The sequence below is a fragment of the Rhodamnia argentea genome, chromosome 10 (assembly GCF_020921035.1).
Source record: "Rhodamnia argentea isolate NSW1041297 chromosome 10, ASM2092103v1, whole genome shotgun sequence".
NCBI lineage: Eukaryota > Viridiplantae > Streptophyta > Magnoliopsida > Myrtales > Myrtaceae > Rhodamnia > Rhodamnia argentea.
Window position 1 is genome coordinate 4,273,701 of NC_063159.1, and position 143,422 is coordinate 4,417,122.

General features: G+C 40.6%; 8 protein-coding genes and 2 long non-coding RNA genes across 28 annotated transcripts; 6 read left to right on the forward strand and 4 right to left on the reverse strand.

Annotated features, from left to right (window-relative positions):
* The first annotated feature begins 2,689 nt into the window (after window positions 1-2,689).
* Window positions 2,690-5,262, forward strand: LOC115745749 (transcription factor DIVARICATA). The gene is made up of 2 exons (XM_030681314.2): window positions 2,690-3,975; window positions 4,415-5,262. Exons 1-2 carry the CDS (start codon window positions 3,527-3,529, stop codon window positions 4,926-4,928), a joined length of 963 nt encoding a protein of 320 aa, XP_030537174.1. The 5' UTR covers window positions 2,690-3,526; the 3' UTR covers window positions 4,929-5,262.
* Window positions 5,263-33,082: 27,820 nt separating this feature from the next.
* LOC115745761 (BAHD acyltransferase DCR) lies at window positions 33,083-34,775 on the forward strand. The gene has a single exon (XM_030681337.2). The coding sequence runs from the start codon at window positions 33,170-33,172 to the stop codon at window positions 34,556-34,558; it is 1,389 nt and encodes a 462-aa protein (XP_030537197.1). The 5' UTR covers window positions 33,083-33,169; the 3' UTR covers window positions 34,559-34,775.
* A 1,010-nt stretch (window positions 34,776-35,785) lies between these two features.
* On the reverse strand, window positions 35,786-41,236 carry LOC115745764 (dnaJ homolog subfamily B member 1). Its single transcript, XM_030681339.2, has 3 exons — window positions 40,968-41,236; window positions 40,384-40,787; window positions 35,786-36,568 (listed from the first exon to the last, which is right to left on the reverse strand). Exons 1-3 carry the CDS (start codon window positions 41,130-41,132, stop codon window positions 36,127-36,129), a joined length of 1,011 nt encoding a protein of 336 aa, XP_030537199.1. The 5' UTR covers window positions 41,133-41,236; the 3' UTR covers window positions 35,786-36,126.
* On the forward strand, window positions 36,575-37,058 carry LOC125312619. Its single transcript, XR_007196674.1, has 2 exons — window positions 36,575-36,821; window positions 36,893-37,058. It is a non-coding gene; the product is annotated as an uncharacterized LOC125312619 (long non-coding RNA).
* Window positions 41,237-43,985: 2,749 nt separating the features above from the next.
* LOC115745763 (carboxy-terminal domain RNA polymerase II polypeptide A small phosphatase 1-like) lies at window positions 43,986-49,155 on the forward strand. The gene is made up of 6 exons (XM_030681338.2): window positions 43,986-44,484; window positions 45,084-45,212; window positions 45,385-45,505; window positions 45,593-45,674; window positions 48,363-48,516; window positions 48,605-49,155. Exons 1-6 carry the CDS (start codon window positions 43,990-43,992, stop codon window positions 48,737-48,739), a joined length of 1,116 nt encoding a protein of 371 aa, XP_030537198.2. The 5' UTR covers window positions 43,986-43,989; the 3' UTR covers window positions 48,740-49,155.
* A 3,060-nt stretch (window positions 49,156-52,215) lies between these two features.
* Window positions 52,216-75,741, reverse strand: LOC115745760 (symplekin). 14 transcript variants are annotated; one of them, XM_048271165.1, is made up of 28 exons: window positions 75,300-75,741; window positions 75,032-75,191; window positions 73,709-73,801; window positions 73,521-73,635; window positions 73,244-73,412; window positions 71,035-71,209; window positions 67,896-68,021; window positions 67,284-67,757; window positions 66,534-67,151; window positions 66,206-66,274; window positions 63,579-63,695; window positions 63,259-63,504; window positions 62,858-62,905; window positions 62,652-62,771; window positions 60,823-60,978; window positions 60,670-60,732; window positions 60,470-60,577; window positions 60,305-60,388; window positions 60,187-60,234; window positions 56,162-56,236; window positions 55,551-55,646; window positions 55,375-55,455; window positions 55,216-55,287; window positions 53,852-53,896; window positions 53,674-53,757; window positions 53,463-53,566; window positions 53,171-53,343; window positions 52,216-53,046 (listed from the first exon to the last, which is right to left on the reverse strand). In XM_048271165.1, exons 1-27 carry the CDS (start codon window positions 75,515-75,517, stop codon window positions 53,187-53,189), a joined length of 3,921 nt encoding a protein of 1,306 aa, XP_048127122.1. In that variant the 5' UTR covers window positions 75,518-75,741; the 3' UTR covers window positions 52,216-53,046; window positions 53,171-53,186. The 14 variants fall into 14 exon arrangements, 9 of the variants coding, with proteins under 9 accessions (XP_048127122.1, XP_048127121.1, XP_048127123.1 ...); XM_048271164.1 differs by having other exon boundaries at window positions 52,216-53,075; XM_048271166.1 differs by having other exon boundaries at window positions 52,246-53,343; window positions 66,534-67,145.
* Window positions 75,742-98,211: 22,470 nt separating this feature from the next.
* Window positions 98,212-104,059, forward strand: LOC115745747 (LIMR family protein At5g01460). The gene is made up of 14 exons (XM_030681312.2): window positions 98,212-98,779; window positions 98,884-98,969; window positions 99,388-99,503; window positions 99,654-99,764; window positions 100,048-100,146; window positions 100,261-100,383; window positions 101,065-101,127; window positions 101,216-101,280; window positions 102,316-102,425; window positions 102,538-102,652; window positions 102,796-102,861; window positions 103,253-103,363; window positions 103,446-103,512; window positions 103,627-104,059. The coding sequence occupies exons 1-14, from the start codon at window positions 98,430-98,432 to the stop codon at window positions 103,672-103,674; spliced, it is 1,530 nt and encodes a 509-aa protein (XP_030537172.1). The 5' UTR covers window positions 98,212-98,429; the 3' UTR covers window positions 103,675-104,059.
* Window positions 104,060-104,885: 826 nt separating this feature from the next.
* On the reverse strand, window positions 104,886-108,502 carry LOC115732305 (GDSL esterase/lipase CPRD49-like). 2 transcript variants are annotated; one of them, XM_030662942.2, is made up of 6 exons: window positions 108,275-108,502; window positions 106,964-107,041; window positions 106,509-106,649; window positions 106,142-106,221; window positions 105,911-106,060; window positions 104,886-105,216 (listed from the first exon to the last, which is right to left on the reverse strand). In XM_030662942.2, exons 1-6 carry the CDS (start codon window positions 108,383-108,385, stop codon window positions 105,078-105,080), a joined length of 699 nt encoding a protein of 232 aa, XP_030518802.1. In that variant the 5' UTR covers window positions 108,386-108,502; the 3' UTR covers window positions 104,886-105,077. The 2 variants fall into 2 exon arrangements, with proteins under 2 accessions (XP_030518802.1, XP_030518803.1); XM_030662943.2 differs by having other exon boundaries at window positions 106,142-106,218; window positions 108,275-108,500.
* A 1,663-nt stretch (window positions 108,503-110,165) lies between these two features.
* Window positions 110,166-111,143, forward strand: LOC115732303. The gene is made up of 3 exons (XR_004014346.2): window positions 110,166-110,395; window positions 110,478-110,544; window positions 110,659-111,143. It is a non-coding gene; the product is annotated as an uncharacterized LOC115732303 (long non-coding RNA).
* Window positions 111,144-112,279: 1,136 nt separating this feature from the next.
* LOC115745777 (GDSL esterase/lipase CPRD49-like) lies at window positions 112,280-115,865 on the reverse strand. 5 transcript variants are annotated; one of them, XM_048271200.1, is made up of 6 exons: window positions 115,682-115,864; window positions 114,402-114,479; window positions 113,947-114,087; window positions 113,582-113,661; window positions 113,350-113,508; window positions 112,280-112,653 (listed from the first exon to the last, which is right to left on the reverse strand). In XM_048271200.1, the coding sequence occupies exons 1-6, from the start codon at window positions 115,790-115,792 to the stop codon at window positions 112,515-112,517; spliced, it is 708 nt and encodes a 235-aa protein (XP_048127157.1). In that variant the 5' UTR covers window positions 115,793-115,864; the 3' UTR covers window positions 112,280-112,514. The 5 variants fall into 5 exon arrangements, with proteins under 5 accessions (XP_048127157.1, XP_030537229.1, XP_048127158.1 ...); XM_030681369.2 differs by having other exon boundaries at window positions 113,350-113,499; window positions 115,682-115,861; XM_048271201.1 differs by having other exon boundaries at window positions 113,582-113,658; window positions 115,682-115,859.
* Between the last annotated feature and the right edge of the window lie 27,557 nt (window positions 115,866-143,422).

The window sequence follows — 143,422 nt, forward strand, 5'->3', positions numbered from 1 at the left end:
AATGCACAGTTATCCTCGAAAGAACGGTGCTGTTAGCCTAGCAACATCCCAAATAAAGAAAAAAACGAAAGATTCATGAAAATTTTTAAGAAAAGCATCCTCATATTTTGCACCCTTACCATTTTGCGACCTCTTTTCTTGAAGACTAGTACTTCGTTTTGTTGTTCTTAGACTTCAAAGTGCTCCTCACATCGGTTAATGTCGTGGCTTTATTTATTAAATAGCCATCTTTTTCCCAGAGAGAGAGAGAGAGAGAGAGAGAGAGAGAGAGAGAGATTAGGGCAGCGACAATGAGCGATGGCGGCCGGAGGTAGTGAGGGATGGTCGGCGATGACACATGGGAGAATGCACGAGTGATATTAGGATCTATAGTCCGTACCAAGATTTCGTGAATTTAACATTTGGAGATTTGAGAGTAAGAGATTGTGTTCGGTGATCTCCAATTAGGGTTTCTCCAGCTCTTTCAAGCAAGCGGGTCTTTGCAATGTCCAATCGCCAGGTTTCGCCTCGAAATGCAGGGCGGGTAAAAGTGGTAACTCGACTATCCGGCTAAGGTTTACCAGGTTATTCTAGCATCATCAAGTGCGTATAACATTTGTTGTAGTCTCACAGTCAAAATTGGGAAGGACCATTCACAAAGAATTAATGTTGTGGGGTATACCTTGTAGTAAGTAACTCCTTGTTGCAATTAGACTCTCTCTCTCTCTCTCACTCATTCTTGGCAATCTAATTGACCGATCAATGTTCTGATTCTCTTTTTCTATCTTTTTTTTGTAATAAAGAGTTGACCAAATGATCACCTTAGCATATGTATAAAGGCTGAGGAGTTCGATGAATTGAATATGGTTGGTGTGGTTTATTGTGCACATTATTGTCGTTCGAAAATGACGTATTTCTTTTTATTTATACAAAATTGGAAGAATAAAACAAAATAACAAATAAGAAAATCGACCAATTCTTGATCAGTTTTCTTTTCAAATTTATTGTAGTTTCAAAAAGAACATGATTTGCTCAAAGTAATCCAAAGAAAATAAAAATTAGAATTCTTCAATATGCCTTTAAAGTTGTCTTTCAATATGTTTATTTGACCAAAAGTACGATAAAAAATCTCAAACCGATATATTCGTGCAGTGTTATCCTAAAATAATTTCTATGTCACATAAAATCCAGGACGATTACCAAAACGAAAGTCTCAAACCTATTGCATTTTTGCTAATTTAATATTAAACCTTTCAATTATGCCAATTGGATCAAACCAACCACCATTCGCGTATTTTGACCGAAAGATGGAGTTAATTAGCGCTTGTAATGCGCGTTAATTTCGGTTAACATAAAGTATCATACTTTCGATTTCTTGAAAATTGAACAATTGAATTGCGATACAAATGTCTTAATTCTTGCCGACTTACGAGCCGAGTGTACTGTGTTGAATCATGGTCGGATTTTCTTTTGGTGATCGGTGCTTTGTCTCGCTTTGTGCGACGGGTCATGTCCAACATTGCTAATCCTAATTATAGTGCAAGTCCTAGGGTTGCATCTTAACACCCCCTCTCATGTCTATTTTGTCCATTATCCTAATCCAAACAAATTAAAATATGAACTACTACTAATACCATAGTAACTATTCTCCAATTTTTAGATGTTCAACACTTCCCCATTGATCGAAAGGGGGGGGGAACCCTCATGAACCACGCACCCTTTCTCTTTATCGCTTCTCCTCCTTAAAAACCCTTTCACGACCCTTGAGAAACGATGCCACATTTATAAGCGGCGGTAACGGCATACATTTTGTCACGATTCGAATGCAAATCGTTGCAAGACACAAAAAAATTTCAAAACTTATTGTGAATCATGGATGTTTATTTTCTATCTAACGAGTATAGATCTCATGAAAATCGATTCATCGAGTGATTATTGAAAACCACCCCCTCCTCATTTTGTGACTAGATAGTATATTTCTTCTCAATTTGTCTATTTGTCTTCTTCTTCTTCTTCTTCTTCTTCTTCTTCTTTTGTTTAATCTCAAACTGGTAGACAGGTTCTTTTGTTTAATCTCAAACCGGTAGACGGGTGACAAATTTTTCTCAAACAATTATAAATTGGTATACCTATGATAAATTTATCATCATCACTTTTCGTTAATTTTATCGTCGAATTCTTGAGTTAGATGATACGTGACAATGGACGAGCGCACAGGTTTAGGATTTTTACTCATCGTTTGTCACGTGTATATTATTTTGGATTTTTTTTTTGTGATATTAACCTAATATATAACGAAAGTTAATGACCGATAAATTTATCACAAATATATTGATTTGACGATATCAATTTTTTTTTTTTTTTTTTTTTTTTTGCGTTGCTGTGTCAGTTTGTCTCTGTCTGAATTCCACCTAAACTTCAGCACTTCCCCTTCACTAGGGCCGAGGTCAATTGTTAATTGGTTCCTTCATCTTTTTTTTTACCAACAGAGCCAACATGTAACCTTCCCTGTCGATTGGCCCATCCCCCACAATGTCGTTTTCGGTTGTCACTGTTGATTGGGCATCTCTTGCCCCCAATTATTAAACGAATTGAATTCACAATTAATCTATTCATTTCCCCCCCTCCCTCCCCGCTCTTTGTTTTCAGCATCTGCGCCCACACACCATCCCCCCCGGCCAATCACGACACAACATCTTTGACATCTCCCTTTCGCGTTTCTCTCTCTCTCTTCCCCCTCCCTCAACTCGTTTCTCTCTCCTCGGTCCTCGCCGGGGCGCTTCCTCCATTGTCGCATTCTTGTTGTTGTGTTCACCTCCAGGGGAGGTTTAGCTCTCAGTCTGTCATGGCTTTTGCTTCTTTTTTTTGAAGTCTCGGTAAGCTTCAAAAGGGAAAGTGGGAAAAAGAAAAGCGAGGGAGCGCCAAATACTTTTTCTCGCTTTACCTCAATCCCTCCTCCATGATCACTCCCTTTTCCTTCCCGTTTCTTTCTCCGCTGCTGGGTCCTCTCTGTTTTTCTTGATTTTTCCTCTTTCCGCTCGTTTTCTCGGAACTTTTTGGGGCCCTGTTTCAGAGGGGAAGTGGCCTGCTGAACTTCAGCTTTGGAAGCTTCAAGTTTCGAAATTGGCGTCGCATTTTGAATCCCCCTCGCGAAATCTGATCTGGGTCTCGCTTTTCTTGCATGATTCTTGTGCCTGTTGCGCTCTTTGGATCTGATAGGGAAGTCTAGGGTTCATATCATTAGTCAAAACAGAGGAGGGCCTCGCTTTTCCTTCTTTTCTCTCCTTTTGTTTCTGGAATTTTCCTTGGGTTTTGGAAAGTTGGGTCTTTTCTAGATTCTCAAAATTTATGCTCAACAGCGAAAGGAGGGGGGCCTTAGATTCCCTTTCGAAATGCTCCTTTGATTTCCAATCTTCCTTTTCCTCTTAAAAGCTTCCCCTGTGCTTCTCCTCTGCTTTAACCAATATCTGTTCTCTTGCTCTTTGAACTTTTCCAAATGAGGGAATAGGTGTTAGTCCGCGACATTGAATAGCCTTGCCCTTTCCTGATGCTATTAGCTTCTCGCGAGATGAATCGGGAAATGGAAATCCTATCGCCGGCGTCGTACCTTCAGAACTCGAACTGGTTGTTCCAGGAGAGCAAGGGGACGAGATGGACCCCCGAGGAGAACAAGCAGTTCGAGAACTTGCTGGCGGTGTACGACAAAGACACGCCGGATAGGTGGGTGAAAGTGGCAGCTTTGATCCCCGGGAAGACCGTGGGTGACGTGATGAAGCAGTATAGGGAATTGGAGGAAGATGTGAGCGATATCGAAGCTGGGCTTATTCCGGTTCCGGGGTATGGGAGCAACTCCTTCACATTGGAGTGGATCAATAGCAACAATGGTTGTGACGGGTTGAAGCAATTGTACAGTACCCTTGGAAAGAGAGGCACTTCAACAAAACCCTCTGATCAGGAGAGAAAGAAAGGTGTGCCGTGGACCGAAGAAGAGCACAGGTAATTGTTGAGCCTTCGCAACCGAAATTGCATCTTCAGTTGAATATATGCTTTGTTAACGGTTGAATCAAGGTCTGGAATTAGCCAGAAGTTCTGAAATTTGGTGCTGTTGCTTGTTTTGGACTACCTCACCTGAAATTCTAGCTGCTGAATCACGATGCTCTTTCACTTAATTTGTGAGTCTGCATCGTTTTAGAACTTTGCAAGTATTGTCGCCTGTCGGGTTAAAGCTCGTCAGATAGATGATCTGAAATGCTGGGAAGCCTTTCATGTTTCTGCTGCAGCTGGATATTAGCGTGGAAACCTGTAAAATATTTCAAGATTGTACATTTGACATAGACAAAGCACTGGTTTGCTGAAATCTTTGATATGTCCAAATGATTTCAAGCACTGAATGGAAGTGCGGTTTGTGATGTTGCATCTGGTGATGATCCTGCAGGCAATTTTTGATGGGTCTTAAGAAGTATGGGAAAGGGGATTGGAGGAACATCTCGCGCTACTTTGTGACTACTAGGACTCCGACTCAGGTCGCCAGTCATGCCCAAAAATACTTCATCAGACAACTCACGGGAGGCAAGGACAAGCGGAGATCCAGCATTCACGACATCACGACAGTTCATCTCCCAGATAGCGACCCGCCTTCACCAGTCAAAAGGCAACCCGCCTCGCCCGACAATTCTTCCACGATCACGAAGCTACCGCCGCAAGCACAGCCGCATGATCATCATCCGAAGATCGAAGAGACGAGCAAAGATCACCTGTGCTGGAACAACCAATTGAGCGGAGGGTTGGCGACGGCATATGACCAAGTAGGCGTTGACTCTGCCTTAGGGCCATTTCGTGCGATTTCTTCTTACGGGAATAAGTTGCACGAGCAGAGATTCCTCATGGGGGGACTGCACGGCGCCCAGTTCGATCCTTATTTCCTGATGCAACCTATGCACCATCAGTGAAAGTGCCTCGGTGGGGATTTTGCATAATGTGTGAAGGTTAAGGGATGTGTGGGATCATTCAGCAACGCCTGGTCATTAATCCAAAAGTGCTGTCTCTTTAAGAGGTTTATGTGTGAATACATTTGATGAGAAGGTCTTAAGGTTTAGGTCACAGTGAGGAGAGAACGTTCAAAGGAAAGCAATCTAGTTCGCATTGCCATCTGATGTCCAGATTCTGAACCCACTTGAATATAACTGGATGCTTATTTCCTCGACACATTGCGATTTGTGTTTATCCATATCGGGCTCGAGTCTTGAAGGTAACGAGCATCGACTCACCGAACGTTTTTGTCCACCTTGCCAGCTATCGAACTTCTTTGTATCTGTTCAAAAGTCGAAATTTAACGAAGGAAAAGCTAAGTTTTTTTGAAAGCTTTCATCCGAAAGTTCATCACTTCATGGAAGGCTTTGGTACAGGCTGTGGATTCGGATGATTACACGACCTCGGTCGCCGGTAACACCACATTAATTCTGATTACTTTTGGCTGGTGCTGCTGGCTAAAGTAGCACCCTTACTGCTTTCTTTTCTAGCTAAAGGCAATGCTCAGCTCGATAATCTGTGTAAAGCCTTTAGCTTTAGCAACCAATCTTAGAACAAATTCTCAAAGCTGCTCTTCCTCTTGTCCTTTCTCAGAACATGGGGGTTTTCTCGTTCTTTCACCTGAGCTTAAAAGCCCCTCGCCCATCTGGTTTGTGATCGATTCACGCTTTCACAGTAAGATCATCAAGTGCTAAGCCGAACTCAAAATCAAAAGCCTCGAGCATTTTCCATTCGAATGACATGAAACTACACTTCATGCACTTATTTTCCATTCAAGTATTTTCCTTTCATTTCATCTCATGAATCAAGGAGGGTGCGAACCGAAATGAACAGAAAGGTCTAGCCCGACAGGCTTTATGCAGAACTTCTTGCTTAATAGGAAAACAAACATACCGACTCTTAGTGCATCGATCACATAACACGAGAGAGTGAGATAATGCGCCGAAAATCGCAAGTTTTCTCGAATCGGATATCCGGTAAATGCTCTCGGGCATTTTTGTCAATAAATGTGACGGAGCAGGTACCGTCGGTCGCGAAATTATAATTACGTGAAAAAGCGATCGTAACTGCTTATCTCACTGATTCTTATTTGAGAAAATGGGGAATTGGATTTATAATGGCAAAGGTGGCAGGGACTGTTGGGTGACCTGGACCTTTTGTGCAAAGCTCTTTTTTGGGTTAAGGTCATCTGAGCAATGATCATTAGCAAAAGTTTCAGAGAGGACCGCATGATGACAATTGCTTATAATAATGTCCTGTGTCGGTCCTCTAAATCCTGGTGCTGATTTGTCGATTGCCTAATGGCCAATGGGGCTACTCTGTGCAGAATATATAGTGAGATTTCCCATGGGGCAACCAGGATAAATTCCCCCACTTGTGTTGGCAAATAACAATAATAATAATAATAATTTGGGGAAATGTGTATTATTCACTCAAAAGCATTTCACATCACATAAATTACATCTGATTAGAGAAAACTTGTGTGGATTGAGCATAGATGAATCCAAAATTCATTAGGCTGTCTCTAGTTCATTCATGGTGGGAGCGAATGTTTTGTTGGCAGTATTCAATTTCGGGAGAAGTCCGCTGAAATGTTTTGTTTAAGCCATTCTGGTATACCTATCGTGTACAAAACATGGAAGTTTTCCACCCGCGACTTGAATTGGCTCCTTCCTTTCTAAAAATAAATGATTAAGCGAAAAAGAAATCTTAAGTAGTAATTGTTGCGAAAGACGGGTTTATATTCTAATTGATTCTCCATTCTCAAACTCCTTAAAGAAGCACCGATTTCACTTTCTAAATCTGGCTATTCCGACCCTTGAGCCAATCTTTTTTGGTAATCATTGTTTGGCACTAAGATTATTGCTAGCTTTTTGCAAACTTTGTCCCCCCTCAATTTGTTTGCACAGAATTATTTCTGGTCCCACACCCACTTACACAACCAACTCTCCATCAAACATGAGCAAATTTTTGGGGGAAAAAAAAAGTTTGATCGACTTTTAAATTTTCTTTTCCGGTGAATGACAAAAATTTCTACTTTTCCCTTCCAGCAACGGAGCAGCTTTTTCTCGGCAAGTTGCATAGGCAAAAAGCACTTTTGTCTAGTTTACACTTAAGTTTTGATAATCTTTTTATCGAGTTTATTTAGGACCACATACCGGAATTCCATATCCTACAACTCATGGTTCTAAGGGCAAGCAATCGGGCCGGTTTACTTGGGAAATAGAAAAGAATCGGCTTTACTTGATCAGTTCCAAGCTGATTCACATGAGAACCGAATAGGTTTTTGGGAAAAAAAGTGGGAATTGACCTTGATTGATTTGATTTCTAATTTTATACGATGCACTGTTGGTTTTCCTGAAGAGCTAGTCTTTGCTTCAGTAGAGTCATTTTTAGCTCTTTTGCCTTTTACTTCTTTAAGAAAAATATGTGTGTGTGTGTGGAAATTTGGTTTCGGATCAAGGAAGTCTAGGAAATTCATCAATACTTTGACCTTTATAGCTCTGATGCGGTAGGTTTTAGATTCTTTACGTGGAATCTATCCATCCGAGAACCGATTATCCCCTCTGCGACTCCATTTTCTCTCCAATCTCTCTTTAACAATTTGTTGATTTTATTATACTGGCTTTTTTTTTTTTTTGTAAATTTTTGCTCCATGCATTAGCAATTTGAGTTAAATAGCAACAGAAGGAATAGAGGGAAAGGAGAAGGTTGGTGATTAGGTGAAGCTCTTAGATTGGACCCCAGAAATCTGACAGCAATCTCAGGTGAGGGCTTTAGATACATGCTGAAAAGAAATAATTGAGAATTGGAGGAAGTGGCATGCTTCTGGCCAATAAGAAGCTCCAAACCCTGGCATTTTCAGGCAAAAAGAAAAGGGGAAAACTCAGTGGGTTACATTCTTATAAAAGTTATTTGGTGAAAAGTGGCTGTTGGGAAATGCCAAACAAGAGCACTAATCAATGCTGTCATGGGATTTGATGTGAGTGCTTAGTGTGTTGGGTTTGTGCACTGTAGGTGCTATTCCTTGTCATTGGATTTTGTTTTCTTGATGTCAAGTTTTTTTTTTTTTAATGCTGTCTGTTTCAAACTTAGATCTTGAGGATTTAGAAATTTTATTTTCTAGTTCAGTACTTAGAGAGTTTACCCAATCACATCATACCGTATTCCCGATGCTTTGAATAGCTATCTTTTCAAGCTAAAGGAACAAGCAATAGACTTACTAATCAATCCAAAGCTGCCCCCAAATTAATCGTATTATTCTAATTTTTTGTTAAGACTTCCGTAGAACTCATCAAGATACTAGTTTTTCTTCTTCATTCTTAGTAAGAAAAAGAGCAAAGATGTGTCACGCACCGTTGATTTCTGGAGAACAAGTTCGCGTATTGATATTTCTTTTCTAGCCTTTATTTAACCTCCCATACTATGAAGCTTAGATAACTCAAGTTACATCAATCATGAATCGGCCGATTTGTCTATAATGGATCAGCATGGATTTGGTTTATTTGGAATTAGATTTATATTGATGAAGAAAAGAAACTAGCACAACACGAATTTGGTTTCCAATTTATTGCTTAAAAAAAAAAAGAATTTTGTTTCCAATTGCATCAAGTTTCATGTGTATACTCACTCAGATTTTGTTTACTGCTTCCCTCCTCCGGGAGGTTAGTCCGCTATCTCACAGCCCTTGGGCTTAGGGTTGAGCAAAAAAGTCTGGAAACCCGAAACCCCAAACGGAGCAGCCCAAAGCCCGACTTGGGATTTCGGGCAGGTCCGGGCCTTCAAGACATCGACGCTTACTCCCGAAATGGCCCGGACTATTTTTGAAAATAAATTTAAGAAAAAAAATATTTTACGTTGTTGATACTGGAAACACTTCATTAGACTCATAAATCAGTTTAAAAAAATGAAAATATAGAAAGCGATTTTTGAAACAAAAAATATAACAACAAATTTATTTTAATTCTTTAAAAAAACTTAATAAACATTTAGGGTAGGCCCAAGCCAGCCCGATCTACTTCGACGCAAGACATTGAGATTTGGGCTGGGCCGAAAACATTGAGGCCCGGCCTGCCTAGCCCGTGCTCACCCTTACTTAGGCCTACACATTCAAGCAGTCTTCCTTGGCATAAGTAAACAATCAATCATAGTTGCTAGGAAAAAAAAAAAAAAAAAAAGGTATAAATGTTTCTCAATCCTCGATGATCCATCTTGAATCGACAGACACCCTTGCAGAGACCCGATTACTTGAAAATCGGTGAAACACTTTGCAAATTTCACGAACCGATCTAATCGAGCCCTTTAACCTTCTCAACCGACCCTACTCGGAGTGATTTTCGCATCCCGTTGCGCAACTTTTTCCCCCACGCATTACCCGCTTTCGTCAAATTTTTAAGTGAAAAACTAGAGTCATCTAATCGATGTGGCGTTCTTCCTTATTAGTACGCAAGATCAATCTCATGACGGGGTCTTGAGGCATATTCCAATTTCCAACTGGGCTTCTTGTGTTATGTCTACTCTTCTTGAGGCCCAAAGAAGTTTAGCTCGCCCAAGTTGCAAGAATGATGGGCTCACATATTATGGCCACAAAAGGATATGACGTCCACAGCTATGGAAAAGTATCACTCTCGAGTTGGAAAGGGTCCTTGCATTGACCAACATCACTCTCAAGAGGCAAAAATGTGATTTGGTGTATGTTCCTTTCCACTTAATAAGACTGTGATTTTCATAACAATTACTTTATTCTCGTCAATTAAAATTTTTGCCTTTCAGTGTACAAAAACTCCAACACGATTGTAGGGACAAGATATGAGATTACGGAAGCAAATATGTTACAAAAGCGGATATATCGTCCCCTCATATAAACCCATCCGGTATTTCCCCAAGTCCGATAGATGTCCATCCAATTGTAGATCTCACCATACCCTAATTCAAGTCCCGCAAAACCCCTACACACAAACCTCTTTTCTCTTCCTCCTCCCTTCGAACAATTCCTTACTCGCTCGCTTGGCACACCTGGAACATAGAGAGAAACTCTAGACCGAAGAGTGTTATGGGAGAGAATGCTCTATTACTTCTTATTAGGTTGAATATGGGATGATATAAATGAGGGAGATGAAAGTCCTATTTAAACACATGAGTCTCATGATACCCCTATGAATATTTTAAAATGCTTATGGAAACACTATACTCATGGAAACTTCAAGGCTTGCTCAGTCATCCTAGCCACCTCCATGATCTATGGTGCCTTGAAAACCTCTGGTTTTTTACATTCTCCCCCACCCAATTGAGCAACGACATCGCGCTCTCAATTCAGAGTCCTCCACTTGCCTAATCGAATCCTTCCCTTAAGTCCATTGGCTCCCTTGAGATTGGTGATTCTCCCGTATCCCATATGGTTTAGTCTTTCTTTTCTTCACTTCATGATTTGCACAGCTCTTGAACCTCAACTCACTCCACCAACGATTCTATTGGGATGCACAAGTGAGTTCTCCTATGTAAGAGAATTAGTGTAGTCTAGAGCAATTAATATAACCTAATTAGCCCATCACTCATTGGTTTAGGTTTTTGAGTCAAGATGGGTTCAACTGGATATATTAACGTCTTCGGACTAGGATTTCATCTTGGCAGTCTCCCCGGATAAAGGTATCGGATTTCTATTGTGCGCTTCCAACAAAGTCCTCCCTCAACTTGGCCAACTCCATGTTGCTCGACAAGGGTCCCTTGCTTCTGGAAAAAGTACATAGATTGGTATCCCTTCTTGAGTTGGCTTGGGCACCACCACCTTCACCTTTGGCCTCTCCAAAGGTTGTGGCGTTGCCCTCGACTGGGCCACAACTCTCAACCTTCACTCACGAGTTCTATCCCGGAGATGGTCTTGGTTGACGTAAACCATCTTCCCCCATTAATTACAACAATCCTCTGCAATACCAACATACATTTCCCATAATAACCCTAGGAATATTCTATAGTACATGGAAACCCTAAATCTAAACCCTTGGAAGTTTCAAGGCTTGCTCGGTCATCTTGGCCACCGACTCGGTGTGTCATGCCTTAAAAAAATCTGGTCTTTGACAAGTGACACTGAGTAGAGAGAAGTAATTTGGGTGTGGACGAGTTCGAAGTAGGCAAATTAGGGCTTGTAGTGATTGAGAATGGGTCTCGAGCTCCACCAAACTTCTTGTGACCAAAACAAATGAGTGAGTTGCCAAAGGATCCATAGAGAATAATGACTTCATTGAACTTAATTTCGTCGATCTTTTAGCGACTAAGTTGTAGTATTTGGTTGTGAGAAGTACACTTCTGACATCCAAAGGCAACTTAGTCATTACAAGTTTTATTTTATTTTTTCTAGCAATTGCAACCCAAGACACAGTTCGAGAGTTCATTATGGTAAGATCGAGCTTTTTAAAAAAGTTTGGGGGCTATTGTACAACATCGCCAAAATTCAGGTGATTTTCAACAATTATCCTCGATCCGCCAAGTTCAGTGAACTGAATCGCAACATCATCATGCATGAGTCTTGACCGGCGAATCGATTGTTCTTATCATTGAACTTCTTGATTGGTTGGCTAGGGATTTAGGCACGAGTGGCAATAAGTGGCCTAATCAAAAGCAACGACACTTTTCTTGTCTAATCACTCTCTTAATGGGTTCGCCACTCACTCCTCCCATAACCGCACTAAGGTTGACTAAATACTGAACATGTTTCCACCATAAAGAGAGAGGATTTCCACACGCACAATGAAGTAGAATAAAGACTCAAAACTCAAAAGGCAGCAAATGAATGGGAAGCATCGAGCATGTGCTTGAAGACCCACTTTTGGTTCGACGCTGGCGATGAAACCCTAGCTAAGGAATGGGTCACCTTGTTCGGACATCAAACAACCGGCGAACCAGGTTGTGTCCTGTCATCCATGTTCTGTTGCTCTCTCTCTCTCTCTCTCTCTCTCTCTCTTGTATTTTTGTTGGGATTATCCCACATCGATTGCAAAATTGGTTGGTATCGGTTTATAAATGTGAGAAAAAGTCTCACCTTTTGAGTTAAATTTTGACTCTAGACCCAAGACATATCAAAGCTCAGTTATCAATAAATTTGATTCAGAGAGTTGTTGTTGCGAAAAAGTCTCATTATTTGAGTTAACTTTTGAGGATAGAGAGGTCCACGACCGCTCCGCAAATTTCTAATACGGAAAATGAGAAAGGGTGCACCCTTGGAAAGATTTTTGGCTTCTTGCCCCAGGATGATCAGTTTGAATGGTGAAAAGTGTGCTTTATTCAGTTGCATGATGAAGTTGGCAACTTCTCCAGTGTCGTTGAATCTGATCATAACCAGCTTGACGAAAGGAAAAAGATTCCAATCCAACAGGTACTACTTGTAGTTGTTGTCGTTAACCCAAATGCCAATCCAGCCTTGACGGGTCGCACCCCAATTCCATGTGCTTTTTCATTCATGAACAATCCCGACGTGCGTGGACTCAACTCGTATGTACATTTTCATTCACGAATGATCCCGATGAATGTGAGCTCAACTCATATGTACAATCGAAAGAGATATGCTTTACATGAGACCTACTCGACTTTTGGGGGCGTGTGAATTGGGTCAACATGTATCGGGATCACTTAGACCTGAAAAAAAAAAAGATAATGAATCTATATCTCCCCACGACGGTTATTTTACAAATTAGACAGCATTTGTTTTCCAATTGATGAATGAGTTGAAAACATTTTCCTTAAAAAAAATTTCTTATATCACTTGAAATAATGAGTTAGCATAAGATGTTTTCATTATCAATAACTATTTATGTCCAAATATTTCCATGGATAGTGGAATTCTTTTCTATTCATTCATTTTTATAAGTAATATAAGTAATTATCTTTTAGAAAAATGTTTTTCATATCATTCCTTTTTCAAGAAACAAATGCAAATTTTTTATCGAGTTAATCATATATAAGAATATCCCATGTTGTGCATTGATTCTCCATGAGAGTTACAACTATGATTGTTGTTGTGAACATCATGTAACATGATGCGACAAATTTTACTAAATGACATGAGGAATGTAATGACGTGAGAAATGCTACACGTACTATTTTACTAAATGATGTCGCAAATTTTAACCGAGTGTCGAAAAAACTTACGTTAAAGTATTACTCTAATAATGGTGTGACGGACGAATTCCTGTCCATCCTTTGTGCGAGGAGAACAGAGACCGTCCCATCAAATCTTCATGTCATATCAATTCCTGTACATGCATGCTTCCATGTGTGATTAGAAGTGGCTGAAATGTTTGCTTTAGTCAATTTGAAGCGTCTGTCGTTTAAGTGTGGAAAATAATCATGAAAAGTTGTTTGGTGATAGCTGAGAAATTTACTAACATCTTGTCATGAAACATGCAAAAATAATTATTATCGCTCGAAATGATTAATTAATGAATGATGTTTTCATTATCGACAATAACTTATGTGTAAATACTTTTCTTGAATAATACAAGTAGTTTTCATTCATTCATTTTTGTAAATAGTATAAGCGATCATCTTTAGGAAAAATATTGTTCACATCTTTCATTTTATGCAAAATGAACTAGAATTTTCGAATTATTAACTGATCACATATTTACCTCTAACTCATTTGATCAAATACTCTAAACAGCACAAACTGCATGCTATTTTGATTCTCAATTCTAATAATAATCAAATAAGATCTAAACTTTCAGCAAAAATAAAAAGAAAAAGAAAATTTCACAATCTACCTTATCCACTCCTAATTTAATAATTTGACTTTTTTTTTTTTTGGTTCCTATTTCTAACATTCATCTCCCCGACTTTTGTTCTGCCTCTTCCCAAAAAGCGGGAGTCAAAGCCATTACTTCCTAGTCCTTTTACCAGTAGGGCCGCATACCTACCGTTGAATCGGATCACTTGTGCAAAGTTTTTTTTGAATTGATGATGTATGTTCTAATTTTCATTTAAGGCTCCGTTTGTTTTGAGAAAATTGAATGATTTAAAAAATATTTTTTTAATAATAATCGCTTGTATCGCTTACAAAAATAAATGAACGATTTCCTTTCATAGTCTATGAAAATGTTCGAATATAAATTTTTGCTTATCATAATAATATTTTTTCACTGACTAATTATTTAAAGCAACACAAGCAATCATTTTTAAGAAAATATTTTTCAAATCAGTCAATTTTCTCAAGACAAGCATAGATTTCAATCATCTAAAACCTGTTTGCGGATATATGTATACAGTATTTCCACTTAGGTCCGACAATATATAAACTAGTTGTGGCCCAACCTCAAATCATTCCATTCATGCACCTGGACGAATAATGACTAGTGTTCCGACTATTTAAGTGGTTTATAATGTATAAGACCGAGGTCCACATAGCTCAACCGCAAGTTTAATCAATTTTTCATGACGAAGGTCAATGGACTGCAATACAGCTTGTCTTGGTTGGCATTTTCTTTTGTCTCCTAAAAGTCATACTCTTATGGCCAAGCTGAGAAGGACAAATGATGCAAAATGGGCACCCATACTTATATTTCATATCAGGGAAATCAAGGAAAAGAAAAAGTTTTATCACCCCCATGAATAATTTTAATATGAATAATTGCTGAAACGGTTTCAAATGTGTCGTTTGGGACTTATCTGGTTTTAGAATTTTAGCTTTTGAAATTGAGCTGAAATTTTTTACACTTGGAAATGAATTTTCTCTTTTGCAACTGATTATTGGATCTTCTGCCTAGCATGAAGGTGTTCTTGCTACAGAGAGATTATATTGAACTCCCCAAAGTTTGGAGGAACATGAATAGATTAAGGCCCCATTTGTTTCGTGAAAAGTCAGTGATTTTGAAAGCATTTTCTTAAAAATAATCACATGTATAGCTTCAAATAATCAGTCAATGAAAATTATTTTTAGTACGGATAACAATTTGTGTTTGAACGTTCACTTAGACGATGAAAATATTTTTCATTTTTGTGAAACAAATGGAAGTTGAGATCGTTTTCAATTTTATATGATGTCCTTGAAAGTTCGAATAAGGGATAAACCGTTGGTGGGATACCGAGGCTTCTAACTTTTATGGCGAAAGTTCAATTGAGGGCAAGATTCACAGCAACTACTTTTGGAAAAGCTCGCTAAAATTGTAAAAATTATTTAAAATACGTGAACTTGAGTCTTAAACATTTTCATACAATTAAGGCTTAATTTATTTTGCGAAAAATAAGTGATCTTAAAATATTTTCCTCAAAATGATTAATCAATGAAGAATATTTTTATTATCGATAATAATTTATTTTTAAACATTTGCACATACAATGAAAAGCTGCCGTAAATGATAAAGCTTCTGCCGTGGAACTCCTTTCTGTTGTCGAATCACTCGCTACTGCTAAACAAGATGATGGCGTACTTGGTGCTGCTCCGGAAGGCAGGGATTGATACTTCCTTATGTGCTGTTTCGGGATCAACTTATTTAGCTGGGAAAAACAACTTCTTTATAAATAATATATTTTTTGCGAAACAAATGGAACCTAAGTTAGAAACCCTTGTTCGTAAAATGTACGTCGAAATTCCAACCTGACAATATGGAATTAAACTCTCCCTTTTATATTTAGGTCTTGATTGAGTTTTTTCAGGATATAATTGCACCAACTAAAAAATTTATTATCTGATTACTTCTAAAGTAAAAAGTTAGGACTTAAATGCGTAATTGCTTAATGTAGGGTTTGATTTAACTTTTGTGCAGAAATTTAGACCTATAATCAAAATGTTAAAGCTTGATTACATCCTGTTGTGACCCTTGGCGGGCCTCGAGGGTGTTTTAACATATTGCTAAGTGGGAGTCAATAATCTTCTCGCGAGATAGCGCATGCATTTAACAGAGTCTCTGCCAGTCCTTACCATTGCAACTTGGTTTTTCATTCCTTTTGAGCCTTGTTATCCTAGAGTAGCCCCACTAATCTTTACTAAGCCGATTAGGAAATTCAGTTACGTTAGAAATTTTTGTTGAACATTTCAGCAGTTTTGAAATATTTAATAAAAACTTTGATAGTAGTTATGACAATCATGAAAGCAAATATTGTGTAATAGTTTTGCAACAGCCGTATAATCGTTTTTCAACGATCATATAATGGTTTTCTAAAGGCTTATTAACAGCTTTGTGACGTTTGATTTATTTCTTCATAAACTCTTCATTATTTTATTATAGCAGAATTGTTTTATATCAATTTCCAAACGACTCTCTCTTTCCTTTACCTATAAATTGCTACTCCGAACATAATTAGAAAGGGAGATAGATATATCAAACCAATAATATTCTTGTTTCTCTTTACATATTTTTGCTTTGTTTCTTGGGTAACACACATAATGTTGTTTTGGTTCTTTCTAATATTCAGTACGAAATATAGAAGAAGGTCTATTGTATCTTGGGAGGATAGCCATTAGAAGCCTATCACACTGAGTTTCGTACTCCAAGGGTGGAATTACCCTTAAGGATTGTGCTTGCATGCCTCATACATTTTATTCTATTTTCTCATCTTTCCCAACGGATTTCCGACAATTCTTGCTTTATATATGTTCTAATATTTTTCCAATAATTCTAGCACACATTAATCGATGCATTTTTCCTCTTTATGAAAGACATTTTCATGTGTTTCTCGATTTCATTTTATTTTAAGCTACATCAGCGAGTCAATGAATTGTTTAACACAAATGATAATTGATAGATAAACAAGAAAACTGTTGAAATATGCGCAGAAACTAATCCGGATCTTGCAAATAAATCAATGCGAAAAGCCCGGAGAAATAACGATGAACAATAAAGGACACCAGAGATTACGTGGTTCGGTCCAAATATCGGTACCTACATCCATGGGGAGAGCCAGCAAGAATAATCCACTATAATCGGAGAATCGCAGTTACAATCGCTCAATACGCTCGTGTTTCCTGCACCTAGATTATATCCAAACCCTAAGTGTTTACTAATAAAACAACTCACAAGTGGATATAATAAATGGAACTCACAAACACAAATCAATCGTGTTGAAGCACGTTCGCACGGCCAACAAAACGAGAACCCGGACGTTCTCTTCATTCTCGTTCAAAGTTCGTGCGAATATTAGAAGCGTTCCTGTGTGCAGCTCCTTCGCTTGTGCGGCTTCTTCATCGGGAAGTAAAAAACAAATCCGCACGTTATTTATTTGTGCCTCTTTTAAAAGAAAGTCAACAAATCTAACTTTGACTGGGACCCACCAAATTATCTCATTCCTTTTAATGATGAGGCTTTGAGAACATAAGCTAGTGCACGCCTTCTTTGAGGATAATAAACAAGGCTACAATATATTCTTCAACATCCGAAGATTCGACTTATAATTCTGTTTTGCATCAGCCAATTCGAAATCGATTTCATAAGCTAGTTTAAACTCGAGATAATTTAACAATTCTCCACCTTAGCTCGAGGTTTAAAACCAAGTCAATAGTGTTCATCATCCATGCTAACTCTCCCAACGCCCCCACTAGCGCTCACTCTCTGCAGACGCCAATAGTGCTCAAGCAAAGCTTGAGCTTCGCCAAAGGAACTGGCTTAGTCATCATGTCTGCTGGGTTCTCTCTTGTAGCAATCTTTTTCACAATAATTTTACCCTTCGCTAAGACATCTCGGATGAAGTGATACCTGATATTGATATGCTTTGTCCGCTCGTGATAAATTGGATTATATGCCGGATATGTCGCACCTTGGTTATCACAGTGTATATTAACACTTTTCTGTTCTAACCCAAAGTCCATGAGAAAACCTTGCAACCATATCGCTTCTTTCGCAACAAAGGTTAGTGCCATGTATTCCGCCTCGGTCGACGACAAGGCCACGTGGTCTTGTAAGGACGCCTTCCAACTAACTGCATCACCTACAAGCGTAAACAAGTATCCCGCTAAAGACCCGCACTCATCCAAGTCACATGCATGATCGGAATCCACATACCCCATGATCTCACTGCCATTACTATCCCTCCAGTATACTATACCAGCGTCTGTTGTTCCCTTCAAATATATGGGGATCCATTTCACGACTTCCTAATGAGTTTTACCTGGACGCTTCATATAATGACCGACTACACCGACAGCTTGTGAAATATCGGACCTAGTGCATACCAAAGCATACATGATACTACCTACGGCACTAGAATAAGGAACATGAGACATATGTTCCTCCTCCTCCTCGATCTGTGGTGATAACTTAACTGAAAGTTTAAAGTGCTTTGCTAATGGAGTACTCACAGACTTCGCTGACTGCATATTAAAACGTGCGACAATTTTCTCATATATTTCTTTTGAGACAGATGTAATAATCCTGCAGTCCTATCACGCAAAATCTTCATACCCAAAATTTTCTTTGCAGCACCTAAATTTTTCATCTCAAACTCAGCACTCAACTACCTCTTCAGCACATCAATATCGGACATATTTTTCACTTCTATCGACATATCATCAACGTATAACAACAAATATATCAAAGACCCATCCTCCAATCTCCTAAAATAAACACAGTTATCCATCTGACTCTTTGAATAGTCTTGACTAGCCATGAAAGCATCAAAACGTTTATACCACTGCCTAGGAGACTGTTTTAGCCCATATAAAGATTTCTTTAATAAGCAAACATGATCTTCCTTACTCGGGATAGCAAATCCCTCCGGCTGCCTCATGTAAATCTGCTCATCCAACTCACCGTGAAGAAACGCCGTTTTCACATCAAGCTGCTCTAACTCAAGATCTTGTGCAGCAACTAAGACAAGCAAAACATGAATAGAAGTATGCCTTACCACGGGAGAAAACACCTCATTATAGTTAATGCCCTCCTGCTAGGTATACCCCTTTGCAACAAGCATTGTCTTATATTTTGCTGCCTTGACACCGGGAATGCCCTCTTTTCATTTGTAGACCCATTTACTTCCAACAATTTTCTAGCTCTTTGGTACTTTAACTAGCTCCCATGTTTGATTTTGATAGAGTGATTCCATCTCTTCACTTATAGCCCCTAGTCACTGCGACGACTCGGAACTAGCCATCGCCTCAGAGTAAGACGAAGGCTCATCTATCTCCACCTTGTCACCTACGGTCAAAGCATAAGAAAAATATGTATAAGCATAACGTACCGGTGGTTTAATTTGCCTTCTCTGTCTGTCTGCGGCTATACTACGCTGCGGATGTACTGGTTGTTCACTATCACCGACTTCAGGAACCGAGGCCTCATCTGCAGTCTTAACATCTGTTACCTTTGAGATTTTCGGAGTCTCCACCTGAAGCTCCACCTTACTACTAACACCATGATTTGTCTGCTCTGCTGGTTATGTCTCAGAATTCTTCTATCAAAGCATTGCGGTCTCGTCGAAGATCACATATCTGCTGATTAGAAATCCGGGTGATATGGGATCGATGCACTACAATCGATAGACTTTCACCCTATGTGCATAACCCAGAAATATGCACTTGTTCGACCTCGGCTCAAGCTTACCAGCACTCACATGAGCATACACAAGACATCCAAATACTCGTAATCCGGAATAATCAACAGGTTTTCCCGACCATACTTCCTCTAGAGTCTTCCACTCAATAGCAGATGATAGAGATCGATTAATCAACAGGTTTCCCCGGCCATGTTCACTACTTCGGCCCAAAATTCCTTGCCTATTCCAGCATGCGAAAGCATGCTCCGAGCCCGCTCAAGTAAAGTTCTGTTCTTCCGTTCTGCCACGCCATTTTGTTGTGGTGTCCTAGGTACTATGCGGTGTCTCACAATCCCTTCTTTCTCGCAGAACTCGATAAAATCTTTATCACAAAACTCTATGCCGTTATCGGTTCTTAGGCACTTGATCCGTTTATCCGATCGCTTCTCAATTAATGCCTCAAATTTCTTGAACCGATCAAACACATCAGATTTGTACTTCAGAAAGTACACTCATACCTTCTTGGAATAGTCGTCAGTAAATGTCAGCATATAACGAGCATCTCCTTTCGAAGCAACCGGAGACGAGCCCTAGACATCTAAATGAATATATTCTACCGGTTGCTTGGTCGAATGAATACCTGTAGCAAACTTAATACAACGCTACTTCCCAAAGATGCAATGCTCACATAAGTCTAACTTACTTGTCTTCTGACCCTTTAACAACCCTCTATCACTCAATATCGTTATACTTGCCTCACTCATGTGCCCTAGACGCATATGCCATAAACCAGTTAAATCAAAATTTGACTCACCCGATGAAACTACAGCAGCTCCTGTCACGGTCTCTCCTAGTAGATGATAGAGAGAACTCACTTTATTTCCTTTCATCACTATCATGGCACGTCGAGAGATCTTCAGCACTCCATCTTCAGCAGTGTACTTACACCCGATATCATCGAGTGTCCCTAGAGAAATAAGGTTCTTCTTGAGCTCCGGTACATGTCTAACATCCGTCAATGTGCACACCACGCCATCATGCATTTGGATCCAAACTGTTCCTATCCCTACGACTTTACGGGTTGCGTTATTCCCCAATAGAACTCTATCACCATATGCAGTCCGGTAAGTAGTAAACCAGTTCCTATGAGGCGTCATATGATAAGAACACCCCGAATTTAGCACCCATTCGTCTCCTGACGAACCTGTAATCACACATAAGACAACCTCTGCATCACTAGTGCTCTCTTCAGCAACGTTCACCACACTAGTTGTGGTTTTCTGCTTATCACCTCTGTTTCTCAACTTGGGATAATCTCTCCTGATGTGCCCCTCTTCGTGACAGTCAAAGCACTTCACGCGTCTCTTGGACTTTCTATGATGTGACTTGGATCTGCTTTTACCTTTGCTGCTATTGGACCCTCGTTGTTGCTCTCTACCCCGAATCACTAGTCCTCGCACTACATCCCGCACTAAACTGTCATCTCGCAACTTTCTCTGCCACTCTTTAGAAAATAAGGCGAACTTTACCTCTTCCGAGGTAATCGTAGTATGCTCCTACAACAGTGAATCGGTAAAGTGCTCCCATGACTCTGGTAGGGAAGCCAACAGCATCATGCCCTACTCTTCATGATCAAGTGTCTTACCGACATTCTTCAAATCCATCATGAGTTTATTAAATTCATCTAGATGGGTTTCGATAGACGTACCTTCAGTATATTTGAACTGGAACATCCTCTTCAACATGTATAAGCGATTGTTCAAACCCTTCGTTACATAGAGTGCCCGAAGTTTTGCCCACAATGCTGCGGTATCCTTCTCCTCGCCTACCTCTATTAACACTTCATCCGATAAATTCAACAAGATTAAACTTCTAGCTTTCCTCATTACCACATCTTTTTTAGCATCTGTCATCGTTTCGGGCAACTCAGCCTTGTCCTCTAATGCTTCTGCTAAACCTTGAGTTGTCAATAACACCTCCATTTTAAGGCTCCATAATCCAAAGTTGTTCCTCCCGTTAAACTTCTCAATTTCAGCTTTCATTCCAGACATAATTGCAATAACAATATATCCAGATAATAATCGGACAAGCAAAAGCCCCAAATCACAATCCGGAATATCTGAACCTAGCTTTGATACCAATTGTTGAAATATAGCGCGCGGAAACTAACCCGGATCTTGCAAATAAATCAATACGAAAAGCCCAGAAAAATAACGATGAACAATAAAGGACACCGGAGATTACGTGATTTGGTCACAATATCGGTACCTACATCCACGGGGAGAGCCAGCAAGAATAATCCACTATAATCGGAGAATCGCAGTTACAATCGCTCAATACGCTCGTGTTTCCCGCACCTAGATTATACCAAAACCCTAAGTGTTTACTAATAAAACAACTCACAAGTGGATATAATAAATGGAACTCACAAACACAAATCAATCGTGTTGAAGCACGTTCGCACGGCCAACAAAACGAGAACCCGGACGTTCTCTTCGTTCTCATTCAAAGTTCGTGCAAATATCAGAAGCATTCCTGTGTGCAGCTCCTTCGCTTATGCGGCTTCTTCATTAGTAAGTAAAAAACAAATCCGCACGTTATTTATTTGTGCCTCTTTTAAAAGAAAGTCAACAAATCTAACTTTGACTGGGACCCACCAAATTATCTCATTCCTTTTAATGATGAGGCTTTGAGAACATAAGCTAGTGCACGCCTTCTTTGAGGATAATAAACAAGGCTACAATATATTCTTCAACATCCGAAGATTCGACTTATAATTCTGTTTTACATCAGCCAATTCGAATTGATTTCATAAGCTAGTTTAAACTCGAGATAATTTAACAAAAACACTCTAAATTTGAATAAGTAAATGAATATAAACCTGCAAATCTTTTATACAAAAAAAAAAAAAAATCAACTCGAGTCATGTCCGAAAATTAATATAAGGCTTAATTATAAGACCCTAGGACAGGAACCAGCGAGCAACCCTAATCTTGAATTTTCAATTGAACAGGAATCTGTCATGCGCGGATATTCCCTAGAACAAATTAGTCTGTGAATGAACATTGAGCATATGATGAGAAGATGCAAGTATATACTTTAAATACCTGTTTTCCAAAAACGCAGTAATGTGCTTCGAAAAAGAGCTTTAGTTGGCTCTCTCTTCACTCTCTTTCGAGCAAAGATTGAAAACGACGCCGAATCTAGATAATGGAGCCGCCATCCTCCACTTTTAAGAAATCGAATATTATTTCAAAATATTTCTTGTCGTCTTTCTTTTTCCACGTTACTTATCCCAAAATATTATTTCTAGGGTTGAGTCATAGCCTGACAAGCACCTATTCCAGTCCACGTGGCTCCCCATTTCATTTTACTTATGCTGGTACATGAATGAAAGACTTCAATTTTGTTCAATTTTGACTCTTTGTTTTCCATTTATCATTTGTTAATATCACCATTCGCGAGAAAATCGTGGACAAGTGCACCACTACCACTGACTACAAATTGGTGAAAAGATAGTACCATAATAGACTCATTTACGTATAATGCAGACGAAACCTAATGATTACGTCGGAAGTGTTACGAAGGGACGTCCGACTTCATTCTGAACGAGCCCTATTATCTGTTAACGAGTCACGTAACTTGATTTGATGACATAAATATAGGGATCAACAATAGGGTTTTGTCACAACAACAACAAAAAAAAAGCCTAAGAGGCTAAGAGCACTTGTTAGGTAATTAAAAAAAAAAAAAAAGGGAATATGACAATTTTCAAACGACTATTATTCTCGTGATATGCATAATTTATATTACAGAATTGAATATTTACCAATTAATAATGATGTTAACGCGTGGCTTGAATACGAGCCCTTTTGTCTATTAATGATTCACAAACTTAATTTTATACAATGAATTTAAATATCCATAATAGGATTTTGTTAAAAAAAGTTTGATACCACACAAAAATTTCAAATTGGTACACCTGTAATTCTCAACACTATTAAATCTCAAACTGGTATATCTGTGACAAATTTACCCCATACTATTTTTTTTACCATAAAAAATCCTAAACTCGTATAACTGTGAGAAATTTATCCTAAACTATTTTTTTATCACAAAAAATTCAAATTGGTACACATGTAACAAATTTGTCCTAAACTAAACTTTTTAACCTTAAAAAATCTCAAAATGACACAAACATGACAAATTTACCTTTTTTTGGTACTCGTTAAATAGAGATAATACTACGAAAAACTCTAAATTGATGCATCTTTGACAAATAAATAGAGTATAAAAAATTCAAATTTGTACACCCGTCAACTGTCACATATCATCCAACTCAACAATTTGATAAAAAAATTATTAAAATCTAATGGATGGTAAATTTTTTCACAAATGTACCAGTTTGGGGTAAATTTGTCACAGATGTACCAGTTTGAGATTTTTTTTGTAAAAAAAATAGTTTTGAATAAATATATCACTGGTGTACCACTTTGGATGTGGAATTTTTCGCGATCAAAAAATAATTTGGGATAAATTTGTCACAAGTGTACTAATTTGAGGCTTTCATGGTATTAATCCCAAATGAAAATGCCGTAAGAGCATTTGTTAAATAGTCAAATTAGGGAGTATGGATATTATTCTAATAAAATGGAATTTTCTTTCTAATCCAACTTTTATGAACAAAAATATTTTCACTTGTTAACAATTTTTTGTTATGAACCATTCTGTATATTTGTAGTATTTATTTTATTTTATTTTTTGGAAGTAGTTTGAGAAAGTCAAGATTTTTTTTTTTTTGAAGAGAAAGTCAAGATGAAGTGCTGATAAATTGCACTAATGAAGATACCCAATGACAAGTCGACACGTTTCCAATCACTTAGCTAGGGCAACAACAAGGAGTCCCTACTTTGCATATCGCTATCCTGGGCCTTATCCGTCAAGCTAGACATGTTCTGTCTGACTAGATTTGCTGCCCTAGTTGCAAGTTGAAGGGCAGTCTAATTTGTGACATCAATTCATTGTACCTTTGTAGGTTGGTCAAAGTACCTAACATTCTTTTCTGCAACAGCTTGTAATTACATATTGATAGTGTCATTGTCTCCTACATCAGCCTCCTACCCAAATACAAATGTCTCCAAATTACACGAGCTTGCTGTCTCTCTCTCTCTCTCTCTCTCTCTCTCTAGGTCCTCCAAAGAATTTCCTTTTCAAGGGCCATTTTAGATGCATTGAATCAAAAAACACTTCCAATATCGGTTTACACAAATGCATCCAATCTACGCTCGATAGGAAATCTGGAAAGGAATGATATCATGAGATAAAGGCAATCAACATTCATCTTACTCTATGGCCCATGGGAAATTATTCAATTAGTTCTAAACATATTATAAGAATGTCAATTCAACCCTAAACTTCTCAACTTTTCTTATTTGGTATTAATCCTTTGTGCGAAATTTCAATACCGGTCAATTTTCACTGAAAATCGCTATCGTAGCAGACTTGCCACGCAGATGATTGGCGATGACTAGACTATCTCACAAATGATTATATTGGAATTTTGCACAAAGGTTTAAGACAAATGGATGAAATTGATAAGTTTATAACTGAATTGACATTAGCACCATAGATTTTGGACTAATTGAGTAATTTTCTCCTATGGCACAATGTTATATTTCTAAAATCTTGGTTCGGACATAAAACAAGAAATTAACAGTAATGACGTGGCAGCAGAGAGAGGTGAAGTCTCCTGTGAAGTTGGTTTCTGTCTTGATCGATTTCTATTCTAGGTGATTGCTTTCGCAATACCACCTTTTAAGGTTGGTCAAGCTAAAGGCACTAATTTATCAATCAAGGGAGAAGAATCTAGAGATTGTTGAGATGACTTTCACTATATAAAGATATTACAAAGTCTTTCATAAGAAAACAATACAACAATGGAAAATAATAATAAAGGGATAACCATATTACAAAAATTGTCAATCACTTGATTCTAGCATCTTCAAAAATCAACCCTTGTGATTTTGATTGATATCTCCAGATTCTTCTCCTTGATTGATAAATCCGTGGATTTACAAGCAACTGTGAGATCCTTTGCTTGTTCTGGTGTTGAGGAAGTTAGTAAAAAGTTCTCACATGTGACGAAACAATCTACAATATCAATGCCATGATCTTGTTTGTCATGAGTACTTCTCCGAGGTTCTGCACAAGTTTGTGCAACTTAATTTGAGCCCTGGACTTCTATAATGAAAACGTTCATTAGTGTAAGGCGACTTCGTCAGTTGCTAGCAGAAAATAGAAGTAAACTAAAATAGACCAGTTTTAGGGTCGACTGGTGCGGTTACTAGTTCCAAAATTCAAAAACCAACTCTAACATGATAGGCTCCAGGTTCTTGATCTAGAATCCACCCACCCTAGAACTAATCATCCCTGCTCAACCTCCCATAAAGCTAAAGTTCCACGTCGAATGCGCACGTATGAGTTCAATTGTTCATAATCTTCACTTTACTTTTGTTTTTGTTGGGTCGAAATCTTCACTTTACTTAATTAACTAAAATCCTCACCGGGATCTTGACTTGGCAGGAACTTAAAAAAAGGGTAAAGAACAAATCAGGAGATAATGGCGAAGGTTAAAAGTACAAGCGGGCACAATTATGTCGCCTCTTTCCCCGCGCTAAAGCCATCTAATGATGATTAGGGAGGGGTAACATTCATAATATAATCGAGGACGGTGCATAAAGCAGAGGCTACACAAACAAAACATTCTTGGATCCTCTTCCTCTCCCTCTCTGTGGCTACAACAGAAAAATAGTCGCCGAAAACTTCAAACTATGCTCACTATTACACATTTACCTTGAATTCTTTTTATGATATCAAAAACCCCAAACTATATTCATTATAACGCATTCATTGTAAGCTTTTCCTTGTGACATTTTAAAACCCTAAACTTGTACTTATGTGCATATTTACCCTCCGTCAAAGATGTGTCGAATAATTTTTCAATCAAAATGACGTTGTTTTTTTTTTTTTTTCGATTAAGCCATGTGGGCACCATGTCGACATATTTGCTTTCTTAGAGCCCATGTGCGCAGATTTTTAATGGTGCTTAAGAAGGTACGTGGATCCCGCTCCATGCGGAGCGAGTGGGGATTCTGGAAAGCCATCTCGGCGAGGGTTTCAAGGGGGCAGAGTTTTCTGGACACCAGAGGGCTTTTATAATTTAAGCCCATAATTTTTTATTTGTAATTTAAGATTGGACTCATAAATAACTATTGTTATATATGCTCATTTTCGTTTGTAATTGAGTAATATAATGAGATATGCGATATGATAATTATAGTGGAATCTTTAACTCTAGTTTAAGAATGAACCAGAATCTCGTATCTCGATTTCTCTTTCTCACTTTTTACGCTTTGCTTTATTGTGATCGTGCACCGAATCCTAACAAATTTTAAAGTTTTTAGTGCTTTTTGATGGGTTGTTTCCCAATCCGAATCAGAACAATCACACGGATAATAGAAAAATAGATAAAGCACAATTTACCCAGGTTCATCTCGGAATAGGGCTACGTCCCGCAAAAAGATTTCACTATGATTTAGGTTTACAGCCACACAATTTGTTACAACGATATCTCATACGAACACAATATATATGACTTAAAAATGGGTCCAAAATCTAAACCTATCCAAACTCCTTTGATCCCATAACAAACGGGCCAACTTAAACACAAGCACAAACCCATTATTGTTTCAAGGGCACTGCTCCCGAACCCTTGCCCGCTCATTGGGGAGCGGAACCTCCGTCCTCTGACTAGGCAGGGGGGACCCCCGTTTCGGAGGCGTTGCCCTAAAATCCTCGCATTTCATGTGCATGGGTCATATATCGTCGATTCATACTTTAGTTTTTTTAAGCTCATGTGAGCATGCCCGGTATGAGAAATAAGAATTCTCGAAGTATTCGTCAATGTCAACACATTTTACCCGATTTTCTACTTTTCAAGACGAGGAACGCGGGGAGGAAGGGATTCACGTTTAACATGAAAGCGCGTTTTCGCGAAGGTCAAACAAAGTCGTCGCGCCTTGGCTTCCACCTTTTCTAGAGGAAGTCGACATTCCCTACAAAACAGGACGATGTTTCTTTTGTCCCCATCGTTTGATGTGCTCTGTCGAGTCAAAGCGAAGCTAGTCAATCCATATGTGTGTTACACGACCCTGAGATCGAACTAACTAAATCGAAATAGTTTTGCTTCACGGTCGAACCGGAGCCGACGCGCATCTCTCGCATGCTAATTAACAGTTAGTATCCAATAATTTGTAAGATTTAAGGAACTTCTCAATTTTGCTAGATGGCGAGGACTCGACTCGCAAAATTGAAAAGTTTAAAACTGAATCAGTATCCGTACAAAATATTTTAGATCGATCTGGATAATTTCTCCTGTGAGATGGTGAAAAAAATTCTGTTAGAACGTATAACATCGTTATAAAGATAACTTAACATAAACGATATTATTCTTACTTTATTTGAAGGGTTCAAACTGGCAGTGCGTGCTATAGTTACTGAAAAAAAAAAACTAGTCAGAAAAATACTCACATGCTTGATTGATGAGTTTTCGAACAGGTGTTTTATTGATCAGTTATCATTATAGATTCTAAAAAAATATTTTTTAACGGCTCAGTCCATTTCTCATGAAGTTCGTGTTAGAAATTTAATAGCAAAACCTCTATGCGGAAATTCAACATCAACGAATTCTCGATATTCGTGATTTTCACGATAAGAAAGATGAAGATATATCTTAATCCATAGTGATAACATCAAGGATGATTGTTGCAGAAAACGGGAGTGTTGACACCTAAATTTTGATTTTTAGAAAATCATTCATAAAAATGAGAGTTATTCATAATTCTCACAAAAAATAAATTTTCGTGCATTGCATATTTAATTTTCGTCATGTCGGGTAGGTCCAGAGATGAGTCAATTGAGCATGATTCCAACGGACGACCGAGTTAAAATCGACCCGAAAGTCATTAGGGAGGGTGCGGAATTTTTTTACTATGATTTTGGACTCAAAACAGCCCGTTTGAGATCTTAAAATTGCAAAAAGGCCTTAATTAATTACCCATTTTATTAGTTAAGGTCTAGGTGAGTCCGGAATCACAAAACGAGCCCATAAAACATTGAAAAATAGCCCATTTCTCCCTCCTCATTCATTTGGCCGAAAATTGTAAGAGTCGACTCCTCAAGATCAAAATTTTCGATCTAACGATCGATATCTAATTGGAGCTTTTGATCTAACGGTTTAAACCCTACAACTCAAAGCCCTAGTTTTCTCTATAAATACATCTTTATGCCTGGGGTTAGAGGGGATTTTTGGATTCAGAAAATTGAGATTCACGTGAGATTGAGGGAGACCAAGGAAAAGGCACACACGGCTGAGAAAGGGCAAGCGCAAGAAGAGGAGAACGAGGCACGATCGAAGCTGCTGTCCATAGGCGTTTTTGCATCGAATTGGTCCGAGTTTTGTCTCGCGAACTAAGGTAATCTTCATATACTTTCAGCCTTGATTCGAGCATGTTTTTTTATCTTGTTTTTACTGTTGTTTCACACTAAAAACCATTGCTGTTTCATGCTGTTTAATGCTAAATTCGCCATGGTTTGATGTTTGATTTTTATTGTCATTAACGATACAAAATTGCTGCTGTTTTTGCCTCTGTTCAATGTTGCTATTCGCTTTATTCGCATGTTGTTTCGCTGCAATTTTCTTGCTGAAATCATTGTTGTTTTCACGTTGAAATCACCGTTGTTTTAGCACTTTTTTGGCTACTGTTTTAGGGAGGAATTCCTGCTGTTTAGGATGTTTTTGCATGCTGTTAAGTACTGGAACTTGCTGCAGTTTAATGACGAAAGCTACAACTGTTAAATGTAAAAACTTGTTGCTATTCATGGTTAAAATCAGCCGCTGTTTAGGGTTGAGGTTCGCTGCCGTTTAGCGTTCGATTTGGCCGTCCCTCGTGACGTTTGTTTGCTGATGATCATTTTTTTGGCACTTGATTTTCTGATCATATGCGACTTTTTGCTTGATCCGTTGATATGCTGAAGATTGCTTGTCTGATTTGTTTATTTGGTGAATCTAATCACTTAACTTTTTTTTGAAATTGAGAATATATTGAGCATGTTATCTTCGGTCGATATATATTTCTGGATTTCAATTATCTTGCGGTTTGGATTTCGAAGGATCTGAACCACGATCTTTATCTTGAGCATTTACGTATAATCTGATGATCCTTGGAAAATTCGAAAATTAGAGCATTTAGGGATAAGATCACACTGGATTTTGAGACAATCATATCTTGTAGAATATTGATATATTTTCGGAATATTCAAATAACTCAAGATTCAATCTGATTTTTTTTTTATAGATATTGACCGCATCTTTAAAATTCGGGAAATTATCTGATATACTTTGAAAAATTTTAGAAGATAATCTTTCTAATTTTTAAAAGATGTTGATCCTTTGTGGATAGGAGCCTATCTCCTTGAAAATTTCAGAATCCCTTAAGGATTTTCAAAAATTCAATAAATATTTGCACATCTTTAAACAAAACTGCTTATAATGTATGCTCCCTGGTGCCTAGTCCAGTCGAAAAATTAAATCACACGCCTTAGCCACGATCTCGTGGAATGGGATGGTGATTTAAATATAGAAACTCGTATTCTGCCCTTTGGCGAGAAGGGTCGTTGTATTTCTATATATTATCCGCATACCGGCTCGAATCCTCGAGGATGTAGCGGATAAAATCTCACTCTGACCCGGATCTTCGGGAATGAGAAGATTTATCGGAAAATCGGATTTAAAGGTATATTATGGGCATTTTTGTTTAATTTTGTTCAAATTCATCTGTTTCAATTCAAAAATTCGAAAATAAAAAAAGAAGGGAAAATCCGAAAAAAAAAAAGGAAATCAAAATCACAAATCATCAATCGGGAAAAGGCATTTTCATGAAATTTGGTACCGAAAGGGTGTTAATTAAAAATTAACATAATCAAGTCCCCGAACCCTAAACCTCCGGTTAGCAGAAAATAAAGTATTCTCCTGTACTTTATTTAGGTATCTAATCTACCTACCAAAAAAGATTAGTGGCGGCTCCTAAATTAAAAATCAAACCTAAGTTGTGAATTGGTAGGGCTTGGGAGAGTCCGTATTAGGTTAATTAATTCATCTAATTAACCTAATAATCCATTAACCTAAAAACCTAATTTTTAGGTCGCGACCAATGAAGAACCTGATTTCTCTCCCTTAATTCGCTGTCCTTTTGTATTGTTTTTCTGATGGAAAGAGATACAACAGTACCTCGTTGTGAACTCGCAACTCAAGTGAAGAGAGGACTAGGCCTTTTTATATTTATCAACAGATGCCTATTCAAGAGGTGTCTTCCATCAAAGCAAGATAGTTGCACCCTTTTATAATCAGTGGATTTTAGCATTTACGTAAACATTAAATCATTATTAATAATATCATGTGGGCCACAATTATTGTTACAGTTCGAGCTCTCCAGAAGGAGTGTTCAAGGTGGTAACCCTGTAGCTTGGAGTGAGGCGTAATGCTTATGATTCAAGTCACAAGCCATTTTCAATCAGTGGTTCAAGATTGGGGTGTTATATACTTTCTCACTTCTACCATCGGCATCCTTATCAATGTCGGCCGATAGCCTAGCACCTCCCGAGGTAGGTAGTTTTCCAGAGGCGACTCTCCTACCGAAACACTTTGTCTCGAGTCCACTCAACTCCCGCACTTCCGGTGGGTGCACTGCTCCACCACCATCAAACCATCACGCCCCAAGTGCATAATAACAATCCGCTACACCCAAATGGTCACCATCTTGAGTAATCTTTCTGGAAGCTCGACCCACATGGAACGAGTCGAATCATCGTAGGCATGCACATGCCAATTTTCGACCCCATCATGTCTTAATTGTTGGACAACCTTACTATATAAGTGCCCGATCATACCTGGAAATATTTTAGGTAGAATTACAGTGACACGTCCACAATAAAAAAAATAATGTCGTTCCACTTAGGGATTGATTGGGAGTAGCTTGCCTTATAATATAGGCTTGATTGAACCACTAGCCTTGATGAGCTTTTTTCCCTCTTTATCTTCTACATGCAATGCACACTGCGTTAATCAAAAGCAAGCACAACACAAAAGTACAACAGTGAAAACCTAAAACGACAAAGGATACAAGTCTAACGAAATCTAATAATCTCATGACAATGACCCTTGTTTTATCCTTATCTCCTTATGCTCCATGTGTCCCAAATCTTTTCTCTCTCCCATCATAATACTTTGTTTTCGACGAAAATGCCAAATAAAAATAAAAATAAAAAATGATTATTTATTGTGAAATTAGCGGTATGTTGTGAACCGTAAAAAATGAAAGATCCCACTAGCATGACAATATGACAGTATAACGGTAGAATGCAACGTATAAGATCAAAGGTGAGTCATGTTATGATTGCTAAATATTTTTTGCTATTCATAACATTTATGATTAATATTGCACTTTTATTCTGTTACGCTGTCATCTTCTTAAATCCCAAAAATGAATAACAAATAATTAAAAATTATTGCGGGGTCCACTTTTTCAAGAATCTAAACTGTTATGCTAAAAAAAAAAAAAAGAAACAATAAAAATTGGCATTATAAACAAGGAATATGCTTATATAACAGTTTTGTATCTACTGTAAGATTGACAGCATGTTGTGAGCCATAAAAAATGAATAACAAATAATTAAAAATTATTGTGGGGTCTACTCTTTCAAGAATCTAAATTGTTATGTTGGCAAAATCCTATAAACAACATGGGACCTTGATCATCTACCTTTCATAGTACCCAGGAAAGTATCTAAGTATATTTTTAGCCATTGATGCTAATCCTACCTCATTTACATACATACGATTGAAAGTACCATGCAGGCTAGAAGATCTTTGTCCTGGAGACGACACACATGTGAAATAGTTTTGCTATAATGAAGAATCTTTTACACGATGTGTATATACATTAGTGTCATTTCAAAAGATAAAAAAAAGAAGAAGAACGTGCGCAATTAGGATCAAGATGGTTATTCAAACCCAAGATGATTACTTTGACTATGGCGACGCATTTACATTCAGATTTAAGTGTCTTGTTGTTTAGCCAGGAACATACCATCTTTCACACTCACGAGGTAGTACGAACCCCACATTACAGATGATATCATCGCAAGCTCTTGTGAATGTATTATAATGTCTAGGAGGCACACAACAATGCTGCCGACCCAATCGACCAAATTGAAATATCATTGGCCCGATCACATCATTTTGCTAAAGTATCTGTCGATGATGCTGATTATTCAATAAAATCAATCTCATCGCCTAGACGGAGTAGATGATACTGTACCATTAGAAACCACGTGAATTTAGAATTCAGGATTTAAATCACATGAGATTCGCGTGATCTATAAATTCGACATGCACTGAAAGTGCATACATCCAGTCTATGCAATAATAATTTGAAACGAAACTTGTGCTCCAAATGCATGAACCCAACACTCCCAACCCCGACCTTCCTCCTATATAAACCCCCACAACATCCCCTTCTCCCTCCGACCAAATCCCAACACACAACCACCAATAACGAAACCAACCGCCACACACCACTCCCCCATAATCACCAAAATGCCATCCTCCTCTCCATCCCTCACCATCATCTCCAAATCCACCGTCTACCCCTCCTCCGCCGCCGCCGCCAGTTCGCTGAAGCTCTCGGTCTCCGACCTCCCGATGCTTTCCTGCCACTACATCCAAAAGGGTGTCCTCCTCTCCGCCCCACCTCTCCTCAACTTCTCCGACCTCGTCCTCCTCTTTAAGCGGGCCCTCTCCCTTACCCTCTCCCACTTCCCCGCCCTCGCCGGCCGCCTCTCTACCGACCCTCTCGGCCACGTCCACATTCTCTGCAACGACGCCGGAGTCGACTTCATCGAGGCCAAGGCCAAGCACCTCACCGTCCGCGGCGTCCTCTCCCCCGACAGGGACGTACCGGATTGCGTCAAGCAATTCTTCGCCTTTGACCGGACCGTCAGCTACAACGGCCACTTCCTCCCACTGCTCGCCGTCCAGATCACCGAGCTGGCCGACGGCGTCTTCGTCGGCTGCACTGTCAACCACGCCGTCACCGACGGTACCTCATTCTGGCACTTCTTCAACGCGTTCGCCGAGGCCGCCCAGGGATCGAAACGCCCGTCGAACTCCCCGGATTTCCACCGCGAAAACGTGTTCATCTCGCCGTCGGCGGTCCTCCGCCTCCCCTCAGGCGGCCCGGCCGCCACGTTCTCCCAGGACGAGCCCCTGCGCGAGCGGATCTTCCACTTCAGCCGAGCCGCGATCCTGAAGATGAAGTTAGTTGCCAACAGCGCTGGCGTCTCCCCGGCGGTGGCCGAGATCATGGGGAAGCAGAGCAACGACGGCTTCAAGGCCGGGAACAACAAGGTAGCGCCGACGGAGATATCGTCGTTCCAGTCGCTTTGCGGGAAGCTGTGGCGGAGCGTCACGCGCGCGAGGAAACTGGCTCCATCCAAGATAACGACGTTCCGGATGGCGGTCAACTGCCGTCACCGGCTCGAACCGCGGCTCGAGCCGTACTACTTCGGCAACGCGATCCAGAGCATCCCGACCGTCGCCTCCGCTGGAGAGCTGCTGTCCCACGACCTGGGGTGGTGCGCGGGGCTGTTGCACCGGAACGTCGTGGCACACGGCGATGCGACGGTGCGGCGGGGCGTGGAGGGCTGGGAGAGGGAGCCGCGGCTGTTCCCGCTGGGGAACTTCGACGGGGCGTCGATCACGATGGGGAGCTCGCCGAGGTTCCCGATGTACGAGAACGACTTCGGGTGGGGCCGGCCGTTGGCCGTGAGGAGCGGCAGGGCGAACAAGTTCGACGGGAAGATCTCGGCGTTCCCCGGGCGGGAGGGCGGCGGATCCGTCGATCTCGAGGTGGTGCTGGCGCCGGAGACGATGGCGGGGCTCGAGAATGACGTGGAGTTCATGCAGTATGTGTCGTCCATCGAGTGACTGAAAAAATTAAAAAAAAAAAAAAAAGAGGATAAAAACCGGGAAAACGAGTGACATGGCTGCCATCGGAAAACATCATTTGTGTGGACCCAACGTAGATATTATTCCAGATTTGAAAATGGCACGTGTCATAATACTGGTGGTCGTTTGTAATGGATCAGATGGTGACTCGATCAGAAGAATTCCAAGTGATTTGAGAAACTTATCTCATCATTTATCACAATTGAGAGACTAAATCCTAAGTAACTGATTGAGTGATTAAACTCTGAAACGCCGTCGTTCAATGTAGAGAATTTTTATAGGGTACTCTCCTCTCAATCCATTCTCTTCTCTCCCTCACAGCAAATCGAGCAGAGTAATTTGCAAAATCCCTTCGGCTCTTTCTTGAAAATACGAACGGCGTTAAATTCTGCTTTCGAGTCCCGGCATGTCAATTCGAAGTAAGCCCTTAAAGGCAAGGTTGGGTCGTTCTTCGCTAAAGTTCCGAGTATTATTTGGTACACGTGGGGCTGGGCTGGATAGCGATGGAGATTAGTCAAATACCACAGTCGTGAAATTAACGTCTTCTCGATTTGATTGTGGGGTTGGGGGATGCTAAATGAGGGACACGAAGGGGTCCTTTTGGCATAAAAAGCGAAGTTGACGTGGTCAAAAGAGTCAAAGAAAGTTGTGATGGGCCCGTGGCTGCAGCCAGCAGTGTGGACCGACGACATATCTTGGTCCTGTTGATGCGAACCCGGTCTAATGACGGACAACTTGGGAGATTTTCCGTCTCAGCTTTCATTGATTTTGAGGGGAATCGTCAAATCTAGGGATCAACTTGGTCCTGCCCTCATTTTTTTCTTTTGCCCGTTTGAGTCTGGGCTAGATTCAACTTGTGCGCCAGATGCAGGGATCGCCCCGACGTTATTCCAACTCGCATCTAGTGGTACAGCGGCAAAGGGTTTGCTCAAAATGAACATTTCGACCTTTTCCAGGTGTGGAACTGTTCCGGTGTCGTATCGTCTAGGGGGGGTGGGAAGGGTGGCCCATAATCATACCTTTTTCAACCTTTTCAATGATAAAAGGAGAAATAAACTAGCAGAAAACAATGAGCTTTCGACGTAATCTCAGACAAAGCAAAGTCAGTTCAGTTCATGACTAGGGGCGCAAGATAACTCTCTTCCCAAGTGCAGCACACGCTTAGAATAATGAAGGTGCACACAAGCAATAGAGACTTCCTATTTTCCTTCCAGAAATCATGGGTTGCACTTAAACCTGAACGTCTTACATTCATCTCATCCACTTCTCTGCATTTCGAAAGCGAAAGAGGTGTCCGGTTTGAACAAGACAACTGCACAATCAAGTTTGAAAGCTTAAAAGAAGAATGAAGATGGTGAATAACAGATGACAATTACCACCAAGACTTCCCAACACTTTTTTGGCAGAATTCGCGCCATCCATGCATGGCACCAAACCTTTCCAGCATAATCTAACTTAAAAAAAAAAAAAAAAAAAAGACAAAAAAACAAATGAAGACGGGTTACACTGATCTTCACAGATGGTAGGGAGGGCTTACCACTGGTACTTTATGACGATGTTAACAATTTCTTGATACCAGCTTTCTGCTCGGATGTAAGCCTCGTAGGGAACTTAATATTGAACTTTATCCTCAAGTTCCCCTTCCTGGAAGGTTCTTTAGGGATGGGCATGCCTTCCCCTTTAACGACTTCTTCGTATGTAGGACCTATCACGGAGTTAATTGGAACAGTGAGATCTCGGCCATCAAGCGTTGTGATCTGTGCTGTGTATCCAGTAAGTGCTTCCACCAAGGAAATCTTCTGGGTAACAACAAGATCGTTTCCGTCCCTCTTGAAGACACCATGAGGCTTCTCATCAATAATAAAGACAAGATCCGAGGGTATAATGCCCCGCTGCTCATTTCCCTTCTCTGGGAATGTGATCTTAGTTCCTTTCTTCCAACCCGGCTTAATCTCGATAGTAAGAATTTCCTCTACTGTGGTAGGTCTCCTATATGAGAAACAACCAAAAAACAGCAGAAACTGGTAAGAACACAAATACTAATGTAAATTATCAAGCACATTGAAATTATTGATCAATGACTTTTCACCATATCTCAAACTTAGGTATCTATATGAATATAGTTTCTTAAATAAGCTCAAAATTCCCAATATTCCACAGACATCCCTTGGGAAGTTACTAAATGACATGCAAATATCAACGCGACCCCAGTCACTGAAGGATGTTTCTTGCACAAATTGAGGTGCTAAAAAAAAAAAAAAGAGGATTGGCTATACATGAACAAATTTGTCGAACCTATATCAAGCAATGGAGACTCCCCAGCCAAGAAAGTCGAGTTTGATTCCCATGACACATCAGTTTTATGCAGTCAATGGGAAATTCTTTAGATTTCCGAGCGCAGAAGTGGGTATATTCACAGCCCAACGAATGCTTCTAACATAATACAATCCACATAGAGAACTCACGAAAAGATCAAAAATAAAAAGGTCACTCGGCCCAATCAATGTTCTTCAATTTACCAACTCACTATGAAGACAGAGCAACTAAAATGGCCACCAGAGCCCCTCACAGGTATATGTATGAGGCCAACAACCATGACCTAACACGGGTTAGAAAAAAACCACTAGAGTTTACCATCATTGACCAGAGTATAACTTGCGAATCCGATGCCAGTTATCAGACAACTTGTGTAAAAGAGTGACCACCACATACAGAGGTTAAAAGCGACTTTAGAGAATGACGTAGCATTGGAGAAGATTCACTTGATCTCAAAGGTTACGAAAAGATGTTACCATATACTCTCTACATAGATGCCTATTCGATCACTAGATCAGAAAAATTAGGAGAGGAAAAGATATTATATTGGTTTTCCCCCCTCATAAAAGACAATTTATTGATCTCTTGCAAAATTAAACAAAAACGGAGCAAACACAAAGGTTTACACGATTCGGTCAATTCAAACTACTTCCACAAAGAGGAGAGCTCAAAACTCATCAAGGCAGAGTAAAATATTTTACCATCCCAAAGAGGCACATTCAACTGTCCATTAAGACAGTTACAAAATAAAACTAATGACGCATTGACTTTTAAATGACATATTCAATGTATTAGTAGATGGAGATATGCATAGATGATACTCAAATGGATGAAATCCTCCTCAGAACAGCATAGTAATTTCTTGAGAAATGATATTAATTAGGAAAAAAAAGAAAAAGGGAAGCATCAGCCCCAAGATTCAGAGAAGTGCATGAGCTGGTGAAGAATCCTCAGAGTCATATAAAAGTGAATATGCAGTATTTGTCGCTCGCTTTTTCCTATTGCGCTTCTTAAAGATACAACCCTTCTTAACATATTGGAAGCAGTCTTGGAAAATGTATATACTCCATAAACGAAAATCACACATAGAACAAGCCTATATAGAAATAGAATATAAAATGAAGTAGTCATCCATTATGATAGGAACTATCAAATCTCTAGCATTTATTTAAACTCTTGAACCATGATATGATACGAGTCAATAAAGCCCAAGTATAGCATAAATAAGATTTCTCAAATAAAAAACAAGTGGTAAAGTAAGTGCGTAATATGTGACTTGCCAAGGTAAGATCTTATTATGCGTAGTCTCTCCTTGGGCAACCACGATGTAACCCATGATAGACACTGATTATAATAACCGTTTTATCTTCAAAGTACCCACTTCTCAGGCAACGGTCATTCAGGATCACACACTGAGATTACGAGAGTCTCCTGACTTACACCACCCCCCCTCCTCCTCCCCTTTTTTCTATCTCTCCAGACAAGGAAATTTTCTTTCATAAAACATAAGGACATAACCAGAAAAAAGCTTGTCACTAACTGTTGACCAAATTAAAGGAAAAAAAAGGTTAGGAATGAGGGTATTCGAATCCCAAGATAATAAGAAACAAATTCCTTGGAGCTCAAACCGCTGATTCACAACATTAACATACAGGTATATACTACAAAGGAAATAAAATCATGGTCCAACCATCTGATCAGCCTATATGAGGACTAACACCAACCTAGGTGCAAGTATTTGAGTTGAGATGATAGAGAGTTTTTTCTTTTCTTTTGCATTTAGTTTAGATGATTCAGGAAGTATCAGGCATCACTGCACTTCAAAGGAGTGTTTTAGACAAACTAAAACCAGGGTTATCAGAAAACATGCCATAGAATGTTTGCGGAAGTGTACTTAAATTTTATGGTGAACTTTTTTGTATCAGTTCCATATGCCTTCTCCTACTGCATAGAGCATAAGAATGCACAAAGCACTATAGCTAGTATCCACAAAATTAGCATGCGCACCATAAAATATAAATAAAAAAAGAAAGACTTATAATTAAAAAGTTGGATCCATCAAGTTACACTCTTTGACAAGCTACAATGGGCATCAACAATTTGGCAATACGTGTTGGAGTATCAAATTCGTGTTTGTGATTCATGTCAGCCTAAATCATCCCAATTTTGATTCTGCATGCCAAACAATTGAATTACGATGAAAACCTATTAGTTCATGTCATGTTGTGCCAACATATAAAATTACGCAAGTCGTGTTATGTAATATTTGGGTTCTCTCTGTAATTTGTGTTTTATATCTTGTGGTGCAAATGTGTCCTGTCCAGTATTGCCAGCCCAACAAATCACAATGACCGATTTCCAACGAAAACCTTTAGCATTAAGTCTATTATGGTAAAAAATTAAAAATGGTAGGAAGATAAGCAACTCTTACCAGGGGGGAAGAAAGGAAACTAGAGCTAACTGTCAAACAATTTCTTACTAAGTGGAAATAGCCTCATAGAAGAATTTAATCACAAATCATCCATCGCAAGTGGACGATATCAATGCATCCTGAGCATCAATCTTAGATTTACAGACCACAAGAATTGATGTGGCCCGTCCAGTAACCTATCACATTCATAGTTCACTCAGACATTTGTAGATCTGTGCTAAAGTCTAAACATTGTCTGGTTATTTGACAGAAATATGTGGACTGTTGTACGTCAATTTATCTCGTAACTAGCAATATGGTTCGTAACGATTGGCATGTAACTCTCTTTTCTTTAGTACAAACGTCTCTCTTCATCCACCTTCCATTCTGGTGTTGCATAAATCATTTAAACACAGCACAAGCAATACAAGAAGAAGAAAAAAAATCAAAACAAAGAAAACTAGCAGGACTGAATCATGTTTCTCTAGCCAAGGTCCATCTTACGCTGCTCTATACTGACATATAGAATATGAATAGAGCATTCTGCAAGAAATGGCGAAATTGATAGGCTCAAGCACTGTACTTATTATTATTTTATTTTCGTTTTTCTTCTATTTTGGTGGTGGTGGTGTTTGGTGTTTGGGGGGGAGGGGGGTGTTTTGGTGTTGTGGGGTGGGGGTGAAGCAACAGTACTTGCGGACCATCAGTAGTCTATAGGGAAACCAAAACATTATAGAATTGCTGTTACTTGAAGGAGGCGTTAATAGAGATGACAACAAGACTACAATATCTAGACACCACCTGGCTCCGGAAAGAAAATCTATTGCACGTGAACTACATTAATGACAGAGTCACCATCCTACCTTGAGTTCATTATCGCGAAATATGACAGCAAGAAAAGCGATTTTAGTTGAGACGTCCAATGCATAGCAGCTACTAATAGCAAAAGCATCAAAGTAACAACTGAAGCCAAAACTGGGAAAGTTTACAGTTTCTCAGTTCATCAAAATCATCTTTTCTTGTGCCTGAACATCACCAAATAAGTTAAAAAAATGCATTAAAACCGATGCGAGCTTACCCGGAACTATCCATTACATCTCTTGATATCTTCATCTTCTTGGTGGTCCCTTTATACAGATCCTCCAAACTACAAGGCAATGTCCTCTCAATTGGTGGGGCTTTTCGCGGCACTGAACCTTCTCCACCGCCGCCGCGCAACGACGTAAAGATATCTTCCCCGAACATGCCTCTCGGGAAACCTGACGCGCCTGCTCGCGACCCACCAATGTCGCCAAATGGGCTCGTGAACCCGAAGAACTCCGAGAAAATGTCATCAGCGCTCCTTGGGTTGAAGCGGAAGGACGTGGGGCCGCCGGCAGCGGCTTCCGAGAACCCACCGGCGCCCGGCGGCGGGAACTGACCCTTCAACCCCTCTTCACCGTACTGATCATAGACCACTCTCTTTTGCGGATCGCTCAAAACCTAATCAAACCACACGCACGCACACCCAAAACACGCGATCGAACAATTAAATCGAGACCTGACCACACAGACGCAGACCTACTTCGCACGCACGATCGAAGAATCTAATCCGACATGCACACGGAGAATGGATCCAAACGGGGAACAAAACAAGAAGTGAGGAGGGCCAGGGGAATGTACATCGTAAGCTTCGGAGATTTGCTTGAATTTGGCCTCGGCGTCCTTCTTGTTGTTGGGGTTCTTGTCGGGATGCCACTTCATGGCGAGCTTCCGATACGCCTTCTTCAGGTCGTCGTCCTTGGCGTTGCGGTCCACCTGGAGAACCCTGTAGTAGTCCACGCCCATGCTTCTCCGCCTCCCTCTCTCTCCTCCCTCTGTGCTCTGGTTTTCTCTCTCTGAGCTTCTTCTTCCCCGTCCCTGATCGAGTGATTCTCTGTGAAATTGAGAAGAGTTCCGATATTGGATTTGACGGATTTTGCTGCGCAAACGAGGAGCTGATGGGTCCTGGAGACGGGTCGGAGTCGGAGTCGGAGTCTTTGACCCGGGGAGCTGCTGCTTTGATGGGCCGGGCCTACAGTCGTGCAAACGTTACTGGGCCGAATACTTGTTTTCCCTTTTTTATTAAATGACCTGGCACGGTTCACATAACGCCGATAGAACTGTCACTTATTTGACTATGTATGGTCGTCTTTATAACTCTGCACGAGTTCATGCAAAAGAATAAATTACGTGAAATCGATTGGTATCATCAATAAATCATGCGACGTGTACATAATTCTGAATATTTTCTTTCTCTATTGACCGTGTCGCTCTATTTTCGAAAATCATACGACAAAACCCGAATATTAAAAGCGGTTAATTGGTACATTATTAATCTAAAACAATGCTCAAGTACCTATAGTTGGGATAGATTTAAGTTTAGGTATTAGAATGGAAATAACCGAAAATTTTGGACGTCGGATTATTGATTTACGCAGGTTGGACGGGACTCCTAGACCTTAACGGTATTTGACTTCTTTAGATTACAAAATCAAGCTCTTGTCATTATTCGTCGTCAATTTCTTGTGATCAAGCACCTCTTACCAAGACTTGATTCGTAAAAGGATTTCCCAACATATGAATGGTTGCGAGCATAATAATATGTTATGAATTACAAATTCTTAAAAAAAGTGAACCGAACAATAATTTTTAAGTGATTATTATTTATTTTTTGCGATAAAAAAATATAATGTTAATTTTACGGTTGCCCAAAATTTTTTTACATAATCAATTTTCATTAGAAGGAAAAAAAACCAAAAAGTCCTAAATCCTTAGTGTTAGTACCAATTCGGTCAATCTCGCCAGGTTTGGCAAGAAATCGTGTGCCCTCGTCTAGATTTGACGAGGGTCGCCCAACCCTCGTCGGCCAAAGTGACAGAAATAAAACAATTAAAAAATATTTTTTAAAAATAAAAAAAAAATTATTTTCGATGAAAAGAAATTACTAAAAAATGTCCATGTCGGTGCCAGTCACGCCACTTAGGACCGCGAGCATTTATCTTCGGCGACTTTTGATCAAAATTGATCGGAAGAACTAAATCGATACCAATGTAAAAAAAATTAAAACTAAATTAATTCAATTCAAAATTTTATGCTTGAATAGGTATCAACATAATATATAATTTTTTATTTTTTTTTTTACTTTTCACGATAGAAAATGTCCCTCTTGGTGGCTGGATGGGGTCCGTACGATTGAATTTTTGGGTTGCGTATACGACGATAATGAAAAGGTGGTTGTCGTTTTTAGTTCCTCAAGGTTTTGTGCCCGATGATGTTTGCGGTTTGGATGTCCGAGTTTATCATGACCCTCGATGCGAATTTGGGGCGGCGAAGCCATGCTCTCTTCATCTCGCCACCGACGGGAGAGAGCTCGGTCGAAAGGGTCGGACGGCCACTACTCCTCCGATACAAAAATAATTATGCATCATTCTCATACCGGTAGCGACTTCAAACGTCTAAGATTGTGTCGGGAGGGTCTTTCTCTTAAAGACTTCTTTTTTCTTCTTCTCATTGGGGTTGACTTGCATGTGTTAAGCATGCCGCCAGCGTTCATCCCGAGTCAAGGTCGAACTCTTCGCGAAACCCGGGCCGCCAGCTATTACTCACTAACGGTGGAGGGGCGAAGGTCGGAGTGCATCCCTTTCACTCTCTCCCTTAGTTCACATTATTGATATGGAGTGTCGCCTCGATGTGGATTTCGATTTCTGCCACATAAATTGGTCATGTCGGATCGGTGAAATCAGCGAAATTGCCAAACGCCTCCGGAAAGATGCGACTGCACGAACTAAACAGGCTAGAGATCTTGATTGCAACAAACTAAACAAGCAAGATCGGAATTAATTACACGAGATCGACGGTTTGAGAGAGAGAGAAGAAGAAGAAGAAGAAGCAATGGACCCTAAAAAGGGGTTGTGGCTTTTGCCCGAGGAGGTCATCATCGACCAGCGAGGATTGCTAAGCGAAGTCAAGATTGATTTGCTCGTTGAATTCGCCACGTGCAAAGTCCAAATGGAGTGATCGAGGCAATGAGGTCACGTTTAAGATATTCCTTAGACAATTGCTAAGGTAAATTGGGGGTGGGACCCACATATGAATTTTAAAAAAAATACAATTAAAAATAAAGGAAAAGGCCAAAAGAAAAAAATCTAATTTTAATTTCCAAAAAGGGAGAGAGAAAAAAGAACCAATAGAACAAGACCTCATGGGAAATTGGAAAATAAACCCTCTCTTTACCCATATGACGATGCAATATGCATGGCATGGCTAAGTTGGCTGCCTCCCCCTCCGTGCCTCCGGACCGGCCGATTCGATTGGATTTCGCCTTTTTCCTACTCGAGATGTGTCACATTCGACCTTTGGTGACGAAATTTGCGATTCCTACTTATCCCGACATCCTCGACAATTCCGCGAGAGCAGATGCCGACCGTTACGATGTCGATCGAGTCATTTGACAAGCAATCTCAAGCAGTTTTGACTTTCAAGGGAAGTTTTGGTCCAAGGCGAGGATTCGAACCTGTCTCGTAATCATAAATTCATTTAGAAAATTCATAAACTCGTTGATAAAAATAAAGTAAAAATAAGATAATCATGAATTCGATTTGGAAAATAAAATAATCAAAATATTCTTTCTTTCTCTCTCTCTCTTCCCCCTCACTGTCTGGGGATGGACAACAAAAGAACGAAGAACAAAAGCAGTCCAAAGAAAAGACTTTGTCGAGGGAGGGAGGGAGGCCCGTTCAGAAATCCACAGAGCAGGATCGGTCAAGCTTCGAAGCCTTGTGCTTCCATGGGGCGACCGGAGAGCGGCCACGGCCACGGCCACCAAGCGTCGTCGGAGATGTACGTGCCTCGGTCGATGCAGGTGTGGAGGGGCCTCCTCAACTGGCTCGCCTTCTTCCTCCAAATCTTCCTCCAGATCCTGCGCGGCACCCCTTCCCTCGCCCAGTTCCTCTCCTACATCGGCCTCCGCCAATCCTTCCTCTCCGCTCCCTCCCACTCCTCGCCGCCGCCGCCGACGCCGCCTTCTTGTTCTCCGCCGTTCAAGCCCTTGCCCGTCGTCGAGATTCCACTACAGGATTCCTGCCCTCCCGAGCACGCCGGCTCCGACAGCGACGGGAGCGTCGCCGGCGATGATCTCGTCGCCGTCGAGAAGCTCACGGTACCCCACTTCTTCTTTTGTATTCGTGTTTTTTTTCCCCCTCCATTTCTCTCTTTTTGGCTGATTCTGGCGTCGGATGGATTCTGGCTTAGTTGCTGTCAGTGAGTATTGCAAGTATTGATGGCTGCTTGGGCGTTTTTTCCCTCCTTTTCGAGTGATCGGTTGAGTGAATTAATACGCAAGTGAGTAGCTTTAAGTTGTCATCGCAAGATCTCAATTCAACTTCCTTCCTTTCTTTATCTTCGCTAGTAGGTTTTTGAAAGTTTTAAATGTTTGCTTGTCACTTGCAACGCACGATGCAGGATGTGCTCGATTAGCAACATGCATACTGTGATAATTTGCTAATGGGTCTTTTGTGAACTTCGCTGACATCACAATTACTGCTTTGTTGCTTTTCATTTTGTTATGTAAGTAGCCATCATTGGATTGAACTCTCTATAGTCAAAAGTGTCGCTTTTGAGAGATGATGTGAGTAGAGATGTACTGCGTTTCTTGCTGATCTCCAGTTGGAGTATGGTTTAATACATTTTGACTTGATTAAATATAAATTAGTTATTTCATGAGAATGATCGGTTAAATACGTCTTCAACTACATGCAGATTGTTCTCGACTTAGATGAGACTCTAGTGTGTGCATATGAAACATCTAGCTTGCCCGAGATTATCCGTGCTCAAGCAATAGAAGCTGGATTGAAGTGGTTTGAGTTGGAATGTGTATCTTCTGACAAGGTCTCTCTCTCTCTCTCTCATCATCCAATTCTTTTGAGCATGTATTTAATGTGGTGCCCACTTACTAAAGGAAAGAGCACAGGAATCAGTCCCTACTTTCCAAACCTTTCATTCATTACTTGTGATGGGAATCTTTTGAGAATGTCATTAATGTGGTACTTGCTTATTAAAGGATTGTGATGGGAAACCAAAAGTGAACTACGTAACGGTATTCGAACGCCCTGGTTTGCATGAGTTCTTGGAAAGGATTGGTGAATTTGCGAACCTTATTTTATTTACTGCGGGTCTTGAAGGTATTGCCATTTTTTTAATCAATTTCATAGTGTTTGTCGTCCTTCTGTGAATTTGCGCATAGGCTTAACTACTTGGGCTCCCTGCAGATTACGCCAGACCGCTTGTTGACAGAATAGACAAAGACAAACTGATTGGAGAACGTCTTTATCGCCCTTCGACCGTCAGCACGTAAGCATATTCTTTGTATCCTATTATTTCCACTTAGGACAATGTAAATTTTGTTTTAAGCGGTTTGTGCTAATTATTGATTGCATTCAAAGGAACTACTTGAAATTAGAAATTTAAGGATAGGAGATCAGTTCCGGCTCGGGTATAACCCCATCCTCTTTCTTTTTTCTCAATCTGATGTATGACTTGTGAAATTATGGACAAGTGAAACTTATCTGCAAGTTGTTGCCTTGCAAAAACAAAATAATCAAATAGTTAGTTTGCACAAGGTGAAGGATTTGTGTATGAACTAGGCCCGGATGTGCAATGACTCTTCACCTTTGTAAGTTTCAATCTAAAACTGGATAAGGTCAGAATCATAAGACGCTGTCAAACTTTTGATGTGTTGTTAGCTTAGAGTACATTACTTTCCAATTTGCAAAAGCAGTTCATCTAGCATGGAAGTCTATGGAATTTTCTGTTGACGTTCATAAGATAGTGGGTTTTTGAAGGTTATGTTTGGTTGTGGCTAGTAGACACTATAGCTGTTTGCTGTTGCATATTATGTTAGCCTGTGGATCATTGATCTCACTTGAGAGCTAGTGGAGTTGGTGCAAATTACTTAAAACTTGCTACTGCTATTGTCAGAAAACCTGTTTCAACGTTTTGAGCCTAAACCAATTGTGGTTCTAAGTTGTGTAAGTGATAAGGATCAGGTGGAAAGATACTCCCTCTTTCACTCGAAAAAGTTTTCTCTTTATCCAAGTTCTCTCCTCATCCAGAGCGAGAGCTTATTCTCTCCAGTCTCTTACAGCACTGGTGTGCCTCCTGATTACTTAATCATACGAATAAATGCGGGATGTACTGAGGGAAACATATAACGTTGCTACCCACAGAAGTTTTGCCATTGCTTCAACCCCAGCGCTCCCTTTATGGTAGTGGATGTAGTTGGCTTATGTAACTGGGTAGATCTAGAATGAGGTTGGGGCAGTTTTAGTTCACTGACTGACGGATAGATTTGGTAGCTTGAAGACGTGTTATGAGACAAACTTTCTACTGGAATAGTGGGGAATTTCAAGAGTTGAGGTAAAGGTGTTGACATTGTTTTCGTCACGTAGGAGCAGCTAATCTGGGACGAGAGAATTACATAGTTTTCATCACATCTTCTCTATGACAAGGTTTACCCCCAAAAAGAAGATTGCTTTTGGATCTACAGAGCAGGAAGATGTTGCATAGATGTCTTCATTTGAGAAACAATTGGAGCCTTGACTACATTTATGGAAAAAGATGGCCGATAAGGAATTATTTGAATGTGCAAGATCTTGTACATCTACAATTAAAAGAGTAATCTTTAAAAGTGTTGGAGAGTTTGGATGCCAGCCTTTGGCTTTGTAGTAACCATGTTTGCTTGAATTGACTAGAGATATATACCAACTAGTAATGATATGATAATTTGAGAAGTGACCATTTTTCCAGAGGATAACTTGCGTAAAAATGTACTGCTGGCGATAATAGTAATCTGTATGGTCAATGTTTCTGAAGCAGACCAGAATGGCAGCTTTGCCTGCTTGGACTGGGTAATAACTTTAAATCTGCTTCTGCTTCATCTTCAGTCTGTTCCTCTAAAAAAACTGATCAAAACTGGTTTTGACGCAGAACAACAGTAAACAGGCAGAATGGTCAACACATTTTGACCTGCATTTTGGTTTTTGATTATGCAAAAACTGAAGTGGAATGGGAAAGGAAAGAGGATCAAACCCCTTCCCTCTTTGAGCAGTACATGAGACTCTTCCATTTTGGCTAAGGTTCTCTTTGCATACTATCGACACCATATTAATTGTGTTACTGACCATTAGAAATTCCAACCCAATGCTTAAGCCATTAAGTGGGTTGAGACTACATGTATATAAGGCTAATAGAAACCCTGGATTCAGATGAGGTGGGATAACTCTTCAACACCACTAAAGGCTTTAGAGTTTACACGGCTAGTTACAAAATAGGAGGTATGCAGGATTTCAACCTAATTATCCAAGATGCAAATGTGGGAATTTCTGCTCTTATACCTGGGCATGGTTTTTCATTATTGCTTTCCTATTTGTACAAATTGTATCACATAAACCATGTTAACATGATACGTTAAATTGGGAGTATGCATTGAATCAGTTAAATCACGAACTGCGGGCATGGCCGACCTTCACGTTGGTCCACTTTTGAAAACATTGGTGCCTTTGTAAGAATCATGTTGAAGGATGATATCTTTTTTGTATGACTCTTGGCGTACGAGACACTTTCATGTACTTCTATTTTGTCCTACTGATAAGAAATATATCGGGTAAGCATGTGGAGGATCTAACTCCGGAGTTCTTAAACCTAAAATGGTATGGTTAAATTTAAGAAAAAGACCCGGTTTATTGGTAATGAGTCTGCTAACTTCGTTGAAGTGGAAAACATGTATTGTGATGTGCTTATACCATTATCAGGTGATGTGAATGTCGCTAGATGTTCCGTTCTTTTCAGGGGAGGGATACATTTAGCAAACTTGCCCTGGACCTTTTGCTTCGATTTGTATATGTTTTATATATCTAATTCGTGTGTGCACCAACCAGAAGTTCAAATTCTTGCCTTTACTATGGGCGCCTGGTGTTGGCTACTAGCTTGGTGGACTTGACCAGATTCATTAACAAGATTCGCACTCTGCTTGATTCACAGGGAATATAGGGAACATGTGAAGGATCTATCTTTTTTATCAAAAGATATGTGTCGGATAGTTATTGTGGACAACAACCCATTTAGCTTTTTGCTGCAACCATTGAATGGAATACCATGTGTCCCGTTCTCAGCTGGACAGCCATATGATGATCAGGTACTTTAAATCCTTCCACTATGGATGAAAAAAATTACCATCTCCATGTTTTTTTATGATGTCTTCCTGATATTAGTTTCATGTAAAGCTTTTGGAGGTTCTCCTTCCTCTACTCAAGCACCTTTCTCTGCAAAGAGACGTACGGCCAGTCTTGTATGAGAGATTCCGCATGCCCGAATGGTTTCAAATGCACGGTATTCCTGCCCGTGGTAACAGTGTTTGATTCAGAATTCGAGAAATCATCTTATAGGAGTGGAGACTCTGATTCATCTTTGTGATGCACGAGCTGGTTATTCATAGTGCCCTCATCGCCCGTCTTGTACATTGACTATAGTGTCACAGGAGTTGCTGTCATCTCAAGGAATATTAGGAATCGTGGAGGCAATCAATGCATCAGCAGAGGGGACTGAAGGGAGCAGGAGTTGATGGACTGATGGAGGGCGGCATTCGTTTTTGTGTAATTAAATTAAAAGTGGAGTTTCCAATCGATTATCATTGAAAGAGGTGGTCTTAAGAATGGCCTTTGATGGAGAAGTGATTAGTTTGGTCAGTCTTCTAGCAATCCGAATGCTGGAATTATAGAAACTGTGCAGTTGAGGATTAGACCAGTCTGTTTAATTTGTGTAGTTTCCTTGCTTTGTATTCTTGTCGCATGATGTCCCATTGTTTAGACCCCCACCCTTATGGACAAACTTTTAGTTAGAATTCTCTACGGGGTGCTGTAACCGCCTCAACTTCTGTATAGAATATTGCTCGCAAACCCCAACAAAATCATGTATTTCTTCAAGTAATTAGTCAATGTAAAATGTTTTCATCGTCAACGATAATTTATGTCTAAACATTTCTGTAGATGATGAAATTTTCTTTTGTTTATTCATCTTTGTAAATGATACAAGTGATCATTGTAGGTAAATGTTTTCGAAATCATTTAGTTTTTACGAAATAAATGTAATCTGAAATTCAAAAAATAGCGAAAACCTCTGTTCAAATCGGGTTTGAAAGCATATCTTCCTAAAACCCAATTGATTTGACAGTCCTCTCAAGTAGCTCCCTCGATTCAGGGTCAAAGAAGCACATGAGGATTGAGATTTTAGATACAACGAGAATCTCCAATTTACATTAATTGGGAGATAGCATCTTTTTCCCATAAAGAAATTTGGTTAGCCGCTAGAACACCAATCGTAGATCAATGGCCATCGCCCGCCGTCCATGGCTGACCCACTATCATCGACTAACCTCAGCGTTGATACACCACAGACCGGCGATCTACCGCCGCACGACCCCTCTTGATGAAGTGAACGAGATGCTTGACATATATGATCTGGTAATGACAAGTCTTAAGAAAACGCATCTAAGAGAAGTCCCCTGACTTGGAATCTGTCATAGAGCACTACGACGAGGAGTTACCAGCAACCTTAAACAAGAAAGACAACTATAACTAAACCAGCAGAGACAGAGAGAACACCCACCATCCTTCCATTTCTGTTCTTCTAAGTGTGCGTTCGCATGAAGTGCACCATCTCTAATTCTTTCGGGGCTAGGCAGTTAGGTTATATGGTTCATAGGCTTATCGGCGAATTACCTTTTCGAAGGTAAATGTTTTATAATGGAAATTGTCAAAAAAGTCATAAACCTTTTACATTTTTGCCAATTCAGTTCTAAATATTTTAATTTGCCAATTTAATCATAAATATTTTGCATTTGTGCCAACCTAATCCTTTTTTTGTGCCAATTTAGTCCATCCGGCCAACGGCGTTGGCCTATCGGCGTTGGCGTGGACAATATTAATAATGTTTTAACATTTTTTTCAATTCTTTTTATTTTTTTATTTTCTTTTTATTTTCATTTCTTCTTTCTCCCGTCGGTCACCACCGGCAATTGACCACACAAGAGGGCTAGCGAGATTGTCCTCACTCGGCCATGGTGAGGCCTAATTTCATTGGTCCTATGTTGGGGGTTATCCCATATCGATTGTGAAAAGGGCTGGTGATCAATTTATAATTATGAGGAAAAGTCTCATCCTTTGAGTTGTGATAAGAGAGGCCTAAGACCATCTAACATTGGTAGTAGAGCCCAGGTTACTACAAGTCTAGACCCAACAGTCAAATAGGAGAGATACGTAACTTAGGACCCGATGTATGAGGAGGAGATTGTTGGACTAAGGACTAAGGAGTCTAGTGGGCTATTTTTAAGTGTAAGGAAAAATCTCATCCTTCCGATGTGTGAGGGGGAGATTGTTGGGGTAAAGGGTCGGATTGTTGGGGTAAAGGGTCTAGTGCCGATGTATGAGGGGAGATATTGGACTAAGGAGTCTAGTGGGCTATTTCTAAGTATAAGGAAAAATCTCATTCTTCCGATGTGTGAGGGGGAGATTGTTGGGGCAAAGGGTCTAGTGCGCGATTTCTAAATATGAGGAAAAACCTCATCCTTTGAACTAGTTTTTAGGATGAGAGATGCCCGAGAGGCCCAAGACCACCCAAATTGTTCACGTTAGTACCGACCAACATCCACATCGGTGTCGGTCGATCAAAGTCAGCCAAATAGCATCGGCCGGATAGATTGAATTGGGATAATATAAAAGGTTTAGAACTGAATTGACAAAATTAAAAACCTCATCCTTTGAACTAGTTTTTAGGATGAGAGATACCCGAGAGGCCCAAGACCACCCAAATTGTTCACGTTAGTACCGACCATCATCCACATCGGCGTCGGTTGATCAAAGTCGGCCGGATAGCGTCGGTCGATCAAAGTCGGCCAAATAGCATTGGCCGGATAGATTGAATTGGGATAATATAAAAGGTTTAGAACTGAATTGACAAAATTAAAAAATTTAGAATTAACTTGGCAAAAATGCAATAAGTTTAGGATCTTTTTTTTTTTTTTTTTGACAATCTTCACATTTTATAATAGTAAAATGATATTAACACTAGGATGAAACCTACTCACATATTTAAAAGTCAACCAAAAGTTTAAGTAAATATGTTAACAAACACCATATGAAAATAAGGCCAGTTAAGACCCCATTAACGAGAGTTGTGGAATATATTAACAATCTTAATCGATCATCTGCTAACTTTTTTTTTTTCTTTGGTCGAATATCTTCTGCTAACTTGGAAGTTAAGAAAGTGAATTATCGACCAAGAGAAAAAAAAAAAACGAAGGCTAAGAAAACCAAAGCATTGGATCGGACTCCATCGTTTTATCGAGGAAAAAGAAAAACCTAGAATCTGTTCTCATTTGGAAAAGCTCACCGAAATCCTAAGCCTTAAATGCAAAACACAACTGAGAACTAAACTTATTGACTCAATTAAATCTTAGAGTTTTATAATATGGTTCTTTTGAATGATGCTATAGACTACGTGGCGTTAAAAATTTGCCTACATACCCTCAGTAAATTGCACTTTTCACTGTAAGTCTTGCCACCAGAATTGAACAGTATACGAGTCCATTGCACTTTTCTACAAAGATCTAAACTTTAATTACACCAACTGAAAAGTTCAACGGGTAGAGTACATCAATAAGATTTATGACTTTTGAAGCCATTTTCCGTTGCTTGTTAAAGATCTTCAGCGAAGACTCTGAAGCCAGCCGCAATGAGTTTAACTCCAAATGTGCCTTGCAAACATGTTGTATCTGTCACTCGGTATTTGATGGACAAGCAGGAAAATGAACCAGTACACAAAACTAGCATAGTTTTTCAGAAGTCGTAAAGTAATAAGTTGATGAATTCCATCAAATATCCCCCGAGGCATTCACATTGAAAACCAACTCAAACATCCTTCAGGAATCTAAGAAACGTCTCCTGTTCTGTGAGAACAATAAAATACGAAGTAGACATCGTAACAACGATAAGCCAATGCAACTGAATGTCGCAAGGTCCAAGCAGATTTCTTGATTCTCCCAGTCTCCCTCGCCGAGGGTAAGGAGATACATATCCAGCCTTCTCCCAAGTCATAGGCCGATGGAATAAACATGGGGAAAGCTTTCAAGATGAATATCTTCCTTGTCTTGATCACGCAAGGCCTTCCCTTTTCTATTCAATGAAGCCCCATGCAGAATAAAATATACTCACAGATGAACGATGCCCCTTCCTGTGAAGCTGCTCATCCGCTATCAAGATGACCCTGCTATGTGCACTGACCAGGATATTATCCTGCATCAATTACCTGCTGTATGCTGGCAATGTGTATTGCCGAGAGAAGATGAAGATGTCCGGCTAACCAAATGTGCAACGCACAAACACAAACTGCCCTTTGGTCAAGCAGTGAGAGCTGTGCATTCTAGCTCCATCAAAACTCCGCCCAAATGGTGAGAATTTCTTGTTATTGCACCAAATCTACAATGTACAGAATTCATAAGATACAGAACACATACTCGTTACAACTCACTGTTCAACCTGAGTTTTGATAGAATGAGGCAGGCTGTAACTGTAAGCGTCAAGAGTAAGACATGTCGGGAGCCTCCCTTAACTTGAGTTATGGAGCATGAAATAGTACTGGCTTTTGAGTTTAGCCAATTGCAATCTCATAGCTGACAAAGATCGCAGTTATTTAGCAGACCCAACAAAGGAAAAACAGAAAATTATCCTACAATCAATTGAAATTGTGTAGGAAGAACTATCTCATCAGGCTAACACAAGCAAACAGAAACGTACACAGAAACAATCAAAGTTAGCTAGCATTTGATGAATCCTTCTCATTTACAACTTCTTTATCTGAAGTGCCAGTATCCCCTGTCTGAGCCTCACTTGCTTGCACATGACTTGGAGCTTGCGAATCTGGAGCAATTCCCAAAACAACTAGAAGAGACCTGAAGATGAACAATGGCCTAATTCAAGATCGAAAACATAATAATCTTGAGATATAAGGAGGCATTAGTCCCTCTTTTCTCTTCTTATCTCTTGAGAATAAGTGAAGGAAGGAAGAGGGAAGGGGCTCAGGAGAAACCTGGGAAGAGAGGAGCGTATGTCAGGCTGGGAGGCATGAGCTACCAAAGGTTCCTTGAGTGCTGGCATCCTATTCAGGGCATTCTCCAACTGTGCAGGAGGCAGCTATATAGCAGTCCGAGAGCAAACCAGATAATAAATGAGTTCGTAGTGAAGTCACCATCAACTGTCCAGAAGAGGGGAAAAAATTGAACAAAAGTTAGCAGACAGACCTGTAGTAGCACAGTAAATGACTGAGGCTTCGTCGAGGCAGCGCACTTCAAAAATCCCACCCACAGTTTAGGATATTTCCATATCTGCAAGAGCACATAAATCAGCTAAAAGAATAAACCTTCACTAGTTGCAAACAGAAAAAGTACCAACGCATAATTGCAAGTATCCCCCCACCACCTGCTTGCTCACGAGGCGGGAAAGAATCTCCATTACAAAATCCACCTGAGACATTTCATACGTAAAACAGAGTCAGTCAAGGCAACAGATAGCTTATAAAAGTGCATAACATCGAGAAAAAGAACGAGCAGTACTTCTGCTGTGCTGGCAAGTGACAAGAGCACTGTAAAACAACAAACAGCCTAACCATCTTCTGTGGGAGCTAAAAAAGTTTCCTATTGGAAAAGCGCAAGCATTCCTCACAGAAAATGCAATAAGATGGTATACTACTATATACAGGTATTTGTCTCTCAAGATATGACCTGTATGTGTGCATCTACAGTTTTATGCAATTAGAGTAAGACGGCATCTTCTTGTCCATGTCTAAACCTTGAAATCAGTGTGCAATCATCATCTAAAAGCTGAATTTGTTAGAGAATGACATGGTTTACGCATTATCTCTGCACATTACCCCTCATCTGAAAGCTAGAAAAATGAGAAAGTCTAAAACCTATAGGCCTGATTCATGTGGCATAAGAACTGTCAAAGACTGTCAGGTAACAAAAAGAAAAAGGAAATCCCCGAACAAGTTAAAGGGGAAGTGTGAGCATTTGAACTCCATACTTGCTGCTCAGGTTCCATATCGAAAATTCGAGTGTATAACTATTTCCTATAAAAGTTTAAGCTATATGAGAACAGTGCGACTTAACACACATGATGAACGGTAATATCACATTATGCAGAATAATGAACATGTCAGAGACGGTAAAGAAATCTGTTACCACACAATGTCCACCATATCCATAGCGCAATACAGAAGAAAATTAGGGTAGAACAAGTCTTGGTAAGTCTATAACAATATATACATGCAATTGAATAATTATGGAATATAAAAAGTTTTTGCTTATACATGAATTCCAACTTGAACCCATAACTTATCCCGCTTACTGCAAAGAAGACCCCACTAAAATTATCAGACCAGGAAAACATACACACAGGAGGGGCTGAATATATTTTGAGTCTCTATACGAACCTAATTTACTGAAGATCCACAACAAGCCTATAGCAACGCATAGGGAAGAAATGAGAAATAGTGACTTCATCATAGATAAATTAGTGAAACTCACCGTCAGTCAGACAAAAAACAATTCCCTACTTGCCTCACGATATCATAAAATTAAAAGAACAGCGCTCTATATGCAAAGAACCAGTCCAGCATTGGTCTGCCATGAAGAAGAGCAGCCCAAACTATAAAAGAAAGGTTGCCTCCTTGGCACACTCGCTTGGGCGGGGATGGGACTAATTTTCCTAACCTAAGCGGAATATATGCAACCTGTTTGCATTATATCAGCAAGTAAAGGCAGTTGGATTCTTAACGCTCTTACCAACGCAGGAAAGGCACCTATTGCTTGTAAAACAGTTCGCATGAACAACAAAGGAAGAGGAATCTGTTCAACCTGTAGGCTCAAGAAATGTTATTTCCATTAGTTCACTGTTAATTAATTGGAATACAAAATTTTGCAATCGATCCACATGGCACATACCAGTTGATTCAAAACCTTTGCGACCACTGGTTGCGTGAACATCTGCCGTTGCTCAAAGCAAGCATTGCATGCATCTATGATCTGCTCACAAGATAAAACTTTCTCTAGTAGGCAGAGTACAAAATATCAAGAGTATGCTTGACAAAAGAAAGGATAGAAAAGAAGAGAGTGATAACCTTCTTCAAGGGAATCCCATCCCTGTCAGGGTCAATCCCGTGGATAGCAATCAAAATTTCCGCAGGACTTATTAGAGGATCTGTATGAGATGATCCCTGCAGAAAAATATTCCAATGAACTCTACCAAAGGCAATTTCAACCATGAAAATGATGTATCGATTGATGATATGGTACAGGCTTTGTTTGACAATACTGGTTGATGGAATGGAAATTCTTCTATTTCTTTGGATTAAATACCACCGAAATCATTCCTAGGCTTCTGTCATTTTCTTGAATTTATTTGTCCCTTGAAATTTCAAATTGGTCTATCCATTGTTACCAGGTCCAGTTTGACAACCATTGAACAAGCTGGCTCAAAAAGGGAGATCCAGTGGATCGTAGAACAAAGAGAAATAAAGTTATTGACCTTGACAGTACTCTAAGAATTGAGAAATTTTAGTTCAAAGATTTTTTTTCTTTCCTGTTTCAGTCAGAAAGCCAAAAGCTATTCTTTTTTTTATCCTGTAAAGCTGACACAAGAATGAGGGACACTTACTACCTAGACAGATATTGCTTCCACAAAAACAGAACAAGTAAATAGATGCAGAGAGAGACATCACAAGAATGATACCGTTAATATACGAAGAAGCGCAGCTTGCAATTTATCAATTGGAAGATTGACAAGCCGTGGAAATATTAGCAACACCTGCAAAATTTCCAGAAGAGAGCTTAAATTGGCCTCAAGACATGATATGAATTGTGGAGAACAAGAAAATGATTCCGCAAATAAATAATCCAAGAGGGAGGACAAATCATATGGTGAGCAGCTTGAGTTCACAATTACTTGCGCAACATCCTAAAAAGACATCTCAAGTGCTATAGTTTTATAAACCCACCAGAATGATTTTCGTACAATACTGGAACTGAGGGTCTTTTGGGGGGTGGGGGGCGCGAGGAAAGGGAGGGGTGGGTGGGTGGAGGGGTTGGATACTGGAACAGAGTTCATAGGCACAAGAATGGGCCTCTACAGGGAACAAATAGAAGAAACTAAAGCTGCAGGTTGTTAGGCTTCACTTTAGACAACAGCAGCAGCAGCAGCAATCAAGCTTTAATCCACTAAGTGCGTTCGGATATATGCATCATCGAGACATCAAACAAATGTCAGGAAAATCATCAAGTAAGGGAGAGGCATTAATCAGGTCAACAAGCAGACAAGTAAGTGGGTGGAGTGGGTGGCCTTCATTCTCCGCAGACTATTCATGGCAGTTTATGCATGCTTGGGCACCATGGGAGGCCAATAAAAAGATAAGAATTAAAACTATATCAAAGGAGACTAATGTAGAATAAGGATCATGACAAACGAAAACAACAAGATGTTGCACTATTGAATTCAAACGCATGGAATGATCAAGGCTTCATTCCATAGCTTCTATATTATGAAGCATCACAAATTATCTGAACCATTTTTACCAGAACTTTCCTGCTTCTTCTCCGACCCTACAATTTACTTGAATTTCTAGTGGTGGAATAGCCAATTCAACTCCTTCCTTGTCGATGGTCGTATTGGAGAATTTGAAATGTTAAATATGCTCACATGTTGTTAAATTAATGCCTCAAACTTATCAAGATCAGTATGGGGTAGTAAGGACATCGGTATTTAGAAATTGAGTTATGAAGGTAAAGGTTGGTGATTGTCAGTTTTGGCAGCAAAGGGAGCTTCACAACACTAGCAATTGAAGTGTTGTGCTCCAGTTTTCTTTGAGATGACAAATTTCTACTCTTATGGAACACATAAAGAGAAGAACTTTGAATGTTTGATACAATTTAACAAATAAATTCAAGTCGTTTAAAAGGGACAGGTAGCTCTTCAATGATTATTTGTGATGATAAGGAAACATTAACTTCTGCAATTTACGCGGTTGCAAAAGTATAAGCAAGTGGATCCTTACTGATTTGGATAATCTAAAGGCTGATAATTGCTTTGTGACTGCCCGAGAGATAAAGTGGTTACTCCACAGAATTATGCCACTTGATTGGCATCTGCCCACAAGTGACACTTCCCATGTTGTCTCAAACTTCAGCAAATAATTTCATAGGCTAAAATAATGCACTCCCTAATGTCTAACACACTAGGTGCCAAGTTAGGTGCTCCCTTGAGTAAACGGAGGTGCTAAATAAAAATCGTAAGACTTTTTAATTGATAAATATGTAGTAAGTTCTTTAAATAATTTGGAATATTCTTAGTAATGTTCACTCTGCTTTCTATTTGTATTGTAATGCTTTGAGACTAAATGAACAAAAAGATATCATTAAGATAGCACAATCATGTTATTTGTCGTTTAAAATAAAGGCCAGACACTCATGATGTGAACATGCTTGCGCTGCAACAATAACTTTCAATTGGTTATTAACACACATTTAGAGAGAGAGAGAGAGAGAGAGAGAGAGAGAGATGGTTGGGATGAAAAAACAGTAGAAGTCAAACTGGGTCAATGGTTCTGAAAAAAAAAAAAACACACTGGATCAATGGCTGGTACATGCCCTTTTGGCTTAAAGACGCCGTTTAAAATAAAACAGTTGCCATATAAAGCCCAGCCCATATGAAAATAGCACGTATGCCTCTAAGGTTGCAATTTTGAGTCTTTACCAGCACAAGACATGGCTTTTCTCTATCAAAAGGCGTCCGAAGGATTCCTTAAAGAAATTGTTTGCCATATCAACATAATATCAGGCATAGCTCAGTTGTATGGTCCTAGGTTCAGATGCGCTGCCCATAAGCTCCCCCGTAACTTCCCTGATCTTGACTGGCACTTGGTCCAAGAGAAAGGAAGGTCCATACAGTACCAGCTTGAACCGGCCTGTGCAGTCTGGTTCTGAACAGCTGGTTTTGAAAACATTCATTTAAATAAAGTGGTTTAACCGTTTTTGTCATTTGTGCGCTGTCTTTTGCCACCATAACTCTGATGGGAAAGAAGAAACTGCTGAAGCTGGCTGACAACACATGATGCTGTCTGCCACTTCTTGAAAGCTTATCTTAACCTAGGCAGAACATCACTCAGGTAATGCCTCAGCAAACTAATACCTCACATAAGGCGCTTGCCAATGACCAGGTGAGGTAAGAGAAATGCGACTCACCTCACCAGGCACCTAGGACAGCACCTGCTTCACCTTCGACAAAACTGTTATACAAGTCAGCACTTAAAGTATTCTACATTAAACTAAGTGCTTAAATCTGTATTTTATTAAATGTACCTTATTCTACTCACAGGCCAACAAGAAAATAACTAAAATAAATCTAGCGACAATAAGAATGTGAGCTGATGCAGAAACAGTTAAATGGCAACCGAGAAAGAGAAACCCATCAAAGAAGAAAGGTTATAGTCTTACATATCTAACTAAGAGTTATATACAGTCTTACTCATTCTGCAACAACTTCAGGAAAAATAAGAAATTAATAAAGCAATTAATGTTCATCGAATGAAAATTCCATCAACTAGCATCATGCAAAAAGAAAATTGCTTATATCATGAACTTATCCAGTCACGAGTAATCCTTAAAAACCAACCGGACTACACCAAACAGGACCGGTCAATCAGCCGGTTGAACCAGACATTGGCCTAAGGTCTGCTAAGGATATGGCTCTCAAATCGTCTACAGTCAATACTAGGATCAAACCAGCATTTACCCCGTTGAACCATTAAAATTGGGTGGTTCGCCCATGTGATGAACCTGATTGAACTGGTTCAGTTAGAGACAAATTTTAAAAATTGCACTCTGATACGCAGGAACTGATTAAACACGTATCATGACTTTGAAAAACCCATTCCGAAGACATCCAACCACTAAGATAGAATAAGGGGTAATGACACAAATGGTCCCTGAACTTTGATCCAATGTGCAATGTGGTCCCTGAATTTTAGTCCAATGTGTAATGTGATCCTTAAACTTTTAATTTCACCAATATGGTCCATGAATTTTCGGAACATGTTCAACTTAGTCCCTAAATTATAAAAAGATGTTCAATATAGTCCTTCCATCAATTCAAGTTTGTGGACGACTTTGAACATTTTCTTATAGTTCAGGGACTAAGTTGAACATGTTCCAAAAGTTCGGGGATCACATTGAACAAATTAAAAGTTTAGAGAACACATTGCACATTAAACTAAAGTTCAAGGACCATATTGGTTAAATTAAAAGTTCATGGGTCACATTGCACATTGGGCCAAATTTGAGGGACCATTTACATTTATTTTCCCTTAAAATAATTATATTGTGCAATTAATTAATACTACAACGGGTAGTCTACTATTTGCCTTTATCTAAAACAATCATCCATGGTGCTGACAGATTTTAACAGAGCTTAAGCCTCGAACTGTGGACAGTATGCCTCTCCTATCTCGGGATGCACAAAAGGGACCATTAAACCACGTACTTAAGTTATTTACCAGCTTTCACATAAATTCTTAAATAAAACCTCTATGCAGTCAAATAGGGGGTTGAAGTGGTCGAACTGCAAAACAGTGGGTTGACCAGTTCGCTCACCAGTCAGATTTCAAAACTCTAATTACAAGAAAATCAATTGATAGATGCATAAATACCAAGACAAAATGTAAGACAATTGAGATTAAAATTAAAATAAAGAATCCAAGAAAGTACCTCGTCTTTTGGTAAGAATGGCAAAATAGGCATTAGAATCTCTATATCCTGTAATCAAACCAGCCATACATCAGCCACTGCCTATGCTTCACCACATATGAGAAAATGAATGGTTTACCTTTAATTTGGAATCGTATAACTTCCTCACGGTAAGTACTAATTCAGGAGAAGGAACTATCCCATCTGTCAGGGAGTGTAAAACCTGATGAAATTGGAAAAGTTATGCAAACTTAAGGTATATCTAGCGCAGTGTCGACATTCTTAGATGGATGAGGGTCAGGACCTGAGACAGGAGGTTTTCACTTCCTCCAGGAGCATCTGATATTATTTCAAGAAGTTCAGATGACGGCCCCATTGTTCGGACTAAAATAGGGGTATGACGGTGAATTGCCTGCAGCACACAACCGATAAGATGAAAAGCTCATAGCAGGAGTAACAACAGGGCAACAACAGGGCCTCCCCTCAAAATGACATTAAAGAAACCTGCTGTGCTGCCGTAGATGCACCTCCATAGATAACAAATACTTCGCGAAAAAGAGAGTGTCTCTGTCAATCAAATTGCAGAAGTTCAATTTTAATTAACACTTCAAAAGAATATTAGAAAAATACAAATACTGTGACAAGCTGAAGCTATACCTTTGTGCAAAGGGCAAAATACAAGGACATGCAGCGCTGGGCCTCAGAGATGGCTACGCTTTCTGCAGCATGCAATTGGCTAGTATCAGATGATCTATCCTCATTGCTTGCTTCCCCCATTGCACGTTCTTCCAAAGGTCTTTCTACATCAGAATCCTGTAATAATCCGAATATATTTGACATTTAAACCAAATTCAATTTTGACATGCACCAGCTAACACATGCTTGAAATATTGAAGGAACAAATCTGAGTACAATACTGTTTTGTCTATGTCAGCCAAAATATGGGGTTCAATAAATACTTCATAGTCTAATCCTCAACACAACCGTCACTTTCCATAAGCATAAACAAAATCTGAAGATAATGCCCTCCATGTAGTTGTGGACTAGTAGGATACAATCTCATATGTTTATGTATGCATGCATCTACCAAATATCGCCAATCAAATTGATACAAACCAATCAATCTGTTTTATCTTTGGCTAAAAAATTATAAGCCACATAACTAATGACCATCTTGACCAGCCCAACTAACCCAACTCGCAGAAGAAGATTCTATTCGTCGCTAAACATCTGATTTGTCAGGCTTTGCCCCATCCCTTCAACTAAAAGCTCCATATTCTCGTTGAAACATCTAAGAGCATCTATGAACAATCTTATATGAGTTTCCATCCTTATCAGAAGAAACAGGAACAATTTCTTGGTCAAAAATCATCTACAATATCCTTGTGTTTACCCATTAGTCCTTTCTGCACATTCTTATATTTTGCATGTTGTAACAACCCAACCCGATCCAAGTGGGCTAAACCCCAAGAAAAAAAAAGGCAATAGGACAAAGCTCACAAGAGCCATGATCAAAGACAACAAATTATCAGATTCACTTGGTGGCAGACAATGATATGTGACTTGTCTTCAACAAGACTTACAATAGATATAAGCCACGCTTAACAGAACTTTGCGGCTAAAGGGAACTTGACAGATAGAGGAGCTCAAAAGGTTATTGTGGCACAGAAACTTTAAGGACGACCTCAAGTGATAGAGAACAGCATCCAGCACTGAGGGGCACAATGGAGCAACACTATGTGGTGCGAAGGCTCTAACGAGGAATGACTTGTGAATGGTATGACAAAGCCCACTTTACATTGACAAGGCAAAGAGAGGATCGCATGGAAAAGTGGCCCACACCTTGATGGCGACAAACCAGAACAACATGCTTGGTGTCGATTGGGACAGGCAATGACAGAGATGATCAAGATAGGGCTGACTGGGTCCCTAAGTCCCAAAATGGAGGGACTAGATTGGTGTTGATGTTTGACATAGAAGGTTTTTCTGTGGCAGCTGAAACGAAAATCCTAAGGTACTACATTATTCCTCAATTGAATCAATGCAAGAGTACATGACATGCTCTATATCAATAGCATAAAAAGACAAGCTAATTAATGAGGGAATCCCTGCCTACCTTATCTGAGTAACTACATATTCATCAGAAAGATATCTCTATGACCCGTAAAGTTCCTTCCAGCATACATAGGCATCATAACCTTTCTTGAATGACTAGAAGTTCAGTGGAAATGGCTCATTTCGAAAAGAACAGTGGCTGGTACTTTATTTGTTTTTGAAGATTACAAAGCTTAACTTCTTTGCTATCAATCCCATATCAATTCTTTGTTTAGAACTGAATACTATATTAACGCTTTGTTCTTGCCTAGAAAATGAGAATATATGTCAATAAATGTATCTTAATAATATTCTCAGGAATCATACAAAAGCAAGTCAAGAACAGTGGCCTAATGCTAATTTTTCCCAATCACAGCTGAAAGTTATGATACCTTCCCTTCAAGTGCCACTTTGTCCAGAAGCCCAGAGCTAGTCACTGAAAGCAACATTTCCTTTGCAAAGTCTTCTATTCTTTTAGCAATGGATGATAAAGGATACAGTTTGTTTGCTACCTGCCAAAGAAGACAATGTCTGTAAGGATCTACTAATAAATGAAGAAGCAGAACAATTTTGCTACAGCTAGTTGCCCATATGTTACCAGACGGATTGCCTTCATGCGGACTTCCTCCAAGTGATGAACTGTACTCTGATAATTAAAAAGAAGGAATAAAGTCAAAAAACGAAAAATAAAATAAAAGGAAGATGTACTCTTATTGAGACACCAACAACATTCAGTTTTTTCTTATTAGGTGCCCTGCCCCTATACGCAAAGAGAAGCACCAATTCAAACAGAAGGGGACAGCACAATGAGAAAATGAAAAGAAATCATAGCCAAAAAAGCAATATAAAAACATAATTAATATAGTTTTAAAAAAAAACTAAAAAATTCGAAGAAAGTGGAATGCAGGCAATTTACAGTGAGAGTTGCATCACAACCTAAAATTGAATCGTGAGCAGAAGCAACAAAGAAAGCACAACAGTTGTGTCCATAAATAAAACCTGCAAAGAGATTTTCAAGCAAGAATCTCGAATTGGAGGGCGGAGCAAGATAAGACTCCAAACAGCACTCAGACCCTGAGTGACCCGATCTCCAGCCTGTAGCTCCTTCTCGGCCTTTTCCACATTACCAGGAGAGCATAAGCTACCTAATAATTTCAAAACTGACTGCGGAAGATGAGGAACTTCACCAAGCAATCTGTTCAGAGATTTGTCAGAAGGTGGAAAAGCATCTTTCAATGTTTCTGCCTGCATATGAGAAAAATAAATTCGTAAAGTTTGCATTGGAGGCAGGAGTTCAATATAGTCGAATGAACACCCACCACATTTAAAAGCAGTGATTCGTAAGAAGAGGAAGCAGTTGTAGAAGAGAAAAAGTCACGTTCCACTTCTGCCTCCCCAAATAATCTGTAGAGGAGATGCAGTGTCAACTCATGTCCCTGAACAAATTGAAAATCAGAGTCAGCATCATGAAACTAAAACTTTCAGAATAAGCAAATCTAGACGTATACGAGAAAGGCATGCATATGCAATAATCCTCTTAGTACCACAGGGGAAACCAACAATCCCTTTTTATATGACAAACACTGGTCCCAAAGTTGATAAGATTGAAGAAGCCCAGGATAAGGAAAGAGGTCATCAAGGGTATATCCTTGCAACCAACATCTGCCAGATAGTTCTTTCACACAAAATAAGAAAAGGGAAGAGCTTGGTAATGAGATTAGAAGGATAAGGTAAATATAACTCCTAAACAAGTGCCTTCCAAGCCGAACAAAAATAAACATAAAAAATATTTCATGGCTAAAAGAAGGCATAATGATGATTTCTTTTGCTATCACTGAGAGACCCGAGGAAGCTCGATTTGAAAGACAAGTCAGTTTCGACAACCCTCAATAGCAAAATAAAGTGCCTAGCTAACTAATGCCTTCTTTCTTCAAAGAAAACCCAGCTCATTTTCTGCTACATCTATACGGTAACTTGATCCCACAACTCGTATCTGCTTCAACTTACTGAGAGTTCTCTATAGGCATCATATATAGATATGATATCCAACTAGATATTTTGATAACATAGGCCTAAACAGTAGTAGATAATACCCACTCCCAAACACACGCTAAGTGACAAGGCAGGGCATAAATCGCTGCATCAGAGGCTTTGCCGCCCACTATCCCACCAAGGCTTTTAACATTGACCCCACGGTCAATGAGCCCAGACAATGCTATTGCCTATCTTACTCAAAATTCCACGACTGAATATAGCCCTGCGAAGCCTGAGTCCTGAAACTCTCTCAAGTTGCCCCCAGATTCTCATCTTTCCTTTCTCTGCACATTGACAAAGGGGCAGCAGCTGCCAAGAACCAACCCCACTGCTGTATAGATGGGTAGACACACACATGATATAGTAAGAGGTTTCCTCTTTAGAAGAGATGAGAATCCAATAACAGTGTACCAAGATGTTTTGCAAAGTTTGGAGAAACTCGATCTCAATTAGAGTCCATTCTTAGGAAAGACGATTACAATAGCTTGTAGAGGCAGATTCAGCGGCTACCGACAAGCAATCGTTACAGTTCAATATGCACAGGCTGTGTCTACCACCAGCTTAATTGTCACTCCTGTCAATACAGCAATACAACAATAACTTCCATTTCATTAAATTTGTTATAGTTACTCTTCAACCACTTTAACACTTCAAAACGTATCCAATTGGTATAGAAGTTCAAGAACTCATATGGGTATCATTATCAATTGGCCCCACTCCACACGTCTTCAAGGGCCCACTTGTTTCACTGGTGTCGTTTGCCAATTTGGATTAGTTTTTGACCTAAATGGACAAACTCCTAGTGATTGTGGTGCTGATGACATCTGCAATAACTCTCAAGGATAGAGTGGCAATTATGTTGTGGAGGTTGAGGTGATGGTTAACTAATGGTTGTTATAGCGGCGGCAAAAGCAGATAGGACTGATCATTTGGAGAGGAAAGCATGTACTGGGGGATAAAAAATGATGCAGAATAGCAGTTGGCACCAATGATGAAACGTATTCATATTGGACATTCTCCATTACGTTAACAAGAGGAAGAAAGTGCAGTTTCCCTATGGCTATTATTGCTGATGATAAGCAAGCAACACAGGTACCAAATGGCTAAGTCACTGGATGGTGAGGGATGCAACTCCCTTAACTTCAATCTCGGTAAACCTCTCCAGGTGACTGGATGTTGTCCATGCCAACATGCAGCTCCCTTAACCACCTTCCTAGCCATCATTTTTCAGGTCTCATGACGCTTATGTCTCTCACATGCAAACGGGACTGCGAAAAGCACATGCAATTGCTGAACAGAAGGACACAAACGAGAAGTAAACCTACGGAAGAAACTTGGCTCTGATACTCTGTTAGAATGCCCGTCCAAATGCTTAAATCATAGGTAGATGGATACTAAATAAATAAGGCCTATTGAAAACCTGCGGCTTGGGATATCTTAACAATTTCAGACTTACACAGAAGAGATTCTATGGACCTGAACATGCCCAATAGGTGTGCGAATTCAACTAGACAAGCAAGCCATGGCTGCTAAGCATAGAATATCACAAGAGAGACCAAAATAACAACTTCTGCTACAAATTCTTGTAAAGTAAACTTGGGGCTAACCGGAGCATATGTTTTCCCAAAATTTAAGTTCGTTAGTGTTAGAATTGAGAAAATCCTTCAAAATTGGGGTACATGGTTGGTACTTTCCCAGTCACACCAAGAAATGATTACTTAAGTAGATTTTGTTTTTACAACATAAGCATGCAATTTTCCAATTCTAAAGGACAACAACAACATGGGTTAAAAAGGACCAGACCCGGGAATTAGGAAAGAAGATTCAATGTGGAGACATGAGAACACAGGGATCTTACCCAACAAGTTATGTATTGCCTATGCAACAAGTGAATGATGGGATAATCACTTACCTCATGATTCACATAATCTGATGATATATGCTGATGTAGCAGTATCCATGGGTCTAACTCCAAGGGAAACTGCAATTTAAAGAAGAATTAAACTTATTCAGTACTTAACAAGTTTAATGGAGCATTTCCAAGTGTCATATACAGCTCGGTAGGGCCGCAAATTATAGATGTATCTTACCTATCATTATCAAGTATGTCACAGAGTTTTCGTCTCATTCCCAGTAATAAGAGAATCATTTTTTAAGTGATGATTGTGCAGGGGATTCACTCCAATGGAATCATTAAAAAGATTGTACCTTCTGGTAGAAAAGAGAAGAAGAAATTGTACCTCAACTCCCAGATAAGAAAGCAAAGAAGAGCGAGCTTCTGAACCTCCAGCCACTGCAACTTCCTTATATGTCTCAATAATGCGGGTGAATGCTGATTTCTGCAACTGATCTTTCTGTTCATCAGTCAAATCAATAACAGGGGCTGACATCTTGGGTAACGTAACAGGAGAAGTTAATCCAACAGAAGTTACAGATGAGGAGACTGGAATGTTGTCATCAACAACCAGCGGTCTGGGGCTAAGCTCCTCATATCTATCGTTTGAAATTGATGGAATTGACTCTACTAATGATTTCCCCGATTGACTCGTATCTTGCTCTTGACCATTATCTTCAATACCCATGGATGCTAATGAGGAATCAGGCCGGTTTTCTGAGTGCCCAGCACTATGGCTGGATGAAGCAAGACCAGGTATTTCACTCTCTAAGTTTCTATCTTCATGGATATCAATCGATAGCATCACGGAGCCCGTTTCTGTTCCAGCTGAAGCATCATTGGAAGTTGGCAAAGCAGTTGGCGAAATAGAACTCTCAACCTCATTAGTTTTATCCGTTTGAAGAGCAACATCATTTGTTGCTGCCACCACATGAAGATCATCTGGCTTCTCAGGCTTCTGCAGCTAAAGCAAATGCAAACTTCTCACAGCAATAAACAAATGAAAAGCTTTAAAAGCTCACGGAGAATGGAAAGACGAAAGGTCATCAACATCAGAAACTACGTGGAAAAAGGGGACGAGAATTTACCGCAGTACCTGTTCAGCAGCCAGTATAGAAGATATCTGTGGAAAAGCACTGGAAAGTGAAAAAACATCCTGCAGCCCCTCTTCATCTTCATCGGCTTTAGGGCGATCAGAAGGGAGATGACACATATTTGCCATGACCACCTCAGCCAGCAAGTCTGCAGATATAGTGGAAATAATGACCTCTAAAGACTGAACAGCTTTTTCACCCTGAGCAACCAAGGCACCAAACATGGCAACCAGTTGATGCACAGTTCCAGAATCACTCTCTGCTTTGGAAGAGAGTGCTCCACTCGAAGCATTTTCTTCCTGATAGACTCTGCCTTTTCTGTTCAATTCATTACTTGATTCTTCAGACATGCTAGGACTTGGTTTGATTCGTTTTCCAGAGACATCCACCTCAAAAGTGTGATCCTCTGTTTCCACTCTTTTCCGCCCTCTACTAATTTGGGTAGAATCATGGGGTGATATAGATGGTTTCTCTTCCTGCCAAAATTCTTTTCATCATTATCCAGAAATTTCAAACCAATTAAATGCTTTCTATTTTCTCGGCCCGGCTAGGTCTAGCATCCAAGCATAATTAAACATTGTTAAGTGAAAACAATCCACACAACAAACCAGTACGTCAGAAACTGAAGGCTCCTCTTTTCCTTCTAAACTTCCATTTATCTTGTAGTCTTGGTCAAGGGTTTGCTCAACTACTGGTCCATCTTTCATCTCCCTCACGGCATCAAGTAACTGATCATGCCACTGCAGAGACCAGAAACTCACAATTATCTGGACTAACACCAGTTCGTAGAACAGTACTGACAACCAAAATTAAAAATAGATAATAAGTTCAGCAGCAACAACTTAGGGATATTCATTGAGTGAAGTGCTTTCAAGATAGGCTCAAGTCAAGTCTGAGAATATTGAGTTATATGCTGTGTAAAATGATAGATCCAAAGTTTGAGCTCCATAGACTCCAGATAAAGCATTAGGCGCTGAGTTTTCAAGTTGATACAAGCACGATGCCCGTGTTATGCCCAGGGTTCAACTTGAAAAAAATGTCCATGTTAATCATATCACTAATTAAATTTCTTCTCAATGTGTAATCAACATTGCCCAATTGTAGTTGAAAAAATACTTTAGAACCATTTTAATGCATTCAAACTCGAGTGAACAGTACAAGAAAGTTTTGTTCCAAGAATTTGATAATCCAATAGGTTAAACAATTGAACAATAAATCAACTCAAGTTGCAGAAAAGAAGCTAGCTATAGATGCCTTCAATTCATCATCCTTGATACCGAACCTCCTAGAGAGCACCAAAAATTTAAGGAAAGGAAAAACGCATATAGCTTCAATTATGCTGTATTGTATCTGTTTTACTCGCCATCCTTTTTATATCAGTGTTTGATCTTGCTCTATTACGAGAGTAAAAATGTTCACTTTCCTGTACTCTATAGTCTTCCTTGCGCATTTGTCTATGGCGAATCTTACTTAAGAATTGGAAATCTAGAAATCTTCGTGAAAAGAGTACTTGATAAAATGTTCAAAATCAGCAAAGCAATGAGTAATAAATTTTTTATTCCATTTAGCATTCAGTCGTTCTTAAAGCTTTCGAAAAATGGAATAACATGAGTGTTTCAAACACTCAACAACATATTCTTTGGCCATGTGTACCATGTAGAAAGGTTCATGTCTATACTCCTCATTAAAGTGTAAAAAGCAGTAAAATTGAATAATGAAAATAGCATTCTTGCATTTTCCTTGATAGCTTTGTCCTTGTTAAAACATTATTCTTCAGATTATCTACAGTGAATCATTTTTTTTATTGATTCTCGCTCACTATATATCTCTTGTAAATTCTATGACAAAAGAAACCATGTCATTTCATCCTTTGCTTAATTTTCCATTTGAATGTTCACTTTAAGAAAAGCAAAAAATATAAATCTGAAAATCTTAAAGGTAGGTATTTTTTTTTTTTTTTTGGGTAAAGTTAAAAGTAGGTATTGTTGATTTCAGGAAATAGAATTACCTTAAAAATGAAGAAGAAAAACAATAGGAGAAAAGCTGAAAGGCGGATAAAGAGGAAAAAAATCTGAGGTGTAGGTGTCGCCCAATGTAGTGAGCCACATGTCACTGTTTCATAAGCTCTTTGGGTGCATTACAATACTCAAGATTCGTTTCATGATTTCTCATGCAAAACTATGTATTCTTGTGTGTGCAAGTGTTTGGTCTTGTGTGGACTTAAAGAATCTACTTAGATTCTCCTTACATCTGGAGAATATTTAATGCGGATTTTCAAGGGATATTCATTCCACTTATATGAAGAGCAAGCGTGTGTTAGAGCTATCTGTGAGAGCTGATTAGGCAGTGGGACATTTAAGAATGTTGTTGTGCTTGTACTTCTGTGATGATAGAGGTTGCGCAACACAGTGGTTGATATGTGCCACAATAAGAACAAGGCCAACAACATAGGAAAGTGATCTCTGAGAATTGTGGTGATTCATTTGGGAACTAGTAGAACATGATGGATGGGGATAGACTGTGATATGGGTTCACTAAAGGTGGAGTTTGCTTGTGATTTGCTTGAATCATGGATAGGAAAAAATGTAGGAAACTTCAGAAGACAGTGCAAAAGGATTTCTAATGTGGATTCAGAGGTGATTATGATGGATGTTAGATTAATTAAATATTAAACCATGCCTTCATCTAACAGCTTAAGCTTTTAAAACAGTTAGTAGTGGTCCCACAATATTTCACATGATATCGGAGCAGGAGATCCCGAGTTTGAATATTCCAAGCCCCATTTGCCTCCCAATTAAATCTAGGCAAAAAGACCAAACTAAGTGTGAGGAGAAGTGTTACGGTAATTAAATATTAAACCACGCCTTCATCTAACAACTTAAGCTTTGTCTCTTTCATAAGTAAAAAAATATGGTGAGAGGGACTGAAGGAATTTCTTTCCTCCTTCCTTGGTATATTGTTGTAGCTAAAAGTGTCGTCTTGATGAGAAGGTATTCTAAATCTGACATCTGCATTTTCTATGAGCAAAAGACTAGTAAATGGTGCAGAGATTCAGCATCCCTTGTGAACAGGGCATGATTATTAGGGTTTAATAGGCTAACTTTTATGAGACTTACCACTAATTCCACAGCATCGCACTTTGGCATATCCATGCTTTAATGTTTTAGTGAAGGGCTGCTTTTCAGATTTATGATGATAACTAGATCTTTACAAGGGGTTTGATTGAGCTGAGTTGAGTTGATTGAACATGGTACGTGATAGAATACCACATAATTACAGCTTCAATATTTTCTCAATCCCAGTGCCAAAATTTAATAATCAAGATTTTTTCACACTGCAGTGTTCTCGTTGCCTCCACTTTCTATACTCCCAAAGAGTAAAGTATTATTTTTACCTGCCTCCTCCCCACCCCCTCCTTCCCTCTTTCTTTTCCCTTAACATTTGTCCATCCTATTTTTCACTCCGTCAGACCCTCGTGTTGAGCTTTTCAACTTTCTCAGATGTGCAGTAAAATTCAAAGTAACGGATAGAATTCTTGCAAGTAATTATCCAGCAAGGAATTTGAGAAACTACATTTTGAGATGATGAGAAGCTGAGAGAAGTAGAAAATGAGGAAATAAACAAATAGAAACTCGGTGACCGAATATTGAGAAAGTCACAAGCAGTTATATATATGCATGGGAAATTCAAAATTGGAAAGTATGAGTTCACAAACTTGAGGACACAAAGAAATCCACTGTAGTAAAGATATACCAGTGCAACACCCGGATAGGTGCTCTCTAAGCAGGAACGAAAAGCATTTTTTAGTGCAAGGCGTACTCCAGATACATGTGCACCCTTTGTAACAGAACTTGTTGGATCCAAACCAAGAAGAACTGGCAAAATGCGTCCATAGTATGCAGGCCTTTCCTTGGCTATTGCAGAAACACTGGTAAATAGATCAAAGGCACGGACAAAATGGTTGGAAGACAGAAATTTAGAAAATTGCACGCGTATTCAGAAATGACAGAGATCATCAGTCATAAAATGATATAGATTAACTACGCAGCAACACCAATTTAAACTATTAAATACAGTTAGGCTGCATTTGGTTGGTGAGATAAAATGCATGGATATGATATAAGTAATCCCACCGGGAATTTGAAGCAATCCTCAAATGAGATTAAGTCCAGATAAACCCGGATATGAACTAGATCAAATTACCCCAAGAAAAAACACCAAAAATAATCGGAATTAAAAAAAAGATAAGAAGAGGGTGGACTGTGAAGGGGAGCTCAATGGACCACAAAGCATGGAAGAGAGAGTTCACCATCGACAGGTAAATATACACAGTGACAAGCACACGGTGGTCCCACTCCTAAGGCAGTGACCACCATGACTGATTTGTCCCCTTTCTCTTTCTCACTCACTCTCTTTCTCTTAATGGTTATGTCTTTTGTCACAGTGGTCTTGGTCGACCACGTCGACAAAACACCACCCTGGTGGATGTTATCAATAAAGGCAACCACCATCAGCTGGGCGGTTGCCTACCTACGGCTGTTCGAAAAACACCCAGTGGCCCGAAAGCCCCAAGCAACCCAATTTTTTGGGTTAGGTCACAGTCAGTTTGGGCTTATGAGCCTACTTTCGGTTTTCAAGCATCTAGCTACAAAGCCCCACAAAAACAAAGTAGGCCTGATACGGTATATATTTGTGAGTTTGGTCTAAAACCCCCCCAATTTGTTTTCCACTCTCGTTCTCCCCCCTTCTCTTCTTTAATATCAAATAACTTTCATAAAACACCATCAACAATACAATGCCGAACGACACTAACTGCCGATGAAACCAGTTAGACCAACGAAAACCATCTATCACTTTCAACCAAAGACAAAACCAGCAGGCCACCATGACAATTATCCGCATCACCCAGATAACCAGTTAGCTCAAGAGAAACCAACTCCAAATCTTGTGACAACAACATTCACCAGAAACATGTCTCTACCACCGCCAATTTCTTCATTGACCATAAAGCAACTAGAGATCGAACAGCCAAACCTCCAAGAAATAGAGTTTCATGTGTTACTTTGTGACTCTGCACAAAATTTGGGAAAATTTCACCATTGCTCTATGGTGTATGTTCTACATCTACTAGGGAGCTCTCATTTCCGATCTTTTAGACACGTTGCATTCCAAGGTCAATACCATTTTCCTCAGATGAAAAAACGGGCCATTTCAAGAGATATATCATGTAAATAGACCTGGCTAAGCCTGAACCAAACCAAGATTGATTACGTTCGAGCCAGGCACCCTAGAATCATATCAGACTAGCCTTTGGAACTTAGGAAACCATGACCTGAAAAGTTCGGTCTGAGCCTATTTTTTCATGTAAGCCTAGTCCTCCTGACCCTTGAATCTAGGGTCAATTAATTTATTTGATGTTGTAGATTTATTCCCGAATCAATCCTAGGTTCGCCAGACACTTGTAAGACCAGGATACATCTTCCTTGCCATATAAGAAATCCAAGAGAGACTTTTTCCAATACTAACCTATGAATCTCCTATCGACTAAAGGCAGCCTTAAAGGAGCAGATTTACACAGCATTCTTCACCTATTTCAATTCTCAACTTGCCTCATCCCAAAATCTTTTCAATAGTATCTGCAGTCTTTTGAGTGGGGATTCTAGAGCTTTGCCAACATTAAAACAGTGCCAATTAAACTTCTGAATAAACCATAGTTTCCATCAGAGCAGCGAAAAACAAATGACACAGGTCAGTCAAACAAGTAGGATTTGCTTGAGTCACCTTTACTTTCCGTCTGTGAGATTTATCCAATCACTACTGCATAGAGATTTTTTTTTTTTTTGGTAAGGACTGCATAGAGATTTTTGATGTCTTCTGATATGATTTTTGTAAGTTATAGCACATTAGCACACAAAAGTACTTGAATAGATTGCGTATACAATAAACATAAAACACTATGTACCTATTAATAAGCACGACGATTTTTAGATAACTGAGAGATTTCACTGTTGGAGACCTTAGCTGATCAAGCAATAAAACAAGATTTTTGCTAGCTTCCGTAGCCAAATCCCCAACATTTAATATAGGATGACCACCACGAAGCCATGATGCATTGAAGCCCAACAAGTTTCCTGGAACAAAGGTCACGTGAAGTACAATAGAAACCAGCAGAATTTGCACTTAGTAAAAATCACACAATACAGTTGCTGCGATTGCAATGAACCAGACATTCATCTTACCTTCTAAGCGCTGATCTGAAGGGGGCTCCGAAGATCCATTAGGATCAGGCGTATAGAGTAGAATGATTGCTTGAACAAATTTCAGTGCTGGCAACTTTATCCCGTCACTTCCCGGCTTGTGAACAGGTTTCAACGTGAGTCACACATTGCAAAAAGTTCAATTTCAGCATCCACAAGTTATTGCTTACCTGGAAAGCTATTGAGTATACTTTATCCTTGAATTTCAACATCCATTCCCAAGATGACTCCAGTGAATCATCCAGATCACTAGTATATAGTCCCTAAAACATCTCGGAAACAACAAAGCTATTTAGGAATAACAGTCTCCTAACTATCCATATGAGGTGTTTGCATGTAAATGTTAGGAGGCCAAGGCGGTCCAGTGAGCTAGAAGAGATACCATCGTCATGCAGCAAAAAGATATCGAAAAAATTAGAAAAAAAATGTGAACACTCCAGCCAAAATTCACCAGGGAAATAGATAGAAACAACCCATTAAGCTAACGACAAATTAGAGGAAATTACTGATAGAATAATTAAACTTTAAACCACGCCTTCATTTAACAGCTCAAGCTTTTACAATAGTTAGCAATGGTTCCATAAAATCTCACGTGGTATTAGTGTAGGAGGTCCTGAATTCAAATCTTTCAGGCACTATTTGCCTCCACAATTAAGTATTTCCATACTTAATACTAGGCCAAAAAAAACAAAAAAGAGACCGAACTAAGCGTGAGAGGGAGTGATTGAACAATTAAATATTAAACCACACCTTCATCTAACTGCTTAAGCTTTTAGAACGGTTGACAATGGTCCCATAAAATCTCACAATTACTTTAAATGTTTGACTTGAATCACCTAATTTAAATAAGAGAAGAAAGGTTGAGGTGGCCATGGGTATCGTCTAGTGCCCTCTATAATCCATGAGGTTGCCACCTTATGTTAATAAGCATGATTTGCACATACAGACCTAGCAAAGATCTTCGTCCATAACATGTTTGTGGCTCTATAATCAAGACCAAGGATTGACTGGTGCAATCACTATCACACCACAAACATAGAAGATCAAAGGAAGTTAATCTTCACTCCACTGTCTAAAGTAAAATGATTATTGCCATTATGAAAATTCCTTGGCCGCACATCTTGGGGTGAGTACACCATCACACATATTTGACTTACTTCAGACCAGAAAGTAACATCAATGATGTTAAAACAACCATGTAAGCTGACCCGAGAGCTTCTCTGGGAGGTCCTTTGGTAATATTGGTTGCATTTTACAACAACACCCCAATGGATAATGACGACATATAGCGTGAAAAAGCAATCACCAACAAATGAGCTAAGACAATATTTGCAGTAACAATGCGACAGATTCCCAGTGATCTCTTTCAGAAAAGTATAGTTTCAAGTCACATAAAAACACTGAATGAGCTTCTATTCATCACAAAGGTTACAAGCTGCAATTGCAACATCCACAGCACAACTATTCAAAACAAATAAGTAGATAAATAGTACCTGGATTGCAATTCTCTCGAAAGTGTGACGAAATAAGTCAATACCGCAACTTATAGCTTGGCGAGCAACTGGCGGCGACTCATCGTCCAAGACCGAAATCAAAACAGGCACCATTTCAGGTAGAAATTCTAGCTGCTTAATCCCAATTTCACCAATTATCCTACACACGGCACCAAAGGCGCACAGTCAAGAGGACACTTCAACTTCAGAAGAGTCCGAACAACAGACACACACACGCACACACAGAGGGTTTCAGAACGAAGCTTACTGAGTGATGAACTTGCGCACGGGACTGAAGCGGTCGGAGAGGAGGTCGAGGAGCTGAGGGAGGAACTCGGCGAGCAGGACGGGGTCGTCCTGCAGGAGGTCCTCCTTCAGGTCGCGCAAGCGGCCGAGCTTCGAGGGGATGTCGGGCGACCCCTTGGCGGAGCCGACGAGGCCCGCGAGCCTCTCTCTGGGAGTTGCGGCGGCCACGATCGCCACCATCGGCGCAGGAGCATAGGCCGAAATGGGGATCCCCAACCCGGACCGGAGCTCCGATTCGCCGAGCTTTGCGAATCGGAGAGGGACTGTGAGCCTGCGAGAGTTGCGCAAGGACCCTTGAACGGAGGAAGAAGGCGAAGGAGGTAGACGGGTGAAGAAGGAGCTCGCGCTTACGGTTTTTCGCTTCGCTTTGTGTGAGCGACGAGCGTTAGGCCTCTCTGTTCTTGCTGGGCTCTGTTTCCTATTCTTGATCGCGCGCTCCCAATCGGATTTGTGGGCCCACAATTATTTTCTTGCATGGCCAATTTTATTGTATGGATGTAAATTTAATATTGAAATTTTACAACTTTATCAATACAGTCCTTGACCTTTTTTGGAATTTCAATATAACTATTCTGACTAATTTTGACATGTAATTGCCTATTTGTCGTTCGATCATCGCCAGCCATCTACATGGTATACAAATAGAGAGAACTATACCAGAAAGTATTTTCGATCCGCAATCGATCGAAAGGAGGTATATCGAAATTCCACAAAAAAAAAAAATTAGAAATTACGTTGGTGAAATTAAGAAGTTTATAATTAAAAACATTAAAAATTACAGAGTAAATACACGACAGGTTCTGAGATTTGAAATCATCCTCACCCCTAGCCTCCATAACCCTACCTTGTATAGGCAGAGGATCAAGGATACCCCATATAAGATTCGAGGGAACGTGTTTGTACAAAACCATCTATTTTCCTTACAGATTTTTCATGTTTAAATGCGTCAAATGATGGAAGGAAGCCTTTGTAATTTTTTTCAATTTTTCTTACATGATCAATATGTCTTAGGATTATTTTATTAATTAAACATACAGAGTGGTGAATGTGTTACTAATTAGTAGGGATGAGCAAATCGGACCGCCCGGACGAAATCGGATCGATGGTCCAGTTCCCGGTTCTAAAGGGTGGCGGTTCGATTCTCGATTCTCGAAATTGGAATCGGTGGTCAAGCAGTCCGGTTCCCGGGCCCAAGGGTACTGGACCGGTTGATTTTATTTTATTTTTTAATTTTTTAAAAGTAACCCTAAATCTAATGATTAGGGTTACTTGTGGGCCATGAAAATTTTAATTTTTCATTTGGGATAAGATGTTGCCCGCTTTGAAGCAACTCCAGTTGTGAAATACCGTGATCGAGCTCCTGGCAAAACTTCAAGCTCCTCCTTTGCGTGTGCATTTAAATCGGCAAGAGTATCGCAGCATCTTCGGGACAATCTAAAAAACAATCCGTGTTGGGTCGGGTATAGCTTATTGTGAACATCTAAATCAATCTGTTTGTATGGGAAGAAATGAAATTTATAATTAATTACCGGTTTCATTGGACCGTCCAGGACCGGATCGGACTACCAGTCCGGTTCCCGATTCTTGTGGGGAACCGAATCGAACCGAGGATCGCTTATCCCTACTAATTAGACATTTTTCATCTAATGAAATATTTCAAAGAAGTTCATAATAATGGAGCATACTCCACCGGCATGTACCAAATACCGGTCCTCAATCCTAAGTTATCTGAATTGATGCCGACTGAATTAGTTCTAAGATGGGTCAAGTACCCTGCCTATTCTGAAACATGCGCACACCTAACTGTAACCACTACCTACATAATTTGTTTTGAGAGCTTGTATCCCATATCGAGATTGGTGATGATGCTAACCCTATCTACAAATCAGCACAGGATCCATCCCGGCAAGATTGACCCTAGCCATCGTCACTAATGTGTGGATACGTTCACCACTACAAGGTGCCACGGACTCACGTGAATCTTGTTATAGGCCGTTGTGTTTGTGCCCGCGCTACATTGTGTTTGCTGCGCTCTCCATGCAACAGAGTCGCTGTGGGCGCATTGCTTGAGCATGATCGCTTATGCCGATATGGATCCTTGGCAACATTCGCCGATTGTGCCTCGACGGCTATGTGAAGGTCACAATCCTCGCCCGAATTTGTGGTGGAGGCGACCCTTTCATCCTTCTCGTCCCTCTCTCTCTGTCACGATTTATATGCTTAGAATTAGAGATGGCCACCGTATCGGCTTTGTCTGATCTCGCTCGGGTGTGAGATGTAGCTGTCTAGGTCCGTAAAGGCACTTGCGATTGCGGTTGCGATCATATTGTCACAGACTTGTGATTGTTATCGCAAGCAATGTGATTTGTCCTGTGCATATCCTGTCAATCCACGCGATCTTGCCTAGTGCCACGTAAATTTTCTTCTTGGAAGAGCAGCGGAGATCGCTTGACCTTCACCTGGCTTGGCGGGGGACGTTGTCCTCTCATAGTGCTTGGGTGGCTCGGCAGTCGGTATCGGCAATCACTACAAAAAAACAAGGTTTTAGCCACGAAATTTGCAACGTAAATTTGGGAAAAATTCGTGGCAAATCGATTTTGCCACGACATTTGCAACGAAAAATATTTCGTTTCGAATCAGGCGTCGCAAATTTTGCCACGACAATTTTTACGTTTCATTGCAAATTTGCCACGAATTTTGCAACGAAACCGTATTCGTCGGCAATTTGCAATGAAAGCATGTTCGTGGTACATCCGCCACGAAATAAATCTTCGTGGCAAATTTGTGACGACCATTTTATTTCATGGGAAATTTACGACGAGACAATTTTCGTCGTACATTTGCGACGACCACTTATTTCGTGGCATATTTACGACGATAATGGTCATGGCAAATTTGCGACGAAATATTGTTCGTTGTAAATTTGCAACGAAGATGTATTTCGTGGCGGGTTTGCGACGGGCATAGTTTCGTGGCAAATTTCCCACAAATATTTATTTCGTGGCAAATTTTGCGACGGTCATAGTTTCGTGGCAAATTTCCCACGAATATTTATTTCGTGGTAGATTTGCGACGATCATAGTTTCGTGGCAAATTTCCCACGAAATATTTATTTCGTGGCGGATTTGCGACGGACATGGTTTTGTCGCCAATGCGCGACGAATATTCTTTTCGTGGCAACTACAAAAAAAAAAAATTTTAGTACTTATGTTGCAACGAATCCATATTTCGTCACTAAAACGGCGTCGCAAAATTTGCGACAGAAATTTTGTATTCGTGGCAAATTTGCGACGGACATGGTTTTGTCACCTTTTTTTTTAGGCCATTTTATTATTTATATACATTAGCGACGGCAACATTAGGAAATTTAGCGACAAATATTTTTTTTGCCACGAACATTTTTGGAATTGTGAATAATACATTCAAACCACAAAGCACTTGGCATTTCAATTCGGCATACACATTTAGACCATCTAAGGGTTGTGAATCCCTCAGAGGAATTGGGGAATCAAATGCTCGGACCAACGGCTTCATTCCCTACGTACTACCTACGTACAACTTGCAATCTAGGGGTTCAATCTACCGGAAGCAACAAGACAACGAAACAAAGCCCATTGATCAAAGAGTTCACACCGCCCTGGACCTGAAAATTCTAGGCACAAGTTCTTGCTTTCAATGGAGAAACTTCAATTCCATTGTCTAGTCAATGCCAACTCGCACGGAAGGAAATCATTCAAACTTTCTCAGATTTGGGCCAATAGCTACCTGGAGAAATATGGTCACATATGCTGGTCGAACCAGCCGAAATCGCAAAGCGTAGGCTATTGCCATCTCTTGACCTGTCACAATGGAAAAAAAGCAAGTATTAGACAAGGAGGTTACAATAATCGGGAAGCTTAGTCTCCACCGTATACATGGGCATGTTGTGAACTTGTATTTCTATATTCTTCTTTAGTCCAATCGTAAATCACCAGCAAGGGTAACATTCAAGCCAAGCCATGAAGATTGAAGTTGAACAACTTCCTCGGTGATTTCACAAGCTAAGAAAAGCATCGGGAACATAATTATCCACGGTCAAACAAATGTGTGGTCATTGAGATGGGAACCTTCACATGTCATAGTCAAAAGACATTGCCTTTATGATTGGCTCTAGTGAGGCATAATAAGGCAAGATTAAAATAAAACTAAAAGATGATCTCATTGTATACGTCGTCGAGGCTATTATACTAGACAGAGCATACCAAATCCAATCCCATAATATGGACATTTCTCAATCTATGTCGACAGTGATACTAACAACATAGTTATTCTCTATGAACACTTCTTTATCCCAGGAAAAGCCTCGATGTACTATGATATGTCGACTCAAACCGTAGCAATATCTTACTTTTTACTCATTCATCCCACCCTTTGCAGCAGTCTCACTCCCCCCAATATAAGACAACAAACAAGTCAGACCAAACAACCACCAAATAATTCCAAGAACACAGAAGCTAATAAAGAAGGAGAGTTTGCAAAAGCTCGCACAAATATGCAGATTTATTTGAGCAACTGTTAAGCCCACAAAAACAAATGGGAAAGGAACATAGTAGCAGCAACAAAAGCAATATGCAAAATCTTTTGATGCAATGATCACCGCAATCGTTATTACCTTGGTTAATGATCATACCATGTCTTCGTCTCCACCTCCTCCACCTTCTTGTTTAATCATTGGTATTACGTCTAACTAATTCTGCAGCAGGAGCATCATCAGCAATCCCATCCTCATTGTCTCGCCCAGAATTTTGTCCATCACCTATTTCACGGAATCGTTCCATGAGAAATTTTATCTGAGACTGCGTTTGAAGCTCGAAGGATCTATGACGGTCCATCATTTCTTTCATCTGCTCATCTTTCTCAGCAAGCCGATCTTTGACCTCCTTAATCTCTTCATCCTTTTGTACAAGTAAATGTCTCGGTTGGGCCATTTCCTCCTCCCTTTGGGTCCTCCGTCCACCAACCGCACTAGAGCATGAACTTGAAGCGGCCTTTCCCGTGCAAATCCTTGTCATGGAGCCCAAGCCATATGTTCTTCCACCCATTGCCTCAACCCACACCGCCTGTTCGTTAGCTACTGGAAGTCCATCCGCACTCCCACCATCACCTCCACCGGCCGTGCTCATTAGCTCATCAAAATTTTCCTACATCAATAAAATAGATATGAAAATAAAATAACTTTATATATCTAACTACCATAAACATGAAAAGTTTATAACGTTACACACTCTGACAGATTTCGCTCGGTCGCTAGCCCATGTCTTATCTTTTTTTTGAAAAGTTCATTCAAACAAAGCTGCGTAGGACGGCGCCACCCCCAATTCACGTGTCTACAAAATTAAAACACAAATGAGCAATTAAATTAAATTAACTTACCACATATTTAACATAACTTACCATCCTTTCTCTATGATCCGCAACATCGATGGAGCCCCCAGCATACGTCGCAGACGCTTGAGCGTAAGAAGAAGCTCGATTCCTCTTATTCTGTTCACTCCTTTGCTTAATTTTTTCACTATCCCAGGTTATCTTTATTGCCTCCCAATTGTCGCTGGGGACAAAAGGTGGCCTTTTCTTGGCCGTCTTTGCTCTATGTATCACTTGGCGAATGTGATCACCGACTTTTTTATTAAAAACTCTACGAATTTGCCCGACATGCTCTTCATCCCAGCCGTACTTTCGCTGTAATCAATGGAAAAACAACTGATTTCATTTATGCTTAACCTAGTTTGTGAGAAAACAGAAGAACAAAACTCACCTTGAACTCGTTCCACCACAAATCTGTCACTTGTGTTGGAGCGGCAGTATAAGTAGTTAACGACCCCTTCCAATGATTATTCACAATTTGATTAAGTTCGCGCACCACCTCCACACTATCTTTGAATCTGCAATGTCACTCAGTTCACATCCATATCCGAAACCAAACGAAGGGATGACCTAAATATTACATTTAGGTTAAAAAAAAAAGTACTTACGAATCTCCACACGACTCTATCTGTTTACGCGTATTTTCTTGAGGTGTGCTTCCCTCATCATTCGAGGCTCCAACCGAAGAAGGTGGAACAGAAGCACATGGAACTGAAGTACGTTCAGGTCGGATGGGTCCATCAGTGTGTAGTGGTACGGGGTTAGATGAAAGGGCCGAGGACGAGCTAGGGGAAAGTGCTGGGGACGAGCTAGGGGAAAGGGCTGGGGAAGAGCCGAGGGAAAGAGCCGGGGACGAGCCAGGGCAAGGCAAATGGGAATATAAATGGCCTGGTCTTCCTTGTGAAGATGCACCATGGATGTTCTGGGAACGGGAAGGCCCCGGTCTTCCTTTTGATGATGCACCATGGATGTGGCCTCCACGCTTATACCGACATAAAAAAAAAAACTATTAGACAAATATTAGCATAAATAAGAACATGTATTAGGGACGCATAATTATGAAGCTTACCATTTTGTCTCGATTCTGGCTACTAAATGAAGACAAGAATTAGGCAAGAAAGAATTCTGATTGTATTCGCAAACAAGTTCCCGAGAGCTACACCGAAGATGGCTTTGCAATCGTCTCAAGATAAGAATACTTGTTGAGTAAAAATAAGCAACGGAATGCAAGAGTCGATATGATATAAACAACTCTAACGGATGGTCTTTCTTTCTCTTTTCTTTGGCTCTTTTATTTATGTTTTTACTCATCAATCACTACTCATTTCATTTAATTGGAGGAAACCTTGCAAGCAATAAACGTGAACTATCAGAATTAAAAATAACCACCTCAATTGACAAGCGAAGAAGCAATCGAAAAAAGAATTCAGCAATGATACTAACATGACAAAACACAAATGCGGAGAAGCATAAGCAACATTTTCATGAAATGGAAGCAAAGAAAGGAATGCTTTTTCCATAACATTGAAAGCTACACTATATATAATGGCTGCCGGCAGATGATTAGGTGTCAAAAAGATGTTCTGTTCCATCATATTTTAACGTTCTCAGTATATTTTTATAGCAGCACCAACTAGGTAATGGATATTGTAAAGAAAACCATCCTATGTACATTAAGAAGGTGTATAAATTCCATTGATAGCGAATTTGTAAGCAAAGCTGTCATTAATATCATATCTAATAATGTATGAACATATGCATGCTACGGGAAATGAAAGTAGAATATAACTTAGCAGCACATATACCTTGGGCTTCGGATCTTTGTTATCAGCAAGTACCCAACATTTACCACTTTCTAGGACAGAAGGCTCATCTTTTGAATCAGTAGACACCGTTTCATACCCCTCGATGGCAACCAATCTTCTGACCAAGTAGTTATTTGATTGTTCGAGATCCTTCAAAACTAGAACATCTCCTACAAAAACATGGCTGCAGAAGGTGTAGTAAGAATACATGCGGTGACCATATGCACCTAGGTAAAGGCCACAGGCATTTCAAGATTAGTTTTCATTGGAACAATGTGTTCCCACAAACTAGGTAAAGGCAATTTGAGAATGTCATCATGAAATGGAACACAAATCTTTCATGTTAGCAAAAAGCTCAGCATAAGCATATGCCATTGCTTGTGGAAAATAGGCCTATGTCAATAGCATCAAACAACATCACACGACTTTATGCGGGGACCATACTCTGTTGCTATCACTAGTCGTTCAACTTATCAAAATTTTAGTGGTTGGGACGCATGAAAAGACATAAATATTGAGCACATTCTGCATCCGTCAAATCTCCCTATCGAACAAAGACTTAGCACTCTAATGGTAGCAAAACCTTAGCCCATGTTTCCTCATATGACAATTTGCATTTTGGCATACGAGCAAAGAGATATGTATAAACATGAATCACCAACAAATCTATTTATCTCTTCCCTACTCTTCTATTTGCCAAGTAAACCGAAAGAAGGAACAATAGAGAGACATCTCTATAAATAGGTGAATGTCTTCACATCTAGGATTGTAAGTTAAGAGAAAAACTGTGCATGTAATTTTGATTAGACACCATAACCTATCTATTTTTCTAGCCTAGGCAAGATTTATAGTGAAAAGTCAATCCAATTGGCACACTAACCGATCCCTCCCTAACACCCTATCGAAGTAAAGATTTACTATTTCACATAGTATGAGTGAGCAATTACCTCTAATTCAGCCATCCAATGTCTTTAAAGCAGAGAAACAATAATAGTCTCAGCAACATTGGCTTTGCAATACGTTCCGATCAAACCCCTATAATATAAGAAAATTTATTCGGATTTCAGCAAGTCCGCTAGGTGCAAGCACAGACAATATACCGAGAAAAGATATCTTTTGAAACAAACTAAGTACCACATCTCAATCGGACAAACAAAAATTAACAAAAGGAGGAAGTAGCTTTATATCTATTTCAAGGAAGTACCTCTAACAACTACAAAGAAAAGCCATAAATCATTAGCGTAAACAATAATAACTTTCGATCCAACGCAACCTTCCTTACACCGTAAACTTCCATTGTGCTATTTATCCCACCACTAACAATCATAAATTCAACCTGTTTCGAGACGTAACCCGGACTACACCAAAGAATAGGGTGATCTGCAAAACCAAATTTGAGACATACGAGAAACAAAAACAATAAAAGGAGACAAAGAACACTCATCCTCACGGTAAAGAAACAAAAATACCCTACAAAATATATTTTCAAATTTGTGAATGAACCAATTCTACAAAAACTACACACATTTTGGAGTGAATTGGAGATAATTACCTTTCGAAAATCCTGAGTTGGGCAATGGAACTCGAAGAACGTTTCAGAGAGAGAGAAAAGAAGGGATGGGGCGGCGGCGGCAGAGGCAAAGGACGAGGGGGAGGCGGATGAAAGCTCTCTTCTAGGGCATGGCCGTAATCAATTTGGGAAGGAGAGACCTACGGGGGAGGGCTGAGGCGACGGCGGATACGCTCGTCGGACCTTTTTGCTATGGCGTTGGAGAGACCTGCAGTTATCGTAGGAGGGATGAGGCGACGGCGGAGGAGGCGTCCGTCGGACCCGCTAGGGCGTGTTGATTTGGGAGGGAGAGACCGAAGGCGTCGTGAGATAGGAGAGAGATGGTCGAGATAGGGGGGAGAGAGAGAGAGAGAGAGACGCCCGTGCGTTTCAAAAAATTTTGGCTAGTTTCACCATACGGTGGTGTCAATCTTGATTTTCGAGAATCCCGTGTCCGTCACAATAATGCTTGGCTACTCGTTAACCGTCCTTCGAGTTGTGCTCTATAGTGAAGCCAAAAAAAGGAGCAAATCATAATTATCAAGGAAGAATTAACAGACTTATATTTTAGTGGAGGCAAGTTGGGTTTGTGCTAGCAAGTGGTGAAGGTGTCGCCTATCATTCTATTCCACTCTCCTCCCTTGGAAGCCTGGAGATTGTTTCCACTATGTTACCAACAATTAGACAAGATTAGTCCAAAGTAGAAAATTCAATAAGTGAATGATTTGTCATATATTTTTGGTTTTTGGGATTGGGGGATACATCATTTTGTTTTATATTCTTTTATAGAAGTTGTAGAATTGAGTGTCAACACAGCCAATCTATTATTGACATTTCTTACATAAAATTCAAAACATATTTAACAATAATGATAAAGAAAAATGTGGTGATAGTCCAAGTCATTGTCCTCTCTCTCCAAGCGATATATTTTGTTTTGCTAGGCATGAATAAATTAATTGCTGCAAGAAACAATTCGTAAAGTGTCACAAAAAACCTAATCTCCATCTTCATCTTCACCTTCGTCTTCGTCCTCATCCTCATCTTCATCCTCATCTTCATCTTCGTCTTCTTCAGCAGTATCATATTCATCATATGTCTCAAAATTAGATTCTTCGATGCCTTCTACGTTTGATTCGCGAATTTCATTTGGATCTACATCTATCACAGCTCCGGATGGATCTCGTAAAGTCAGAATGTTATATTCCTCAACTTCAACCGTATTACAAACTTCCTCCTGTTGATACGCTGTATCCTTCCAGTGTTCCTCGACTTTTCCTCGTGCTTTGGTTTTACATACAGCCCACCAATCAGCTTTGTCGCGTTTCAAACTAGGATACGATGCATAATATACTTGAATTGCTTGTTGTGCCAAGATAAATGGTTCATATTTCATATACTTTTTTTTGTGATTTATTTCAACTAAATTAAACTTCGTATGCACCTTCATTCCTCTGTCAGGGTCAAACCATGTGCACTTAAATAACACAACCCGCATTAGTGGTCCAGGATACTCTATCTCTATGATTTCATCTAACAAGCCATAAAAATCATCTTTCGCACTACCACTATTGGATGACCCAACACACACACCACTGTTCATTGTTGCTTTTCCCATTCCGTACTCTCGAGTGTGAAAATTGTACCCATTTATGAAATATACTGGCCAAGTTCGTACCGTTCTTTTTGGACCCCATGACAGATGATATATCAATCTTTGCTCTTCGACTTGATCATCAATACCGTGAACCCGATGTCGCACCCGCAAAGTCAATAATATATTTTTAATTAATAAATTATAAAATATTAATAACTTATTTTTCATCCAAAGACAACTTACATATGTTTGCAACCATGCCGCAAATCGTTCATCACATACACGGTCAAAATCATTTGGTTGTAGTCCAGACATTGAAGCTTGAAAAATCCCATTAACAAATACCAATTATATATTAGCAAATGTTCGACACAAATATATATATATGCAAAAGTACACTTACTCGAAATATGGCTCGACTTCTGGACAATTCAGCAAAATATATGTATGAGCTGCATACAATTCATCGTCCGTTAAATAACGAAAATTACATGCGCCGCTTGGTCGACCAAGATAATTGAAAATAGAGAATGATTTGCAATTGAGGTCAATGGGCCCCTCATCATTTCTTCCTGCTCTCCATCTCTTGCACTATACGTGCGACTCAAAATAGTATGATGCAAATGTTGTCACTTCTTCCATAAGATATGCATTGCAAATTGAAGCTTCAACACATGCCTTGTTCTTCGCTTTTCTCTTCAAATGATATAAGAACCTGGTTACAATAAAAAAAAAAGTTCATGAGAACATAATATGTAGTACACTAACTTCAAATTTATTTAAAAAAAATATTTTACCTCTCAAACGAATACATCCAACGAAATTGGACGGGACCTCCAACTCTGGCCTCATAAGGCAAATGAACTAAAAGATGCTCCATTGAATCAAAAAACGATGGAGGGAATATCCTTTCTAAGTTGCAAAGAATTATTGGAATATCACCTTCTAACTTCTCCATGTGTGATGTTTTTAACACCGTTGAGCAAATATCGTGAAGAAAATTACTTAACTCTGTTATGGCGCCCCATATAAAGTTCGGTAGAAGTTCCTTGAAAGCTATTGGCACTAGTCTTTCCATAAATATGTGGCAGTCATGACTCTTCGGACTTGTCAACTTGCATTCATTCAAATCAACACATCTCCCAAGGTTCGAAGCATATCCATCGAGAAATTGCACTGATTTCAACCACCGACAAACAACCCGTTTTCGCTCCTTGTCCAATGTATAAATTGTTTTTGGTTTTGGTCCCCTACTACTTGCATCCACATCTAGTGCCGGCCGATCACAAATAACTCTCATATCTTTTATCGCATTCAGGTTGTCTTTCGTTTTTCCAGTGACGTCCATCACGGTATTGATGACATTATCGAAAACATTCTTTTCTATGTGTATGACATCAAGATTATGACGAATAAGATGGGTCTTCCAATATGGTAGATCCCAAAATATACTGCGCTTAGTTCACTTATGTGTGCTTCCATATGCAATGGTCATGTTATGGGGGTTTTCAACAACAATCGGAAAGCCATACACTCGTTCCCAAATTTGTTCACCAATCAACCTCAATGGTGGGGATGTTTTTTCACTCCTATTCTTGGTAAACTCTTTTTTATTCTTTCGAAATGTATGATTCATCGATAAAAATTGTTTGTGACAGTCAAAATAGCTAGCATTCTTACCGTATTTTAATCCGAATGACTTTGACCTCTCCATACATATGGGACATCCTAGGATCCCAGCTGTACTCCATCCGGATAACATCCCATAAGCTGGAAAATCATTTATCGTCCAAAGAAGTGCAGCCTTCATTACAAATGTCTGATCTGTTGAAACATCATACGTAGGAACGCCTCCATCCCATAACTGTCGTAACCTCGCAATCAATGGTTGCATATATACATCTATCGGTTTTTTTGGATTTTGCGGGCCAGGCACGATCAATATCAAAAACATATAAGGCATCTTCATACACATACCAGGTGGCAGATTGTATGGAGTTAAGATAACTGGCCAACATGAATAATTTTTTCCCGATTTCCCAAAAGGGGCAAATCCATCAGCACAAAGACCTAACCCGATATTTCGAGGCTCCATCGCAAACTCGGGGTATGTTCTATCAAAATGTTTCCAAGCTTTCGCATCTGAAGGATGACATATCGGACCCTCCTCGGTTTCATGAGTTGCATGCTAAGTCATGTGTCTAGCAGTGGCTTGAGATTGATAAAACCTTTGCAACTCGGGAATTAAGGGCAAATAAAATAATTGCTTGCATGGTCTACGCTTCTAATTATGACCTCGCCTCATACTAATCTTGTATCTCGACTGGCCACAGAATTTGCAAGATTCGGCATTTTCATCATCCCCCCAGTATAACATACAACCCCCACTACATACATCAATCCTTATAACTGGAAGACCTAAGTCATTCACTAGCTTTTTCATTTTGTACAAATCACTTGGCATGATATTATCACGAGGCATTACTTCCCGCATTACATTAATGAAAGAGTTGAAGCAATCCTCGGACACATTATGCTCTGCCTTGATGTTTAACATTCTCGTCGTTGCTGATAACTTAGTGTGTTTGTCACAACCTGCCCACAAAGGTTCATTTGCGGCTTCCAACACTTCTCCGAACCGATTAGATGTAAAATTTTCATTGTGCACATTCTCATCAAAATCTATCACTCCCGCATCATCAAATTGTGATGCATAGCTAGTGCCCACTTGTTCAAATGTGGGAACAAAACTAGAACCGGCATGGTTTGATTCGAAAGCAAAATTCTGACCGGTTGCATCAATCACCATCCTCTGATACGGGTTCAATTGATTATAATAACCACATTCATCCCCAACCGAAAATTGATCACTTGTTCTATATCCTTCATCGGATATAAATTATTCACCATGGCAAGTCCAGTTATAATAGTTCGGAGTGAACCCAAATCTAATAAGATGTTCTCTAACTCTATCAAAATCATGAAAATTGCTATTTCTACACCCTTTACAAGGACATCTTAACTTATTTCCATCCCTTGAATCAAATTGACTGTTAGCAAATTCCAGAACCTGTTCCAACCCAATGCAAAACTCATTGGTCAATCCTCGACGTTCGGGTAAGTTCCTATTATACATCCAAGCCCTCTCTCTTTGCATTGTGTCTGTTAAAAAACATTAAAAATTATTTTAAAATATTAAAATACCATGTATACTATTTAATATTCTCAATTAAATTCGAAAAATTGCAAAAACTAAAATGCACTAAGCTAGAATTTGCGATGAAACAGAATTTCGTCGCAAAAAATTGCGATGAAAGAAGATATCATTGCTATTTTTTTGCGACGAAATCCCTTTTCGTCGCAGATCTTGCGACGACGAAAATCCAGATTTTGTTGCAAAACAATGACGACGAGACTCGATTTTCGTCGCACCCTTTGTGACCAAGGAACCCTTTTCGTTGCTAACTCTCACCGCGAGCCCGAGATCCTTCATGAACGTTTTTGCAAAAAAATATGCAAATATTATCGCTAATCTTGCTAATCTACACATACACCTTGACTTATGAGCACAGCTTTACTTCGAAATTAATAAGTTACAATGTCAACAAGGCTTACTGAATTTCAGTCTGAATATTTTGCAATTTGATGAAAATCACAAGATTCACCTGTATTGCGAAATTTGCAAAAGGACGTGTACCTAAAAAAAGAAAAAAATAATAATCAACATTCATGAAGTTTATGGCATTTGATAGAAAAAATAATGAACTAAAATAATAATTTATTCTATGATTACTTATCATAAGACACAAATAAAAATGGAGAAGGGAGAAGATAGAAGGCACAATAGAAAGACGAGGAGAGGGCGGAGAGAGAGAAGAGGTAAAGAGATTTTAAAGAGGGAATCTTTAATGAGCCATGAAATTACCCACAAAAAAATGTCATTGCAAACTGTCGGTGGAATTTTGTGATGAATTTTAGCCACGACAACGTTTGTGGCAAACAAATTTGCGACGAAAGATTTCTCATGGCAAATTTTGCCACGAATCTCTATTTTTGTTGCAAAACAATTGCGACAAAAATACCATTTCATCCCAACATAAGGAAACGAAACCTGATTTATCTCCATTTGCGATGGAAAATTTCTTTTGTGGCAAATTTTGCGACGAAAACTTTTTCTTTCGTAGCAAATTTTGCGACAACACTTTCCCTTCGTGGCAAATAATTGCGACGAAAGAAGATATCGTCGCTGTTTTTTTGCGACAAAATCCCTTTTCGTCGCAGATCTTGCGACTACAAAAATCCAGATTTTGTCGCAAAACAATGACGACGAGACTCGATTTTCGTCGCACCCTTTGCGACCAAGGAACCCTTTTCGTTGCTAACTCTCACCGCGAACCCGAGATCCTTCATGAATGTTTTTGCAAAAAAATATGCAAATATTATCGCTAATCTTGCTAATCTACACATACACCTTGACTTATGAGCACAGCTTTACTTGGAAATTGATAATTTACAATGTCAACAAGGCTTACCGAATTTCGATCTGAATATTTTGCAATTTGATGAAAATCACAAGATTCACCCGTATTGCGAAATCCGCAAAAGGACGTGTACCTAAAAAAAGAAAAAATAATAATCAACATTCATAAAGCTTATGGCATTTGATAGAAAAAATGATGAACTAAAATAATAATTTATTCTACGATTACTTACCATAAGACACAAATAAAAATGGAGAAGGGAGAAGATAGAAGGCACAATAGAAAGACGAGGAGAGGGCGGAGAGAGAGAAGAGGTAAAGAGATTTTAAAGAGGGAATCTTTAATCAGCCACGAAATTACCCACGAAAAAATGTCATTGCAAACTGTCGGTGGAATTTTGCGACGAATTTTAGCCACGACAATGTTTGTGGCAAACAAATTTGCGACGAAGAACCAATATTCGTGGTCATATTGCGACGAATACAGCGTTCATTGCAAATTTTGCGTTAAAAATATCTTATGTTAAATATTGCGACAAAACAATGATCGTGGCAACTATTCCGACAAAAAGAAATGTTTGTACCAAACTTTGCCACAAAAAAGTCTTCGTCGCAAAACATGCGACGACCACAAATATTTCGTTGCAAACTAGACGCTAGAATTTTGCGATGAAATAAAGCCATCGTTGCAAATTTTACGACTACAAATATTTTCGTGGTCATATTGCGACGAAAGATGTCTCATGGAAAATTTTGCCACGAATCTCTATTTTCGTTGCAAAATAATTGCGACGAAAATACCATTTCGTCACAATGTAAGGAAACGAAACCTGATTTGTCTCCATTTGCGACGAAAAATTTCTTTTGTGGCAAATTTTGCAACGAAAATAGAGATTCGTGGCAAAATTTGCCATGAGACATCTTTCGTCGCAATATGACCACGAAAATATTTGTGGTCGTAAAATTTGCAACGAAAATTTCTACTCGTGGCAAATTTTGCGACGAAAATTTCTTTTCGTGGCAAATGTTGTGACGAAACTTTGCTTTGGTAGCAAATTTTGCGACGAAGTTTTTTTTCATTGCAAATTTGCGATGAAATTGTTTTGTCGCAAGATTTGTCGCAAATTAGCGATGAAATTGTTTTTCGTCGCAATTTACGTCGCAAATTGGCCACGAAATGTTTCCGTCGCAAATATTTCGTGGCAAAAGCCCTGTTTTTTTGTAGTGAATGCAACAACAATCACGTAGCCCATGTTGAATTAGTCAAAGTATTTGTTTGTTTTTTCAATAAAGCCTAGTTGCTTGTCCTAGTTTATAGGAATCTATTGCATCATGTTTGTTGCTGCACACACGTTCGGGATAGTGGGTAGACAGTTCAACATAGTGGGTCAATTGTTGTGGCTATTTTTCTGGGATTTTCTGTTGGTGTAGGGCCTATCTAAAAGGCTAAGTTGTTATTGAATTAGTGTGTACGAAGGCAGTAAATATTTTTCATGTGTGTGCACTCTCTTCTCTCCGACTCTCTTTTCTGTGTTTTTTAGTGCTTGCAAAGCACAGCCCACTTTTGCACTTTTTCTATAACGGTGGTATCAGAGCCATTAAAGAAGGAGAAGTGAGTTAAAACACAAGAGGATAAAGTGAGAGTGAAAGGCAGTAGCCAAAAAGTGAGCTTGAGTTGAAAACACGTGAGGAAAGATTTTTTCTTGGTATCCAGCGGTGGTGATGGCTTCAGAAACCTTTGTCCAACCAGCAATTCCACGCTTTGATAGTCATTATGATCATTGGAGCATGCCAATGGAGAACTTCCCGAAATCCAAGGAATATTGGGATGTTGTTATCTCTGGAGTTGCCGAACCAGAAGAAGGAGCTACGTTGACAGCAAGACAACGGATGGCTCTGGAAGCAGCAAGATTGAAAGATCTCAAGGCCAAAAACTACCTTTTTCGGGCCATTGACAGATCTATCTTGGAGACAATTCTCTACAAGGATACCTCCAAGCACATATGGGATTCCATGAAGAAAAATATCAAGGTACCACAAGAGCAAAAAGGCAGCAACTTCAAATGCTTCGTGGAGAGTTCGAGTTACTAAGAATGAAGTCGGGAGAGTCAATTACTGATTTCTTCTCTCGGACGATGGCAATTGTCAATAAGATGCGGATTCATGGCGATAAGACAGAGGATGTCACCATCGTTGAGAAGATTCTTCGATCTCTGACACCAAAGTTTAACTTTGTTGTCTGTTCCATACAAGAAGCCAAGGACATTGAAGAACTCTCAATTGATGAACCGCAAGGGTCGTTGTTGGTTCATGAACAAAATTTTCTTTAGCAAGAGCCGGAAGAGAAGGCGTTGAAGGCAATCGTAGATCACTTTTCGTCACCAACAAGAACGAATAGTGGTAGAGGTAGAGCAAGGGGAACCAATGAACGTCGCAGTTTCAATCAAAAGCCTAATGGTCATTTTTCTCGTGATGCTCAAGGTGGAGGACGAGGGCGTGGAGGTTAGCACTCAACTTTTTTCAAACCAAGGTCAGTAGACAAATCTAGAGTAGAGTGTTTTAGATGCCATAGGTATGGACATTACAAATCTGAATGTCGTACCAATTTAAATGCACAAAGCATGGAACGGATTAATTTTGCGGAAGAAAAAGAAGAAGCAGTGTCTCCCCTAATGGTGTGTCAAGAAACGGAGAAAATTTCATCGAACCCGTGGTATATTGACACCGGTTGCAGCAACCATTTGTGTGGAGACAAGAAGGCATTCTATGCATTAGATGAGTCGTTCCGCACCTCGGTCAAATTTGGAGACGACTCGACCGTGTCGATCAAGGGTAAAGGGACAGTTGCAATTGTTCCCGGAACCTCGGTTCAGATGATCAAAGAGGTGTTTTATGTACCTGAGTTAAAGACCAACCTCCTAAGTGTTGGACAATTGGAAGAGAAGGGATATGAAATTACACTCAAAGGAGGTGTTTGCGGAATCCATGATGAGAAACAACATTTGATTGCTCAAGTTAATATGATCGCCAATCGGATGTTCCCGCTGCATCTTCATGACACCTCTCACTCATGTTTCTCTACAAGATTGAAGGATAAAGCATGGTTATGGCATTTTAGATACAGACACCTCAACTTTGGTGGGTTGCGGACGTTACATCAAAAGAAGATGGTGGAGGGACTTCCCCCAATCGCAGCGCGATCCGAAATATGTGAAGAGTGTGTTGTTAGCAAACAACACCGAGATCACTTTCCAAAAGGCAAAGCATGGAGAGCCAAGAAGCAGCTCGAACTTGTCCATTCAGATATTTGCGGACCGGTTTCCCCAATTTCCAATGGAGGTAAACGATATATCATTACCTTCATTGACGATTTCAATCGGAAGGTTTGGGCTTACTTTTTGTAAGAAAAATCTGAAGCCTTTGAAGCCTTCAAGAGCTTCAAAACTCTTGTTGAAAAAGAGAGTGGAAATCCAATCAAAGTTCTTCGTACGGATCGTGGTGGCGAATATATTTCAACTGCGTTCGCAGATTTTTGTGTGAAGCATGGGATTAAAAGACAACTCACTGCAGCTTATTCACCGCAACGGAATGGTGTCTGTGAACGGAAGAACCGCACTATTCTGAATATGGTGCGATGTCTCTTGACGTCAAGTGGAGTTCCAAAAAGCTTTTGGCCAGAGGTAGTCAATTGGAGTGTTCATCTTTTGAATATAAGTCCCACTCTCGCTGTTTTAAATAAGACACCCGAAGAAGCTTGGAGCGGGAGAAGACCTGCAGTTGATTACTTCAGAATTTTTGGGTGTATTTCATATGCCCATGTTCCCGACCTTAAGAGGAAGAAGCTAGAAGATAAAGTAGAAAAATGTATTTTTCTTGGCATTAGTGATCATTCAAAAGCCTACAAACTTTATGATCCTATAACCAAGAAAATTACCATCGATCGTGATGTGATATTTGATGAAGAGAAATTCTGGTCATGGAGCGAGAAGAATGGTGGTGATGGTGGTGAACCAATTCCAGCAAACTTTGAAGATGATATTGAGCTGGAAAAGCAGCCCTCTACAAGTGAAGTCACCACAGAAAATGCTGAAAATTCAGCATTCATCGCAACATCCGAAGAACGATCACAACGCATTCGACGAAGGCCAGCATGGATGGAAGATTATGAAGTGTTGGGAGTTGAGCAAATCGAAGACCCACTTATCCATTTTTCTTTGTTTGCAGATAGTGACCCAACTACTTTTGATGAAGCAGTACAAAATAAAATCTGGAGAGCCGCAATGGATGCAGAGATCAAAGCAATTGAGAAGAATGGTACGTGGGAATTGAGAGATCTTCCCGAAGGGCAAAAGATAATCGGAGTCAAGTGGGTATACAAGACGAAAATGAACAAGAATGGCGAGATTGAAAAGTACAAGGTGCGCTTGGTGGCAAAAGGTTACAAGCAGGAATTTGGAGTGGATTACAAAGAGGTGTTTGCGCCGGTTGCGAGACTCGATACAATCCGATTAGCAATTGCACTAGCAGCACAGAATTCATGGCCCATCTACCAGTTAGATGTGAAGTCGGCGTTCTTACACGGTGATCTTCAAGAACAGGTATTTGTTCATCAACCTTCTGGATATGTCAAACCGGGTAATGAACATAAAGTCTATAAGTTGAAAAAGGCTTTATATGGGTTGAAGCAAGCTCCAAGAGCTTGGTACAGTAGGATTGATGCTTATTTTTTGAAGGATGGATTTACAAAATGTCCCTATGAGCATACGCTATTTATCAAGATTGGTCATGGTGGAAAATTGCTTCTAGTGTGTTTGTACGTAGATGATCTTATCTTCACAAGGAATGATAGTGTCATGATTGACACATTTAAGAAGTGTATGATGGAGGAATTTAGCATGAGTGATCTTGGGTTGATGCATTATTTTCTGGGCATTGAGGTAAATCAATCTGAAGCTGGAATTTTTCTATCTCAAAAGAAATATATTCAAGAGATTTTAGAAAAATTTCAGATGAAGCATTGCAATTCGGTAACCACGCCAACCGAGGTTGGATTGAAGTTATCGAAGGATTCTGATGGAAGAAAGGTAAATAGCACTTTCTACAAGCAAATCGTTGGGAGTTTAATGTATTTAACAGCAACAAGGCCGGATATCATGCATCATGTGAGCCTTATTAGCAGGTACATGGAGAATCCAACCGAAAAACATTTGCAAGCCGCAAAGCGAATTCTTCGCTACTTGAGAGGGATCGCAACTTTTGGCTTGTTCTACAAGAAGGGAGAAAAATCAGAGTTGCTTGGTTTCACCGATAGCGATTACGCTGGTGATATGGATGATCGAAAAAGCACTTCCGGTTATGTATTTATGCTTGGTTCTGGGGTTGTCTCATGGTGTTCGAAGAAGCAACCGATTGTTACTTTGTCAACAACCGAAGCTGAGTTTGTGGCTGCCACCTCTAGTGCTTGTCAAGCTATTTGGTTAAGAAAGATTCTTGGAGAACTTCAATTTAAACGGGAAGATGCAACTACAATCTATTGTGACAACAGCTCAGCCATTAAACTCTCAAAGAATCCAGTTCTACATGGGAGGAGCAAACACATAGATGTGAAGTATCATTTCCTGAGGGATCTCACAAAAGATAAAGTGATTGATCTTGTTTTTTGCAGGAGTGAAGATCAGCTTGCTGATTTGTTCACCAAGCCTCTCAAAGTATCCGCATATCAGAAGCTAAGAAAGCTTCTTGGTGTTTGTTCGTTGGAAGTCGCAAGTTAAGGGAGGGCTGGTTCTAGTCCTTTAAAGCGATTGTTTGCAACATCAATTTAAGGGAGGGTGTTGAATTAGTCAAAGTATTTGTTTGTTTTTTCAATAAAGCCTAGTTGCTTGTCCTAGTTTATAGGAATCATTTGAGGCATGTTTGTTGTTGCACACACGTTCGGGATAGTGGGTAGATAGTTCAGCATAGTGGGTCAATTGTTGTGACTATTTTTCCGGGATTTTCTGTTGGTGTATGGCCTATCTAAAAGGCTAAGTTGTTATTCAATTAGTGTGTACGAAGGCAGTAAGTATTTTTCATGTGTGTGCACTCTCTTCTCTCCGACTCTCTTTTCTGTGTTTTTTAGTGCTTGCAAAGCATAGCCAACTTTTGCACTTTTTATGTTACAGCCCAGCACTCCCTCCACTTAGACAATGATTGTTCCCTCGAAAAATAGGTAGTATTTTCCTGAAGATGATCGTTTATATCATCGAATAATTAGTTAATGAAAAATTATTTCGTTATTGACATCAATTTATGTCTAAATACTTTCGTGGGCAGGAAAGGTATTTCTTTGTTTTTAATTATTTCATTATCGACATCAATTTATATCTAACTACTCTCATGAACGGAAAAAATATTCTTTGCCAATTTATTTTATGAAAATATTTTTCTATCATTTATTTTTCGCGAAATAAAAAGACCCTTTAATATCGTTAATAGTGATATGGTATTAATGTAGCATTTTACGTTCATAATCTTCGTTCCATTAACTTGAACAAAAAATGCTGCCGTAAAAAATTGAATTGGACAAAAATATGTTTAAGAATTTTTTTAGGAAAAAAAATGAAGTGCCATCATTTTCTCAAATATGGCTTGAAGTGCACGTTATTTCAAATAATAGCCTAAAGTACTCAAATTATTTCAAAGAAAGGCCTAACCGAAATGTATTTTTATCATTTACTTTTTAAAATATTTCTTTTATATTTCTATTTTTTACCTTTTGCCTTTTTTTTTGTTAACACCACGAAAAATCCCAAATCGGTATACTTGTGACAAATATGTCCCAAACTATTTTTTTTACCACAAAAAGCTCAAAACTGGTACACTTGTGACAAATTTACCCCAAACTGGTACACCCGTGACAAATTTACCCTCCGTTAATTTTAGTTAAATCTAATTGTCAAATTACTCAGTTAGATGACACGTGATAATTGATGGATATACCAATTTATGATTTTTACCCTATGTTGTCACAGATATATCAATTTGAAATTTGTTGTGGTATTAACCCAATTTTACAGAGGGTAAATTTGTCATAAATGTATCAGTTTGGGGTTTTTTATGGTTAAAAAAAATTAGTTTAGGGTAAATTTGTCATAGATATACTAGTTTATGATTTTTTGTGATAAAAAAAATAGTTTGAGGTAAATTTGTCATAGATGTACTAATTTGGAGTTTTTCATGGTATTAACCTTTTTTTTTTCCTCCTCGCCCTTCCCCCTCCCTTGCCCCGCCCATGCCTTAGTTGGCCCCTCGCCGGCTCAATGGCAGTCCTCACTTGTCCGGGCAAGGGCAACTCTTGCCGGGGTCGGCCAAGGGTCACCCTCACTGTCGCCCTCGCCCAATGCCGCCTTGGGCTAGGGTGGCTTGACTCCGCCGAGGCGAGGGTAGCCCGAGGCTAGTTATGGGCAGGGGACAAAAAAGAAAACGAAAGAAAAGAAAAGGGAAAAGGAAAAAAAAGAAAAAAGTAAAGGATGAAAATGTGATTCGGTCAAATTCGTATTTGAAATAATTTGAGCATTTCATATCCTCATTTAAAATAAGATCTACTCCATATTTTTATTTAAGAAAACGAAGATACTTTACGCCCTTATTTAGAATTTTGCATACTTTTTTTCATCAAAAGCAAATTAAAAGATTTTTTTTGGTGGGAAAGTTAAAAGATTGAGTCGACGGGTTTTATCTCACAATAAATAGTCAAAAATGATAATTTTGCGACCGTCACGATCCAGCGGCGACCTTCAGAAGCGCCGAGCTGCCTCCTCCGCCGCGTCTTCTGCGACGGAACGGAGCATACAAGTCCTTGTCTCGCACCAAAAAAAATAAAAATAAAAGAAAAGGAAAATCGCCATATCACTCCGTTGGGACAGGCTGGTTTCGAATACTGTAATGAACCTGGCTCGCCAAAATTACCGTTATATCCTCACCCACCCCTGACCTCTTCACGGACAACTCCATGCCATTTCTCCACCTCCTAGGGGCAAATCCGTAATCTCTGGCTCCTCAATTCAACTGCACCATCACCTTCTCTCTTCTCCACCCCTTCTCTCTTCCCCTTCTCTCTCCTCAAGCTCTGTGTATTCCTCGAGCCCTGTTCTGATCTGCGGGAATCGCCATTGCCGCTTTGAATCTTTGGCCCTCGAATTCCCCATCATCTCTTGATCGGATCGGAGCGGATCGAATCGAATTCTTGGTTTCGATAGAGGAGGGGAGCGTCCTCTCGAGTGATGGGGGATTTCAACCTCGCGCTCGTCATCGTCGCGATAGTCGTGTGCGTCCTCGTCTTCGTATTCAATGTCTACCTCCTCGTCAACTACCAGCACCCGGACGACGCCAACCAGGCCTATTTCCCCAAGTTCGTCGTCGTCCTCGGCCTCTCGGTGGCCGCCATCTCGATCCTGATGCTGCCGGCCGACGTCGCGAACCGGCAGGCCTGCCGCCACGCGATTTACAACGGCGCCTGCAGCCTCACCCTCCCGATGAAGGATCTGTGGCTCGCAATCTACATTGCGGACGCGGTGCTCGTGTTCTTCGTCATCCCCTTCGCGATGTTTTACTACGAGGGGGACCAGGACAAGTGCGTTTGATTAGGGTTTTTGGGTGGCAAGTTCTCTGCTTGAGTGCTTTTTGTGTGTGTAATGTGGCCGTTGATTGGGTTTTTTTTTTTTTTTTTGGCTGCAGGAGTGTGGGCAAGCGGGTAAAGAGTGCGTTGTTATGGGTCGTGACAACCGGCATTGTTTGCGCTCTCGTGCTTGGCATTTTGTACGGTTAGTTCTTGAATACGCTACTAAAGTTATTTGTTTCAATCAGCTTCATGCTCTGGGAAAGATATGCTTGAAGTTCGTGAGGTTGTAAATTCTATCTGATTGAGGATGTGATAGACTTGTGAGCGTCAGACTGCAACTTCCGGTCTAGTAAATACTTGATAAACTGAATGCTTGGCTGTGGCACAGTTCGCCCTTCTTTCAATTGTAGATGGACATATATTTTCTTCAGGTTAAATCTACGCATAGATTACAAGATATATCTTGTAGCGGCTGTAACTAATCTTGATTGTTTTGAGTTTCAGCTTGAATTTTGCAGAGATTATAGTATTATCTTTCTAATCTTTAGATCTTGAGCTAGAATTCAGGCTTGTCTGCTTGATTCTTTTGATATGCATTCCGCTTGTTTCTTTGATATCAGGGCTTATTGGGAAGGTGGACTTTACTGTTAGGCATCTCTCTTCGAGCACAACTTCCTTTCCAAGCAGTTGGAGTTTTACTTCTGGTCAGCAGTGTATTGGGAGCAGTTCACATCAGGTTTTATCTAATTTTGGGGAGCTTGCTTGTGATTTATTTTCTGATATCTTGAAAGTAGAAATAAGTAATAATGGCCGTTAATTCATTGGCATCAGTTTGTGCCGTATGCAAAGGTAAAGGCTCTTATACCTAGTTATTTGAGTGTTGCAGTGTTCCGCCTATCTGGCACCAGCCTCAGCAGAGAAAACGTGGACCATGCGCGCTACTTTCCCAGAATATGTTGTTGCTCTTGCTACAGTGGTTGGATCGGTGCTTTTTACGGTATGTCTTTCTTTGGTGAACTTTATTGCTCTGAGGAGATATGTTTTGTTTTATTTTTGGTTCAAGCATATCGTTGTGAATGTTGAAACTCAATAGGGCGAAACTTTATGCTTTGTTTGGGATTGTAATATGCTCTCTCATGTTGATGAGCAATTGGTGTGTGACTAAGACTGAAATGAGAACATGCTGGGACTTGTGATCGCATTTTCTAATTTATAAAGCTTTAAACAGCTTCAGATTCAGTGAGTGTATAGCTCACTTTACACCAGTTAATGTTCATCAGATATTCGGTGGTGTTGGTATTGCCTGTCTGCCGCTGGGACTTATATTTTCGTTCATCCGGCGTCCAAAGGCTGTCATCACACGGTCACAATACATTAAGGTGCTTTCTCATGTTTCTACTATGACCGTCAACTAGCGATTCTATTGGCTAATATATGTCATAGGTAGGTGCAATATGCAACTGGTGTAATTGACTAGTGGGGATATGCTACAGGAAGCAACTGAGTTAGGTAAAAAGGCAAGAGAACTGAAGAAAGCTGCTGATGCTCTCCATCAGGAAGAAAGAGGTGGTGCCAAAGGTAGAAAGTGGCGAAAGAATGTAAAAGCGGTAGAAAAGGTACTTCCCATTTACTGAAAAAATCAGAACTCCTTTTACTGTGTTTTATATGGTGGCTGATTACCTACTAGTTATTTAGGTATAATATGAATATCTCAAGATTGTTTATCTGTTTGTGGTTACTTCTTTTTCCTAAAATGGGTAAAATTTTTCCCTGCCTTTTGTTTCCCTAAAGTTAACAATGATGCGCTCTACCATATGTTATTTATTGCAATAGTTTGGTTCTCCTTGTTTGTGACATAGTCGGTGTTCTAACTAAGGCCAAATATGCTGATAAGAATGTGTTGCACTGTTCAACACTGGTTCTATTACATATGACACCAGCACTCTGGTCCAATTGGGATTGCTCTGATGCATGCAATGTGATTTAGCCTCTGGTTATCCACTTTCTACTTTTGTAGCTTTGAGTAGTTCTGGAAGGATGGGGGTGGATCTAGTAAATTGCAAAATGTTAAACTAAACTCCTCTTAAGTTGGATCATTGCTCAGTAACTTCTCCAAGAGGCTTTTCTGCAGAAATTGCAAGTTGACTTGCACCTGTCTCTTTCTGGTTTAGTTTTTCAATTTTGGGAGTGTGGTAAACACCAGGACACTGATACGATGAAATATGGCTCCTTGATATCTGCCTCTTTTTACTCTTAACTGGTTGCTGCAACTAATGTCATGCTTTGCAAACATACAGGAGTTGCTGCAGTTGGAAGAAGATGTTAATCTTCTGGAAGAAATGTATCCTCAGGGAGAAAAGGTGATGAACTTGGTTTTGCGAACTAAGGAACATTCTTGATTGACTTCTGAGTGTACTTTGCTGACAATTGTGTACTCTTCCTTTTCAGGCTGAGACAACGTGGGCTTTGACTGTACTTGGGTATCTAGCGAAACTCGTGTTGGGTGTCTTGGGGTAATGTCACTCAGTCCTATTGAAGAATGACTAGTTTTCTGTGTAATTAATGGCATCAAATGGCTTTTGGTATTGCTTGTGAATATTTCTCATTGTTCTCCTTTTTCTCTAGAGAGATGAACTAGTTTACTTGGATTATTTGTTTTCCATGCTTTGTATCATTTTATAAATATTTACTATGATTTATGATGAAAGAAGTGAATTCAATTGGCGTAAGATGGGGAAAACTCTCTCAACATGGTGTCAGTGTGGTATATTGGAGAGATATTAATGCTAGCTATACCATTGTTTGACATGTGACTTCAATAACTATAAGACACTGATAATTGTTTGCGAAATGTGCTTATCTTATGGAACTCAGCACATGGCTTTATAAAAGTGCTCATTCGGCCGTAAATTGACTGATATTACAAGATTGCTTTGATTTTCCTAGTATTTTGACTCTATGCCTTTCTAGTATTGAAGATATGTATGGAAATGATCTAGATAATGTGAACCATGGAGCACGTGTATTAGGTTAATTTGTTTTTCGTTCATCAAGGGTGGCAGCATGCTCTGGGTGAAAGGAATGGTTTCTTTTACACCCCGATACATACGTCAAACTACTTGACAACTGCAGAACACCACTTAGGAATCTGCTTCTTAATATAATCGATTGGCGACACTGCTAGAAATTACAATCCTCCCCCGAGGTCAAGAACTTTTCTCAGGGCAAAGACTGAAGATTGAGACTATTAATTGAACTGAGCTTGTATTTCTCACAGCTTTATGCGTTGGCTTGCTGTGATGGACTATTTCTGACAACTTTCTAGTGCATCATCTAAATGAGGGTCTCCTGGTGTGGTACATTTGAGTTCGTTGTCTAGATGGTTGGCTAGTGTCTGTTGGAATCGTCATACATAGTTCGAACATTGTTTTCTCTCATTTTGTTGTTTTGTTAGATTTCTGTCATTTAAATTTGAAATTACACTATTAACGAGTGATCAATTCCTTCATAAGTTTTAATTTCTAATTGGGCCATTGTTGTTCTATTAGGCTGATCGTTTCAGTGGCTTGGGTTGCTCATATCGTCATATATCTCTTGATAAATCCACCTCTGTCTCCTTTCCTGAACGAGGTTTTCATCAAGCTGGATGATTTGTGGGGTATGTTGAGGCGCTCAGAATTCTATTTCTGTGGCATGTGAAGATGCCTCCATATCTTTGCTCCATTAGATGGATTATCTGATGCTGAATTAATACCCCTTGCTTCTTGCAGGGCTTTTGGGTACCGTGGCGTTTGCATTCTTCTGCTTCTATCTTCTATTGGCTGTAATTGCTGGGGCAATGATGCTTGGTCTAAAATTAGTGTTCATAACAATCCACCCAATGAAGTATGGTGTCCGAGCCACCACTTTTGTCCCTTCCTTTTTTCCCTTTTTTGAAAATTTGCTTGCTGCAGATTGGCTAGAAATGCATCAAAAACTAAATAGTCTGCTTTTGGTCATTGATAATTGATTTTGTCAAATTGTTACAGGTGGGGAGCCACTCTCATGAACTCCTTTCTTTTCAACGTGGGACTCATTCTCCTCTGCTCTATCAGGTTTTTACACTTTAGTCCTTGTGCCTTCTCCTTTGCATGTTGATGTCCCTCTTTGCCATCATTTTCTATGAAAAATCTTGGTCAGTCGGGTCTGTGTCCACAGCAACTGATACATCTGCCTGTAAAGAAATTCTCACGTAAAAAAAATATTAAGATTCTATTGTCACAAAAAGAATATCTCCATTTCTCCTGCAATATGTCTAGTATTATCATTCGTTATGGAGATTTATGATAAGTGGGAACTACTAGACATGGTGTTGACTTGTGCTCTGAGAATCTCTAGGAGGAAACGATCTAGGTTAACTGGATCAAATGGCAACTCTTCTATTGGGTACATACAATTGAATCATCACTGGCTAGGAAAGTTTAACCGTGATCTGTTTTGGTTCAGTGTTATCCAATTTTGCGCGACAGCATTTGGATACTATGCTCAAGCAACCGCAGCACAGGAAATTTTTGGGCACACATTGGAGTCCCTTCGTGGAATTAAATACTTGTACAAGTGAGTGGCCGCTGCTTCTGGGTACAAATGATACTTATTTGCGTTTGATACTGATTGGTTTGTGCATACTATGGCATCACAGGTATAATGTATTCCAGATTGCTTTTGTCGCTCTAGCTGGATTAACCTTTGTGTATTATGCCGCCTTTGTAAGTTCTCAAGATCTCTCCTTGTCGATCTCCTATCTTTTGTGCGCATGCTCATTTCGAGTCTTTTGGTGCGGTGTGCTGTTCTATATATATGCTCACGGTGGAATTTCTCAGGGATGGAGGAGAAAAAAACCCAGTGGCAGGTTCCAGCTTTCTAGCTAAAATTGGATCTTCCAAAATGGGCTAGAGCTGCCATCGTTAGTTGCTTCTCTGGTTATTATCCTCTCCAGAGCGATCTTGAATGCAGATACGGTTATGCCCTGATGTTGTCTTTTGTGGAAAGAAGTGAAGGTTTTGGCATCCGCGATGGATTTGATTGCTGCGGAAAGGATGACTCTTTGCGTGCTGGCCACAATTACTGATGCTCTTTCTGCAATGACCTTCTGTATGTAGAATTTCTTTTTTCTGATTGTAGCATACCTTGTTTGAGCATGTGATTGAAAATGAAGAGTACTTCGCGACATGGAGGATTAAGATTTACACTGTCCTGAGATGTAAGATAATCAAATTGAGAAGAGCGCTTGTGTTCAATTGTATTGTCCTGTGTGTAATTTGAGTGGGTTCTTGGTGTGCAAACATGTCTTGAGCAGGATGGTGAAATTAATAGCAGATGTGGGAAGTTCATATCACTGTTCGATTTCTATGTTCTAACCGTCTTTCCACATAAAACCATGGGCGACGGTTTGAGTTGTGGTTCAAACGTGTGGTCGATTGATACCGGTTGACTACGGTTTATTTTGGGGTGTAATTAGCGTAGTCAACAAGATATTTAAGCTCGGCCGGACCGATTCGCAAATTCAAGGTTTGAGTCGAGCTTGAGCACCTCGTGAGCAATTTGACAAGAACAGAAACCATATGACCTGTGCCATGAAAGCTATTGATTAGTGACGAATGGTCCAAATTTCCATACTGAATGCAGGGTTCAGGTCTGGAATTAACCTTTGCGGAGTCTCTTGGAATCAAACAGTTGGAACTATAAAGGAATGCATGCGCGAAGCTAGGGAGCAGATGCGAAGCACTCCGGCCATTCATAAAGCGAGTTCCTTCTCTTTCCGTTCTTGTAACAGCTAGCGTTAAACCTGCCAAATTCAACGATCTTTCCTAGGGGATAGTTACTATTCCGTCATTTGTTCCATTGGGAAAAGTTGGACAACAGCGCAAGCAAACTGGTTTGGGCAAGCTGGTCCTGGTGAAGCAAACGATTAACTGGTCCTAGAATTATCCCAGGCTTCCTTTTGCTTGCCTTCGCTGAAAACTACTATTGGTACACATCGTCCTTGAGCTAAAAAGCATTTCTTATTGTGGCCCGAACTAGGGGGGCATAAAGAAATATCTCCAAAGAATGGAGAAACCGACGATTATCCAGGAAGGAGCACCGATTAGGAGGACAAAATACCCAGTTGAAAGCAGTTGAAATCACTCTCTGCTCTCAGAGGCTATGACAGTCTCTTGTTGTGACGAGCAGAGCTCTAAGGCAAACAAAGTGGTTTTCTAGTATTTACTACAGTGGTTACTTGTTTGAAAGTTGCTCTCCGACAGGTTCGTGGTGGTCCTGCAATCGGGACCTAACAAGGTGAATCCTCTCCGAATTCAGTGGGCATCGACTCCCAATAAAGACTCGGTTCCCAGTCAGCCTCCTTGAGGACTCTGGATATCTCCTCCACCACGATCTTGCTTCCCTCCGAGGAGAAATGGACACCATCCCTGCATAAAAAGGATCATAGAGCATAGGGTTCAGCCAAAAGCGAAATGATATACCATGCACGAACCCAGCGTATGTACTGACTAGATTAGGATCAAACATATCACATCGTTTGGTGCTCACAACGGATTTGAGGGAAAATTCAAAGTGAGCTGATTTCAGGCTCTATTACTTGCTGGTGTTCGGGACAAAGTTTGACCATGCACGTCAAGTCAGGACCGTTATAACAAAGTCAAATGAATAGGTCTCGTTTGAAATGTGGTAGAATCTGAACAAAGGGGTGTTCTCAAAGACTACATTAACTAGTTGCAGCCAACCGACCCTTGGACTTTGTCAGATAAATTATTCGGGAAGCAAATCACAGTAGTAATAGCTCTGATATGAAGAGCTTTCATTACCTAAAAAAATTAAACACTGCCTCACACACTAAAATTATGGCGGTTGGTTTCTGAAATGCAAAAACACTGCAAATTCTATGAGCCCGTCAATTGGTGAGAAAGGAGTGTTATCAGTTAAGAGCATTGACACAGCTATAGAACCTTTTGGCAGAACAAGTTTAGATTGATTTTAGAACACTATTGAACTTTCTATTTGATATGTACATACAGAAGTTTGAACCAGAACAGTTGAGGTAACCTTGTATATCTTACTTTTTCTTCATCTCTTACTTTTCATGTGTTTCCAAAGCAAACTTACGTAAAACATGCCGCAGCCCAATCGTCCCTCTTCTGTATTGCAGTCCATAGATCAACAGCCTTGATGTTCATCTCCCTGCACAGCTCTAAACAGGCCACCGAGTATACTCGGCATGCTTCGTTTGTTCGACCTAAATCTCGAAACTGCCCGTTGATCCTGCTATGAAGCTCTGTCAGAATTCAACAGACGAAACAGAGGCGAAAGTAGGATGAGAAATTCACGATAACACACCTAAAGGATTCGCGAATTTTCTCCTCATTGACGGGTGGAGCACTTAGAAAAATGACGCGGGTACAATTCGACAGGCTCTGCTAAGAAAAGTATGACAGCCTTAGAATTCGTCTCAAGCAGGGAGAGAGAGAGAGAAAGAGACTTAAAAGGCTTGACGAGTTGTATCTCGCAAGCTCAACAGTTTACGAGTTTACATCATGCGTTGGTCTACTCTCTGTGGTGAAAGTAAGCATCAGTCCACACTGATGACTATGAGAAACCCCCTAAAAGAATGTCACTACAATAAGTCGCTCACACCTCTTTGCTTATGATGCATTCTTTCGTACAATTGCCTAGAATTGTTGTCAACAGACATGTTCCATTCTACCTTGAGATATATGGCAATCTTCCTCATGTTCTCAATGTACTCGGGAAGCGGTACTTGAGGGCCAAGACCAGATGGGTGAGCCCGCATTGAGTCATTTCCTCCGAAATAGACGATCACCAAGGATGGTTGCGTGGCCGCATCCTAGAAGTGAGGTAATTACAGAAATTTAGCCACAGATTGTTTATCAAATGACAATGGAACTGACAAATAAGATAACCTTGATGATCGTGAGATATGATCCTAAGCACATAAAACTAGACATCCTCCACAACTAATTGCTGCTAAATCTTTTCATGCGACATTTATTAGTACTGATCACGCGCTTTGTATGAAGCATGCGGTGCCATCTACATACATTACTGATCAGCAAACCATCAAGAAGGGATCTCAAATGCCAAAAATGCGAACTTCGAGAAGGGAAGAAAAGTATTAAGGCCCAAAGATTTGAGTGATACCTTTGGGAAGACTTTTTCCAGGACTTCCAGCGCGCGCCTCGAGTTCCATCTGGAGTACCCCCTCAAGATTATGTCTGCCTGCAGAGTTTACAGCTTCTCTAGAATTCCAGACAACCAAATGAAATAAGACTATATAAACTTCAATTCCAAACTAGTCAGTCCTTTGATTTCTTCTGCTAGATTTTCCTTTAGTTTGCTTATCGGTTGGTTTGCTTTTCACTTTACGACCAATTTCCTGAGTCTCTCTACAGGCATTCACAGCGGGTTTCCCTCCAGCCTAGCGTTTGGCGAGTAAGCATATTTGCTAACTAAAAAGGAGGAAAAGAAAAAATCATGTCTGCTTGAGAAACATTTCAACAAGCATTTAGGGATCAATTACACTCCACCCTCTCCAACAATGAAGGTCATGAAGGGCAGCTTTTCAACTCCACAGTGCAACAAATCACCCATTGTTGAACAACAACTTCCCATCACCATATTCCATTGGATGTGGTAGAAAAGGATCACAACCTTCATGTTCCCACATGAATTGGGTTAAAAGTTCGACACTTTAGGACCGACATGAATGCCACCTTCAGACTAAAAAAACAGGTTCATCTCTCTAACTGGAAAAATAAAAAATTTAAGTAAATGAAAAACAGGGTTATTATTAATTCCACTGCCATCGTTAAAAACTCTATTTTTAGACATTCATCAGTGCATGGACGACACCATCATCCATGGAACATGTCCATGTGACTATTTCTCGATCCTCTGATGTCGCTAGACGCAGCCTCCAAAAGTGGAAAGAAAAAAGAAAAAGGAACAGAAAAGAAAAGTCAGAAGAAGAAAAACAAAGCAGGAGAAAAAGAAACGAGGGCGGCGTGGCGTGATTTGATCAGTCCTAAGATGGATGGATTTTTTTCTTTTTCCAGGGGGGGGTCCCGCCGCCGCCGCCAACGCAGTGGTGGATCGACTCGCCGTACCGAGAGGGAAGAAAGAAACCGCGGAGGAGCTTGAAGTGACCCACGTAGAGACATCGAAAACCTACACGGAATCCTTCGCTCCTCGACCGCGAGTTCGCCACACCATTTGACTTATTCACAACCCATGAAGAATCCCAGAAAAGACTCCTGCACCCCCACCCACCCCAACGCCACCACCCACCCCCCCTCCCCCGGGCCCCCGGGACCCCGGGACCAGACCCATTCATCTCCTTCTTCATCCTTTTCGCACAGAGAGAAGAGAAACAAACAGAGAACAGTGGGAATCGATACTCGACGACGAGGAGGACGAGGAGGAAGGAAGGAAGGAAGGAGGAAGGCGGGAGACCTTGCGAGCGTACAAGTCGGCGAGAGAAGCGCCCCATCCGCCGTTGCTGAAGCTGAACTGGACTATGGACGACCCGAACAGCACGAACTGCGGCCTCTCTGGCCCAACCATCTCTCTCTCTCTCTCTCTCTCTCTCTCTCTGCTCTGATCCCGAGAGAAAGACAGAAATGCTTTATGAGCCCGCACGCCACGTTGGTAGTCTTAACGCAACATGCTCTCTCCCATCTAAATAACTCGTTTATTCTCACGTGCCATGTACAAAAAAAATAAAAAATAAAAAAAATTATTTAGTCCGAACCCGACAAAGTTTTGTTAGCTGTGTACACACCTACTTTAATAAAACAAAGATGTTTGGACCAACACGTTCAATACGACAAAGATATCGACTTTTGGACACAAGCGAGGAAGAATATTCTGACGGCGAACGAGACGTGTTATGAACGAAGTTAAAGAATCAACTAGTGACTCGCACGTGACAAAGGAATTTGAGAAGATGATAATGTAATAGTATGACAATGCAATCTTAGTCGCACGTGCTATGAACGATAAAAATATATATGGCAATTATGACGAGACTCACCTCTGATCTTATGACCAAAGATTTACCGTCATACTGTTATCTTGTCCCGCTAGCAAGACCCATGACAAATTGACAAAAGTGTGCTTAACTCGCTAGTCACGGAGAATCTCCTTTTCAAGTATATGGCGAAAAAAATCCCCCGAAAAGAGAGCATTTGATTTATTCACCACAGTCGGCCGTTCACTAACCTTACAAGCGTATGGGGCAAGACTAGATGGGGGTTATCACATGTTTTATGGAGTCGAGAAGATTGAAAAGATGCATTGGTTGATGAAGTTAGGGAAACTTAGTCGATGAGAACGAGTTAGTCCGTTTGAGGCCATACTTGACCGAAACTATGTTTAAAGGTTAAACATATATTGAATTAATGTCGTTCGTTGGCTCCTAGACTTCTCGAATAAACTTATGCAGTCTATTAAAAAAAAAAAACAGAAAACTGTTCAAAAAAGTCATCAACCTATTATATGACGGCTAATTCGGTCATCAACTTTTCGATTTGGCCAATTAAGTCCAAACTTTTTTACGATTTGTCGGTGTAATCTTTTCGGCCAATTTTGTCGGAAGTCGACGTGGTTGCCAGTTGTCTTATGTGGCACGACAGTGCTGGCGTGTTCAATTTTTTGCAGTTATTTTATGAAATTATTTTATGATTTTATTCCCTTTTATTTTCTTTCCTTTTTCTTTTGTTATTTCCCTTCGCCGGTCCACGGCCTCGGAGAGGGCGTCATGGCCTTTGCTGTGGCCAACCTCGGCAGGTGATCTCCGTAGGCCTTCGCTAAGGTCGCGGACTAGGATTGCAGTCTCCTATTTCACGAAATTGATCAGAATATATTATCTTCTGGCCGTTAAGTTTTGATCATATTTTGTAAATAAAATCCTGAAAGCATTTTTCGCATAAAGACAAATCGATCGCTTGAACTTCAGATTGAAGAGAAGCTATGCAGAGAAAAATTGCATGTGCATCTTTAAAGGTATATTGCGAAGAGAAAAGAGAAATTATGACAAGAAAAATTACGATTATGAAGCTAGATTTGTGTAAAATATAAACACGTATGTTACGAACTGATTTTAGCAGCGGACAAGGTATTTTACGAACCCAACATAATTTACAAGCTTCAATTAGTAAGTACGACAAAAAGAGGGATATTACTGCTGTTCAGAAACTTCTACCTAGTATAGAAATGAAATAGATGATATAAATGATCAATGAACTTTGATCTAATATACAAGATTTTCAATTTATTGAATATGTTCCTTGAACTTTAACCTAATGTGCAAAGTCATCCATGAACTTTAACCTAATGTGCTCCGAGAATCTCTAGGAGGAAACGATCTAGGTTAGCTGGATCAAATAGCAACTCTTCTATTGGGTACATACAATTGAATCATCACTGGCTAGGAAAGTTTAACTGTGATCTGTTTTGGTTCAGTGTTATCCAATTTTGCGCGACAGCATTTGGATACTATGCTCAAGCAACCGCAGCACAGGAAATTTTTGGGCACACATTGGAGTCCCTTCGTGGAATTAAATACTTGTACAAGTGAGTGGCCGCTGCTTCTGGTTACAAATGATACTTATTTGCGTTTGATACTGATTGGTTTGTGCATACTATGGCATCACAGGTATAATGTATTCCAGATTGCTTTTGTCGCTCTAGCTGGATTAACCTTTGTGTATTATGCCTCCTTTGTAAGTTCTCAAGATCTCTCCTTGTCAATCTCCTATCTTTTGTGCGCATGCTCATTTCGAGTCTTTTGGTGCGGTGTGCTGTTCTATATATATGCTCATGGTGGAATTTCTCAGGGATGGAGGAGAAAAAAACCCAGTGGCAGGTTCCAGCTTTCTAGCTAAAATTGGATCTTCCAAAATGGGCTAGAGCTGCCATCGTTAGTTGCTTCTCTGGTTATTATCCTCTCCAGAGCGATCTTGAATGCAGATACGGTTATGCCCTGATGTTGTCTTTTGTGGAAAGAAGTGAAGGTTTTGGCATCCGCGATGGATTTGATTGCTGCAGAAAGGATGACTTTTTGCGTGCTGGCCACAATTACTGATGCTCTTTCTGCAATGACCTTCTGTATGTAGAATTTCTTTTTTCTGATTGTAGAATACCTTGTTTGAGCATGTGATTGAAAATGAAGAGTACTTCGCGACATGGAGGATTAAGATTTACACTGTCCTGAGATGTAAGATAATCAAATTGAGAAGAGCGCTTCTGTTCAGTTGTATTGTCCTGTGTGTAATTTGAGTGGGTTCTTGGTGTGCAAACATGTCTTGAGCAGGATAGTGAAATTAATAGCAGATGTGGGAAGTTCATATCACTGTTCGATTTCTATGTTCTAACCGTCTTTCCACATCAAACCATGGGGGACGGTTTGAGTTGTGGTTCAAACGTGTGGTCGATTGATACCGGTTGACTACGGTTTATTTTGGGGTGTAATTAGCGTAGTCAACAAGATATTTAACCTCGGCCAGACCGATTCGCAAATTCAAGGTTTGATGCTCGACTCAATCTCGATCAAACTTCATTTTGTGAGCTCGAGCTCCATTCGATTAGTCAATACATTTCATTCTCGACAAGGCTTAAACTACTATTCTCATTCTCGATAAGGATTAAACTAGAGCTTTTTAAATACGCTGTGATAGAAAAATCAATGATCTTTATCTATTCGTTGACGTAGGTGATATGATGTATGTATAAACACAAAAATCCAACCACTGTTAGGCTCGCGAGCTATTCCGGGTCAAGTAAATTCAAGTTCGAGCATGATTGGATTAAGTACTCAACCTACTAGAACTCGAAAAGCATCGAACTAGATTTGAGCCATGGTACAGATCATAAGGGCTGACATGGGAAATGCTAGCAAAATCAATTAACGACAACTGTGTTGGCCCTACTCCACTGGTCGAGCTCGAGCACCTTGTGAGTAATTTAACCAGAACAGAAACCATATGACCTGTGCCATGAAAGCTATTGATTAGTGACGAATGGTCCAAATTTCCATAGTGGATGCAGGGTTCAGGTCTGGAATTAACCTTTGCGGAGTCTCTTGGAATCAAACAGTTGGAAATATTAAGGAACGCATGCGCGATGCTAGGGAGCAGATGCGAAGCACTCCGGCCATTCATAAAGCGAGTTCCTTCTCTTTCCGTTCTTCTAACGGCTAGCGTTAAACCTGCCAAATTCAACTATCTTTCCTAGGGGATAGTTACTATTCCGTCATTTGTTCCATTGGGAAAAGTTGGACAACAGCGCAAGCAAACTGGTTTGGGCAAGCTGGTCCTGGTGAAGCAAACGATTAACTGGTCCTAGAATAATCCCAGGCTTCCTTTTGCTTGCCTTCCCTGAAAACTACTATTGGTACACATCGTCCTTGAGCTAAAAAGCATTTCTTATTGTGGCCCGAACTAGGGGTGCATAAAGAAATAAGCCCAAAGAATGGAGAAACCGACGATTATCCAGGAAGGAGCACAGATTAGGAGGACAAAATACCCAGTTGAAAGCAGTTGAAATCGCTCTCTGCTCTCAGAGGCTATGACAGTCTCTTGTTGTGACGAGCAGAGCTCTAAGGCAAACAAAGTGGTTTTCTAGTATTTACTACAGTGGTTACTTGTTTGAAAGTTGCTCTCCGACAGGTTCATGGTGGTCCTGCAATCGGGACCTAACAAGGTGAATCCTCTCCGAATTCAGTGGGCATCGACTCCCAATAAAGACTCGGTTCCCAGTCAGCCTCCTTGAGGACTCTGGATATCTCCTCCACCACGATCTTGCTTCCCTCCGAGGAGAAATGGATACCATCCCTGCATAAAAAGGATCATAGAGCATAGGGTTCAGCCAAAAGCGAAATGATATACCATGCACGAACCCAGCATATGTACTGACTAGATTAGGATCAAACATATCACATCGTTTTGGTGCTCACAACGGATTTGAGGGAAAATTGAAAGTGAGCTGATTTCAGGCTCTATTACTTGCTGGTGTTCGGGACAAAGTTTGACCATGCACGTCAAGTCAGGACCGTTATAACAAAGTCAAATGAATAGGTCTCGTTTGAAATGTGGTAGAATCTGAACAAAGGGGTGTCCTCAAAGACTACATTAACTAGTTGCAGCCAACCGACCCTTGGACTTTGTCAGATAAATTATTCGGGAAGCAAATCACAGTAGTAATAGCTCTGATATGAAGAGCTTTCATTACCTAAAAAAAATTAAACACTGCCTCACACACTAAAATTATGGTGGTTGGTTTCTGAAATGCAAAACCACTGCAAATTCTATGAGCCCGTCAATTGGTGAGAAGGGAGTGTTATCAGTTAAGAGCATTGACACAGCTATAGAACCTTTTGGCAGAACAAGTTTAGATTGATTTTAGAACACTATCGAACTTTCCATTTGATATGTACATACAGAAGTTTGAACCAGAACGGTTGAGGTAACATTGTATGTCTTACTTTTTCTTCATCTCTTACTTTTCATGTGTTTCTAAAGCAAACTTACGTAAAGCATGCCGTAGCCCAATCGTCCCTCTTCTGTATTGCAGTCCATAGATCAACAGCCTTGACGTTCATCTCCCTGCACAGCTCTAAACAGGCCTCCGAGTATACGTGGCATGCGTGGTTTGTTCGACGTATATCTTGAAACTTCCCGCTGATCCAGCTATAAAGCTCTGTCAGAATTCAACAGACGAAACAGAGGCGAAAGTAGGACGAGAATATTCACGATAACACACCTAAAGGATTCGCGAATTTTCTCCTCATTGACAGGTGGAGCACTTAGAAAAATGACGCGGGTACAATCCGACAGGCTCTGCTAAGAAAAGTATGATGGCCTTAGAATTCGTCTCAAGCAGGCAGAGAGAGAGAAAGAGACTTAAAAGGCTTGATGAGTTGTATCTCGCAAGCTCAACAGTTTGCGAGTTTACGTCATGCGTTGGTCTACTCTCTGTGGTGAAAGTAAGCATCCGTCCACACTGATGACTATGAGAAACCCCCTAAAAGAATGTCGCTACAATAAGTCGCTCACGCCTCTTTTCTTATGATGCATTCCTTCGTACAATTGCCTAGAATTGTCGTCAAAAGACATGTTCCATTCTACCTTGAGATATATGGCAATCTTCCTCATGTTCTCAATGTACTCGGGAAGCGGTACTTGAGGGCCAAGACCAGATGGGTGAGCCCGCATTGAGTCATTTCCGCCGAAATAGACGATCACCAAGGATGGTTGCGTGGCCGCATCCTAGAAGTGAGGTAATTACAGAAATTTAGCCACAGATTGTTTATCAAATGACAATGGAACTGACAAATAAGATAACCTTGATGATCATGAGATATGATCCTAAGCTCATAAAACTAGACATCCTCCACAACTAATTGCGGCTAAATCTTTTCATGCGACATTTATTAGTACTGATCACGCGCTTTGCATGAAGCATGCGGTGCCATCTACATACATTACTGATCAGCAAACCATCAACAAGGGATCTCAAATGCCGAAAATGCGAACTTCGAGAAGGGAAGAAAAGTATTAAGGCCCAAAGATTTGAGTGATACCTTTGGGAAGACTTTTTCCAGGACTTCCAGTGCGCCCCTCGAGTTCCATCCGGAGTACCCCCTCAAGATTATGTCTGCCTGCAGAGTTTACAGCTTCTCTAGAATTCCAGACAACCAAATGAAATAAGACTATATAAACTTCAATCCAAACTAGTCAGTTCTTCGATTTCTTCTGCTAGATTTTCCTTTAGTTTGCTTATCGGTATGGTTTGCTTTTCACTTTACGACCAATTTCCTGAGTCTCTCTACAGGCGTTCACAGCGGGTTTCCCTCCAGCCTAGCGTTTGGCGAGTAAGCATATTTGCTAACTAAAAGAAGGAAAAGAGAAAATCATGTCTGCTTGAGCAACATTTCAACAAGCATTTAGGGATCAATTACACTCCACCCTCTCCAACAATGAAGGTCATGAAGGGCAGCTTTTCAACTCCACAGTGCAACAAATCACCCATTGTTGAACAACAACTTCCCATCACCATATTCCATTGGATGTGGTAGAAAAGGATCACAACCTTCATGTTCCCACATGAATCGGGTTAAAAGTTCGACACTTTAGGACCGACATGAATGCCACCTTCAGACTAAAAAAACAGGTTCATCTCTCTAACTGGAAAAGGAAAAATTTAAGTAAATGAAAAACAGGGTTATTATTAATTCCACTGCCATCGTTAAAAACTCTATTTTTAGACATTTATCAGTGCATGGACGACACCATCATCCATGGAACATGTCCATGTGACTATTTCTCGATCCTCTGATGTCGCTAGACGCAGTCTCCAAAAGTGGAAAGAAAAAAGAAAAAGGAACAGAAAAGAAAAGTCAGAAGAAGAAGAAACAAAGCAGGAGAAAAAGAAACGAGGGCGGCGTGGCGTGATTTGATCAGTCCTAACCAAAGATAAGATGGATGGATTTTTTTCTTTTTCCAGGGTGTGGGCGGGTCCCGCCGCCGCCGCCAACGCAGTGGTGGATCGACTCGCCGTACCGAGAGGGAAGAAAGAAACCGCGGAGGAGCTTGAAGTGACCCACGTAGAGACATCGAAAACCTACACGGAATCCTTCGCTCCTCGACCGCGAGTTCGCCACACCATTTGACATATCCACAACCCATGAAGAATCCCAGAAAAGACTCCTTCCCCCCCCCCCCCGACCAGACCCATTCATCTCCTCCTTCATCCTTTTCGCACAGAGAGAAGAGAAACAAACAGAGAACAGTGGGAATCGATACTCGACGACGAGGAGGACGAGGAGGAGGAAGGAAGGAAGGAAGGAGGAAGGACGAAGACCTTGCGAGCGTACAAGTCGGCGAGAGAAGCGCCCCATCCGCCGTTGCTGAAGCTGAACTGGACTATGGACGACCCGAACAGCACGTACTGCGGCCTCTCTGGCCCAACCATCTCTCTCTCCCTCCCTCTCTCTCTCTCCCTCTCTCTGCTCTGATCCCGAGAGAAAGACAGAAATGCTTTATGAGCACGCACGCCACGTTGGTAGTCTTAACTCAATCATGCTCTCTCCCATCTAAATAACTCGTTTATTCTCACGTGCCATGTACAAAAAATAAATAAATTATTATTTAGTCCGAACCCGACAAAGTTTATTAGCTGTGTAAACACCTACTTTAATAAAACAAAGATGTGTGGACCAACCCGTTCAATACGACAAAGATATCGACGTTTGTACACAAGCGAGGAAGAATATTCTGACGGCGGGTGAGACATGTTATGAACGAAGTTAAAGAATCCACTAGTGACTCGCACGTGATAAAGAGATTTGAGAAGCTGATAATGTAACAGTATAACGGTGTAATCTCGGTCGCACGTGTTATGAATTGTAAAAATATATATAGCAATCATGGCGATACTCACCTTTGATCTTATGGTCAGCAATTCATTATCATATTGTTATCTTGTCATGCTAGCAAGACCTCATGACAAATTGACATGAGCGCGCTTAACTTGCTAGTCACGGGGAATCTCATTTTCAAGTATATGGCGGAAAAAATCCCACAAAAAGAGAGCATTTGATTTATTCACCATATTTGGCCGTTCACTAACCTTGCAAGCGTATGGGGCAAGACCAGATGGGTTATCACATGTTTTATGGAGTTGAGAAGATTGAAAAGATGCATTGGTTGATGAAGTTAGGGAAACTTAGTCGATGAGAACGAGTTAGTCCATATGTGGCAATACTTGACCAAAACTATGTTTAAAGGTTAAACATATATTGAATTAATGTAGTTCGTTGGCTTCTAGACTTCTCGAATAAACTTATGTAGTCTATTAAAAAACAAAGGGAAAACTGCCCAAAAAAAGTCATCAACTTATTATATGATGATTAATTCAATCATAAACTTTTTGATTTGGCTAATTTAGTCCAAACTTTTTTACGATTTGTCAATGTAATTTTTCTACCCAATTTTGTCGGAAATGGTCGCTAGCTGTCCTACGTGGCACAACAATGCTGGCGTATCCAATTTTTACAGTTGTTTTCTAATTTTTTTTTTTGATTTTATTCCCTTTTTCTTTTCTTTTTCTTATTTCCCTATGCCGGTCCACGATCTCGGCGAGGGTGTTTGGCTAGCCATCGAGGGTCTCCTAGTCCTCACTTGTGGCGGGCAACCTCCGAAGGCCTTCACCGAGGTCGCAGACTAGGGTTTCGATCTCCTATTTCACTAAATTGATCATAATATATTATCTTCTGGTCGGTAAGTCTCGATCATATTTTGAAAATAAAAATCTTGAAGGCATTTCTCTCACAGAGACAAATCGATTGGCCATAACTTTTTTTTTTTATACTTCCTATAAGGGAGGAGGTCGTTGTGGCAGCCACCATTGTCGATCCTCGCTTAGCCTTGCAAGCCCTTGTCAAGGTTAGATGATCCAAGCGAGGGTGTTGTGCGGCCAAGTCACACCTAAACAAGCCGTGGTTGAGAGAGGATGGCACATATTTCAATCAACCTCATGACTCATTAAAATCACATGAAACTTACAATTTTGTATTTCGGGCTCCATTTGTTTCACGAAAAATAAAATATTTGGAAGATATATTCTTAAAAATGATCACTTGCATCGCTTGAAATAATTAGACAATTGAAAGTGTTTTATGTTACGAATACAATTCATATCTAAATATCTTTGTGAAACAATGAAAATAATTTTTAGTTATTCATTTTTGTAAGTGATACAAGCATTCATTTTCAAGAAAATATTTTTCAAACCATTCATTTTTCGTGAAACAAACAGAGTCTAGACTAATAAAACTCACGACTTTTGCTTTTGACAGCATTTGTAATTGCCACATCTCACTTGACTTCGTAGTTGGAGGAGACCATCCCGCAAATGAAATGTAGTGAAAGATGATAGGCCGGAGAGATTTTACTAATTTGATGCTAAAAATGAAGAGCTTTGATGGGATTTTATTTATATTGAAGGGATCATTGTCCAAAAGGTCCTATTCTACGGCTACTAATTTAATCATAAACATTTTATTATATCAATCTAGTCCTAAACCTTTTGATGATTTGCCAATTTAGTTATAAACTTTTAACTGTGACAATTTAGTTATAAAATTATTATTTGGATAATTGGCTAAAAGATCTTTATTGACAAATCATCAAAAAGTTTACTAACTAATTATGTTAAGTGATTCAAACGATAAAAGTATTTTTTCAAATCATTTATTTTCGCAAAACCAAATGGAGCCTTACTATTTCTTAATCCTGCAAAAGTAATTTTTTCAATTTGAAGTCACACCTAAACATAAACACCTGGTGATAATTTTAGAGAAACATTTTGCTTTTTAACTAGTAAAGATTTAGTAAAAATCATTACAAGATGGTTATTACCAAAAACTTATTCCAATATAGAATGAAATATGTGAATATTAATGAGGAAAAGTGCTTAACATGTCAATAATATCAATGAAACTACTAATAAAACTTTAAAAATAACTAACTTATGCAAAAGTTGAGGCGATGGGTCAACATTTCTTTTTTTGGTCAAACGATGGGTCAACATTGCCATCCCAGTTTGTGAGAGAGTTTTTGCATAGGCCGGCCTCTCCACGTCACTATGAAATCGGCCCATTTAATGAATGACACGTGGTGGACGAACCCACCTCTTTCTCTCTCTTAAAGAGTCTCTCTCTCTTCCTTTATTTATTTATTTATTTTTGGTCGATTTTATTTCAAAATTCACTCCCCCTCTCTCTCGGTGTCCGAAGACACACACACGTGCGCGCGCACGCACGCACGCGCGCACGCACACACACACACACACACACACACACACACACACACACTCTCTCTCTCTCTCTCTCTCTCTCTCTCTCTCTCTCTCTCTCTCTCCATCACGTCGCCGAATCCCGCCTCCATCTTCGGCGCGTTGGCTCCGGCTTTGCCTCCACCGTTGCTTCCAAGAGCCCTATTAGCGGCTCCGACTCCTCCAAAAGCCCCCCGCCGGTCGCAGCTGTTGGGACTTTGGTCTCCAAATCCCATAACAAAATAAATGAGAAGTGAATGATGGAGCAAAATCCGAACAAACATGTTTGTCTGATTTTTTCTTTGAACAAACATGTTCTTTTGGAAGATATCTATTCGATTTCGTGACTCTTCATTCTTTTGGAAGATGTCTATTCGATTTTGTGACTCTTCATTCTATTGGAATATGTCTATTCGATTTCATGACTCTTCACTCTATTGGAAGATGTCTTTTCGATTTTGTGACTCTTCATTCTATTGGAAGATGTCCATTCGGTTTCGTAACTTTTCATTCGTTTAAAAGAGAACTATTCAGATTAGTAACTCTTCGTTCTCAACCTTTCGTTCGTGACTCTTCGCATCATTGTTTATAAATAGAGCACCGACCGTCGCATTAGAGATAACTGCCATTTTTCGTCATTATCATTTCACTTTCATCATTTGTGCGATTATTCTATGAAGTGCGTTCAAAAGTTTCCTCCGAAGAAGTACCGCTTCAAAGGAAATGCTATCCATTCTATCATGGGAGGCAATTGTCTAAGAACCTTAGGTACCGATTGAGAGGACAAATTTGTCTTAAGGATACAACGTCATTTCATTGGGCTCATATCATTCATCTACATTCAGATTACTCATTTGTGTTTGGATTCAGGTTTGTCGATTAACATTATTCTACATATACGAACATCTATAGGCAATTCCAATCTTAAGACAAATTCTTGTTTCTATTCTCGGTATTAGTTGCTTTGTTCGTATAGTTACTTTCTTTTGAATAAATTCTGCTTTTGTATTAGAAATGGCGTCAACATCAATAACGCCTATGCCTATTCCGTCGGTTTCGATTCATGGAGAAAAGCCATAAAAGTTCAATGAAATTGATTTCAAGAGATGGCAACAGAAGATGTTGTTCTATCTCACGACTTTGAATCTAGCAAGGTTCCTCAATGAGGATGCTCCTAAGTTGGATGAAGGAGAGGTAGACAAGGAAAGGTTTGCTGCAGTAGATGCGTGGAAGCATTCTGACTTCCTATGTCACAACTACATCCTTAATGGTCTCGACAATTCCCTCTACAATGTTTATAGTCTGCTGAAAATGGCTAAGAAATTGTGGGAAAGTCTTGACAAGAAGTACAAAATAGAAGATGTTGGGTTGAAGAAATTCATCGTCGGCAAATTTTTGGACTTCAAGATGGTAGATCATAAAACCCTCTTAAGTCAAGTTCAGGAACTTCAAGTGATCATGCATGACATTCATACTGAAGGTATGGTTCTAAGTGAATCATTTCAAGTGGCTTCTTTCATTAAAAAGTTACTACCGTCTTGGAAAGATTTCAAGAATTATCTCAAACATAAGAGAAATGAGTTATCACTTGAAGACTTAATTATTCAATTGAGGATAGAGGAAGACAATAGACTTTTTGAAAAGAAAGTTGGTAGAAACCTGGAGTTCTCAAAGGCCAACGTTGTTGAAGAATGTTCGAAACCTAACAAGAAGAGGAAAAAGTACGGAGAGGGATCCACCCAAGGCCTGAAAAAGTTCATTGGAAAATGCTACAATTGTGGAAAGTCTGGACATCGTGCCAAAGACTGTAGAGCCAAGAAAAGACAGAAGACTCGGGCGAATGTGGTGGAATAGATTTCCAATGGCTTTGATGATATTAATCTTACTACTATGATATCCGAATGCAACATGGTGGAAAACCCCAAGGAATGGTGGATTGATACTGGAGCAACTCACCATATCTGCGCCAACAAGTCGATCTTCTCATCCTACACCCTTGTAGGAGGTGATGAATGTTGTTGGCTAGAGAATTCACCTAGAGGGGGGTGAATAGGTGATAACGTGTGATTTTAAGATTTTATTGCGGAATTCAAATCACACAGTATAAAACAGAAATCTCGGATGCTCAAGCAATTCAATTGATGCTAGAAATGTAATAGGATTGATGCATATTGACCGTATGCAGTTTAGATATCACCAAATATTTAGAGTGATCAGAGTAAGAGATAAGGAAAACTGCACAGATGGATTATAGTGGTTCGGCTTTGGTTAAGCCTACGTCCACTTCTTCGGCCGACAACCAATTGGTTGGATTCCACTATTAATGTGCTCAGAGGTTACAAATCGGTGATCTCCTTGACACGCAGGACTTCACACCTAGCATTCAACACTCTTGTGTACACCTCCTCACAATTACAATGGATGGATCAAGAAGTGTGTTTAAAATGAAGTACACTCTATCTAGGAATTATGAACACTTTTCCCTCTTTACGCAGATCTCTATTCCCTTCATCTTCGAGATGTCTTTTATACTCTTCCGCCTCCAATCTAGCGGTTGCAAGGCATCCAGAAGAGATCTCTCCAAATCTACTCTTTTGGATGAGATGTTTGTAAAAAGAATATCTCTTAGATGTTGGGGATCGCCAAAGGAAAGTCTTCCCCGTTTGGATCAAATCGCCCATACAATTATGATCCCGAGTTTCCATAGATGGTTTCTTCCATTTAGAAAGTCTTGAATTGTCTTCTTGGTTCCACATTCTTGATTGATCTCAATCAATGAGAATCTATCAAGGATGATCTAGCTCGATGGCGTCCGTTGATATACATCAATTAAGCTCAATTTGTATTCTTCTTGAAATTCTGATTCATGCTAGTGAAGTACTTCTCTCGGAGCTTGAGCGTCATTCCAACGTCCGAGCTATCCCCACTCAACGTCCGAGCTCGAATCAGCATCCGAGACTCTCAGAAACAACATCCGAGCCAAATCTTTTTGCTAGATTCAATTTTGTGCATCTCCGTACCAAAGGATAATCTACAAAACAAGTAAATCACAGCATTATCTCAAAATACAAGAGTTCTAGGATTGTTTTGTCAACTTCAAAACCGTCTAGGAATTTTTTTCTCAACAATGAAAAACTCTACATGGGTAATTCATCGACCTCTAAGGTTGAAGGTGTTGGAAAGGTTGCTCTGCAGATGACATCTGGAAAAATAGTGACACTAAACAATATGTTACATGTGCTAGACATACGCAATAATTTAGTGTCCAGATCTCTCCTTAGCAAGAATGGTTTCAAGTTGGTGTTTGTATCTGATAAGTTTGTACTCTCCAAAAATGAGATGTATGTGGGAAAGGGTTATCTTAGTGATGGTCTTTTCAAGATGAATGTAATGATTGTTGTATCCAATGATGATATGAATAAAATTGTTTCTGTTTATGTGCTTGAGTCTCCTAATATATGGCATGCTAGATTAGGACATGTTAATTATAAGTCAATAAAGAAATTAATGAATATGGGATTGTTGCCAAAGTTTGACTGTCCAAGTGAAAAGTGCCAAGTGTGTGTTGAATCTAAGTTTTCTAAGTCTCCCTTTCATTCCGTAGATAATAGAATCACGGAACCTTTAGATTTAATACACACTGACATATGTGATATGAAAACAATACCGTCAAGGGGTGGTAAGAAATATTTTATCACATTTATAGATAACTGTTCGAGGTATTGTTATGTTTATTTACTTAGTAGTAAAGATGAGGCTAGATGAGGCTATGAATACTTTTAGAACTTATAAGTCTGAAGTTGAAACTCGGTTAAATAAGAAAATTAAAATGATCAGAAGTGATAGAGGAGGTGAATATGAATTTCCTTTTGAGGAAATCCGTTCTGAGTCCGGCATCATTCACCAAATCACTCCTCCTTATGCGCCACAAGCAAATGGAGTAGCGAAAAGGAAAAATCGGTCCTTAAAGGAAGCAATTAATGCATTGTTGAATAGTTCCGGTTTACCACAAAATTTGTGGGGGGAAGCTGTTTTGATGGCGAATTTTATCTTAAATAGAGTACCCCACAAAAAAGACACAACAAACTCCTTATGAGAAATGGAAAGGCATATTGCCTAATTTGAAATATATCAAAGTGTGGGGGTGTTTGGCTAAGGTTGCGATTCCTAAGCCTAAAAAAGGTTAAGATAGGATCGAAAACTGTTGATTGTATTTTTATTGGATATACTCTTAATAGCAATGCATATCGATTTCTTGTTCATAAATCCGAGGTCCCGGATATACATGTTAATATGATCATTGAGTCAAAGGACGCTTCGTTCTTTGAGAATATATTTCGTATAACACAAGTATATGAGCCAATTGATAATGATAAGAAGCTTGAGAATACCACATCTACAAGCGATTCTATGGAGGATGAACTTAGACGTAGTAAAAGACAAAGGACTTCTACGTCTTTTGGACCTGATTTTCTAACATACTTGTTAGAAAATGAGCCTCGGACCTTTAAAGAGATCGTGACATTCCCCGAAGCTCCGTTCTGGAAAGAAGCTATCAATAGTGAAGTTGAATCCATCTTGTCATATTTGGGAATTGGTTGACCTCCCTCCTGGTAATAAACCACTACAATGTAAGTGGATTTTCAAGAAGAAAATGAAAGCAGATGGTATTAGTGATAAATATAAGGCTAGATTTGTAGTAAAAGGCTACAAGAAGCGAGAAGGTCTTGATTATTTTGCCACATATTCACCTGTTACAAGAATTACATCTACAAGGATACTAATTGCCATAGCAGCGGTCTATAGGCTTGAATTCCATCAAATGGACGTAAAAATAGCTTTTTTAAATGGAGATTTGGAAGAAGAAATATATTTGGGACAACTTGAAAGGTTCATTGTTCCGGGACAAGAAAAGAAAGTATGTCTACTTATCAAGTCTCTTTATGGCTTGAAATAAGCACCAAAACAATAGCATGCTAAATTCGACCAAGTCATGTTGTCGAATGATTTTAAAATTAATGAGTGTGACAAATGTGTATATGTTAAGAACACTCTTAAGGGCTTTGTCATTTTTATGCTTGTATGTAGACGATATGCTTATAATAGGGAGCAATAGTGACGTCGTTAAGGCAACCAAACGCATGCTCATAAGTAAATTTGACATGAAAGACATGGGAGTCGCAGATGTTATTTTGGGAATTAAAATCCATAAAACATTTGAAGGATTATCACTATCACAGTCTCACTATATAGAAAAGATTCTTAAAAAGTGTATGAATCTAGACATTATATCATTAAAGAATCCGATAGATGTTAATCTATATCTTTCAAAGAATACTGGTGAAAGTAAGGCTCAAAATGAGTATGTTAGTATACTAGGCAGTTTAATGTATGTCATGAACTATACTAGGCGGGACATAGCTTGTACTGTGAACAAGCTAAGTCGATTTATAGTTAGTCCAAATGAAAATCATTGGAGAGCTATGAAACGTGTATTGGGTTATTTGAAGCATACTAAAAATTATGCTTTACATTACACAGAGTATCCTGCGGTACTTGAAGGATACTATGATGCAAATTGGATAACCGACACAAGAGACACAAAATCCACCGGTGGATATGTTTTTACACTTGGTGGGGGAGCAGTGTCTTGAAAATCGTCCAAACAAACTTGTATTGCGAGGTCTACTATGGAAGCAAAATTTATTGCTTTAGATAAGGTCGGTGAAGAAGCATAGTGGCTTCGAAATTTCTTAGAAGACATTCCTAATTGGCCTAAACCAGTGCCAGTTGTGTGTATTCATTGTGATAGTCAAGCAACAATAGGCGGGGTAAGGAATGTCATGTATAACGGTAAGTCTTGACAAATACGTCAAAGACACGATATTGTAAGGCAACTATTCTCTAGTGGAATTATCACAATTGACTATGTGAAGTCAAAAAATAATATTGCGGATCCATTAACAAAAGGCCTAACTACGGATATGGTTGTGAAAATATCAAGAGGAATGGGTTTAAGGCCTATAAAAGAAGCCATTATAGCGGAAATCCTACCTAGTTGATTGGAGATCCCAAGACTAGGTTCAAAGGGACAACCAAGTTATGCATGCGGTTGTCGCGACCTACCTTCAGCCTCCCTCGGAGGGTTCGGTGAGTTTAGAGGTATTGCCATAGATCAATGGCGTGGACTCTCCCAAGTCCTACCTCGCATGACATTGGATTTCTTTTTACCGATTAGCAAATTAAAATGCTATTAAGAGTCGCCACTAGCCTATTGGGGTCGGCTAGAAACCAATCGAGATACGGGAGGGTTATCTCGATTCCTACGCAACCAGAGCTTCTAGGTTCGGAGACTTGTTTACGCTAACTAGATAATTAGCGCCCTTTCGGTACCTAACCAGTTGATATTTCCTAAGGTGACCACACATTCTGCATATCGTTTTAAACTTATCAAGTATCTAACCAAGTACTAAATGATCATGCATAATGTTTTCTGTCATTTCGTGCAATTACCTATTTATCCTTAACCTAACAAATAGGGAAAACGATTAACGTGCAATTTTTCAAAAGACAGTGTTATAAACACTCAATCGAGTAAATATGCCAAATAAAGATCGGGATAAGCACATGCAGACCAAATCTATGATGGCGATATTTAAACAAACAATTTCGACGCGAAGGTCGAATTACAACGATTATCGGACCGAGATGGACATCGGTCTTCAATCAACGCCAATTTTAGGCTTAAAATTCACATTAGGGGTAAAAAGGTCAAAGAAAACATTTTTCTAATTTTCTGAAATTTTTATGATTTTTTTTGAATTTTTATTTATTTTTTGATTTTTGATTTTTTTTGATTTTTTGATTTTTATTTTTATTAATATTTTATTAGAGGGAACCAGGCCCGGGTCGGGTTCTCGGACCCGGGCCTAGATCAGGTCATTCGAACCGAGCCGGCCCGGGAGAGAGGACCATAAACGGGCCTAGTTGGCACAAATGATTTTTGCCCACATTCCCCCACTCAAAATGGGCCCATACACCTCTTGGTCCGGCTTCAGTTAGGCCTTGAATTTCGCCGGGCCTTGAAACACTCTATAACTTCGGACACAAAGCCCAATAGTCCTTCTTTTCTTTCCCTCACCCCACACGCTACTCATTTCCGGAACAAAATAGCACGAGCCCAATCTTCTTTTCTTTTCCCCTCTACAAGCCCAACCTCTCTTCTTTTCTCCACGCCCATTGAGCCTCCCAAACTCTCCTTTCTCTTTTCTTCAATTCACCAGCCCACACGTTCAACCCATGCGGCAGCCAACAAAAAAAAAGAAAAAACGTTTGATAGCCTTATTACTCCTATTCATCATCTTCTTCGTGCGGCTTCTTCTTTCTCTCTGTGACTCCGACGGTGGTTCTATTATTGCGACGCCAACAGCTCTTGCTCGCCTCGCCGCCGCAACACCGGGAACCGCTCATTGTGCCGCCACCGAGACACATCGCCGGACCTCCGGGATGGCAACCGGTTCAACCCTCCTCATGTCCGACCGCGTTCGTCGCCACGTCGGGTCGCACCCGTTAGACTTCTTGGGAGTCACTCATCTTGCCGCCATTGAGTCTCGCCCCCGGGACCTCTTGGACGTCAACCGATTCCGCCCACTTCGTGCCGCCACGGGTTCACATCATCTCGGCCTCGACTTGCGTCGTCTTCGCCCGAGCTCTCGTCGCCTTCGTTCGGCTTGCGTCGCCGCCGTGTCGCCTCGCTCGGCCACCGTTCGGGCTCACGTCGCCGTGCCCCGAGACCCGCTCGTTAGATCTCCCGGACGTCAGCCGATACCGCCCACCTGCGTTCGTCGCCTACTAGCACGTTCGATCGCCGTCTGTCACCTCCAAGCGCCAACAGCAGCCGCTAAGACTCGCACGCCCGGACCCGCTTGTTAGATCTACCCCTCGCGCCGCTGCTAAGTCAAGTTTGCCGGGCCTCCGGGATGGCAACCCGTTCTGCTCATCTTCAAGCGCAAACTACACCCACCCGAACCCGCATTACCTCCGTTCGACCTTGCTTCACCTCGGCACGGGATCGCGTCGTCATTGGCCCGAGCTAGTACTCTACCTTTCACCCTCGCGTCGGGACTCATTCTCCGTGTCACCGCACGGCTTGCATCTGCTCGCTAGAAACGCCGGGTCGGTTCGTCCAATCTTGAAACATCGGCGGTGGGATAGACCCGCCACGCCGTCCCCTCCGGTTCGGCCTACCTCGGGTGTCGCCTTCGTCCGAACTCGCGTCGCTTCCTTCACGGTCGATCCGCGACGGCCGACCCATCCACCAATGGAAAACTCGAGACCGTTCTAGTCACACCCACACGAGAGAAACCGAGCTACCACGAAACAAACCTCGACCAATAGCACAGACGAAGGCACACGAACTCAAGGAAGGTGACAGAGTGTGTTCGCAGACGTATTAAGGCTAAGTGAGGTGTCTTGATGAATGAGGGCATGGGTTTTTATAGGTACAGGAGTATCAGGCTCAAGAGAGAACAATCTAAACATTCATTACACTAAGACAAGAAGAATAAATGGACAAGAGAAACACCGATATTGTCCGGGCAAAAGAAACCAAAGAAGACTTACCTGGTTAGCGAGCCGAGGAAAAGCGAGCTTCGGGGAACTTCTTGAAGCCTTCTTCTTCTTCTTCTTTTTTGTCTTTTTTCTTTTTAGTAACCCCCCTTCTTCTCTCTCTGACCCAACGCACCACCTGCTCTCCTCTCCTTCTCTCTATTTTCTTTTCATTTTTTTTTTGGTCGCCGAACGGAACCTTCAGCCTGCCCATCTCTCTCTCTTTTATGCTAGTCTTGCCTCCCTCCCCAAGTTTCATTATGTGGACGGGCGTGAATTCCGGTTGACGTAGACGGGGTTTAATGAGAAACGACGTGATAATAATGTGAGTGACATGAGTGTGTGCGGGAAGTAGTGATGTGGGGGGATGAATCTGGGTTGATAGAAAAGCAAATGAGAGATGTGGGCTATGGGGAATAAAAAGGGGAGATGGGCTGGCGGAAAATAGCAAGGGAAGGTGGGCTCGCGAAAAATAAAAAAGGGGAGATGGGCTATCTATTTGGGGGAAAAGAGAGCCCAACTGGGCCGCCCACGTGGGCTTACTCCGTGAGAGAGGAAAAGAAAATGTGGGCCAGGTCTAGCACGGGCAAGCTTGACTAGCCCGATCCAATTTTATTTCTTTTAAAAAAAAAAAGAAATAAAATAATAAAATAAAATTTGATTTTTGATTTGATTTTTTTTATTCTATAGTATAACAAGAAAATATGCATATTCAATAGCTTATCATTTCATTCATTTTTTTTTAAGTAGTTATATATATTTTTTACTTTTCTATTTTGCAATAAGACGAAAATAAATTAGACGTGTTATTATTTAATAAATATATATATAACACGGGGAACGCCAAAATTAGGTGTCAACAGTTGCCCCTCTTGGAATGGGAGCTCAAAGAGGTTCCATTCCAAGACGAAAGGACACCTAATTTTGTCGATAGACTAACCTGACAGTGCTTGGGGAGAATCACCGAAGCAACTATCGAGACAAAAAACAAGGAGACTCACTCGGAGAATATGCTCCGGGGCTCACGCCTCTCGGCACCTGCGCATGCAAGGTTAACTAAAACAAACAAAACTCCGAGACGACCGTATAAACGATACGGGCTTGGTCTCGGATGGAAATGGCATGACCGTATAAACGATACGGGCTTGGCCTTCACTTGGCAATGCGTTTGTTACGGGCTTTAAGGCTCACCGGACTTGAGGAGACTTGCTCGGGGAAATGGCTCCGGGGCTCATGCCTCTCCGCACCTGTTCGAGCAAGGTTAGCTCAAACAAACACACCTCCGGGACGACCATATAAACGATATGGGCTTGGCCCCAAAGGGAACGACACGAGTTCACGGTATTCGACCCGTGAAAAGGCGATTTGAAAAAGTCACAATTCACGGTATTCTGACCCGCGAAAAGGCTATTTTGAAAAAGTCACGGTTCGTAGTCTTTGACTCGTGAAAAGGCTGTTAAAAAGTCACGGTTCAGAATCTTTGACTCGTGAAAAGGCTATTGAAAGGTCTCGGTTTAGAGTCTTTGACTCGTGAAACGGTTATTTTAAAAAGTCACGGTTCAGGATCTTTGACCCGTGAAAAGGCTGTTGAAAAGTCTCAATTCGGAATCTTTGACTCGTGAAAAGACTATTTTGAAAAAGTCACATAGTGGGCTTAGCATTGTATCATGCTTACCGGAATGAGGAAACCTGTTTATAGAATAGGCATTGGGAAGCTAAAGTTCACCTTACCTATCCAAAAAGGGTTAGCTCTAACAAATAATATGCCAACAGGGAGAGAGTGCTACTTGGGGCTGAACTTACACTTCGGCCTCTGGAGTACATTCTCTGGATTGCACGGGACAAGCTCTTGACCTTAGCGCTTGCATGTCGATCGGAACTCCGCCAATGAACATCTGTGATATGTTCGCTTCATAGCTTGGAACTTGTCGCCAATAACCGAATCGCTCAAGCCGAGTCCCTATGCAACTTAGGACTTTCGAAACAATTTTAGAATGATGCATAAATGACATTAAATGCATGGGCAGATAGAGCTACATCTACTTGCTGGGGAAGTTACTTGGCACAACATGATACCGAAAGCTTCTCACTCGGTTAGATGACATCGCCGACTATTAGACTCCATGGGGAAAATTGATTGAAGGGAGAACTGTCGTTCTCGAAAATGATGATTTTGTTTTTTTTGAAAACTTTGGTTCATGAAAAACAACAATTTTGCTTCATGAAAAGGGTTTATTGAGCATGCCAGGCTAAAATCCTTAGCCCGAAAGGGTTTCTCACACACTCTCGCTGGGGGATATTCTGTTGATCCCAATCGCTCACTTGAGGGTTCTGGGATAAATACTCACGAGACCTCGCACTCTTTTCGTGTCTAAGGTTTCGGACATATTCGCAATGCATACATTTTTTTGATCAATCTGAAAGGTCTTTCGGGGACCGTAATGTTGGCTTAGTCATGGGCTTACACAAGGGGTTTCTCCCGCTTTGAGGTCACACTTGGGAAATATTTGAAATTACTATCTTCACCGGGTTTACAAGTCAAGAACCTGGAAGATAAGACAAGAAATGATTGGCTCCACTCCTTCAAGCGGTAGCTTCTTTGTAAAGTCTTCATGTCAACTCGAAACATCCCAATCGGAAGAGTCTTCGGATGGGTTGTAATGTCGATTTTGGAAGGCTTATAGGCTCTGATGAATTTTTTTTTTTTTCATGGGATTTATGAGTTGGTGACCATCTTGGTGTTTTTACCAATCTCGCTCCATCTGGGGAAAGCATCCGACTCTGGGGATTACAACCTACCTCGAGAGTCCAATCAGCTATATTTTTGTGCTTGGCAAGAAAAAAGTTTTTCTCTATTTTCTGCATTTGTTTCTGTTCGAGGTAAGCTCAATGCTTTTCTGCATTTGGCCTTTTCCTCTCCGGGCTTTGGCCTTGCTTTTACTAGGCACTTTGCTTTTTTAGCCCTTTGATTTTCATTTTCCTTTTCTTCTCTTCTTTGCTATTTTCATGAGCTCCCTGGACTCTCAAGACATTTGACATCGATACCGATTTTCCGGTAAATCACATGTCTTGCCCCAATTTGGGGAAATGATCACTACTCTGGTTTAGAAATGAATGATTTCGTGCTCAACTTGGCTAGCAAAGGATATTGGTGTTTGGGTAGAGAAAGAAATGCTCTTCTTCATTTTGGGACGCTTCGAGCCTCCATAAAGATTCACCCGAAGTTACGCACAAAGGTTAATGCAAGTGAAGGCGATTAAATCTTTCTTACCTTTCTTCAACCGATTTTCAACTATAATCTCTGCATTTGCCCCAATGTAGGGTGGTTCTTAACAGGGGTATTTTGAATTTCTCCTTTCTCAAGCTCAAAATGGCTAGCAAGGGATATATTGCGTATGGGGAAAAGAAGGAATTGTCTTTCGTCACTTTGACCCATGTATACATTGCGAATGGATCCTCCGTCCTAAGACACGAATTTTATTCTCACTTCACTCAGTCTCAGAGTGTATCAAGGGTGTGTTTAGGTGGGGCTTGCCTTTCATCCTAAGCACTCTCACTTGGCAAACTCAATACCTCCGCTTCATTTGGTAAAAATCATCTCATCGGATGAACCTGCAGGAAATTTCAATGGAAGATGCATGCATGCATGAATGGACGCACCGATTCGGTGAAGCGGAAATTTCAATACCTCCCCTTTTTTTTTTTTAAATAAGCTGAAGCATAAACTCCAAATGTAATAAGATGAGAGAGATTTTTTTTTTTTTTTTTGCTTTACCGATTGAACATTTAATATAATCCAGCTGGGGATGAAACATTCGAACAGTCATGCTTCCTGAAACATTTTTAGGAGAAGGATACTTACTTGGGCTGCAAAGATCAATTGACCCTTTGTGTTCACTTTTCGAGGATCTCGTGCTAACGGAGGATCTTGGGATTTTACGAACTGTCCCATTCATGGAAATTATTAAAAGAATTTGGTGCATTAGTGTAGTAATTGATGTGGCAAGGGCACTTCTCAAGATGGATGGCGATACGGTTCCTCGCTACTCCGATCGTCCCGATTTCGTTCCGGGAAAAATGCTCCCCTCCTCTTGCAAAAAAAATAAAAGAGGTGCAAAAAGTTTTTATTATTGCAAAAAATGAAGTGAGTGCAAAAAGTTTTTTTTTTCTTCTTTTTTTTTATTTTATTTACAAGGGAGCCCCCCCCGTTTTTACAATGGGGCTCACCGGGATGCCATTCCCGGGGTTCGAACCCCGGGCGCTCCGGACCGCCTTCACTCCCCTAACCACCGTGTTACGGCGCTGATGGCGTCGGATGGGGGTTTCGTTTTTATTTAAGCGATCCCACCGAGGCAGGGCATGGCTTTCCATGCGGCTTCGGGCGTCGGTCACTAGCCGGTTTCCTTTACCTAAGGCGCTCCAGATTAAGTTAATCCAATGATTTGGCTCGGATTCGTTGAGTATCACACCTAAATGTGCAACACAAATATGATATGCATGTATGCATGATATGCATGATGTTTGCAGATTCAATGACCCGGATTTGCACGGGAAAAGGCCATCAGAGCCTTTGATTTTATTCATGGGAAATACTTTTTCACCATATCGGCATTTACGGGGCTCGACCGCACCCGGCCGTCCATCTCGCCTAAAATCAACTCTCCACCAGGGAGGACTTTCTTGATCAAATATGGCCCTTCATAGTTTGGCGTGAACTTGCCTCCGGGGTGCGGTATAAATGCCAATATCTTCTTCAGCACCAAATCACCGATCTCGAAAAATCGGGGACGAACTTTACGGTTGAACGAATTTGCCACACGCTTCTGATAACACCGACCGTGACGGATAGCCCGCAGTCTTTTCTCATCAATCATATTCAACTGTTCATATCTCTGTTGAATCCACTCTGCTTCTGATAGTTTCAATCGTGATAGAATCCTGAGTGATGGAATCTCTGTTTCCACCGGTAGCACCGCTTCCATACCATATACCAACGAGAAAGGAGTTGCCCCGGTTGAAGTGCGGATCGACGTCCGGTATGCCATCAATGCATAGGGGAGCCTCTCAAGCCAATCCCGATAATTCTCTGCTGTCTTGGATAGAATCTTCTTGATGTTCTTGTTTGCCGCTTCTACCGCACCATTCATCTGCGGGCGGTAAAGCGAAGAATTCAAATGCTGGACGCGAAACTCCCCAAGAACCTCGTCAACCACCTTGTTGTTGAGGTTTGAACCATTGTCAGTGATTATAGCCTCCGGCGCTCCATATCGGGCAAAGATATCTCGACGCAAGAACCTGGCCACGTTCTTCGACGTGACATTGGCATATGAACTCGCTTCAATCCACTTTGAGAAGTAGTCAATTGCCACAAGTATAAAACGATGTCCGTTTGAAGCTTTGGGATTAATTGGCCCTATGACGTCGATGCCCCACATTGAGAAAGGCCACGCCTCGGACATCCGGTGCGGTTCATTAGGAGGAGCCGTGATTCTATCTCCATAGACTTGACACTGGTGGCAAGAACGAACATGTTGAATACAATCGGCTTCCAAGGTGAGCCAATAATATCCCAATCTCATGATCTTCTTACTCAGCAAGTGGCCATTCATATGGGGGCCACATTCACCCTCATGGATTTCACTCATCAACCGATTAGCTTCCTTAGCGTCAACGCACCTTAGGAGAACGGAGTCGTATGACCTCTTGTATAACGTATTGCCACCGAGGAAAAATTTTGAAGACAGTTTCATTAGATATTTCCTGTCACCTGCTTCACTACCTTCAGGAAACTCTCCGGTCTGCAGGTAAACCTTAATATCTTGATACCGTGGCTGTCCATCCGCCTCTTCTTCTATTAGCATGGAATAAGCGTAATGCTTCAAGATTTCGATTCTCAATGGCTCGATGTCCGAACCTGCAGTCACTTGGAACATTGAGGATAGGGTGGCCAACGCGTCTGCGAACCGGTTCTAGGCTCTAGGAAGATACTCGAACGCTATCTCATCGAACTCTTCGATTATATCTTCCAGAAACTCGTGATATGGGATCAACTTCGGGTCACGAGTTTTCCACTTGCCTTCTGTCCGAAGGATAATGAGGGCAGAGTCGCCATAAACTTGCGATCTCCGAATTTTCATCTCTACGGCAGCCTATAGCCCGAGAATGCAGGCTTCGTATTCAGCGATGTTATTGGTGCACGGAAACAATAACTTGGCGGCTACTGGATAGTGTCGGCCATCTGGGGAGATAAGAACCGCCCTCGTGCCGCATCCGGATAAGTTAACAGCTTCGTCGAAGTACATGATCCACTTTTTCGTAGTGATCGGTAAAACACGATCATCGAGAGGATCTATCCCATCTTCGATGCCCGTGATCTCGCAGCGCTCTCTGCTAACATGTCCGCTATAGCTCGACCTTTCACCGACTTCTGTGTCATGGTCTGCACATCGAACTCAGAAATAAGAATCTGCCACTTGGCCAATTTGCCGACCAACGCCGGCTTTTCTAGCAGATATTTGATGGGATCACATTCGGTGGTTAACATAATCTGATGGTGAAGGGTATACTCGCCACGATCGTGTAATACCCAAACTAAAGCTACGCAAGTCTTCTCGACCTCCGAGTAATTAGCTTCGGAATCGTAGAATTTCTTCTGAGATAGTATATCGCGCATTCCTTTCCATCCGATGGTCTTTTACGCACCAATACAACTCCCAAGGACTCCTTGTGGATGGTCGGATAAAGGATTAGAGGTACACCAGAACAAAGCGGAACCTGAACGGGGGAATGGGTCAGATAATGCTGAATTTTCAAGAAAGCGGTCTGACATTCAATATCCCATACAATCTTTGCATTCTTCTTGAGAAGCTTGAAAAATGGTCTGGCGGTCTCTGATAGCCGGGATATGAATCTTGCCACATAGTTCAATCTCCCCAGCAAACTTCGAACTTCCTTCATAGAAGACGGGGGTCGTAGCTCGCATATGGCCTTCACCTTAGACGGATCAATCTCGATGCCCCTACTACCGACAATGAAGCCCAGTAATTTCCTAGACCTTGCCCCAAATATGCACTTTGCGGGATTGAGACGTAATCGTTATTTACGTAGGCGCTTAAATAGCTTGCGAAGAATCGCATCATGGTCTTCGCCTAATCTTGACTTCGCGATCATGTCATCGACATATACTTCAATTTCATTGTGCATCATATCATGGAACAAGGCCACCATGGCTCTTTGATACGTGGCACTTGCATTTTTCAGGCCGAAAGGCATGACTCTATAGCAAAAAGTTCCCCATGGGGTTATAAAGGAAGTTTTGCTTCTGTCTTCTTCTTTCATCCGAATCTGGTTATAACCGGAAAAACCATCCATGAAGGAGAAAAGCTCGAACCCGGTCGTCTTGTCAACTAGCACGTCAATATGCGGGAGCGGGAAGTCATCTTTGGGCCTGGCCTTATTCGGATCACGGTAGTCAACGCACACCCCGACTCTCCCGTCTTTCTTCATCACCGGGACGATATTCGCTATCCAATCCGGGTAATGAGCGACTTCAATGAAATCGACTTTCAGAAGCTTCATTACTTCCTCTTCAATCTTTTTAGACAACTCGGGCTTTGTCCTTCTCAACCGTTGTTTCTTCGGCAGTATATTTGGGTTAGTCGGTAGTGCATGTTGCACGATATCCGGATCCAATCCTGGCATGTCGGTGTATGACCAGGCGAATATGTCTTGAAACTCTTGAAGAAGGCCGACCAATCTGGCGGCTTCGTTTCCCCGTAACCTTGTCCCGATTTTGGTCTCTCGGATATTGTCTTCAGTACCCAAATTCACTGTCACCGTCGGTTCGGTTGTCAACGGCTCTGACTCCTCGTGGCGACTCCATTCGATCTCAATCCCTTTTAGATCATCACTATCGCTGCCCGAGTCTGAAGAATCGTCGCTTGGCGAATCCGAGTCACATGTGCTCTTATTATGAATATGAAGAATGCTATGCCCGAGACACGATGCGTAAAGGTTAATTCATTTCAATGACATATAAACAAAAAGCAGAAAAGTGTGATTTTGAAAACAGATTTGCAACAACATTTTTCAAAAGGGTAAGCTCCGGGAAATGCCCTCACATCATCGGGTCATCCGGATTTTTTTGCAAAAAGTCAAAACTAGGAAGCGTGTGAAAGTCCAGTCCTCGGGATTATACTTAGGCTCATAATTGCATCGTCATGGGATCGGCAGTATACTTTCACACGTCCTTAATAAACATGTGCTCGTTTTATTTAACTGGGAGCCGCATTACAACATGTACTTCCCCCAAGCCAACGGCTCGAGACACGGGGGTATCCAAAAAACGGTTAGCACATCAGAAACATGGTCCTTGGCAAGAGCGAGAAAAACATATGTACATGACAAAAAACAAACAAACCCATGATCCTACTCTGGAGAGTTGGGGGAATCGCTCGACGACTCCACCTCCTCGGATGCTGGAGGCTCATCCGGAATAATCTTCTGAGAATCGGTAGGCTCACCCTTGAGAGTTTGTTCTTCAAAGAAGGCGTCAAAATCAGCGGGTGTGATGACGGTGTCGGCACCAGGTTCTTCGAACAGTTGTGCTATCCCTTCTAAGTTAGAGAGGCTTGTGTCATCTAACATTTTTGGCGGACGGGGAAAAAACAACTTGAGGGGATTTCCAATGGGCTGGCTACCAGAACTTTCACCCACCACCGTGCAAGCGGCATTATCCATGCGACCTTCCTGGTTGCCCCGACTTCCTCGACCATAGCGTCTACACCAGGTGGGAGATGGGTAAGGATTAGCTGCATTACGACGCCTACGTCGAAACAAACGAGCTGTGGGGCCGTCGGATCGGTTACGGCTTCCAGAATAACCAAGTCCGAAAGGATCATTATCCGGTTCTACGCGAATGGGTTCGGTGATGCCCCGACCATACAATCCCAAACCTTCTCCGGGGATATGTCCGTATTGAAGCAACACTCTGCTAGACATAAGGGCGGGGCCGGACAACGACGGGGGTTGAGTGACAGCATCTTCCGGGACATGTATTGTTGATACCAGTTCAAATGTATGATAACCGGCTTCTTCTTCAGCCCTAGGCAGAATGTATGAGACGACAACTCCATCGGGAAGTCGCATGTCCATTTCTCCATTAACCGTTATCATTTGACCGTTATCAATAAATCGAACCTTCTGATGGAGGCTTGAAGGGACGGCCCTGGCCATATGAATCCACGGTCTACCCAGAAGCATGTTGAAGGAAGATGGAATGTCCAGAATTTGAAACGTTATCGAGAACTTGGAAGGCCCAATTAACACTTCCAGTTTAGCCTCACCGAGGACATTCTTGCTCATACCATCGAAAGCCCTCACATTTGATCTAGATGGATGCATCTGCGACTCTTCAAATCCCAATAGACGGTATGTACTCAGGGGGCAAATGTTCACAGCAGATCCATTGTCAATAAGGACTCGTGAAACCATTCTGCTTCGGCACTTAATGGAGATGTGGAGAGCATTGCAATGCGAAGGACCACCAGATGGAAGATCCTCATCGGAAAATGATATTTGATCATTCGGCAAAATAGAGCCGACGAATTCTTCCAACTGGAGTGCGCCAGTAGTATCGGGAACATGCACCTCATTAAGCACCTTTAGAAGGGCTTCTTTATGCTTTTCCGACGATTGGAATAGCTCGAGGATGGAAATCTGGGCCGGCATTTTTCTAAGTTGATCCACCACGGAGAATTCACTAGTTTTTACAACGGATAAAAGATGTTCAGCCTCCGCTTCCGTCACGGGTTTCTTCCGAGACGGCCCTGAAGGTGTATAAGAACGACCCGTCCGGGTGACCGAATCGATTGCCTCGGTCCCATAGTCCCAGGCCACTTCCTTATTGTCGATGGCAACAGGTGCGCCTTCACTTGCAACCGCCGATGGTGTGTCAACCGTGATTGGGCATAGGTCGCTTCCCACGATGCCCAAGCTAGCATCCAACTAAGCCCCCATACGGATGAATTCTTCGGAAGTGAGATCAATAACCATATGGCCTTCATCTTCAAGTTCGTAATCGCCTAGATCCTCTACGACAGTGAGGTCTATTACCACTGGCTCTACTATAGCGATGAGTGTCTCATTCGGATCCGACACTACTTCAACGGCAACCGTATCATCAAAAGTGGTTTCTTTGGTACCGATAGGCTGTTCCGCTTCAATGAGCGCGATCGCTTTATCGGTGGGCTCCAGTGCATCGAACTCATCTCCCCACTCATTCCAATATGTTCGTGTCTCCGGGATGGGCTCCTCAAAGAACCAAGACGGTGGTGAGTATTTTACTAGAAAATCATATCCACCACTGGGCTGTCCTAAAGTATCAACGATCTCCCCTGCAGCGTATGCACTTCGTAGGAATTCTTGATCCCAATAGTGCGAGTTGTACGAGGCATCAGCTATTAGATTGTGATTCTCGTCTGGCTGGGCCAATGCCACCTCCGGTACATTCACGTTTTCCGGCTCGACAAAGGCATTTTCAGACTCGATCGCGGCCATCTCCGATTTTGGCTCGACAGGGGCGGTTTCGGGAATACCAGCCACATGAGGGGTTGACGAGCCAATGACTTCATTTGGGGTAGCCCGAATTACTCCAGTTCAGACCATCTCAGCGATGCGCACACGCTTCTCTTGGATGGGGATTAAATCCGTACCACTGTAATGTCCAACCGAAACGAGTGCTTGATACATTTCCACGACATCTATTCGGAATCTCTTCTTGGTGACGCTTCTCACCTCTTCAATGACCGCCACATTTGGGGCGTGGCTCGGTAGCGGGTTTCTCTGCACATTCGGCTCGAAGTCCTTAAACGACAAACGATTTCCCTCTAGAAGATCTTGGACTTTATGCTTGAGGACGTAGCAACCGTCAACGTCGTGCCCTCTTTCTCCCGTGTGGAAAGCGCAGGATTTGGAAAGGTCGAACCCACGATACTTCGGGGGGTTAGCTCGAGCAGCTTCTTTAGTCACAAGCTGTTTGCCTAACAAAGCGGGTAAAAGTTGTGATAATGGCCTCGGCGGTGGAGTAATCTGTCTTGGCTTTCTGAAGTGAGTATTCTGATATCCGCTATTTTGATAACTTCCGGATGCGCACGCCATCTAATTGGGGCCAGGTTGGGAAGTTGGTGTCGATCGGGTAACTGGAGCTTGAACAAAGGATACTTCGACCTCCTTTTCCTTTCTGATTGGTGCCCTTCGCTTGGCCCCTTCCGCTATTCTTCCTTCGTGCATTCCACCCTCAATTCTCTCCCCGGCTTCGACGAGCAAGGGAAAATTTTGAAATCCTGCTCTAATGAGCTTTTGATAAAACTCATTAGGAAGAGTTTTTACAAACATGCCGATCATCTCGGGTTCCTCGAGAGGTGGACGAACTTCAGCAGCCAAAGCGCGCCATCTATGTGCAAAAACCCTAAATGACTCGTCTCTCTTCTTGATCGTACGGGACAACACTTCCCTTGTTGGGGCCATCTCAGTGTTGTATTGGTATTGTTCTACGAATGCCTTAGCCAAATCTTCCCATCTTGTAACTTTATCTGGCTTCGGATCCAAGAACCAAAGCGGCTAGCGTCTTCCAAACTGCTCGGGAAAGTCTGTATCAGCAAAGGAACATTCTTGACGTACCGACCCATCCGATTGGTATAATAAACTAAATGTGCCCTCGTATCGCCCTTGCCAGAATATTTCGTGAAGTATGGAACTTTAAACTTATCGGGAAAGTCGATCTTGTTATATCGGGACAGATCCCCGACATTTTCGAGTCCATGTTTGTCCTTGAGCTGCTGCTCCAAATCGGCAAATCGCTTTTTAGTTTCTTCCTCTAATCGGGCCGAGATGGCTACTGAAATGGGATCAAGAGGAGCGGGCGCAAGAACTTGAGTTACCGCATCTTCAACGACCGGATTTGCCGGGAGGTCATCAACAAGACCAGGCATCTCAACCGGCGGCGGAAGCTGCACTTGATTCCGATTTCGTTGTATCGAAAGCGCTCTGACTTCGGTAGATAACTGGATCAACATAACCCTTAAATCTTGGATCTCCGTGAAGGCGGCGGCTCCTAGATTTCGATTTAGCGCTTCATCATCTGCACGGGCTTCCATACGTGCTTTTACGGACCTAGTGCGAATGGGTGAACGCGTAAAGCCCGCAATATCTACTCGAAGAAAGTGAAATTCATCGGTGACTTCGAATAAAAATGTACGCGATTTCCTTTGAAAATATAAACTTTTGCAACGAACTCGGGACATGTAAATTCTCCAGCAAATCTAAATTGAGAGAATAGACTCTATCACAGGTCGTTTAGAAAAGAATACATTCTCAAACGGAAAAACACGTAATAATTAAATTAATAAGAATGTCAGTAAGGAAATAAAGGCTTCATATAATAAGCTTAAGAAGGGTTTTCACAAAAGATTACAAAAGCACTAGCTCGAAAAACACCCAAAATATGACATAAACTCGATGGGTAACGGTTCCATCGATATTAAAATGTCTGCTCCCTTGACCACAAAATGGGAGTTTTGGGCGACCTATCCCTATTTTTTAGCTTATTGACCATCCTCTCGCTGCGGCCCGGGACGAATGACTTCCGGGGGAATGACAGGTAAAATGATTCGGCAATTTGGATCTTCGGGGCGGTGAATGTACTCCCATGATGCTTGATGGAGTCCCATCTCGCCCTCTAGTTCGGGAGCTTGAACAATGGTCCGCTTAAAACAACTCTCCCGGGCATTCTTGATATTGTCAATGTCCACTTGTTGAAGGGCGATTTCCCGCTCATCCATCTGCTTGTGCGGGAGGTTAAACCTGAATAATTGCCCTCTCAGTGGCGGCGGGATATCTTGGAGGGCCCCATATTGTCTGAATGTCCTCAATGGGTAACAGGTAGTGGCCCCAGTGAATCCCAATAAGGGTATGGGATCGGTGTGGGCGGCAGCAAAGTGGATGCTTTGGAATTGGGAACCCCCGAATTTCCATCGGATTTGGTCCGGGGCTAAGCTCCTCAAAAAATGAAACCAAGTGCGGTATGACCGTGTATAAGGCTGCATCCGCAATTGTATAAGCTTTTCAAATGGGTGAGTGCGATGCTTGAGATCAGAATATACCATGTGGAAGGATGTTTCATGAATGTGAGAGATAAACCAGGTATACAAAAGTCCAAAGGGCGCATGAAACACTTTTTTCCCATCGGTATCGGCTTTGAAATTGTTGAGGGACAAGAAGGATTCAGCAAGAATCATAGGGATGAAGTCCCATTTGATGCAGACTTGTCTCACAACATGGGCAAGGAGAGGGTTCATAGCAACCGTAGACACAGGGAAAATTATGAAACCAAAAAAAGCTAAAAGAAAAACTCGGGCGGATTTGGTGCCATCCTTTTTTGGCAGCTTCGAGAATTTTCCAAATAAAAAGGTCAGAGAACAACGGCCAGCATGGCTTTTGAGCACTTTGGTGATCTCGACTTTGGGTGTATCGAGGAATTCAACGAGGGTGCTTGCGGGATCACGACCTAAAGGGGGTTCAATCAGTTTTTTTTCCGGGCGGACACCACTTATGAGATAATATTCTTCGATGGTGGGGGTTAATTCGTGGCCATTGAAGATGAAGGTGGATGTGATCGGATTCCAAAAATGTGCCATGGCTTGGATGGCGTGGGCCCGACAACGAACCCAGAGTAGATGTATAAGGTAGCCAACCCGTTCTTTGACATATCGCTGATTGTGACGATCTATACCCTCCCACCATGTCATCAAAAGTCTTTCGGGGATAGGGATAATGGTAATATCATGCTTTCCCATCGAGTCTATATCATATATAAGTACTTGACTCGGTCAATGGACATAACAAAAACATAACTGAAAGAGACATAGGAAAAATTGGGATAAAGTAGAGATTATACTTACAGTGGTTGGTGAATGGTATCCGTTAATGGCATAAACATACGCATGCTAACAGTGAGGCTTGACACATAAAGGGTAGGGTAGACTAATGGTTAAAGGCTCCCACCACAACGAAATGATGTACCGCCCCCAAAAACGCTGACAGCATAATCGGGTCGAGGCACATATTTCGAGATGATGAGCGGGATCAGCAATGATCGTGCCATTTGCGGACTTGCATATGGCCCAATCTATTTCTGACACCTCCTAAGGATTTCCTAGGGTCGCAGTCCGGGTTTGACTACTGGATGTGTGTGCAAAAAGTGTTGTGTATGAAAAACATGCATAGCGGGGTATATCAAACATCGCTTCTATATACATCTAGAAAACATACATTCCTACGACTCCTCGCAAAACGGATATGTCAACAATCACTCCACCCCTTATAACTCCAAACCCGCATGAACATCTAATCACAAAATTAGCAGATGAACCTAAATTTTTAGCAACGCGGCAAAATGGTGATCAAATTAGGAAACAATCAACTGGTTATACGGCCTAAGTCTACACAGGTTTTTAACCTAATTGTCCCCAGTGGAGTCGCTAAGTCGTCGCGACCCGCCTTCGGCCTCCCTTAGAGGGTTCGGCGAGTTTAGAGGTATTGCCATAGATCAATGGCGTGGACTCTCCCAAGTCCTACCTCGCGTGACATTGGATTTCTTTTTACCGATTAGCAAATTAAAATATTATTAAGAGTCGCCACTAGCCTATTGGGGTCGGCTAGAAACCAATCGAGATACGGGAGGGTTATCTCGATTCCTACGCAACCTGAGCTTCTAGGTTCGGAGACTTGTTTACGCTAACTAGATAATTAGCGCCCTTTCGGTACCTAACCGGTTGATATTTCCTAAGGTGACCACACATTCTGCATATCATTTTAAACTTATCAAGTATCTAACCAAGTACTAAATGATCATGCATAATGTTATCTGTCATTTCGTGCAATTACCTATTTATCCTTAACCTAACAAATAGGGAAAACGATTAACGTGCAATTTTTCAAAAGACAGTGTTATAAACACTCAATCGGGTAAATATGCCAAATAAAGATCGGGATAAGCACATGCAGACCAAATCTATGATGGCGATATTTAAACAAACAATTTCGACGCGAAGGTCGAATTACAACGATTATCAGACCGGACTAGACATCGGTCTTCAATCAACGCCAATTTTAGGCTTAAAATTCACATTAGGGGTAAAAAGGTCAAAGAAAGCATTTTTCTAATTTTCTGAAATTTTTATGATTTTTTTTGAATTTTTATTTATTTTTTGATTTTTGATTTATTTTTTATTTTTTATTTTTATTTTTATTAATATTTTATTAGAGGGAACCGGGCCCGGGTCGGGTTCTCGGACCCGGGCCTAGATCAGGTCATTCGAACCGAGCCGGCCCGGGAGAGAGGACCGTAAACGGGCCCGGTTGGCACAAAGGATTTTTGCCCACATTCCCCCACTCAAAATGGGCCCATACACCTCTTGATCCAGCTTCAGTTAGGCCTTGAATTTCGCAGGGCCTTGAAACACTCTATAACTTCAGACACAAAGCCCAATAGTCCTTCTTTTCTTTCCCTCACCCCACACGCTACTCATTTCCGAAACAAAATAGCACAGGCCCAATCTTCTTTTCTTTTCCCCTCTACAAGCCCAACCTCTCTTCTTTTCTCCACGCTAGCCCAGCCTCCCAAACTCTCCTTTCTCTTTTCTTCAATTCACCAGCCCACAAGTTCAACCCATGCGGTAGCCAACAAAAAAAAAGAAAAAACGTTTGATAGCCTTATTACTCCTATTCATCATCTTCTTCGTGCGGCTTCTTCTTTCTCTCTGTGACTCCGACGGTGGTTCTATCATCGCGACGCCAACAGCTCTTGCTCGCCTCGCCGCCGCAACACCGGGAACCGCTCATTGCGCCGCCACTAGGACACATCGCCGGACCTCCGGGATGGTAACCGGTTCAGCCCACCTCATGTCCGACCGCGTTCGTCACCATGTCGGGTCGCACCCGTTAGACTTCTTGGGAGTCACTCATCTTGCCGCCATTGAGACTCGCCCGGGGGACCTCTTGGACGTCAAGCGATTCCGCCCACTTCGTGCCGCCACGGGTTCGCATCATCTTAGCCTCGACTTGCGTCGTCTTCGCCCGAGCTCGCGTCGCCTTCGTTCGGCT

Bases quoted from the DNA above. Each gene is read 5' to 3' on its own strand.
- LOC115745749 (XM_030681314.2), top strand. From the start codon at position 3,527: ATGCTATTAGCTTCTCGCGAGATGAATCGGGAAATGGAAATCCTATCG. The intron at 3,976-4,414 runs GTAATTGTTGAG...ATGATCCTGCAG, and splicing joins TGGACCGAAGAAGAGCACAG to GCAATTTTTGATGGGTCTTA.
- LOC115745761 (XM_030681337.2), top strand. From the start codon at position 33,170: ATGCCATCCTCCTCTCCATCCCTCACCATCATCTCCAAATCCACCGTC.
- LOC115745764 (XM_030681339.2), bottom strand. From the start codon at position 41,132: ATGGGCGTGGACTACTACAGGGTTCTCCAGGTGGACCGCAACGCCAAG. The intron at 40,788-40,967 runs GTACATTCCCCT...TGGTTTGATTAG, and splicing joins AAATCTCCGAAGCTTACGAT to GTTTTGAGCGATCCGCAAAA. The intron at 36,569-40,383 runs GTAAGCTCGCAT...TTTCTCATATAG, and splicing joins GATGTAATGGATAGTTCCGG to GAGACCTACCACAGTAGAGG.
- LOC115745763 (XM_030681338.2), top strand. From the start codon at position 43,990: ATGGACAACAAAAGAACGAAGAACAAAAGCAGTCCAAAGAAAAGACTT. The intron at 45,675-48,362 runs GTAAGCATATTC...CTTGATTCACAG, and splicing joins CGCCCTTCGACCGTCAGCAC to GGAATATAGGGAACATGTGA. The intron at 48,517-48,604 runs GTACTTTAAATC...TTTCATGTAAAG, and splicing joins GACAGCCATATGATGATCAG to CTTTTGGAGGTTCTCCTTCC.
- LOC115745760 (XM_048271165.1), bottom strand. From the start codon at position 75,517: ATGGTGGCGATCGTGGCCGCCGCAACTCCCAGAGAGAGGCTCGCGGGC. The intron at 71,210-73,243 runs GTACATAGTGTT...TCTATTTACCAG, and splicing joins ATCGTCGTGCTTATTAATAG to TGTTTCTGCAATAGCCAAGG. The intron at 66,275-66,533 runs GTACAATTTCTT...TTTAAATTGCAG, and splicing joins TTTCTTATCTGGGAGTTGAG to TTTCCCTTGGAGTTAGACCC.
- LOC115745747 (XM_030681312.2), top strand. From the start codon at position 98,430: ATGGGGGATTTCAACCTCGCGCTCGTCATCGTCGCGATAGTCGTGTGC. The intron at 102,862-103,252 runs GTTTTTACACTT...GTTTTGGTTCAG, and splicing joins ATTCTCCTCTGCTCTATCAG to TGTTATCCAATTTTGCGCGA. The intron at 103,364-103,445 runs GTGAGTGGCCGC...ATGGCATCACAG, and splicing joins GGAATTAAATACTTGTACAA to GTATAATGTATTCCAGATTG.
- LOC115732305 (XM_030662942.2), bottom strand. From the start codon at position 108,385: ATGGTTGGGCCAGAGAGGCCGCAGTTCGTGCTGTTCGGGTCGTCCATA. The intron at 107,042-108,274 runs GTCTCCCGCCTT...TAAACTCTGCAG, and splicing joins CCGACTTGTACGCTCGCAAG to GCAGACATAATCTTGAGGGG. The intron at 106,222-106,508 runs GTAGAATGGAAC...TACTTTTCTTAG, and splicing joins AGATTGCCATATATCTCAAG to CAGAGCCTGTCGAATTGTAC.
- LOC115745777 (XM_048271200.1), bottom strand. From the start codon at position 115,792: ATGGTTGGGCCAGAGAGGCCGCAGTACGTGCTGTTCGGGTCGTCCATA. The intron at 114,088-114,401 runs GTATCACTCAAA...CCTCACTTCTAG, and splicing joins TGGAAAAAGTCTTCCCAAAG to GATGCGGCCACGCAACCATC. The intron at 113,509-113,581 runs GTGTGTTATCGT...AGAGCTTTATAG, and splicing joins AAAATTCGCGAATCCTTTAG to CTGGATCAGCGGGAAGTTTC.